Raw genomic sequence first — 144,179 nt, 5'->3', positions numbered from 1 at the left:
TATCGCCTCCAATGGCTAAGTGAGAACGGAGAGGTACGTGTCTTCAAACAGGTACGCGTTCCCTTTTCCATCGGAACTTACACTAATGAAGTTGTTTGTGACGTCGTATGTGACGCCCCGAAAAAAAAATGAGTTTGAGAACCCGGGAATTTTCTAAATTTCTAGGGTTTTTTTTATTTAATCGCCCGCCTTTTCTACATTTTCTTTATTAGAAAAATTCCCCAAATAAAGTTTATGAGCAAAGATAGTTTTTAAATGATTTTTCTAGTATCGGTTAGTTTTTGAGAAATTAAGAGCGTATATCGAACGTGGGACCTGCATGTGCGAAAAATTTGGAAAATTTCGGCCAGTTAGGTTAAGTTTTGGATACTGGGTTTAATTTATCGGGTGCTATGAGATATTTAGAGGTACCAAGTGGATAGGTGTGAGAAAGACAAAAAAAAGTTAGGCATGACATTAATGAGAGGGACAAGTGTCATGAAACCATTGGATGGGGACTTTGACTAACTTTTCTTAACTTTACTAAACATCCATTTTGACCAAATGTTTCTTCATTTTTCCCCTTGTTGGCTGAAATGTTGAGGAGAGAAAAGAGAGGAAATCCTTCATCTTGTACTTCAATCCCTTGCTCCAATCTTGATTTCCAACCATTAAAAGTGAACATTACTCCATCAAAGTTACTTATTATGGAGGATTAAAGCTTCTAGTGGAGGGATTTGTGAAAGAAAAACCCTAAGTTATCATCTTTCTTGAGGTGTCAAGGTACCTTGCTTACAAACTTCTTCTTTACTTCAATTAATTGCTTATTAGTAGTTTTTAGTTGTTTTAGATGTTGTTTTGTGGAAGATTGGCACATGAATGCATGAATTTCCAGATTAGGGTCCATTTTTTTTCCTTTCTGTCTGTTTCTGTTCGACCAGGTTAGAGGCCGAATTGGCCTTGTCTTAAAACATGAAAGTTGTAGAGAATGGTATTTTATAGGTGCATACAAAATTTCAGGTCAATCGGAGTAGTGTAGCTTGAGAAAAGTCGAAATTACCCTTGCTGTCCTGGTTTTACCCGAATTTGGGAATTGCTTCTGTAATTGGTTGTTTTGGTCAGGAATGCTTCCGAATTGGTTGTTGAGGTCTTCTGATGAAATGTAGCCCTATTTCTTAGCTTTCAGCTGGTTTTGGAATTTCTGGATTTGGACTTAGGTAGACTGATTTATGATGTTTCCGCTAGAATGCGTTCTGTGAATCGGTTTTTGTGATTCTGGTGTAGTATCTTGCATTTTTAACCTTGTTACACTCGAAACTGGGTTGAGTGTCCTTCTGTAATATTGTAGCCCTATCTCTTAGTTTCGAAACGGTGTATCTTGAACCTTCATCCGACAATCGTAGTGCCTTTGGTGCCATTATCGTAAAAGGATGTCAAAAGCTATTTTTCTGGTTTTGAGCTTAACTTTCATTTCTGAACTTTTCCCTAGCTTGACTTGTACTAGTACTACTTGGAGCTTGCTGAATGACTATTGGATGAACTTGTTGTTGTGTGTGTACCTTTGGGACTGGCTGAGGAAATAATGAAGCCATGATGGCTGGAAAAGTTAGCAAATTCAGGGGAAGTGCTGTCCGAACTTTGAAGGGACTTGTTTGCATTGAGTTTGTGATCTAAGACTTGGATTTGAGCAAGGCAATGTTATATGATGGATGATTTCTGAGCCATGGAGGTGAGTGACCCTAAACTATTTCCAAAGTACTTGTGAAATGCTTCTTGCATTATTTATTTGATTGCATATCATGCGTGCTTGCATGTGGATTCATGACATGATTTGGCTTCAATGAGTTCTGGGAAAGTCTAGTGCTGGACACCAACGTCTCCACCTTGTTTATGGTTCATGTTCATGTTTATCTGGAGCTCAAAAAGGGGCTCCCTCTCAATGTTAATGTTAAATGATCTATTTGAGCGTTGGGTGTTCAAGTGCAATGATTTCACCGGCTCATGAGAGCAATAAACGTACATTTGATCTCTGAATCATGACATCATCGAAACGATCGAAATGTATTATTGTGAAATATATTTTGATGCGAGACGCGGAAGCAACTTCGGATCTAGAGGAACACGATGAAGATTGGATGGAGTTGAACCTGAACTTGGACCACTCAAGAACAGATTTAACGGTAGAGGACGCCACAATCAAGTATGTGTGTTTGATTGATAAGTCAAGAACAGCCTAGGATCAACTCTAGGATGTTCAACTTAGCTTTCACAAGCTAAGGAAATTTGCCACAAGAAATGGACGAAATTCTGGAAATTTTATTCAATACTCTCAAAAACTGAATGTAACATGCGGCTTGAGGCTATTAATAGCCGTGACTAAGACCTAATAAACTGGAAAGATAACAAGGAAAGTTCGGCCAGGCCCTTGGGCCTCCACTTGACCGAAAGCTAGCCCAACTAACTATAGATCTTAAGCGTCGGGGGCGTTGCCCCCGAACCCCCACCGGGGGCTTCGCTGCGCCCCCGGGCCTCCAAGCCAGGGGCGCGTCGCCCCCTTGGACCCCCGACTCGCTGACCGGGCAGCGAGATCCCCGTACGGCTCAGCGAGGGTACTTAACTGCAGCTTAGCCCGCTATCTGGAGCTTGAACACTTGCATCTTCAATTGTAAGCAGCATTTTAGTAGTCGTGCAAGGATATTCCAACTCAATTCCTTCAATGGCCGGTTTCTCTTGGATTTGGATGGCACGTACCAAGGCTTGGAGGGACTCCTTGAATCTCTTAGCTCGTGCTCGTGTCACCGGGCCTAGGGGCACCTTCACAGGGTCTACTTGTACACTTTGGGTCTCGTGCTCAATCGCATCATATTTGATTTCTGATTTTACTGGTTACTCGCTGAGCTTCTAACTCACCTCAAAACTATTTTATTCCCCTCCACAGGGCTCGTGGCGAAGGAAAGACTTGTAGTACTTGTTCACGTGACTGGATGGCATATATCTTGTATAATTTGGATTTGGAATCATTTTATGTATAGTTGAGAATTATTTCCGCTTCGCTTATGACATGTAAATATTGGAGATTTATATTGTAATATTTGAGGTTTATTCTTTTAATTTTTTTGAGGACTGTAGTGAACGACTGAGTCACGGCGAGAGCTGGGCAGGCGACCCGCCGAACCCTCTGGTTCGCCTTAGGGGGAGGTGGGGCCGTCACATCGTACCTATGCATGCTACCCATGTCATCTTGGGGAGACCCTGGCAATTTGACAAACACGTCATTCGACGGAAGGGCAAACAAGTACACACTCTTGCATGATGGGAAACGCAAGGTCCTCACACCATTCACACCTACACAAGTGTATGAGGACCAACTTAAGTTGCAAAGAGAGTGTGAACAAGACCGTCAAGGAGGAAACAAAAGGCGGTCGACCTTGGCAAAGACTCCACTTCTACAAGTGAGCCATCAACTAGGGTCTAGTGAGCACACCTAGTATTACACATGACAAATCACCCACTACACCTACCACTAGGAAGCAAAACATGATCATTAAGGCTAAGGACGTTAGAAAAGTTGTCAATTCTGGTCAGCCTGTACTTCTCATGATTTGCAAGCATGTGCTTTTAGATGTTGCTGAACTCGATAAGGCATTGCCTTGGAGTATGGTTGCCCTTTTGCAGGAATTTGAGGATTTTTTCCCTGACGAGGTCCCTGATGGCTTGCCGCCCATTCGAGGGATTGAGCACCAAATCGACCTCATTTCTGGAGCACCACTTCCCAACAAACCTGCTTACTGTATGGGTCCTGAGGAGACAAAGGAACTTCAATGGCAAGTTGATGGCCTATTAGGTAAGGGTTGGGTAAAAGAGAGTCTCAGTTCTTGTGTTGTGCCTGTGGTACTTGTCCCCAAAAAGGATGGTACTTGGCGCATGTGCACTGACTGTAGGGCCGTCAATGCTATCACTATTAAATATCGTCATCCCATTCTTAGATTAGATGATATGCTTGATGAATTTGATGGTGCTGTAATATTCATCAAAATCGATTTAAGGAGTGGCTATCATCAAATTAGGATGAAAGAAGGCGATGAATGGAAAACGACCTTCAAAACCAAGCATGGTCTCTATGAATGGCTAGTCATGCCTTTTGGGTTGACTAACGTCCCTAGCACCTTCATGCGAGTGTGTGCTTAGTAACCCAAACATCACCATGAGCACTCGGCAACTTATACGGTTGAAGATGATCAATGGTTGGAAGATTTAATTTGTGAACCATGATAGCGCTTGCAAGTTTGACTTCACTATTCCTATAAAGGGCATGTTTTATCTTTGACACCACAACGAGTATAAAACCAACCATGCAACTGAGATTTGACGATATCCAATTGCTCATCTACATCACGTAATGCCACTTCTTTGACTCCCTTAGGATCAGGAAGAAGATGTTGTAAGCTAGCTTTTAAATGCCTCGTATTCGCCATGATGTATAAGGAAACCTGCAAAAAATTAGTGAAACAAAAGATATTTTTCCTCACCACACAAGCTCACATGTTTACACTCGCCACTCGTGTATCACTCAAGTGTTTAAAACACTCTAATTTTCTCAAGGTTCTGCTTGCTTCCCTTGAAGAAAGCAGAAAATTTTCCTGAAAAGTTCAACCAGCTTCGTACAAGAATCTACTCAAATGTGACTTGTTATAAGCTAGAAATTTGAGGAGGTGTAAGACTCAAAAGAACTGGAAAAAAATCTGCTGGAATTTGCTGGAAAAAATGCGTAGACGCATGACAAAGGGACTACTAGTTACGCAACACAAAAACTTGGCAAATGACTCTACACAAGACTTGGAAATTTGGACACTACTCTGGCTGGAAATTACTGGGAAAAAAAACTAAACAACTGATTCAAGAAAGCTATAAAGATAAACAACTGCCTAAAAGACTGCACCAACACTTGTTCTTGTTGCAGCGATTTAGGAAATAATGGATAGTGGAAATTCTTGGATTATTCTGGAACTAATCCTCTTTTCCTATCCCAATAAGGATTTAATAGGCTGTAAAAAAAATGAAATTGAAGTAAATCTGGACAGCCTTATTCAAGTTGGACTAAACTAGTCAAATCCAACTTGGAATTGGAGTAGGATTGGTGCTCCTTTTTTTGTTTGATGGTAAGCTTTTAGGAAGGCATTTATCACAATCAGTGGTCAAATTTGAAAGCTTTCAAGAGTCAAATTTCATGGCTGAATGTTCTTCTTATCAATGGTCAATTCTGGAGGCTTTCAAGAATCCCCAACTAAAGTTCCAAGAACTTCAAGATTTTGGTTTTAAACAATCAAGAGCTTCAAGAAACCCAAGTTTTGATCAAGACAGATTTCCAAGAATTTTGTAAGGTCAGCCAGCTATATTTTTTTTTGTATGTAAACGACAAGAACATAAGGTAAAAACTAGATAGGACTCTAAAACCCCTGTTACAAACTGATTTTTTCGGATGAACAGTAACCTAGGATGATCAAATAGAACAAAAGACTAGAATTAATTGGATATAATAGAATAGAAACAAGACACAAACACAAACAAAGAATCGAGAATAAGACACACAAAAAAAAGGCTGGACCAAACAAGGTTAACCACAGCAATTAACAACAACTTGACGCAAGTTTGTGACGCGATAAATCTGGAAAAATAACGCAAGAACACAATGTAACAAATCTGGAAATTGTGGGTCGCAAACTTAGAACACGAAAACAGAATTTTGGACAACTTGACTCGAAAAGGAAATAAATAAAGGGATATAACGTGATACCTCTTAACTAGTTCTGATTACCAACTGATACGAATGTCGCCAACCTTGTGATGAAACCCGTAAAAGGTTAGCTTTAGGATCGACAAGAGGACACCAAGTTTGGAGTGGATGACCTCAACCCGTTAATCATGTGGTTAACGAACCTTGGTATAATGGTAGAAGACGCCACAACCTAGTGCGATTCTAGATTGATAAGTCACGAACACCTAGAGAAATTCTAAGGTATTCAAGAAGCCTTGAAGAAACCAAGAAAACTCTCAAAATTTGATTTATTGATTGAATCCCTAAAACCATTGGAAGTGTGGGCTATTTATAGCCTTACATAGAGATGAACAACTAAATAATATGGAACTAGTCTAGAATTGTGGGCTTGACTAAGACTAAAAATTGTAGGCTTGACTATTTCCATAAGACTAAGAATTGTGGGCTTGACCGAACCTTATGAGGTCATCCCTTAGGTAAATAACCTTATGAGGTCATCGCTTAGGTAAATAAAGCAAGGCTATGGACCATAAAACCCTTATTACAAACGACTTAACTAAAACAACAAATGTGACTAGATGGGCAGATGACTTGAGCTTATAAAGCGTGTCCACGCCTTATAATGACTTTACTGCGGTGAATCAATTAAATGGCAGAAGACGTATCCTTATAAAGCGTGCCCGCGCCTTATAACGTCTTTGCTGCGATGAAACTGAATGAACTGCTCAAGCTTGTATAACCAGTCCTAGTGGGATTTGAACCTTATCCGATGGCATAGCTTGACTCGTATCACTCCCCTCCTCTTGAAAGCAATTTGCCCACAAATTGAAGCATGAACGATGATAAGAAGTGTTACATGCCGTCGATTCAATTTTGTTATGATTACCACAAGTTTCATCCAATGCATAAACCACTTGCTAAGCTGGAAAGTAAACCTTGTTGAACTTTGAATCTCACGAACCAGTTTCAGTGTATGCCCAACTTGATCGCTTGTGATCATGAGGTAAGGATCCTCAAAGTGATGCGATGTAGATCCTATGAAATCAGACTCCTCAAACTTGGATAAGCTTGCAAAGTATGGAAGCTGACATGGTGAAGTTGGAGCTTCAAGTGGACTGGGTGAAAGATGAGCATAGGTATTGTAGTGCCCATTGAAGACCTCGCCCCTTGTGTAAACTCGTGGAACATGGTCAATTCTAACGTCTTGAGGGTACACATAGTTTGATCCTCCAAAGACGTGAACAACTTTGAAATCATCCGATTCCATGAATGGGAACCAAATTGATCTAACTCCTAAAAGACAAACTCCATGGAAACTCGCAAATTGCACAAGTGATTTTGGGATGGAACATTGTAAGATCAAAGCGATTGCACTTTGCTTAACCTGCACAAAACAAGGAACACTAGACAGAGCAATGTTAAGGTTGTTAGAATGGCAATAAGTCCCCTCACTCTCATTTTTGTTGAAACTTAAAATCTCAGTCAATACTTTGGATTTTTCAATCTCTTTCTCATGCTCAATAGCTGTCTTTTTCCTCTCATTATTCTCAACCTCTTTCTCCTTTTCAAGAACCTCGGATTTTACCCCATCAGTCACAATTCCCTCATCTAGCTCTTTTTTCATACTATAATGCTCACGCTCACTTTTCATGTATACTAGATCAATACAAAGTTGGTCATAAATAAGTGGTACAAGTGCAGAACGACGACCATTAAATACGAAGGAATACTTATTAGTATGTCCATCATATTTAACTTCTCGCCTCAACATCCACGCCTTGCCCAGCAACACATGTGTCATTTGAATTGGGACTACATCACACAACACCTCATCCACATACTTGCCAATTTGAATAGATACAAGTGTGTGCTTAGTAACCCAAACATCACCATGAGCACTCGGCAACTTATACGGTTGAAGATGATCAATGGTTGGAAGATTTAATTTGTGAACCATGATAGCGCTTGCAAGTTTGACTCCACAACTCCTATCAATGGAATGTTTTATCTTTGACACCACGACGAGTATTAAACCAACCATGCAACTGAGATTTGACGATATCCAATTGCTCATCTACATCACGTAATGCCACTTCTTTGACTCCCTTAGGATCAGGAAGAAGATGTTGTAAGCTAGCTTTTAAATGCCTCGTATTCGCCATGATGTATAAGGAAACCTGCAAAAAATTAGTGAAACAAAAGATATTTTTCCTCACCACACAGGCTCACATGTTTACACTCGCCACTCGTGTATCACTCAAGTGTTTAAAACACTCTAATTTTCTCAAGGTTCTGCTTGCTTCCCATGAAGAAAGTAGAAAATTTTCCTGAAAAGTTCAATCAGCTTCGTACAAGAATCTACTCAAATGTGGCTTGTTATAAGCTGGAAATTTGAGGAGGTGTAAGACTCAAAAGAACTGAAAAAAAATCTGCTAGAATTTGCTGGAAAAAATGTGTGGACGCATGACAAAGGGACTACTAGTTACGCAACACAAAAACTTGGCAAATGACTCTACACAAGACTTGGAAATTTGGACACTACTCTGGCTGGAAATTACTGGAAATTACTCTGGCTGGAAATTACTGGAAATTACTATACTTAGCTGACAGATCGGACACAAGTACAAAAGAACTCACGAAAAGCTTTTCCCTTTCTAGGGCTTCGTCCAAATATTTATATCTTAATCAAGGTCGATCACGCTTAACCACACCCAAACAAACCACACGAAGTTCCATAAAATCGCCTTTCTAGTTTCACCAAATCCTTTCTAACCTAGGCCCTCACATCTTTCGTATCCGGGCGCAAGAATCCCATCTAAGATAATTCACAACTCGAGCCGGCCGGTCCCAAGAGTAAACCATCCTTATTAAAGATTCCTACCCGACATACATACCTAGCTTCCTCGAGTCCCATGATAATGATTCGTACACTTATCACATGCCCGGTTCATAACTTACGCTCAAACGAGCACTTAAACATATTCATGAAATTAGGACCACAACACCACTTGGCCCAGTCTCACTCCGTGCAGAGACCACGCGAAGTGGCTCTGATACCACTTGTGACAGCCCCACTTTCCCCTAAGGCGAACCAAAGGGGTTGGCGGACTGCCTGCCCAGCTCTCGCCAGGACTACGGATCAGATTAGCGCGATCTAATACTTTTCGGGTCATACAACCGCGTGAAAACCAGTCGAACCCACAAAATAAGAAAAAAACAAAGTCGGAGTCGGCCATGAAGAGGAACCGACACGTCAAAACCCAACCAAACGTCAAGCAAATATTTACATCTCACAAGTTAGCATATACTTCCCAAAAGGGGCATACCAAAGTGATTCAAAAGTGGATACATGTACGGTTTGCCAAATCCAAAAGAGAAACGGACCAAAAGTACATTTAGGGTTTTAATACATGAGCTATACAAAAGATATGTCCAACTAGCTCAAGTCGGCAACCGATTATCAAATCCAGTCCAAAAGTATTTATTTTCCTGTAAGGAAAACAAAAGGAACAGAACGGGGTGAGCTTGCGCTCAATGAGGTACCAAACAGATAGCAATAAAGTCATGGCATTTCACATTTAACAAATCAGATACACATGTCAGATGTAAAGCAAAGGAACTAATGATTCAAATCAGAAGGATACGGGTGGCTCTCAGGAGCCAAATTTCCAGCGCAGTACTTGATCCAAACCGGTTGACTCTCCGTCAACGTATATAGAACCAAAACGTCCGTAGACCCCTCTTTACACCGAATTCCGTCCACCAAACACCCCTTTACCGGGCCCGCTCACCGTAACCGAACAGAAATGGTAATACTCGAGTATACCGGAATCAAGGGTCTCAATACCCAAAAATCCCCGAACAGACTACCGTGGTTCGTTATCTAATCGTCCAGGCCCTTGCCGGCCCGACTCGAATAACTTAGCCACAGGATTGAGCTCATAGGTCATAGAAATCCGAACAGATGCAGACACAGATAACAGATTCAAATTTTGCATAGTAAATTGGCATATGAACAGACTAGAGAACGAGTGTGATAAAGTACACCCCCGTCTCGAACAAATAAACAGATTGCAGAGCAGAAATCAAGTTAAACAGCAATGGAGGGGAGTGGTACACTCACCGGCTCAACTTCAAAAGTTTTCACTTCAGATTGGCCTTAATCGCCAAGAAACCCTAAAATAATCAAAATAAACCAATTGAAGGTTTTACTTCCAGAATCGAGTAAACAGAATGCACATGTGAGGCTCGACTACTAGTCGTATGCCTCGCCAAATAATTACTAATGCAAGGGTGCAAAACATGATTTTCTTGGAAACGAAAAGGTAGCATGAAGACCTAGGCGCAAACAACCCAAAAGCCTTTCATTCTACCAAAAGGCAAATCCAACTTAAAGGAACCAAACGGCCTAGAAAATCGGGCAGCACTTCCCCTAAATTTCTTACTTTTCCCAGCCATTAAGGCTTCACTATATCCTCAAATCAGTCCCAACATTTCACACAAGAGTCACCTTATTTCCCAAAAGCCGTTCACTAGGCTCAAAGCAGTACAAGTACAAAAGTTAGCTAGGAAACAACCGAAATGAAAGCAAGCCCTAAAAGAGACTCGATAACGAGTCATATAGCAATGCTAAACACAACCCCAATAGGGTTTCATATGCATAAATGAGCATAATAGCAAACCAGAAATTAGAAAATGGCCTTAGTCTTGGCCCCAAATAGAAAACTGTTTTGCCCTTATTATGCGGTAATGGTGTAAAATTCTCTACGGTTATCGGATGGGGGTGCAAGATGCACCGTTTCGAAGCTATGAAACAGAGCTACAATAATGTAGAAGGCCACTCAATCCAGTTCCTAACACAACTAGGTCAAATATGCCAAATACTAACCCAGAATTCCCAAAACAGGTTTGCAAAACACAGAAAACTGTAATCGGTATATCTCAGTCCATACAAGTCCAAATGCCGAAATTCCAAAGGCATAAGTTAGCTAAGACATCCAGTTACATTTCATCAGAAGACACCAACTTCAAAATCCAAACCAATTCCAGTCAAAATAGACAATTACTATCGCAGTTCGCACATTCTGTTCACCCAGAACAGCAACAGTAAAAACGGCATAACTCACTCTACACTACTCCAAATGCCCTGAAATTTTTCAGGAACTTCAAACTCATCAATACCTACAACTTTCATGTTTTGAGAAAAGTCCAATTCGGCCTCTATCTATGACCTAAAATTTCGGACAGAATGTTCAACCAAGAACCCTAATTTTCCAGAAATTCTTCCAAATTCAAAATTGATTGCATTTTCCTATCATATGCACCTACTAGAGCCAAAGCCCCTTATTACCAACCATCAAAAACAACCACGCCATCAAGATCATATGAAACCAGAAAATTCCTCAAAAAATAAAAAAACTCAACCAAACCACTTCAAACCAAGAAATAATCCACAATTTCTAGCACAATAGCCACCATTAGGCATAAAATAAGCATCATTAGATATAAGGAAGTAGTAAAACATCACTTACCTAAGAACAAGAGATGTAGAGAGGTTGGCCACCTTAGAGGTTCAAACAAACTTCACTACAACACTTACTAGCACTAGAAGAAAGGTTTTTATGGAGTAGAATCTACTCTAGGCTTTTGTTTGTGGGAGATTGAAGCAAATGGAGCTTGAAAGTTGAAGAAATGCACTTCCTTCTTGAGCTAGGGAGATCCGGCCACCAAGAGAAGAAAATGGTGATTTTTTTGCATTTTTTTGATATTTAATCCTTTGGTCAAAAAAAGTCAAGAAAGTGAATAGTAATTCTTAAAGTCCAACCAATGAGAATGTGACACTTGTCACCTCATTAAATGCATTCCTATCCTTTCTTTCTTCTCTCACATCAATCATTTCACACACTCTACTTGTCTATTAACACCCGATAAATTTTACACAGTATCCGAAATTTAACCTAATTGGCCGAATTTTTCCGAACTTTTCGCACTAGTGGGTCCCACGTCCAATATATATTCTTAATTTTTTAAGAACTCACTAATGCTAGAAAAATCATCTAAAAACTATAATTGCTCATAAAATCCACCAAGAAAATATTTCTAAGCCAGAAAATGCAGAAAACATGCAATTAAGGAAACTAAAACCCTAGGAAAAGATTAGGGTTTCTACGGGTTCTCACACTCTCTCCCCCTTAAAAGAATTTCGTCCTCGAAATTCCTTATCATTGATTACTCCGGGATTAAATTGAGAACTATACTTAGCTGACAGATCGGTCACAAGTACAAAAGAACTCACGAAAAGCTTTTCCCTTTCTAGGGCTTCGTCCAAATATTTATATCTTAATCAAGGTCGATCACGCTTAACCACACCCAAACAAACCACACGAAGTTCCATAAAATCGCCTTTCTAGTTTGGAAGATTTAATTTGTGAACCATGATTGCGCTTGCAAGTTTGACTTCACAACTCCTATCAATGGCATGTTTTATCTTTGACACCACAACGAGTATAAAACCAACCATGCAACTGAGATTTGACGATATCCAATTGCTCATCTACATCACGTAATGCCACTTCTTTGACTCCCTTAGGATCAGGAAGAAGATGTTGTAAGCTAGCTTTTAAATGCCTCGTATTCGCCATGATGTATAAGGAAACCTGCAAAAAATTAGTGAAACAAAAGATATTTTTCCTCACCACACAAGCTCACATGTTTACACTCGCCACTCGTGTATCACTCAAGTGTTTAAAACACTCTAATTTTCTCAAGGTTCTGCTTGCTTCCCTTGAAGAAAGTAGAAAATTTTCCTGAAAAGTTCAACCAGCTTCGTACAAGAATCTACTCAAATGTGGCTTGTTATAAGCTGGAAATTTGAGGAGGTGTAAGACTCAAAAGAACTGGAAAAAAATCTGCTGGAATTTACTGGAAAAAATGCGTAGACGCATGACAAAGGGACTACTAGTTACGCAACACAAAAACTTGGCAAATGACTCTACACAAGACTTGGAAATTCGGACACTACTCTCAACCCGTTAATCATGTGGTTAACGAACCTTGGTATAATGGTAGAAGACGCCACAACCTAGTGCGATTCTAGATTGATAAGTCACGAACACCTAGAGAAATTCTAAGGTATTCAAGAAGCCTTGAAGAAACCAAGAAAACTCTCAAAATTTGATTTATTGATTGAATCCCTAAAACCATTGGAAGTGTGGGCTATTTATAGCCTTACATAGAGATGAACAACTAAATAATATGGAACTAGTCTAGAATTGTGGGCTTGACTAAGACTAAGAATTGTAGGCTTGACAATTTCCATAAGACTAAGAATTGTGGGCTTGACCGAACCTTATGAGGTCATCCCTTAGGTAAATAACCTTGTGAGGTCATCGCTTAGGTAAATAAAGCAAGGCTATGGACCATAAAGCCGTTATTACAAACGACTTAACTAAAACAACAAATGTGACTAGATGGGCAGATGACTTGAGCTTATAAAGCGTGCCCACGCCTTATAATGACTTTACTGCAGTGAATCAATTAAATGGCAGAAGACGTATCCTTATAAAGCGTGCCCGCGCCTTATAACGTCTTTGCTGCGATGAAATTGAATGAACTGCTCGAGCTTGTGTAACTAGTCCTAGTGGGATTTGAACCTTATCCGATGGCATAGCTTGACTCGCATATTCCCCTCCTCTTGAAAGCAATTTGCCCACAAATTGAAGCATGAACGATAATAAGAAGTGTTACATGCCGTCGATTCAATTTTGTTATGATTACCACAAGTTTCATCCAATGCATAAACCACTTGCTAAGCTGGAAAGTAAACCTTGTTGAACTTTGAATCTCACGAACCAGTTTCAGTGTATGCCCAACTTGATCGCTTGTGATCATGAGGTAAGGATCCTCAAAGTGATGCGATGTAGATCCTATGAAATCAGACTCCTCAAACTTGGATAAGCTTGCAAAGTATGGAAGCTGACATGGTGAAGTTGGAGCTTCAAGTGGACTGGGTGAAAGATGAGCATAGGTATTGTAGTGCCCATTGAAGACCTCGCCCCTTGTGTAAACTCGTGGAACATGGTCAATTCTAACGTCTTGAGGGTACACATAGTTTGATCCTCCAAAGACGTGAACATCGTTGAAATCATCCGATTCCATGAATGGGAACCAAATTGATCTAACTCCTAAAAGACAAACTCCATGGAAACTCGGAAATTGCACAAGTGACTTTGGGATGGAACATTGTATGATCAAAGCGATTGCACTTTGCTTAACCTGCACAAAACAAGGAACACTAGACAGAGCAATGTTAAGGTTGTTAGAATGGCAATAAGTCCCCTCACTCTCATTTTTGTTGAAACTTAAAATCTCAGTCAATACTTTGGATTTTTCAATCTCTTTCTCATGCTCAATAGCTGTCTTTTTCCTCTCATTATTCTCAACCTCTTTCTCCTTTTCAACTCCCTCGGATTTTACCCCATCAGTCACAATTCCCTCATCTAGCTCTTTTTTCATACTATAATGCTCATGCTCACTTTTCATGTATACTAGATCAATACAAAGTTGGTCATAAATATGTGGTACAAGTGCAGAACGACGACCATTAAATACGAAGGAATACTTATTAGTATGTCCATCATATTTAACTTCTCGCCTCAACATCCACGCCTTGCCCAGCAACACATGTGTCATTTGAATTGGGACTACATCACACAACACCTCATCCACATACTTGCCAATTTGAATAGATACAAGTGTGTGCTTAGTAACCCAAACATCACCATGAGCACTCGGCAACTTATACGGTTGAAGATGATCAATGGTTGGAAGATTTAATTTGTGAACCATGATTGCGCTTGCAAGTTTGACTTCACAACTCCTATCAATGGCATGTTTTATCTTTGACACCACAACGAGTATAAAACCAACCATGCAACTGAGATATGACGATATCCAATTGCTCATCTACATCACGTAATGCCACTTCTTTGACTCCCTTAGGATCAGGAAGAAGATGTTGTAAGCTAGCTTTTAAATGCCTCGTATTCGCCATGATGTATAAGGAAACCTGCAAAAAATTAGTGAAACAAAAGATATTTTTCCTCACCACACAAGCTCACATGTTTACACTCGCCACTCGTGTATCACTCAAGTGTTTAAAACACTCTAATTTTCTCAAGGTTCTGCTTGCTTCCCTTGAAGAAAGTAGAAAATTTTCCTGAAAAGTTCAACCAGCTTCGTACAAGAATCTACTCAAATGTGGCTTGTTATAAGCTGGAAATTTGAGGAGGTGTAAGACTCAAAAGAACTGGAAAAAAATCTGCTGGAATTTACTGGAAAAAATGCGTAGACGCATGACAAAGGGACTACTAGTTACGCAACACAAAAACTTGGCAAATGACTCTACACAAGACTTGGAAATTTGGACACTACTCTGGCTGGAAATTAATGGGAAAAAAAACTAAACAACTGATTCAAGAAAGCTATAAAGATAAACAACTGCCTAAAAGAGCGCACCAACACTGGTTCTTGTTGCAGCGATTTAGGAAATAATGGATAGTGGAAATTTTTGGATTATTCTGGAACTAATCCTCTTTTCCTATCCCAATAAGGATTTAATAGGCTGTAAAAAAAATGAAATTGAAGTAAATCTGGACAGCCTTATTCAAGTTGGACTAAACTAGTCAAATCCAACTTGGAATTGGAGTAGGATTGGTGCTCCTTTTTTTGTTTGATGGTAAGCTTTTTTAGGAAGGCATTTATCACAATCAGTGGTCAAATTTGAAAGCTTTCAAGAGTCAAATTTCATGGCTGAATGTTCTTCTTATCAATGGTCAATTCTGGAGGCTTTCAAGAATCCCCAACTAAAGTTCCAAGAACTTCAAGATTTTGGTTTTAAACAATCAAGAGCTTCAAGAAACCCAAGTTTTGATCAAGACAGATTTCCAAGAATTTTGTAGGGTCAGCCAGCTATATTTTTTTTTGTATGTAAACGACAAGAACATAAGGTAAAAACTAGATAGGACTCTAAAACCCCTGTTACAAACTGATTTTTCGGATGAACAGTAACCTAGGATGATCAAATAGAACAAAAGACTAGAATTAAATGGATATAATAGAATAGAAACAAGACGCAAACACAAACAAAGAATCAAGAATAAGACACACAAAAAAAAGGCTGGACCAAACAAGGCTAACCACAGCAATTAACAACAACTAGACGCAAGTTTATGACGCGATAAATCTGGAAAAATAACGCAAGAACACAATGTAACAAATCTGGAAATTGTGGGTAGCAAACTTAGAACACGAAAACAGAATTTTGGACAACTTGACTCGAAAAGGAAATAAATAAAGGGATATAACGTGATACCTCTTAACTAGCTCTGATTACCAACTGATACGAATGTCGCCAACCTTGTGATGAAACCCGTAAAAGGTTACCTTTAGGATCGACAAGAGGACACCAAGTTTGGAGTGGATGACCTCAACCCGTTAATCATGTGGTTAACGAACCTTGGTATAATGGTAGAAGACGCCACAACCTAGTGCGATTCTAGATTGATAAGTCACGAACACCTAGAGAAATTCTAAGGTATTCAAGAAGCCTTGAAGAAACCAAGAAAACTCTCAAAATTTGATTTATTGATTGAATCCCTAAAACCATTGGAAGTGTGGGCTATTTATAGCCTTACATAGAGATGAACAACTAAATAATATGGAACTAGTCTAGAATTGTGGGCTTGACTAAGACTAAGAATTGTAGGCTTGACAATTTCCATAAGACTAAGAATTGTGGGCTTGACCGAACCTTATGAGGTCATCCCTTAGGTAAATAACCTTGTGGGGTCATCGCTTAGGTAAATAAAGCAAGGCTATGGACCATAAAGCCCTTATTACAAACGACTTAACTAAAACAACAAATGTGACTAGATGGGCAGATGACTTGAGCTTATAAAGCGTGCCCACGCCTTATAATGACTTTACTGCAGTGAATCAATTAAATGGCAGAAGACGTATCCTTATAAAGCGTGCCCGCGCCTTATAACGTCTTTGCTGCGATGAAATTGAATGAACTGCTCGAGCTTGTGTAACTAGTCCTAGTGGGATTTGAACCTTATCCGATGGCATAGCTTGACTCGCATATTCCCCTCCTCTTGAAAGCAATTTGCCCACAAATTGAAGCATGAACGATAATAAGAAGTGTTACATGCCGTCGATTCAATTTTGTTATGATTACCACAAGTTTCATCCAATGCATAAACCACTTGCTAAGCTGGAAAGTAAACCTTGTTGAACTTTGAATCTCACGAACCAGTTTCAGTGTATGCCCAACTTGATCGCTTGTGATCATGAGGTAAGGATCCTCAAAGTGATGCGATGTAGATCCTATGAAATCAGACTCCTCAAACTTGGATAAGCTTGCAAAGTATGGAAGCTGACATGGTGAAGTTGGAGCTTCAAGTGGACTGGGTGAAAGATGAGCATAGGTATTGTAGTGCCCATTGAAGACCTCGCCCCTTGTGTAAACTCGTGGAACATGGTCAATTCTAACGTCTTGAGGGTACACATAGTTTGATCCTCCAAAGACGTGAACATCGTTGAAATCATCCGATTCCATGAATGGGAACCAAATTGATCTAACTCCTAAAAGACAAACTCCATGGAAACTCGGAAATTGCACAAGTGACTTTGGGATGGAACATTGTATGATCAAAGCGATTGCACTTTGCTTAACCTGCACAAAACAAGGAACACTAGACAGAGCAATGTTAAGGTTGTTAGAATGGCAATAAGTCCCCTCACTCTCATTTTTGTTGAAACTTAAAATCTCAGTCAATACTTTGGATTTTTCAATCTCTTTCTCATGCTCAATAGCTGTCTTTTTCCTCTCATTATTCTCAACCTCTTTCTCCTTTTCAACTCCCTCGGATTTTACCCCATCAGTCACAATTCCCTCATCTAGCTCTTTTTTCATACTATAATGCTCATGCTCACTTTTCATGTATACTAGATCAATACAAAGTTGGTCATAAATATGTGGTACAAGTGCAGAACGACGACCATTAAATACGAAGGAATACTTATTAGTATGTCCATCATATTTAACTTCTCGCCTCAACATCCACGCCTTGCCCAGCAACACATGTGTCATTTGAATTGGGACTACATCACACAACACCTCATCCACATACTTGCCAATTTGAATAGATACAAGTGTGTGCTTAGTAACCCAAACATCACCATGAGCACTCGGCAACTTATACGGTTGAAGATGATCAATGGTTGGAAGATTTAATTTGTGAACCATGATTGCGCTTGCAAGTTTGACTTCACAACTCCTATCAATGGCATGTTTTATCTTTGACACCACAACGAGTATAAAACCAACCATGCAACTGAGATATGACGATATCCAATTGCTCATCTACATCACGTAATGCCACTTCTTTGACTCCCTTAGGATCAGGAAGAAGATGTTGTAAGCTAGCTTTTAAATGCCTCGTATTCGCCATGATGTATAAGGAAACCTGCAAAAAATTAGTGAAACAAAAGATATTTTTCCTCACCACACAAGCTCACATGTTTACACTCGCCACTCGTGTATCACTCAAGTGTTTAAAACACTCTAATTTTCTCAAGGTTCTGCTTGCTTCCCTTGAAGAAAGTAGAAAATTTTCCTGAAAAGTTCAACCAGCTTCGTACAAGAATCTACTCAAATGTGGCTTGTTATAAGCTGGAAATTTGAGGAGGTGTAAGACTCAAAAGAACTGGAAAAAAATCTGCTGGAATTTACTGGAAAAAATGCGTAGACGCATGACAAAGGGACTACTAGTTACGCAACACAAAAACTTGGCAAATGACTCTACACAAGACTTGGAAATTTGGACACTACTCTGGCTGGAAATTAATGGGAAAAAAAACTAAACAACTGATTCAAGAAAGCTATAAAGATAAACAACTGCCTAAAAGAGCGCACCAACACTGGTTCTTGTTGCAGCGATTTAGGAAATAATGGATAGTGGAAATTTTTGGATTATTCTGGAACTAATCCTCTTTTCCTATCCCAATAAGGATTTAATAGGCTGTAAAAAAAATGAAATTGAAGTAAATCTGGACAGCCTTATTCAAGTTGGACTAAACTAGTCAAATCCAACTTGGAATTGGAGTAGGATTGGTGCTCCTTTTTTTGTTTGATGGTAAGCTTTTTTAGGAAGGCATTTATCACAATCAGTGGTCAAATTTGAAAGCTTTCAAGAGTCAAATTTCATGGCTGAATGTTCTTCTTATCAATGGTCAATTCTGGAGGCTTTCAAGAATCCCCAACTAAAGTTCCAAGAACTTCAAGATTTTGGTTTTAAACAATCAAGAGCTTCAAGAAACCCAAGTTTTGATCAAGACAGATTTCCAAGAATTTTGTAGGGTCAGCCAGCTATATTTTTTTTTGTATGTAAACGACAAGAACATAAGGTAAAAACTAGATAGGACTCTAAAACCCCTGTTACAAACTGATTTTTCGGATGAACAGTAACCTAGGATGATCAAATAGAACAAAAGACTAGAATTAAATGGATATAATAGAATAGAAACAAGACGCAAACACAAACAAAGAATCAAGAATAAGACACACAAAAAAAAGGCTGGACCAAACAAGGCTAACCACAGCAATTAACAACAACTAGACGCAAGTTTATGACGCGATAAATCTGGAAAAATAACGCAAGAACACAATGTAACAAATCTGGAAATTGTGGGTAGCAAACTTAGAACACGAAAACAGAATTTTGGACAACTTGACTCGAAAAGGAAATAAATAAAGGGATATAACGTGATACCTCTTAACTAGCTCTGATTACCAACTGATACGAATGTCGCCAACCTTGTGATGAAACCCGTAAAAGGTTACCTTTAGGATCGACAAGAGGACACCAAGTTTGGAGTGGATGACCTCAACCCGTTAATCATGTGGTTAACGAACCTTGGTATAATGGTAGAAGACGCCACAACCTAGTGCGATTCTAGATTGATAAGTCACGAACACCTAGAGAAATTCTAAGGTATTCAAGAAGCCTTGAAGAAACCAAGAAAACTCTCAAAATTTGATTTATTGATTGAATCCCTAAAACCATTGGAAGTGTGGGCTATTTATAGCCTTACATAGAGATGAACAACTAAATAATATGGAACTAGTCTAGAATTGTGGGCTTGACTAAGACTAAGAATTGTAGGCTTGACAATTTCCATAAGACTAAGAATTGTGGGCTTGACCGAACCTTATGAGGTCATCCCTTAGGTAAATAACCTTGTGGGGTCATCGCTTAGGTAAATAAAGCAAGGCTATGGACCATAAAGCCCTTATTACAAACGACTTAACTAAAACAACAAATGTGACTAGATGGGCAGATGACTTGAGCTTATAAAGCGTGCCCACGCCTTATAATGACTTTACTGCAGTGAATCAATTAAATGGCAGAAGACGTATCCTTATAAAGCGTGCCCGCGCCTTATAACGTCTTTGCTGCGATGAAATTGAATGAACTGCTCGAGCTTGTGTAACTAGTCCTAGTGGGATTTGAACCTTATCCGATGGCATAGCTTGACTCGCATATTCCCCTCCTCTTGAAAGCAATTTGCCCACAAATTGAAGCATGAACGATAATAAGAAGTGTTACATGCCGTCGATTCAATTTTGTTATGATTACCACAAGTTTCATCCAATGCATAAACCACTTGCTAAGCTGGAAAGTAAACCTTGTTGAACTTTGAATCTCACGAACCAGTTTCAGTGTATGCCCAACTTGATCGCTTGTGATCATGAGGTAAGGATCCTCAAAGTGATGCGATGTAGATCCTATGAAATCAGACTCCTCAAACTTGGATAAGCTTGCAAAGTATGGAAGCTGACATGGTGAAGTTGGAGCTTCAAGTGGACTGGGTGAAAGATGAGCATAGGTATTGTAGTGCCCATTGAAGACCTCGCCCCTTGTGTAAACTCGTGGAACATGGTCAATTCTAACGTCTTGAGGGTACACATAGTTTGATCCTCCAAAGACGTGAACATCGTTGAAATCATCCGATTCCATGAATGGGAACCAAATTGATCTAACTCCTAAAAGACAAACTCCATGGAAACTCGGAAATTGCACAAGTGACTTTGGGATGGAACATTGTATGATCAAAGCGATTGCACTTTGCTTAACCTGCACAAAACAAGGAACACTAGACAGAGCAATGTTAAGGTTGTTAGAATGGCAATAAGTCCCCTCACTCTCATTTTTGTTGAAACTTAAAATCTCAGTCAATACTTTGGATTTTTCAATCTCTTTCTCATGCTCAATAGCTGTCTTTTTCCTCTCATTATTCTCAACCTCTTTCTCCTTTTCAACTCCCTCGGATTTTACCCCATCAGTCACAATTCCCTCATCTAGCTCTTTTTTCATACTATAATGCTCATGCTCACTTTTCATGTATACTAGATCAATACAAAGTTGGTCATAAATATGTGGTACAAGTGCAGAACGACGACCATTAAATACGAAGGAATACTTATTAGTATGTCCATCATATTTAACTTCTCGCCTCAACATCCACGCCTTGCCCAGCAACACATGTGTCATTTGAATTGGGACTACATCACACAACACCTCATCCACATACTTGCCAATTTGAATAGATACAAGTGTGTGCTTAGTAACCCAAACATCACCATGAGCACTCGGCAACTTATACGGTTGAAGATGATCAATGGTTGGAAGATTTAATTTGTGAACCATGATTGCGCTTGCAAGTTTGACTTCACAACTCCTATCAATGGCATGTTTTATCTTTGACACCACAACGAGTATAAAACCAACCATGCAACTGAGATATGACGATATCCAATTGCTCATCTACATCACGTAATGCCACTTCTTTGACTCCCTTAGGATCAGGAAGAAGATGTTGTAAGCTAGCTTTTAAATGCCTCGTATTCGCCATGATGTATAAGGAAACCTGCAAAAAATTAGTGAAACAAAAGATATTTTTCCTCACCACACAAGCTCACATGTTTACACTCGCCACTCGTGTATCACTCAAGTGTTTAAAACACTCTAATTTTCTCAAGGTTCTGCTTGCTTCCCTTGAAGAAAGTAGAAAATTTTCCTGAAAAGTTCAACCAGCTTCGTACAAGAATCTACTCAAATGTGGCTTGTTATAAGCTGGAAATTTGAGGAGGTGTAAGACTCAAAAGAACTGGAAAAAAATCTGCTGGAATTTACTGGAAAAAATGCGTAGACGCATGACAAAGGGACTACTAGTTACGCAACACAAAAACTTGGCAAATGACTCTACACAAGACTTGGAAATTTGGACACTACTCTGGCTGGAAATTAATGGGAAAAAAAACTAAACAACTGATTCAAGAAAGCTATAAAGATAAACAACTGCCTAAAAGAGCGCACCAACACTGGTTCTTGTTGCAGCGATTTAGGAAATAATGGATAGTGGAAATTTTTGGATTATTCTGGAACTAATCCTCTTTTCCTATCCCAATAAGGATTTAATAGGCTGTAAAAAAAATGAAATTGAAGTAAATCTGGACAGCCTTATTCAAGTTGGACTAAACTAGTCAAATCCAACTTGGAATTGGAGTAGGATTGGTGCTCCTTTTTTTGTTTGATGGTAAGCTTTTTTAGGAAGGCATTTATCACAATCAGTGGTCAAATTTGAAAGCTTTCAAGAGTCAAATTTCATGGCTGAATGTTCTTCTTATCAATGGTCAATTCTGGAGGCTTTCAAGAATCCCCAACTAAAGTTCCAAGAACTTCAAGATTTTGGTTTTAAACAATCAAGAGCTTCAAGAAACCCAAGTTTTGATCAAGACAGATTTCCAAGAATTTTGTAGGGTCAGCCAGCTATATTTTTTTTTGTATGTAAACGACAAGAACATAAGGTAAAAACTAGATAGGACTCTAAAACCCCTGTTACAAACTGATTTTTCGGATGAACAGTAACCTAGGATGATCAAATAGAACAAAAGACTAGAATTAAATGGATATAATAGAATAGAAACAAGACGCAAACACAAACAAAGAATCAAGAATAAGACACACAAAAAAAAGGCTGGACCAAACAAGGCTAACCACAGCAATTAACAACAACTAGACGCAAGTTTATGACGCGATAAATCTGGAAAAATAACGCAAGAACACAATGTAACAAATCTGGAAATTGTGGGTAGCAAACTTAGAACACGAAAACAGAATTTTGGACAACTTGACTCGAAAAGGAAATAAATAAAGGGATATAACGTGATACCTCTTAACTAGCTCTGATTACCAACTGATACGAATGTCGCCAACCTTGTGATGAAACCCGTAAAAGGTTACCTTTAGGATCGACAAGAGGACACCAAGTTTGGAGTGGATGACCTCAACCCGTTAATCATGTGGTTAACGAACCTTGGTATAATGGTAGAAGACGCCACAACCTAGTGCGATTCTAGATTGATAAGTCACGAACACCTAGAGAAATTCTAAGGTATTCAAGAAGCCTTGAAGAAACCAAGAAAACTCTCAAAATTTGATTTATTGATTGAATCCCTAAAACCATTGGAAGTGTGGGCTATTTATAGCCTTACATAGAGATGAACAACTAAATAATATGGAACTAGTCTAGAATTGTGGGCTTGACTAAGACTAAGAATTGTAGGCTTGACAATTTCCATAAGACTAAGAATTGTGGGCTTGACCGAACCTTATGAGGTCATCCCTTAGGTAAATAACCTTGTGGGGTCATCGCTTAGGTAAATAAAGCAAGGCTATGGACCATAAAGCCCTTATTACAAACGACTTAACTAAAACAACAAATGTGACTAGATGGGCAGATGACTTGAGCTTATAAAGCGTGCCCACGCCTTATAATGACTTTACTGCAGTGAATCAATTAAATGGCAGAAGACGTATCCTTATAAAGCGTGCCCGCGCCTTATAACGTCTTTGCTGCGATGAAATTGAATGAACTGCTCGAGCTTGTGTAACTAGTCCTAGTGGGATTTGAACCTTATCCGATGGCATAGCTTGACTCGCATATTCCCCTCCTCTTGAAAGCAATTTGCCCACAAATTGAAGCATGAACGATAATAAGAAGTGTTACATGCCGTCGATTCAATTTTGTTATGATTACCACAAGTTTCATCCAATGCATAAACCACTTGCTAAGCTGGAAAGTAAACCTTGTTGAACTTTGAATCTCACGAACCAGTTTCAGTGTATGCCCAACTTGATCGCTTGTGATCATGAGGTAAGGATCCTCAAAGTGATGCGATGTAGATCCTATGAAATCAGACTCCTCAAACTTGGATAAGCTTGCAAAGTATGGAAGCTGACATGGTGAAGTTGGAGCTTCAAGTGGACTGGGTGAAAGATGAGCATAGGTATTGTAGTGCCCATTGAAGACCTCGCCCCTTGTGTAAACTCGTGGAACATGGTCAATTCTAACGTCTTGAGGGTACACATAGTTTGATCCTCCAAAGACGTGAACATCGTTGAAATCATCCGATTCCATGAATGGGAACCAAATTGATCTAACTCCTAAAAGACAAACTCCATGGAAACTCGGAAATTGCACAAGTGACTTTGGGATGGAACATTGTATGATCAAAGCGATTGCACTTTGCTTAACCTGCACAAAACAAGGAACACTAGACAGAGCAATGTTAAGGTTGTTAGAATGGCAATAAGTCCCCTCACTCTCATTTTTGTTGAAACTTAAAATCTCAGTCAATACTTTGGATTTTTCAATCTCTTTCTCATGCTCAATAGCTGTCTTTTTCCTCTCATTATTCTCAACCTCTTTCTCCTTTTCAACTCCCTCGGATTTTACCCCATCAGTCACAATTCCCTCATCTAGCTCTTTTTTCATACTATAATGCTCATGCTCACTTTTCATGTATACTAGATCAATACAAAGTTGGTCATAAATATGTGGTACAAGTGCAGAACGACGACCATTAAATACGAAGGAATACTTATTAGTATGTCCATCATATTTAACTTCTCGCCTCAACATCCACGCCTTGCCCAGCAACACATGTGTCATTTGAATTGGGACTACATCACACAACACCTCATCCACATACTTGCCAATTTGAATAGATACAAGTGTGTGCTTAGTAACCCAAACATCACCATGAGCACTCGGCAACTTATACGGTTGAAGATGATCAATGGTTGGAAGATTTAATTTGTGAACCATGATTGCGCTTGCAAGTTTGACTTCACAACTCCTATCAATGGCATGTTTTATCTTTGACACCACAACGAGTATAAAACCAACCATGCAACTGAGATATGACGATATCCAATTGCTCATCTACATCACGTAATGCCACTTCTTTGACTCCCTTAGGATCAGGAAGAAGATGTTGTAAGCTAGCTTTTAAATGCCTCGTATTCGCCATGATGTATAAGGAAACCTGCAAAAAATTAGTGAAACAAAAGATATTTTTCCTCACCACACAAGCTCACATGTTTACACTCGCCACTCGTGTATCACTCAAGTGTTTAAAACACTCTAATTTTCTCAAGGTTCTGCTTGCTTCCCTTGAAGAAAGTAGAAAATTTTCCTGAAAAGTTCAACCAGCTTCGTACAAGAATCTACTCAAATGTGGCTTGTTATAAGCTGGAAATTTGAGGAGGTGTAAGACTCAAAAGAACTGGAAAAAAATCTGCTGGAATTTACTGGAAAAAATGCGTAGACGCATGACAAAGGGACTACTAGTTACGCAACACAAAAACTTGGCAAATGACTCTACACAAGACTTGGAAATTTGGACACTACTCTGGCTGGAAATTAATGGGAAAAAAAACTAAACAACTGATTCAAGAAAGCTATAAAGATAAACAACTGCCTAAAAGAGCGCACCAACACTGGTTCTTGTTGCAGCGATTTAGGAAATAATGGATAGTGGAAATTTTTGGATTATTCTGGAACTAATCCTCTTTTCCTATCCCAATAAGGATTTAATAGGCTGTAAAAAAAATGAAATTGAAGTAAATCTGGACAGCCTTATTCAAGTTGGACTAAACTAGTCAAATCCAACTTGGAATTGGAGTAGGATTGGTGCTCCTTTTTTTGTTTGATGGTAAGCTTTTTTAGGAAGGCATTTATCACAATCAGTGGTCAAATTTGAAAGCTTTCAAGAGTCAAATTTCATGGCTGAATGTTCTTCTTATCAATGGTCAATTCTGGAGGCTTTCAAGAATCCCCAACTAAAGTTCCAAGAACTTCAAGATTTTGGTTTTAAACAATCAAGAGCTTCAAGAAACCCAAGTTTTGATCAAGACAGATTTCCAAGAATTTTGTAGGGTCAGCCAGCTATATTTTTTTTTGTATGTAAACGACAAGAACATAAGGTAAAAACTAGATAGGACTCTAAAACCCCTGTTACAAACTGATTTTTCGGATGAACAGTAACCTAGGATGATCAAATAGAACAAAAGACTAGAATTAAATGGATATAATAGAATAGAAACAAGACGCAAACACAAACAAAGAATCAAGAATAAGACACACAAAAAAAAGGCTGGACCAAACAAGGCTAACCACAGCAATTAACAACAACTAGACGCAAGTTTATGACGCGATAAATCTGGAAAAATAACGCAAGAACACAATGTAACAAATCTGGAAATTGTGGGTAGCAAACTTAGAACACGAAAACAGAATTTTGGACAACTTGACTCGAAAAGGAAATAAATAAAGGGATATAACGTGATACCTCTTAACTAGCTCTGATTACCAACTGATACGAATGTCGCCAACCTTGTGATGAAACCCGTAAAAGGTTACCTTTAGGATCGACAAGAGGACACCAAGTTTGGAGTGGATGACCTCAACCCGTTAATCATGTGGTTAACGAACCTTGGTATAATGGTAGAAGACGCCACAACCTAGTGCGATTCTAGATTGATAAGTCACGAACACCTAGAGAAATTCTAAGGTATTCAAGAAGCCTTGAAGAAACCAAGAAAACTCTCAAAATTTGATTTATTGATTGAATCCCTAAAACCATTGGAAGTGTGGGCTATTTATAGCCTTACATAGAGATGAACAACTAAATAATATGGAACTAGTCTAGAATTGTGGGCTTGACTAAGACTAAGAATTGTAGGCTTGACAATTTCCATAAGACTAAGAATTGTGGGCTTGACCGAACCTTATGAGGTCATCCCTTAGGTAAATAACCTTGTGGGGTCATCGCTTAGGTAAATAAAGCAAGGCTATGGACCATAAAGCCCTTATTACAAACGACTTAACTAAAACAACAAATGTGACTAGATGGGCAGATGACTTGAGCTTATAAAGCGTGCCCACGCCTTATAATGACTTTACTGCAGTGAATCAATTAAATGGCAGAAGACGTATCCTTATAAAGCGTGCCCGCGCCTTATAACGTCTTTGCTGCGATGAAATTGAATGAACTGCTCGAGCTTGTGTAACTAGTCCTAGTGGGATTTGAACCTTATCCGATGGCATAGCTTGACTCGCATATTCCCCTCCTCTTGAAAGCAATTTGCCCACAAATTGAAGCATGAACGATAATAAGAAGTGTTACATGCCGTCGATTCAATTTTGTTATGATTACCACAAGTTTCATCCAATGCATAAACCACTTGCTAAGCTGGAAAGTAAACCTTGTTGAACTTTGAATCTCACGAACCAGTTTCAGTGTATGCCCAACTTGATCGCTTGTGATCATGAGGTAAGGATCCTCAAAGTGATGCGATGTAGATCCTATGAAATCAGACTCCTCAAACTTGGATAAGCTTGCAAAGTATGGAAGCTGACATGGTGAAGTTGGAGCTTCAAGTGGACTGGGTGAAAGATGAGCATAGGTATTGTAGTGCCCATTGAAGACCTCGCCCCTTGTGTAAACTCGTGGAACATGGTCAATTCTAACGTCTTGAGGGTACACATAGTTTGATCCTCCAAAGACGTGAACATCGTTGAAATCATCCGATTCCATGAATGGGAACCAAATTGATCTAACTCCTAAAAGACAAACTCCATGGAAACTCGGAAATTGCACAAGTGACTTTGGGATGGAACATTGTATGATCAAAGCGATTGCACTTTGCTTAACCTGCACAAAACAAGGAACACTAGACAGAGCAATGTTAAGGTTGTTAGAATGGCAATAAGTCCCCTCACTCTCATTTTTGTTGAAACTTAAAATCTCAGTCAATACTTTGGATTTTTCAATCTCTTTCTCATGCTCAATAGCTGTCTTTTTCCTCTCATTATTCTCAACCTCTTTCTCCTTTTCAACTCCCTCGGATTTTACCCCATCAGTCACAATTCCCTCATCTAGCTCTTTTTTCATACTATAATGCTCATGCTCACTTTTCATGTATACTAGATCAATACAAAGTTGGTCATAAATATGTGGTACAAGTGCAGAACGACGACCATTAAATACGAAGGAATACTTATTAGTATGTCCATCATATTTAACTTCTCGCCTCAACATCCACGCCTTGCCCAGCAACACATGTGTCATTTGAATTGGGACTACATCACACAACACCTCATCCACATACTTGCCAATTTGAATAGATACAAGTGTGTGCTTAGTAACCCAAACATCACCATGAGCACTCGGCAACTTATACGGTTGAAGATGATCAATGGTTGGAAGATTTAATTTGTGAACCATGATTGCGCTTGCAAGTTTGACTTCACAACTCCTATCAATGGCATGTTTTATCTTTGACACCACAACGAGTATAAAACCAACCATGCAACTGAGATATGACGATATCCAATTGCTCATCTACATCACGTAATGCCACTTCTTTGACTCCCTTAGGATCAGGAAGAAGATGTTGTAAGCTAGCTTTTAAATGCCTCGTATTCGCCATGATGTATAAGGAAACCTGCAAAAAATTAGTGAAACAAAAGATATTTTTCCTCACCACACAAGCTCACATGTTTACACTCGCCACTCGTGTATCACTCAAGTGTTTAAAACACTCTAATTTTCTCAAGGTTCTGCTTGCTTCCCTTGAAGAAAGTAGAAAATTTTCCTGAAAAGTTCAACCAGCTTCGTACAAGAATCTACTCAAATGTGGCTTGTTATAAGCTGGAAATTTGAGGAGGTGTAAGACTCAAAAGAACTGGAAAAAAATCTGCTGGAATTTACTGGAAAAAATGCGTAGACGCATGACAAAGGGACTACTAGTTACGCAACACAAAAACTTGGCAAATGACTCTACACAAGACTTGGAAATTTGGACACTACTCTGGCTGGAAATTAATGGGAAAAAAAACTAAACAACTGATTCAAGAAAGCTATAAAGATAAACAACTGCCTAAAAGAGCGCACCAACACTGGTTCTTGTTGCAGCGATTTAGGAAATAATGGATAGTGGAAATTTTTGGATTATTCTGGAACTAATCCTCTTTTCCTATCCCAATAAGGATTTAATAGGCTGTAAAAAAAATGAAATTGAAGTAAATCTGGACAGCCTTATTCAAGTTGGACTAAACTAGTCAAATCCAACTTGGAATTGGAGTAGGATTGGTGCTCCTTTTTTTGTTTGATGGTAAGCTTTTTTAGGAAGGCATTTATCACAATCAGTGGTCAAATTTGAAAGCTTTCAAGAGTCAAATTTCATGGCTGAATGTTCTTCTTATCAATGGTCAATTCTGGAGGCTTTCAAGAATCCCCAACTAAAGTTCCAAGAACTTCAAGATTTTGGTTTTAAACAATCAAGAGCTTCAAGAAACCCAAGTTTTGATCAAGACAGATTTCCAAGAATTTTGTAGGGTCAGCCAGCTATATTTTTTTTTGTATGTAAACGACAAGAACATAAGGTAAAAACTAGATAGGACTCTAAAACCCCTGTTACAAACTGAGAAACAAGACGCAAACACAAACAAAGAATCAAGAATAAGACACACAAAAAAAAGGCTGGACCAAACAAGGCTAACCACAGCAATTAACAACAACTAGACGCAAGTTTATGACGCGATAAATCTGGAAAAATAACGCAAGAACACAATGTAACAAATCTGGAAATTGTGGGTAGCAAACTTAGAACACGAAAACAGAATTTTGGACAACTTGACTCGAAAAGGAAATAAATAAAGGGATATAACGTGATACCTCTTAACTAGCTCTGATTACCAACTGATACGAATGTCGCCAACCTTGTGATGAAACCCGTAAAAGGTTACCTTTAGGATCGACAAGAGGACACCAAGTTTGGAGTGGATGACCTCAACCCGTTAATCATGTGGTTAACGAACCTTGGTATAATGGTAGAAGACGCCACAACCTAGTGCGATTCTAGATTGATAAGTCACGAACACCTAGAGAAATTCTAAGGTATTCAAGAAGCCTTGAAGAAACCAAGAAAACTCTCAAAATTTGATTTATTGATTGAATCCCTAAAACCATTGGAAGTGTGGGCTATTTATAGCCTTACATAGAGATGAACAACTAAATAATATGGAACTAGTCTAGAATTGTGGGCTTGACTAAGACTAAGAATTGTAGGCTTGACAATTTCCATAAGACTAAGAATTGTGGGCTTGACCGAACCTTATGAGGTCATCCCTTAGGTAAATAACCTTGTGAGGTCATCGCTTAGGTAAATAAAGCAAGGCTATGGACCATAAAGCCCTTATTACAAACGACTTAACTAAAACAACAAATGTGACTAGATGGGCAGATGACTTGAGCTTATAAAGCGTGCCCACGCCTTATAATGACTTTACTGCAGTGAATCAATTAAATGGCAGAAGACGTATCCTTATAAAGCGTGCCCGCGCCTTATAACGTCTTTGCTGCGATGAAATTGAATGAACTGCTCGAGCTTGTGTAACTAGTCCTAGTGGGATTTGAACCTTATCCGATGGCATAGCTTGACTCGCATATTCCCCTCCTCTTGAAAGCAATTTGCCCACAAATTGAAGCATGAACGATAATAAGAAGTGTTACATGCCGTCGATTCAATTTTGTTATGATTACCACAAGTTTCATCCAATGCATAAACCACTTGCTAAGCTGGAAAGTAAACCTTGTTGAACTTTGAATCTCACGAACCAGTTTCAGTGTATGCCCAACTTGATCGCTTGTGATCATGAGGTAAGGATCCTCAAAGTGATGCGATGTAGATCCTATGAAATCAGACTCCTCAAACTTGGATAAGCTTGCAAAGTATGGAAGCTGACATGGTGAAGTTGGAGCTTCAAGTGGACTGGGTGAAAGATGAGCATAGGTATTGTAGTGCCCATTGAAGACCTCGCCCCTTGTGTAAACTCGTGGAACATGGTCAATTCTAACGTCTTGAGGGTACACATAGTTTGATCCTCCAAAGACGTGAACAGCGTTGAAATCATCCGATTCCATGAATGGGAACCAAATTGATCTAACTCCTAAAAGACAAACTCCATGGAAACTCGGAAATTGCACAAGTGACTTTGGGATGGAACATTGTATGATCAAAGCGATTGCACTTTGCTTAACCTGCACAAAACAAGGAACACTAGACAGAGCAATGTTAAGGTTGTTAGAATGGCAATAAGTCCCCTCACTCTCATTTTTGTTGAAACTTAAAATCTCAGTCAATACTTTGGATTTTTCAATCTCTTTCTCATGCTCAATAGCTGTCTTTTTCCTCTCATTATTCTCAACCTCTTTCTCCTTTTCAACTCCCTCGGATTTTACCCCATCAGTCACAATTCCCTCATCTAGCTCTTTTTTCATACTATAATGCTCATGCTCACTTTTCATGTATACTAGATCAATACAAAGTTGGTCATAAATATGTGGTACAAGTGCAGAACGACGACCATTAAATACGAAGGAATACTTATTAGTATGTCCATCATATTTAACTTCTCGCCTCAACATCCACGCCTTGCCCAGCAACACATGTGTCATTTGAATTGGGACTACATCACACAACACCTCATCCACATACTTGCCAATTTGAATAGATACAAGTGTGTGCTTAGTAACCCAAACATCACCATGAGCACTCGGCAACTTATACGGTTGAAGATGATCAATGGTTGGAAGATTTAATTTGTGAACCATGATTGCGCTTGCAAGTTTGACTTCACAACTCCTATCAATGGCATGTTTTATCTTTGACACCACAACGAGTATAAAACCAACCATGCAACTGAGATTTGACGATATCCAATTGCTCATCTACATCACGTAATGCCACTTCTTTGACTCCCTTAGGATCAGGAAGAAGATGTTGTAAGCTAGCTTTTAAATGCCTCGTATTCGCCATGATGTATAAGCAAACCTGCAAAAAATTAGTGAAACAAAAGATATTTTTCCTCACCACACAAGCTCACATGTTTACACTCGCCACTCGTGTATCACTCAAGTGTTTAAAACACTCTAATTTTCTCAAGGTTCTGCTTGCTTCCCTTGAAGAAAGTAGAAAATTTTCCTGAAAAGTTCAACCAGCTTCGTACAAGAATCTACTCAAATGTGGCTTGTTATAAGCTGGAAATTTGAGGAGGTGTAAGACTCAAAAGAACTGGAAAAAAATCTGCTGGAATTTACTGGAAAAAATGCGTAGACGCATGACAAAGGGACTACTAGTTACGCAACACAAAAACTTGGCAAATGACTCTACACAAGACTTGGAAATTTGGACACTACTCTGGCTGGAAATTACTGGGAAAAAAAACTAAACAACTGATTCAAGAAAGCTATAAAGATAAACAACTGCCTAAAAGAGCGCACCAACACTGGATTATTCTGGAACTAATCCTCTTTTCCTATCCCAATAAGGATTTAATAGGCTGTAAAAAAAATGAAATTGAAGTAAATCTGGACAGCCTTATTCAAGTTGGACTAAACTAGTCAAATCCAACTTGGAATTGGAGTAGGATTGGTGCTCCTTTTTTTGTTTGATGGTAAGCTTTTAGGAAGGCATTTATCACAATCAGTGGTCAAATTTGAAAGCTTTCAAGAGTCAAATTTCATGGCTGAATGTTCTTCTTATCAATGGTCAATTCTGGAGGCTTTCAAGAATCCCCAACTAAAGTTCCAAGAACTTCAAGATTTTGGTTTTAAACAATCAAGAGCTTCAAGAAACCCAAGTTTTGATCAAGACAGATTTCCAAGAATTTTGTAAGGTCAGCCAGCTATATTTTTTTTTGTATGTAAACGACAAGAACATAAGGTAAAAACTAGATAGGACTCTAAAACCCCTGTTACAAACTGATTTTTCGGATGAACAGTAACCTAGGATGATCAAATAGAACAAAAGACTAGAATTAAATGGATATAATAGAATAGAAACAAGACGCAAACACAAACAAAGAATCAAGAATAAGACACACAAAAAAAAGGCTGGACCAAACAAGGCTAACCACAGCAATTAACAACAACTAGACGCAAGTTTATGACGCGATAAATCTGGAAAAATAACGCAAGAACACAATGTAACAAATCTGGAAATTGTGGGTAGCAAACTTAGAACACGAAAACAGAATTTTGGACAACTTGACTCGAAAAGGAAATAAATAAAGGGATATAACGTGATACCTCTTAACTAGCTCTGATTACCAACTGATACGAATGTCGCCAACCTTGTGATGAAACCCGTAAAAGGTTACCTTTAGGATCGACAAGAGGACACCAAGTTTGGAGTGGATGACCTCAACCCGTTAATCATGTGGTTAACGAACCTTGGTATAATGGTAGAAGACGCCACAACCTAGTGCGATTCTAGATTGATAAGTCACGAACACCTAGAGAAATTCTAAGGTATTCAAGAAGCCTTGAAGAAACCAAGAAAACTCTCAAAATTTGATTTATTGATTGAATCCCTAAAACCATTGGAAGTGTGGGCTATTTATAGCCTTACATAGAGATGAACAACTAAATAATATGGAACTAGTCTAGAATTGTGGGCTTGACTAAGACTAAGAATTGTAGGCTTGACAATTTCCATAAGACTAAGAATTGTGGGCTTGACCGAACCTTATGAGGTCATCCCTTAGGTAAATAACCTTGTGAGGTCATCGCTTAGGTAAATAAAGCAAGGCTATGGACCATAAAGCCCTTATTACAAACGACTTAACTAAAACAACAAATGTGACTAGATGGGCAGATGACTTGAGCTTATAAAGCGTGCCCACGCCTTATAATGACTTTACTGCAGTGAATCAATTAAATGGCAGAAGACGTATCCTTATAAAGCGTGCCCGCGCCTTATAACGTCTTTGCTGCGATGAAATTGAATGAACTGCTCGAGCTTGTGTAACTAGTCCTAGTGGGATTTGAACCTTATCCGATGGCATAGCTTGACTCGCATATTCCCCTCCTCTTGAAAGCAATTTGCCCACAAATTGAAGCATGAACGATAATAAGAAGTGTTACATGCCGTCGATTCAATTTTGTTATGATTACCACAAGTTTCATCCAATGCATAAACCACTTGCTAAGCTGGAAAGTAAACCTTGTTGAACTTTGAATCTCACGAACCAGTTTCAGTGTATGCCCAACTTGATCGCTTGTGATCATGAGGTAAGGATCCTCAAAGTGATGCGATGTAGATCCTATGAAATCAGACTCCTCAAACTTGGATAAGCTTGCAAAGTATGGAAGCTGACATGGTGAAGTTGGAGCTTCAAGTGGACTGGGTGAAAGATGAGCATAGGTATTGTAGTGCCCATTGAAGACCTCGCCCCTTGTGTAAACTCGTGGAACATGGTCAATTCTAACGTCTTGAGGGTACACATAGTTTGATCCTCCAAAGACGTGAACAGCGTTGAAATCATCCGATTCCATGAATGGGAACCAAATTGATCTAACTCCTAAAAGACAAACTCCATGGAAACTCGGAAATTGCACAAGTGACTTTGGGATGGAACATTGTATGATCAAAGCGATTGCACTTTGCTTAACCTGCACAAAACAAGGAACACTAGACAGAGCAATGTTAAGGTTGTTAGAATGGCAATAAGTCCCCTCACTCTCATTTTTGTTGAAACTTAAAATCTCAGTCAATACTTTGGATTTTTCAATCTCTTTCTCATGCTCAATAGCTGTCTTTTTCCTCTCATTATTCTCAACCTCTTTCTCCTTTTCAACTCCCTCGGATTTTACCCCATCAGTCACAATTCCCTCATCTAGCTCTTTTTTCATACTATAATGCTCATGCTCACTTTTCATGTATACTAGATCAATACAAAGTTGGTCATAAATATGTGGTACAAGTGCAGAACGACGACCATTAAATACGAAGGAATACTTATTAGTATGTCCATCATATTTAACTTCTCGCCTCAACATCCACGCCTTGCCCAGCAACACATGTGTCATTTGAATTGGGACTACATCACACAACACCTCATCCACATACTTGCCAATTTGAATAGATACAAGTGTGTGCTTAGTAACCCAAACATCACCATGAGCACTCGGCAACTTATACGGTTGAAGATGATCAATGGTTGGAAGATTTAATTTGTGAACCATGATTGCGCTTGCAAGTTTGACTTCACAACTCCTATCAATGGCATGTTTTATCTTTGACACCACAACGAGTATAAAACCAACCATGCAACTGAGATTTGACGATATCCAATTGCTCATCTACATCACGTAATGCCACTTCTTTGACTCCCTTAGGATCAGGAAGAAGATGTTGTAAGCTAGCTTTTAAATGCCTCGTATTCGCCATGATGTATAAGCAAACCTGCAAAAAATTAGTGAAACAAAAGATATTTTTCCTCACCACACAAGCTCACATGTTTACACTCGCCACTCGTGTATCACTCAAGTGTTTAAAACACTCTAATTTTCTCAAGGTTCTGCTTGCTTCCCTTGAAGAAAGTAGAAAATTTTCCTGAAAAGTTCAACCAGCTTCGTACAAGAATCTACTCAAATGTGGCTTGTTATAAGCTGGAAATTTGAGGAGGTGTAAGACTCAAAAGAACTGGAAAAAAATCTGCTGGAATTTACTGGAAAAAATGCGTAGACGCATGACAAAGGGACTACTAGTTACGCAACACAAAAACTTGGCAAATGACTCTACACAAGACTTGGAAATTTGGACACTACTCTGGCTGGAAATTACTGGGAAAAAAAACTAAACAACTGATTCAAGAAAGCTATAAAGATAAACAACTGCCTAAAAGAGCGCACCAACACTGGATTATTCTGGAACTAATCCTCTTTTCCTATCCCAATAAGGATTTAATAGGCTGTAAAAAAAATGAAATTGAAGTAAATCTGGACAGCCTTATTCAAGTTGGACTAAACTAGTCAAATCCAACTTGGAATTGGAGTAGGATTGGTGCTCCTTTTTTTGTTTGATGGTAAGCTTTTAGGAAGGCATTTATCACAATCAGTGGTCAAATTTGAAAGCTTTCAAGAGTCAAATTTCATGGCTGAATGTTCTTCTTATCAATGGTCAATTCTGGAGGCTTTCAAGAATCCCCAACTAAAGTTCCAAGAACTTCAAGATTTTGGTTTTAAACAATCAAGAGCTTCAAGAAACCCAAGTTTTGATCAAGACAGATTTCCAAGAATTTTGTAGGGTCAGCCAGCTATATTTTTTTTTGTATGTAAACGACAAGAACATAAGGTAAAAACTAGATAGGACTCTAAAACCCCTGTTACAAACTGATTTTTCGGATGAACAGTAACCTAGGATGATCAAATAGAACAAAAGACTAGAATTAAATGGATATAATAGAATAGAAACAAGACGCAAACACAAACAAAGAATCAAGAATAAGACACACAAAAAAAAGGCTGGACCAAACAAGGCTAACCACAGCAATTAACAACAACTAGACGCAAGTTTATGACGCGATAAATCTGGAAAAATAACGCAAGAACACAATGTAACAAATCTGGAAATTGTGGGTAGCAAACTTAGAACACGAAAACAGAATTTTGGACAACTTGACTCGAAAAGGAAATAAATAAAGGGATATAACGTGATACCTCTTAACTAGCTCTGATTACCAACTGATACGAATGTCGCCAACCTTGTGATGAAACCCGTAAAAGGTTACCTTTAGGATCGACAAGAGGACACCAAGTTTGGAGTGGATGACCTCAACCCGTTAATCATGTGGTTAACGAACCTTGGTATAATGGTAGAAGACGCCACAACCTAGTGCGATTCTAGATTGATAAGTCACGAACACCTAGAGAAATTCTAAGGTATTCAAGAAGCCTTGAAGAAACCAAGAAAACTCTCAAAATTTGATTTATTGATTGAATCCCTAAAACCATTGGAAGTGTGGGCTATTTATAGCCTTACATAGAGATGAACAACTAAATAATATGGAACTAGTCTAGAATTGTGGGCTTGACTAAGACTAAGAATTGTAGGCTTGACAATTTCCATAAGACTAAGAATTGTGGGCTTGACCGAACCTTATGAGGTCATCCCTTAGGTAAATAACCTTGTGAGGTCATCGCTTAGGTAAATAAAGCAAGGCTATGGACCATAAAGCCCTTATTACAAACGACTTAACTAAAACAACAAATGTGACTAGATGGGCAGATGACTTGAGCTTATAAAGCGTGCCCACGCCTTATAATGACTTTACTGCAGTGAATCAATTAAATGGCAGAAGACGTATCCTTATAAAGCGTGCCCGCGCCTTATAACGTCTTTGCTGCGATGAAATTGAATGAACTGCTCGAGCTTGTGTAACTAGTCCTAGTGGGATTTGAACCTTATCCGATGGCATAGCTTGACTCGCATATTCCCCTCCTCTTGAAAGCAATTTGCCCACAAATTGAAGCATGAACGATAATAAGAAGTGTTACATGCCGTCGATTCAATTTTGTTATGATTACCACAAGTTTCATCCAATGCATAAACCACTTGCTAAGCTGGAAAGTAAACCTTGTTGAACTTTGAATCTCACGAACCAGTTTCAGTGTATGCCCAACTTGATCGCTTGTGATCATGAGGTAAGGATCCTCAAAGTGATGCGATGTAGATCCTATGAAATCAGACTCCTCAAACTTGGATAAGCTTGCAAAGTATGGAAGCTGACATGGTGAAGTTGGAGCTTCAAGTGGACTGGGTGAAAGATGAGCATAGGTATTGTAGTGCCCATTGAAGACCTCGCCCCTTGTGTAAACTCGTGGAACATGGTCAATTCTAACGTCTTGAGGGTACACATAGTTTGATCCTCCAAAGACGTGAACAGCGTTGAAATCATCCGATTCCATGAATGGGAACCAAATTGATCTAACTCCTAAAAGACAAACTCCATGGAAACTCGGAAATTGCACAAGTGACTTTGGGATGGAACATTGTATGATCAAAGCGATTGCACTTTGCTTAACCTGCACAAAACAAGGAACACTAGACAGAGCAATGTTAAGGTTGTTAGAATGGCAATAAGTCCCCTCACTCTCATTTTTGTTGAAACTTAAAATCTCAGTCAATACTTTGGATTTTTCAATCTCTTTCTCATGCTCAATAGCTGTCTTTTTCCTCTCATTATTCTCAACCTCTTTCTCCTTTTCAACTCCCTCGGATTTTACCCCATCAGTCACAATTCCCTCATCTAGCTCTTTTTTCATACTATAATGCTCATGCTCACTTTTCATGTATACTAGATCAATACAAAGTTGGTCATAAATATGTGGTACAAGTGCAGAACGACGACCATTAAATACGAAGGAATACTTATTAGTATGTCCATCATATTTAACTTCTCGCCTCAACATCCACGCCTTGCCCAGCAACACATGTGTCATTTGAATTGGGACTACATCACACAACACCTCATCCACATACTTGCCAATTTGAATAGATACAAGTGTGTGCTTAGTAACCCAAACATCACCATGAGCACTCGGCAACTTATACGGTTGAAGATGATCAATGGTTGGAAGATTTAATTTGTGAACCATGATTGCGCTTGCAAGTTTGACTTCACAACTCCTATCAATGGCATGTTTTATCTTTGACACCACAACGAGTATAAAACCAACCATGCAACTGAGATTTGACGATATCCAATTGCTCATCTACATCACGTAATGCCACTTCTTTGACTCCCTTAGGATCAGGAAGAAGATGTTGTAAGCTAGCTTTTAAATGCCTCGTATTCGCCATGATGTATAAGCAAACCTGCAAAAAATTAGTGAAACAAAAGATATTTTTCCTCACCACACAAGCTCACATGTTTACACTCGCCACTCGTGTATCACTCAAGTGTTTAAAACACTCTAATTTTCTCAAGGTTCTGCTTGCTTCCCTTGAAGAAAGTAGAAAATTTTCCTGAAAAGTTCAACCAGCTTCGTACAAGAATCTACTCAAATGTGGCTTGTTATAAGCTGGAAATTTGAGGAGGTGTAAGACTCAAAAGAACTGGAAAAAAATCTGCTGGAATTTACTGGAAAAAATGCGTAGACGCATGACAAAGGGACTACTAGTTACGCAACACAAAAACTTGGCAAATGACTCTACACAAGACTTGGAAATTTGGACACTACTCTGGCTGGAAATTACTGGGAAAAAAAACTAAACAACTGATTCAAGAAAGCTATAAAGATAAACAACTGCCTAAAAGAGCGCACCAACACTGGATTATTCTGGAACTAATCCTCTTTTCCTATCCCAATAAGGATTTAATAGGCTGTAAAAAAAATGAAATTGAAGTAAATCTGGACAGCCTTATTCAAGTTGGACTAAACTAGTCAAATCCAACTTGGAATTGGAGTAGGATTGGTGCTCCTTTTTTTGTTTGATGGTAAGCTTTTAGGAAGGCATTTATCACAATCAGTGGTCAAATTTGAAAGCTTTCAAGAGTCAAATTTCATGGCTGAATGTTCTTCTTATCAATGGTCAATTCTGGAGGCTTTCAAGAATCCCCAACTAAAGTTCCAAGAACTTCAAGATTTTGGTTTTAAACAATCAAGAGCTTCAAGAAACCCAAGTTTTGATCAAGACAGATTTCCAAGAATTTTGTAGGGTCAGCCAGCTATATTTTTTTTTTTTGTATGTAAACGACAAGAACATAAGGTAAAAACTAGATAGGACTCTAAAACCCCTGTTACAAACTGATTTTTCGGATGAACAGTAACCTAGGATGATCAAATAGAACAAAAGACTAGAATTAAATGGATATAATAGAATAGAAACAAGACGCAAACACAAACAAAGAATCAAGAATAAGACACACAAAAAAAAGGCTGGACCAAACAAGGCTAACCACAGCAATTAACAACAACTAGACGCAAGTTTATGACGCGATAAATCTGGAAAAATAACGCAAGAACACAATGTAACAAATCTGGAAATTGTGGGTAGCAAACTTAGAACACGAAAACAGAATTTTGGACAACTTGACTCGAAAAGGAAATAAATAAAGGGATATAACGTGATACCTCTTAACTAGCTCTGATTACCAACTGATACGAATGTCGCCAACCTTGTGATGAAACCCGTAAAGGGTTACCTTTAGGATCGACAAGAGGACACCAAGTTTGGAGTGGATGACCTCAACCCGTTAATCATGTGGTTAACGAACCTTGGTATAATGGTAGAAGACGCCACAACCTAGTGCGATTCTAGATTGATAAGTCACGAACACCTAGAGAAATTCTAAGGTATTCAAGAAGCCTTGAAGAAACCAAGAAAACTCTCAAAATTTGATTTATTGATTGAATCCCTAAAACCATTGGAAGTGTGGGCTATTTATAGCCTTACATAGAGATGAACAACTAAATAATATGGAACTAGTCTAGAATTGTGGGCTTGACTAAGACTAAGAATTGTAGGCTTGACAATTTCCATAAGACTAAGAATTGTGGGCTTGACCGAACCCTATGAGGTCATCCCTTAGGTAAATAACCTTGTGAGGTCATCGCTTAGGTAAATAAAGCAAGGCTATGGACCATAAAGCCCTTATTACAAACGACTTAACTAAAACAACAAATGTGACTAGATGGGCAGATGACTTGAGCTTATAAAGCGTGCCCACGCCTTATAATGACTTTACTGCAGTGAATCAATTAAATGGCAGAAGACGTATCCTTATAAAGCGTGCCCGCGCCTTATAACGTCTTTGCTGCGATGAAATTGAATGAACTGCTCGAGCTTGTGTAACTAGTCCTAGTGGGATTTGAACCTTATCCGATGGCATAGCTTGACTCGCATATTCCCCTCCTCTTGAAAGCAATTTGCCCACAAATTGAAGCATGAACGATAATAAGAAGTGTTACATGCCGTCGATTCAATTTTGTTATGATTACCACAAGTTTCATCCAATGCATAAACCACTTGCTAAGCTGGAAAGTAAACCTTGTTGAACTTTGAATCTCACGAACCAGTTTCAGTGTATGCCCAACTTGATCGCTTGTGATCATGAGGTAAGGATCCTCAAAGTGATGCGATGTAGATCCTATGAAATCAGACTCCTCAAACTTGGATAAGCTTGCAAAGTATGGAAGCTGACATGGTGAAGTTGGAGCTTCAAGTGGACTGGGTGAAAGATGAGCATAGGTATTGTAGTGCCCATTGAAGACCTCGCCCCTTGTGTAAACTCGTGGAACATGGTCAATTCTAACGTCTTGAGGGTACACATAGTTTGATCCTCCAAAGACGTGAACAGCGTTGAAATCATCCGATTCCATGAATGGGAACCAAATTGATCTAACTCCTAAAAGACAAACTCCATGGAAACTCGGAAATTGCACAAGTGACTTTGGGATGGAACATTGTATGATCAAAGCGATTGCACTTTGCTTAACCTGCACAAAACAAGGAACACTAGACAGAGCAATGTTAAGGTTGTTAGAATGGCAATAAGTCCCCTCACTCTCATTTTTGTTGAAACTTAAAATCTCAGTCAATACTTTGGATTTTTCAATCTCTTTCTCATGCTCAATAGCTGTCTTTTTCCTCTCATTATTCTCAACCTCTTTCTCCTTTTCAACTCCCTCGGATTTTACCCCATCAGTCACAATTCCCTCATCTAGCTCTTTTTTCATACTATAATGCTCATGCTCACTTTTCATGTATACTAGATCAATACAAAGTTGGTCATAAATATGTGGTACAAGTGCAGAACGACGACCATTAAATACGAAGGAATACTTATTAGTATGTCCATCATATTTAACTTCTCGCCTCAACATCCACGCCTTGCCCAGCAACACATGTGTCATTTGAATTGGGACTACATCACACAACACCTCATCCACATACTTGCCAATTTGAATAGATACAAGTGTGTGCTTAGTAACCCAAACATCACCATGAGCACTCGGCAACTTATACGGTTGAAGATGATCAATGGTTGGAAGATTTAATTTGTGAACCATGATTGCGCTTGCAAGTTTGACTTCACAACTCCTATCAATGGCATGTTTTATCTTTGACACCACAACGAGTATAAAACCAACCATGCAACTGAGATTTGACGATATCCAATTGCTCATCTACATCACGTAATGCCACTTCTTTGACTCCCTTAGGATCAGGAAGAAGATGTTGTAAGCTAGCTTTTAAATGCCTCGTATTCGCCATGATGTATAAGCAAACCTGCAAAAAATTAGTGAAACAAAAGATATTTTTCCTCACCACACAAGCTCACATGTTTACACTCGCCACTCGTGTATCACTCAAGTGTTTAAAACACTCTAATTTTCTCAAGGTTCTGCTTGCTTCCCTTGAAGAAAGTAGAAAATTTTCCTGAAAAGTTCAACCAGCTTCGTACAAGAATCTACTCAAATGTGGCTTGTTATAAGCTGGAAATTTGAGGAGGTGTAAGACTCAAAAGAACTGGAAAAAAATCTGCTGGAATTTACTGGAAAAAATGCGTAGACGCATGACAAAGGGACTACTAGTTACGCAACACAAAAACTTGGCAAATGACTCTACACAAGACTTGGAAATTTGGACACTACTCTGGCTGGAAATTACTGGGAAAAAAAACTAAACAACTGATTCAAGAAAGCTATAAAGATAAACAACTGCCTAAAAGAGCGCACCAACACTGGATTATTCTGGAACTAATCCTCTTTTCCTATCCCAATAAGGATTTAATAGGCTGTAAAAAAAATGAAATTGAAGTAAATCTGGACAGCCTTATTCAAGTTGGACTAAACTAGTCAAATCCAACTTGGAATTGGAGTAGGATTGGTGCTCCTTTTTTTGTTTGATGGTAAGCTTTTAGGAAGGCATTTATCACAATCAGTGGTCAAATTTGAAAGCTTTCAAGAGTCAAATTTCATGGCTGAATGTTCTTCTTATCAATGGTCAATTCTGGAGGCTTTCAAGAATCCCCAACTAAAGTTCCAAGAACTTCAAGATTTTGGTTTTAAACAATCAAGAGCTTCAAGAAACCCAAGTTTTGATCAAGACAGATTTCCAAGAATTTTGTAAGGTCAGCCAGCTATATTTTTTTTTGTATGTAAACGACAAGAACATAAGGTAAAAACTAGATAGGACTCTAAAACCCCTGTTACAAACTGATTTTTCGGATGAACAGTAACCTAGGATGATCAAATAGAACAAAAGACTAGAATTAAATGGATATAATAGAATAGAAACAAGACGCAAACACAAACAAAGAATCAAGAATAAGACACACAAAAAAAAGGCTGGACCAAACAAGGCTAACCACAGCAATTAACAACAACTAGACGCAAGTTTATGACGCGATAAATCTGGAAAAATAACGCAAGAACACAATGTAACAAATCTGGAAATTGTGGGTAGCAAACTTAGAACACGAAAACAGAATTTTGGACAACTTGACTCGAAAAGGAAATAAATAAAGGGATATAACGTGATACCTCTTAACTAGCTCTGATTACCAACTGATACGAATGTCGCCAACCTTGTGATGAAACCCGTAAAGGGTTACCTTTAGGATCGACAAGAGGACACCAAGTTTGGAGTGGATGACCTCAACCCGTTAATCATGTGGTTAACGAACCTTGGTATAATGGTAGAAGACGCCACAACCTAGTGCGATTCTAGATTGATAAGTCACGAACACCTAGAGAAATTCTAAGGTATTCAAGAAGCCTTGAAGAAACCAAGAAAACTCTCAAAATTTGATTTATTGATTGAATCCCTAAAACCATTGGAAGTGTGGGCTATTTATAGCCTTACATAGAGATGAACAACTAAATAATATGGAACTAGTCTAGAATTGTGGGCTTGACTAAGACTAAGAATTGTAGGCTTGACAATTTCCATAAGACTAAGAATTGTGGGCTTGACCGAACCTTATGAGGTCATCCCTTAGGTAAATAACCTTGTGAGGTCATCGCTTAGGTAAATAAAGCAAGGCTATGGACCATAAAGCCCTTATTACAAACGACTTAACTAAAACAACAAATGTGACTAGATGGGCAGATGACTTGAGCTTATAAAGCGTGCCCACGCCTTATAATGACTTTACTGCAGTGAATCAATTAAATGGCAGAAGACGTATCCTTATAAAGCGTGCCCGCGCCTTATAACGTCTTTGCTGCGATGAAATTGAATGAACTGCTCGAGCTTGTGTAACTAGTCCTAGTGGGATTTGAACCTTATCCGATGGCATAGCTTGACTCGCATATTCCCCTCCTCTTGAAAGCAATTTGCCCACAAATTGAAGCATGAACGATAATAAGAAGTGTTACATGCCGTCGATTCAATTTTGTTATGATTACCACAAGTTTCATCCAATGCATAAACCACTTGCTAAGCTGGAAAGTAAACCTTGTTGAACTTTGAATCTCACGAACCAGTTTCAGTGTATGCCCAACTTGATCGCTTGTGATCATGAGGTAAGGATCCTCAAAGTGATGCGATGTAGATCCTATGAAATCAGACTCCTCAAACTTGGATAAGCTTGCAAAGTATGGAAGCTGACATGGTGAAGTTGGAGCTTCAAGTGGACTGGGTGAAAGATGAGCATAGGTATTGTAGTGCCCATTGAAGACCTCGCCCCTTGTGTAAACTCGTGGAACATGGTCAATTCTAACGTCTTGAGGGTACACATAGTTTGATCCTCCAAAGACGTGAACAGCGTTGAAATCATCCGATTCCATGAATGGGAACCAAATTGATCTAACTCCTAAAAGACAAACTCCATGGAAACTCGGAAATTGCACAAGTGACTTTGGGATGGAACATTGTATGATCAAAGCGATTGCACTTTGCTTAACCTGCACAAAACAAGGAACACTAGACAGAGCAATGTTAAGGTTGTTAGAATGGCAATAAGTCCCCTCACTCTCATTTTTGTTGAAACTTAAAATCTCAGTCAATACTTTGGATTTTTCAATCTCTTTCTCATGCTCAATAGCTGTCTTTTTCCTCTCATTATTCTCAACCTCTTTCTCCTTTTCAACTCCCTCGGATTTTACCCCATCAGTCACAATTCCCTCATCTAGCTCTTTTTTCATACTATAATGCTCATGCTCACTTTTCATGTATACTAGATCAATACAAAGTTGGTCATAAATATGTGGTACAAGTGCAGAACGACGACCATTAAATACGAAGGAATACTTATTAGTATGTCCATCATATTTAACTTCTCGCCTCAACATCCACGCCTTGCCCAGCAACACATGTGTCATTTGAATTGGGACTACATCACACAACACCTCATCCACATACTTGCCAATTTGAATAGATACAAGTGTGTGCTTAGTAACCCAAACATCACCATGAGCACTCGGCAACTTATACGGTTGAAGATGATCAATGGTTGGAAGATTTAATTTGTGAACCATGATTGCGCTTGCAAGTTTGACTTCACAACTCCTATCAATGGCATGTTTTATCTTTGACACCACAACGAGTATAAAACCAACCATGCAACTGAGATTTGACGATATCCAATTGCTCATCTACATCACGTAATGCCACTTCTTTGACTCCCTTAGGATCAGGAAGAAGATGTTGTAAGCTAGCTTTTAAATGCCTCGTATTCGCCATGATGTATAAGCAAACCTGCAAAAAATTAGTGAAACAAAAGATATTTTTCCTCACCACACAAGCTCACATGTTTACACTCGCCACTCGTGTATCACTCAAGTGTTTAAAACACTCTAATTTTCTCAAGGTTCTGCTTGCTTCCCTTGAAGAAAGTAGAAAATTTTCCTGAAAAGTTCAACCAGCTTCGTACAAGAATCTACTCAAATGTGGCTTGTTATAAGCTGGAAATTTGAGGAGGTGTAAGACTCAAAAGAACTGGAAAAAAATCTGCTGGAATTTACTGGAAAAAATGCGTAGACGCATGACAAAGGGACTACTAGTTACGCAACACAAAAACTTGGCAAATGACTCTACACAAGACTTGGAAATTTGGACACTACTCTGGCTGGAAATTACTGGGAAAAAAAACTAAACAACTGATTCAAGAAAGCTATAAAGATAAACAACTGCCTAAAAGAGCGCACCAACACTGGATTATTCTGGAACTAATCCTCTTTTCCTATCCCAATAAGGATTTAATAGGCTGTAAAAAAAATGAAATTGAAGTAAATCTGGACAGCCTTATTCAAGTTGGACTAAACTAGTCAAATCCAACTTGGAATTGGAGTAGGATTGGTGCTCCTTTTTTTGTTTGATGGTAAGCTTTTAGGAAGGCATTTATCACAATCAGTGGTCAAATTTGAAAGCTTTCAAGAGTCAAATTTCATGGCTGAATGTTCTTCTTATCAATGGTCAATTCTGGAGGCTTTCAAGAATCCCCAACTAAAGTTCCAAGAACTTCAAGATTTTGGTTTTAAACAATCAAGAGCTTCAAGAAACCCAAGTTTTGATCAAGACAGATTTCCAAGAATTTTGTAAGGTCAGCCAGCTATATTTTTTTTTGTATGTAAACGACAAGAACATAAGGTAAAAACTAGATAGGACTCTAAAACCCCTGTTACAAACTGATTTTTCGGATGAACAGTAACCTAGGATGATCAAATAGAACAAAAGACTAGAATTAAATGGATATAATAGAATAGAAACAAGACGCAAACACAAACAAAGAATCAAGAATAAGACACACAAAAAAAAGGCTGGACCAAACAAGGCTAACCACAGCAATTAACAACAACTAGACGCAAGTTTATGACGCGATAAATCTGGAAAAATAACGCAAGAACACAATGTAACAAATCTGGAAATTGTGGGTAGCAAACTTAGAACACGAAAACAGAATTTTGGACAACTTGACTCGAAAAGGAAATAAATAAAGGGATATAACGTGATACCTCTTAACTAGCTCTGATTACCAACTGATACGAATGTCGCCAACCTTGTGATGAAACCCGTAAAAGGTTACCTTTAGGATCGACAAGAGGACACCAAGTTTGGAGTGGATGACCTCAACCCGTTAATCATGTGGTTAACGAACCTTGGTATAATGGTAGAAGACGCCACAACCTAGTGCGATTCTAGATTGATAAGTCACGAACACCTAGAGAAATTCTAAGGTATTCAAGAAGCCTTGAAGAAACCAAGAAAACTCTCAAAATTTGATTTATTGATTGAATCCCTAAAACCATTGGAAGTGTGGGCTATTTATAGCCTTACATAGAGATGAACAACTAAATAATATGGAACTAGTCTAGAATTGTGGGCTTGACTAAGACTAAGAATTGTAGGCTTGACAATTTCCATAAGACTAAGAATTGTGGGCTTGACCGAACCTTATGAGGTCATCCCTTAGGTAAATAACCTTGTGAGGTCATCGCTTAGGTAAATAAAGCAAGGCTATGGACCATAAAGCCCTTATTACAAACGACTTAACTAAAACAACAAATGTGACTAGATGGGCAGATGACTTGAGCTTATAAAGCGTGCCCACGCCTTATAATGACTTTACTGCAGTGAATCAATTAAATGGCAGAAGACGTATCCTTATAAAGCGTGCCCGCGCCTTATAACGTCTTTGCTGCGATGAAATTGAATGAACTGCTCGAGCTTGTGTAACTAGTCCTAGTGGGATTTGAACCTTATCCGATGGCATAGCTTGACTCGCATATTCCCCTCCTCTTGAAAGCAATTTGCCCACAAATTGAAGCATGAACGATAATAAGAAGTGTTACATGCCGTCGATTCAATTTTGTTATGATTACCACAAGTTTCATCCAATGCATAAACCACTTGCTAAGCTGGAAAGTAAACCTTGTTGAACTTTGAATCTCACGAACCAGTTTCAGTGTATGCCCAACTTGATCGCTTGTGATCATGAGGTAAGGATCCTCAAAGTGATGCGATGTAGATCCTATGAAATCAGACTCCTCAAACTTGGATAAGCTTGCAAAGTATGGAAGCTGACATGGTGAAGTTGGAGCTTCAAGTGGACTGGGTGAAAGATGAGCATAGGTATTGTAGTGCCCATTGAAGACCTCGCCCCTTGTGTAAACTCGTGGAACATGGTCAATTCTAACGTCTTGAGGGTACACATAGTTTGATCCTCCAAAGACGTGAACAGCGTTGAAATCATCCGATTCCATGAATGGGAACCAAATTGATCTAACTCCTAAAAGACAAACTCCATGGAAACTCGGAAATTGCACAAGTGACTTTGGGATGGAACATTGTATGATCAAAGCGATTGCACTTTGCTTAACCTGCACAAAACAAGGAACACTAGACAGAGCAATGTTAAGGTTGTTAGAATGGCAATAAGTCCCCTCACTCTCATTTTTGTTGAAACTTAAAATCTCAGTCAATACTTTGGATTTTTCAATCTCTTTCTCATGCTCAATAGCTGTCTTTTTCCTCTCATTATTCTCAACCTCTTTCTCCTTTTCAACTCCCTCGGATTTTACCCCATCAGTCACAATTCCCTCATCTAGCTCTTTTTTCATACTATAATGCTCATGCTCACTTTTCATGTATACTAGATCAATACAAAGTTGGTCATAAATATGTGGTACAAGTGCAGAACGACGACCATTAAATACGAAGGAATACTTATTAGTATGTCCATCATATTTAACTTCTCGCCTCAACATCCACGCCTTGCCCAGCAACACATGTGTCATTTGAATTGGGACTACATCACACAACACCTCATCCACATACTTGCCAATTTGAATAGATACAAGTGTGTGCTTAGTAACCCAAACATCACCATGAGCACTCGGCAACTTATACGGTTGAAGATGATCAATGGTTGGAAGATTTAATTTGTGAACCATGATTGCGCTTGCAAGTTTGACTTCACAACTCCTATCAATGGCATGTTTTATCTTTGACACCACAACGAGTATAAAACCAACCATGCAACTGAGATTTGACGATATCCAATTGCTCATCTACATCACGTAATGCCACTTCTTTGACTCCCTTAGGATCAGGAAGAAGATGTTGTAAGCTAGCTTTTAAATGCCTCGTATTCGCCATGATGTATAAGCAAACCTGCAAAAAATTAGTGAAACAAAAGATATTTTTCCTCACCACACAAGCTCACATGTTTACACTCGCCACTCGTGTATCACTCAAGTGTTTAAAACACTCTAATTTTCTCAAGGTTCTGCTTGCTTCCCTTGAAGAAAGTAGAAAATTTTCCTGAAAAGTTCAACCAGCTTCGTACAAGAATCTACTCAAATGTGGCTTGTTATAAGCTGGAAATTTGAGGAGGTGTAAGACTCAAAAGAACTGGAAAAAAATCTGCTGGAATTTACTGGAAAAAATGCGTAGACGCATGACAAAGGGACTACTAGTTACGCAACACAAAAACTTGGCAAATGACTCTACACAAGACTTGGAAATTTGGACACTACTCTGGCTGGAAATTACTGGGAAAAAAAACTAAACAACTGATTCAAGAAAGCTATAAAGATAAACAACTGCCTAAAAGAGCGCACCAACACTGGATTATTCTGGAACTAATCCTCTTTTCCTATCCCAATAAGGATTTAATAGGCTGTAAAAAAAATGAAATTGAAGTAAATCTGGACAGCCTTATTCAAGTTGGACTAAACTAGTCAAATCCAACTTGGAATTGGAGTAGGATTGGTGCTCCTTTTTTTGTTTGATGGTAAGCTTTTAGGAAGGCATTTATCACAATCAGTGGTCAAATTTGAAAGCTTTCAAGAGTCAAATTTCATGGCTGAATGTTCTTCTTATCAATGGTCAATTCTGGAGGCTTTCAAGAATCCCCAACTAAAGTTCCAAGAACTTCAAGATTTTGGTTTTAAACAATCAAGAGCTTCAAGAAACCCAAGTTTTGATCAAGACAGATTTCCAAGAATTTTGTAAGGTCAGCCAGCTATATTTTTTTTTGTATGTAAACGACAAGAACATAAGGTAAAAACTAGATAGGACTCTAAAACCCCTGTTACAAACTGATTTTTCGGATGAACAGTAACCTAGGATGATCAAATAGAACAAAAGACTAGAATTAAATGGATATAATAGAATAGAAACAAGACGCAAACACAAACAAAGAATCAAGAATAAGACACACAAAAAAAAGGCTGGACCAAACAAGGCTAACCACAGCAATTAACAACAACTAGACGCAAGTTTATGACGCGATAAATCTGGAAAAATAACGCAAGAACACAATGTAACAAATCTGGAAATTGTGGGTAGCAAACTTAGAACACGAAAACAGAATTTTGGACAACTTGACTCGAAAAGGAAATAAATAAAGGGATATAACGTGATACCTCTTAACTAGCTCTGATTACCAACTGATACGAATGTCGCCAACCTTGTGATGAAACCCGTAAAAGGTTACCTTTAGGATCGACAAGAGGACACCAAGTTTGGAGTGGATGACCTCAACCCGTTAATCATGTGGTTAACGAACCTTGGTATAATGGTAGAAGACGCCACAACCTAGTGCGATTCTAGATTGATAAGTCACGAACACCTAGAGAAATTCTAAGGTATTCAAGAAGCCTTGAAGAAACCAAGAAAACTCTCAAAATTTGATTTATTGATTGAATCCCTAAAACCATTGGAAGTGTGGGCTATTTATAGCCTTACATAGAGATGAACAACTAAATAATATGGAACTAGTCTAGAATTGTGGGCTTGACTAAGACTAAGAATTGTAGGCTTGACAATTTCCATAAGACTAAGAATTGTGGGCTTGACCGAACCTTATGAGGTCATCCCTTAGGTAAATAACCTTGTGAGGTCATCGCTTAGGTAAATAAAGCAAGGCTATGGACCATAAAGCCCTTATTACAAACGACTTAACTAAAACAACAAATGTGACTAGATGGGCAGATGACTTGAGCTTATAAAGCGTGCCCACGCCTTATAATGACTTTACTGCAGTGAATCAATTAAATGGCAGAAGACGTATCCTTATAAAGCGTGCCCGCGCCTTATAACGTCTTTGCTGCGATGAAATTGAATGAACTGCTCGAGCTTGTGTAACTAGTCCTAGTGGGATTTGAACCTTATCCGATGGCATAGCTTGACTCGCATATTCCCCTCCTCTTGAAAGCAATTTGCCCACAAATTGAAGCATGAACGATAATAAGAAGTGTTACATGCCGTCGATTCAATTTTGTTATGATTACCACAAGTTTCATCCAATGCATAAACCACTTGCTAAGCTGGAAAGTAAACCTTGTTGAACTTTGAATCTCACGAACCAGTTTCAGTGTATGCCCAACTTGATCGCTTGTGATCATGAGGTAAGGATCCTCAAAGTGATGCGATGTAGATCCTATGAAATCAGACTCCTCAAACTTGGATAAGCTTGCAAAGTATGGAAGCTGACATGGTGAAGTTGGAGCTTCAAGTGGACTGGGTGAAAGATGAGCATAGGTATTGTAGTGCCCATTGAAGACCTCGCCCCTTGTGTAAACTCGTGGAACATGGTCAATTCTAACGTCTTGAGGGTACACATAGTTTGATCCTCCAAAGACGTGAACAGCGTTGAAATCATCCGATTCCATGAATGGGAACCAAATTGATCTAACTCCTAAAAGACAAACTCCATGGAAACTCGGAAATTGCACAAGTGACTTTGGGATGGAACATTGTATGATCAAAGCGATTGCACTTTGCTTAACCTGCACAAAACAAGGAACACTAGACAGAGCAATGTTAAGGTTGTTAGAATGGCAATAAGTCCCCTCACTCTCATTTTTGTTGAAACTTAAAATCTCAGTCAATACTTTGGATTTTTCAATCTCTTTCTCATGCTCAATAGCTGTCTTTTTCCTCTCATTATTCTCAACCTCTTTCTCCTTTTCAACTCCCTCGGATTTTACCCCATCAGTCACAATTCCCTCATCTAGCTCTTTTTTCATACTATAATGCTCATGCTCACTTTTCATGTATACTAGATCAATACAAAGTTGGTCATAAATATGTGGTACAAGTGCAGAACGACGACCATTAAATACGAAGGAATACTTATTAGTATGTCCATCATATTTAACTTCTCGCCTCAACATCCACGCCTTGCCCAGCAACACATGTGTCATTTGAATTGGGACTACATCACACAACACCTCATCCACATACTTGCCAATTTGAATAGATACAAGTGTGTGCTTAGTAACCCAAACATCACCATGAGCACTCGGCAACTTATACGGTTGAAGATGATCAATGGTTGGAAGATTTAATTTGTGAACCATGATTGCGCTTGCAAGTTTGACTTCACAACTCCTATCAATGGCATGTTTTATCTTTGACACCACAACGAGTATAAAACCAACCATGCAACTGAGATTTGACGATATCCAATTGCTCATCTACATCACGTAATGCCACTTCTTTGACTCCCTTAGGATCAGGAAGAAGATGTTGTAAGCTAGCTTTTAAATGCCTCGTATTCGCCATGATGTATAAGCAAACCTGCAAAAAATTAGTGAAACAAAAGATATTTTTCCTCACCACACAAGCTCACATGTTTACACTCGCCACTCGTGTATCACTCAAGTGTTTAAAACACTCTAATTTTCTCAAGGTTCTGCTTGCTTCCCTTGAAGAAAGTAGAAAATTTTCCTGAAAAGTTCAACCAGCTTCGTACAAGAATCTACTCAAATGTGGCTTGTTATAAGCTGGAAATTTGAGGAGGTGTAAGACTCAAAAGAACTGGAAAAAAATCTGCTGGAATTTACTGGAAAAAATGCGTAGACGCATGACAAAGGGACTACTAGTTACGCAACACAAAAACTTGGCAAATGACTCTACACAAGACTTGGAAATTTGGACACTACTCTGGCTGGAAATTACTGGGAAAAAAAACTAAACAACTGATTCAAGAAAGCTATAAAGATAAACAACTGCCTAAAAGAGCGCACCAACACTGGATTATTCTGGAACTAATCCTCTTTTCCTATCCCAATAAGGATTTAATAGGCTGTAAAAAAAATGAAATTGAAGTAAATCTGGACAGCCTTATTCAAGTTGGACTAAACTAGTCAAATCCAACTTGGAATTGGAGTAGGATTGGTGCTCCTTTTTTTGTTTGATGGTAAGCTTTTAGGAAGGCATTTATCACAATCAGTGGTCAAATTTGAAAGCTTTCAAGAGTCAAATTTCATGGCTGAATGTTCTTCTTATCAATGGTCAATTCTGGAGGCTTTCAAGAATCCCCAACTAAAGTTCCAAGAACTTCAAGATTTTGGTTTTAAACAATCAAGAGCTTCAAGAAACCCAAGTTTTGATCAAGACAGATTTCCAAGAATTTTGTAAGGTCAGCCAGCTATATTTTTTTTTGTATGTAAACGACAAGAACATAAGGTAAAAACTAGATAGGACTCTAAAACCCCTGTTACAAACTGATTTTTCGGATGAACAGTAACCTAGGATGATCAAATAGAACAAAAGACTAGAATTAAATGGATATAATAGAATAGAAACAAGACGCAAACACAAACAAAGAATCAAGAATAAGACACACAAAAAAAAGGCTGGACCAAACAAGGCTAACCACAGCAATTAACAACAACTAGACGCAAGTTTATGACGCGATAAATCTGGAAAAATAACGCAAGAACACAATGTAACAAATCTGGAAATTGTGGGTAGCAAACTTAGAACACGAAAACAGAATTTTGGACAACTTGACTCGAAAAGGAAATAAATAAAGGGATATAACGTGATACCTCTTAACTAGCTCTGATTACCAACTGATACGAATGTCGCCAACCTTGTGATGAAACCCGTAAAGGGTTACCTTTAGGATCGACAAGAGGACACCAAGTTTGGAGTGGATGACCTCAACCCGTTAATCATGTGGTTAACGAACCTTGGTATAATGGTAGAAGACGCCACAACCTAGTGCGATTCTAGATTGATAAGTCACGAACACCTAGAGAAATTCTAAGGTATTCAAGAAGCCTTGAAGAAACCAAGAAAACTCTCAAAATTTGATTTATTGATTGAATCCCTAAAACCATTGGAAGTGTGGGCTATTTATAGCCTTACATAGAGATGAACAACTAAATAATATGGAACTAGTCTAGAATTGTGGGCTTGACTAAGACTAAGAATTGTAGGCTTGACAATTTCCATAAGACTAAGAATTGTGGGCTTGACCGAACCTTATGAGGTCATCCCTTAGGTAAATAACCTTGTGAGGTCATCGCTTAGGTAAATAAAGCAAGGCTATGGACCATAAAGCCCTTATTACAAACGACTTAACTAAAACAACAAATGTGACTAGATGGGCAGATGACTTGAGCTTATAAAGCGTGCCCACGCCTTATAATGACTTTACTGCAGTGAATCAATTAAATGGCAGAAGACGTATCCTTATAAAGCGTGCCCGCGCCTTATAACGTCTTTGCTGCGATGAAATTGAATGAACTGCTCGAGCTTGTGTAACTAGTCCTAGTGGGATTTGAACCTTATCCGATGGCATAGCTTGACTCGCATATTCCCCTCCTCTTGAAAGCAATTTGCCCACAAATTGAAGCATGAACGATAATAAGAAGTGTTACATGCCGTCGATTCAATTTTGTTATGATTACCACAAGTTTCATCCAATGCATAAACCACTTGCTAAGCTGGAAAGTAAACCTTGTTGAACTTTGAATCTCACGAACCAGTTTCAGTGTATGCCCAACTTGATCGCTTGTGATCATGAGGTAAGGATCCTCAAAGTGATGCGATGTAGATCCTATGAAATCAGACTCCTCAAACTTGGATAAGCTTGCAAAGTATGGAAGCTGACATGGTGAAGTTGGAGCTTCAAGTGGACTGGGTGAAAGATGAGCATAGGTATTGTAGTGCCCATTGAAGACCTCGCCCCTTGTGTAAACTCGTGGAACATGGTCAATTCTAACGTCTTGAGGGTACACATAGTTTGATCCTCCAAAGACGTGAACAGCGTTGAAATCATCCGATTCCATGAATGGGAACCAAATTGATCTAACTCCTAAAAGACAAACTCCATGGAAACTCGGAAATTGCACAAGTGACTTTGGGATGGAACATTGTATGATCAAAGCGATTGCACTTTGCTTAACCTGCACAAAACAAGGAACACTAGACAGAGCAATGTTAAGGTTGTTAGAATGGCAATAAGTCCCCTCACTCTCATTTTTGTTGAAACTTAAAATCTCAGTCAATACTTTGGATTTTTCAATCTCTTTCTCATGCTCAATAGCTGTCTTTTTCCTCTCATTATTCTCAACCTCTTTCTCCTTTTCAACTCCCTCGGATTTTACCCCATCAGTCACAATTCCCTCATCTAGCTCTTTTTTCATACTATAATGCTCATGCTCACTTTTCATGTATACTAGATCAATACAAAGTTGGTCATAAATATGTGGTACAAGTGCAGAACGACGACCATTAAATACGAAGGAATACTTATTAGTATGTCCATCATATTTAACTTCTCGCCTCAACATCCACGCCTTGCCCAGCAACACATGTGTCATTTGAATTGGGACTACATCACACAACACCTCATCCACATACTTGCCAATTTGAATAGATACAAGTGTGTGCTTAGTAACCCAAACATCACCATGAGCACTCGGCAACTTATACGGTTGAAGATGATCAATGGTTGGAAGATTTAATTTGTGAACCATGATTGCGCTTGCAAGTTTGACTTCACAACTCCTATCAATGGCATGTTTTATCTTTGACACCACAACGAGTATAAAACCAACCATGCAACTGAGATTTGACGATATCCAATTGCTCATCTACATCACGTAATGCCACTTCTTTGACTCCCTTAGGATCAGGAAGAAGATGTTGTAAGCTAGCTTTTAAATGCCTCGTATTCGCCATGATGTATAAGCAAACCTGCAAAAAATTAGTGAAACAAAAGATATTTTTCCTCACCACACAAGCTCACATGTTTACACTCGCCACTCGTGTATCACTCAAGTGTTTAAAACACTCTAATTTTCTCAAGGTTCTGCTTGCTTCCCTTGAAGAAAGTAGAAAATTTTCCTGAAAAGTTCAACCAGCTTCGTACAAGAATCTACTCAAATGTGGCTTGTTATAAGCTGGAAATTTGAGGAGGTGTAAGACTCAAAAGAACTGGAAAAAAATCTGCTGGAATTTACTGGAAAAAATGCGTAGACGCATGACAAAGGGACTACTAGTTACGCAACACAAAAACTTGGCAAATGACTCTACACAAGACTTGGAAATTTGGACACTACTCTGGCTGGAAATTACTGGGAAAAAAAACTAAACAACTGATTCAAGAAAGCTATAAAGATAAACAACTGCCTAAAAGAGCGCACCAACACTGGATTATTCTGGAACTAATCCTCTTTTCCTATCCCAATAAGGATTTAATAGGCTGTAAAAAAAATGAAATTGAAGTAAATCTGGACAGCCTTATTCAAGTTGGACTAAACTAGTCAAATCCAACTTGGAATTGGAGTAGGATTGGTGCTCCTTTTTTTGTTTGATGGTAAGCTTTTAGGAAGGCATTTATCACAATCAGTGGTCAAATTTGAAAGCTTTCAAGAGTCAAATTTCATGGCTGAATGTTCTTCTTATCAATGGTCAATTCTGGAGGCTTTCAAGAATCCCCAACTAAAGTTCCAAGAACTTCAAGATTTTGGTTTTAAACAATCAAGAGCTTCAAGAAACCCAAGTTTTGATCAAGACAGATTTCCAAGAATTTTGTAAGGTCAGCCAGCTATATTTTTTTTTGTATGTAAACGACAAGAACATAAGGTAAAAACTAGATAGGACTCTAAAACCCCTGTTACAAACTGATTTTTCGGATGAACAGTAACCTAGGATGATCAAATAGAACAAAAGACTAGAATTAAATGGATATAATAGAATAGAAACAAGACGCAAACACAAACAAAGAATCAAGAATAAGACACACAAAAAAAAGGCTGGACCAAACAAGGCTAACCACAGCAATTAACAACAACTAGACGCAAGTTTATGACGCGATAAATCTGGAAAAATAACGCAAGAACACAATGTAACAAATCTGGAAATTGTGGGTAGCAAACTTAGAACACGAAAACAGAATTTTGGACAACTTGACTCGAAAAGGAAATAAATAAAGGGATATAACGTGATACCTCTTAACTAGCTCTGATTACCAACTGATACGAATGTCGCCAACCTTGTGATGAAACCCGTAAAAGGTTACCTTTAGGATCGACAAGAGGACACCAAGTTTGGAGTGGATGACCTCAACCCGTTAATCATGTGGTTAACGAACCTTGGTATAATGGTAGAAGACGCCACAACCTAGTGCGATTCTAGATTGATAAGTCACGAACACCTAGAGAAATTCTAAGGTATTCAAGAAGCCTTGAAGAAACCAAGAAAACTCTCAAAATTTGATTTATTGATTGAATCCCTAAAACCATTGGAAGTGTGGGCTATTTATAGCCTTACATAGAGATGAACAACTAAATAATATGGAACTAGTCTAGAATTGTGGGCTTGACTAAGACTAAGAATTGTAGGCTTGACAATTTCCATAAGACTAAGAATTGTGGGCTTGACCGAACCTTATGAGGTCATCCCTTAGGTAAATAACCTTGTGAGGTCATCGCTTAGGTAAATAAAGCAAGGCTATGGACCATAAAGCCCTTATTACAAACGACTTAACTAAAACAACAAATGTGACTAGATGGGCAGATGACTTGAGCTTATAAAGCGTGCCCACGCCTTATAATGACTTTACTGCAGTGAATCAATTAAATGGCAGAAGACGTATCCTTATAAAGCGTGCCCGCGCCTTATAACGTCTTTGCTGCGATGAAATTGAATGAACTGCTCGAGCTTGTGTAACTAGTCCTAGTGGGATTTGAACCTTATCCGATGGCATAGCTTGACTCGCATATTCCCCTCCTCTTGAAAGCAATTTGCCCACAAATTGAAGCATGAACGATAATAAGAAGTGTTACATGCCGTCGATTCAATTTTGTTATGATTACCACAAGTTTCATCCAATGCATAAACCACTTGCTAAGCTGGAAAGTAAACCTTGTTGAACTTTGAATCTCACGAACCAGTTTCAGTGTATGCCCAACTTGATCGCTTGTGATCATGAGGTAAGGATCCTCAAAGTGATGCGATGTAGATCCTATGAAATCAGACTCCTCAAACTTGGATAAGCTTGCAAAGTATGGAAGCTGACATGGTGAAGTTGGAGCTTCAAGTGGACTGGGTGAAAGATGAGCATAGGTATTGTAGTGCCCATTGAAGACCTCGCCCCTTGTGTAAACTCGTGGAACATGGTCAATTCTAACGTCTTGAGGGTACACATAGTTTGATCCTCCAAAGACGTGAACAGCGTTGAAATCATCCGATTCCATGAATGGGAACCAAATTGATCTAACTCCTAAAAGACAAACTCCATGGAAACTCGGAAATTGCACAAGTGACTTTGGGATGGAACATTGTATGATCAAAGCGATTGCACTTTGCTTAACCTGCACAAAACAAGGAACACTAGACAGAGCAATGTTAAGGTTGTTAGAATGGCAATAAGTCCCCTCACTCTCATTTTTGTTGAAACTTAAAATCTCAGTCAATACTTTGGATTTTTCAATCTCTTTCTCATGCTCAATAGCTGTCTTTTTCCTCTCATTATTCTCAACCTCTTTCTCCTTTTCAACTCCCTCGGATTTTACCCCATCAGTCACAATTCCCTCATCTAGCTCTTTTTTCATACTATAATGCTCATGCTCACTTTTCATGTATACTAGATCAATACAAAGTTGGTCATAAATATGTGGTACAAGTGCAGAACGACGACCATTAAATACGAAGGAATACTTATTAGTATGTCCATCATATTTAACTTCTCGCCTCAACATCCACGCCTTGCCCAGCAACACATGTGTCATTTGAATTGGGACTACATCACACAACACCTCATCCACATACTTGCCAATTTGAATAGATACAAGTGTGTGCTTAGTAACCCAAACATCACCATGAGCACTCGGCAACTTATACGGTTGAAGATGATCAATGGTTGGAAGATTTAATTTGTGAACCATGATTGCGCTTGCAAGTTTGACTTCACAACTCCTATCAATGGCATGTTTTATCTTTGACACCACAACGAGTATAAAACCAACCATGCAACTGAGATTTGACGATATCCAATTGCTCATCTACATCACGTAATGCCACTTCTTTGACTCCCTTAGGATCAGGAAGAAGATGTTGTAAGCTAGCTTTTAAATGCCTCGTATTCGCCATGATGTATAAGCAAACCTGCAAAAAATTAGTGAAACAAAAGATATTTTTCCTCACCACACAAGCTCACATGTTTACACTCGCCACTCGTGTATCACTCAAGTGTTTAAAACACTCTAATTTTCTCAAGGTTCTGCTTGCTTCCCTTGAAGAAAGTAGAAAATTTTCCTGAAAAGTTCAACCAGCTTCGTACAAGAATCTACTCAAATGTGGCTTGTTATAAGCTGGAAATTTGAGGAGGTGTAAGACTCAAAAGAACTGGAAAAAAATCTGCTGGAATTTACTGGAAAAAATGCGTAGACGCATGACAAAGGGACTACTAGTTACGCAACACAAAAACTTGGCAAATGACTCTACACAAGACTTGGAAATTTGGACACTACTCTGGCTGGAAATTACTGGGAAAAAAAACTAAACAACTGATTCAAGAAAGCTATAAAGATAAACAACTGCCTAAAAGAGCGCACCAACACTGGTTCTTGTTGCAGCGATTTAGGAAATAATGGATAGTGGAAATTCTTGGATTATTCTGGAACTAATCCTCTTTTCCTATCCCAATAAGGATTTAATAGGCTGTAAAAAAAATGAAATTGAAGTAAATCTGGACAGCCTTATTCAAGTTGGACTAAACTAGTCAAATCCAACTTGGAATTGGAGTAGGATTGGTGCTCCTTTTTTTGTTTGATGGTAAGCTTTTAGGAAGGCATTTATCACAATCAGTGGTCAAATTTGAAAGCTTTCAAGAGTCAAATTTCATGGCTGAATGTTCTTCTTATCAATGGTCAATTCTGGAGGCTTTCAAGAATCCCCAACTAAAGTTCCAAGAACTTCAAGATTTTGGTTTTAAACAATCAAGAGCTTCAAGAAACCCAAGTTTTGATCAAGACAGATTTCCAAGAATTTTGTAGGGTCAGCCAGCTATATTTTTTTTTTTTGTATGTAAACGACAAGAACATAAGGTAAAAACTAGATAGGACTCTAAAACCCCTGTTACAAACTGATTTTTCGGATGAACAGTAACCTAGGATGATCAAATAGAACAAAAGACTAGAATTAAATGGATATAATAGAATAGAAACAAGACGCAAACACAAACAAAGAATCAAGAATAAGACACACAAAAAAAAGGCTGGACCAAACAAGGCTAACCACAGCAATTAACAACAACTAGACGCAAGTTTATGACGCGATAAATCTGGAAAAATAACGCAAGAACACAATGTAACAAATCTGGAAATTGTGGGTAGCAAACTTAGAACACGAAAACAGAATTTTGGACAACTTGACTCGAAAAGGAAATAAATAAAGGGATATAACGTGATACCTCTTAACTAGCTCTGATTACCAACTGATACGAATGTCGCCAACCTTGTGATGAAACCCGTAAAGGGTTACCTTTAGGATCGACAAGAGGACACCAAGTTTGGAGTGGATGACCTCAACCCGTTAATCATGTGGTTAACGAACCTTGGTATAATGGTAGAAGACGCCACAACCTAGTGCGATTCTAGATTGATAAGTCACGAACACCTAGAGAAATTCTAAGGTATTCAAGAAGCCTTGAAGAAACCAAGAAAACTCTCAAAATTTGATTTATTGATTGAATCCCTAAAACCATTGGAAGTGTGGGCTATTTATAGCCTTACATAGAGATGAACAACTAAATAATATGGAACTAGTCTAGAATTGTGGGCTTGACTAAGACTAAGAATTGTAGGCTTGACAATTTCCATAAGACTAAGAATTGTGGGCTTGACCGAACCCTATGAGGTCATCCCTTAGGTAAATAACCTTGTGAGGTCATCGCTTAGGTAAATAAAGCAAGGCTATGGACCATAAAGCCCTTATTACAAACGACTTAACTAAAACAACAAATGTGACTAGATGGGCAGATGACTTGAGCTTATAAAGCGTGCCCACGCCTTATAATGACTTTACTGCAGTGAATCAATTAAATGGCAGAAGACGTATCCTTATAAAGCGTGCCCGCGCCTTATAACGTCTTTGCTGCGATGAAATTGAATGAACTGCTCGAGCTTGTGTAACTAGTCCTAGTGGGATTTGAACCTTATCCGATGGCATAGCTTGACTCGCATATTCCCCTCCTCTTGAAAGCAATTTGCCCACAAATTGAAGCATGAACGATAATAAGAAGTGTTACATGCCGTCGATTCAATTTTGTTATGATTACCACAAGTTTCATCCAATGCATAAACCACTTGCTAAGCTGGAAAGTAAACCTTGTTGAACTTTGAATCTCACGAACCAGTTTCAGTGTATGCCCAACTTGATCGCTTGTGATCATGAGGTAAGGATCCTCAAAGTGATGCGATGTAGATCCTATGAAATCAGACTCCTCAAACTTGGATAAGCTTGCAAAGTATGGAAGCTGACATGGTGAAGTTGGAGCTTCAAGTGGACTGGGTGAAAGATGAGCATAGGTATTGTAGTGCCCATTGAAGACCTCGCCCCTTGTGTAAACTCGTGGAACATGGTCAATTCTAACGTCTTGAGGGTACACATAGTTTGATCCTCCAAAGACGTGAACAGCGTTGAAATCATCCGATTCCATGAATGGGAACCAAATTGATCTAACTCCTAAAAGACAAACTCCATGGAAACTCGGAAATTGCACAAGTGACTTTGGGATGGAACATTGTATGATCAAAGCGATTGCACTTTGCTTAACCTGCACAAAACAAGGAACACTAGACAGAGCAATGTTAAGGTTGTTAGAATGGCAATAAGTCCCCTCACTCTCATTTTTGTTGAAACTTAAAATCTCAGTCAATACTTTGGATTTTTCAATCTCTTTCTCATGCTCAATAGCTGTCTTTTTCCTCTCATTATTCTCAACCTCTTTCTCCTTTTCAACTCCCTCGGATTTTACCCCATCAGTCACAATTCCCTCATCTAGCTCTTTTTTCATACTATAATGCTCATGCTCACTTTTCATGTATACTAGATCAATACAAAGTTGGTCATAAATATGTGGTACAAGTGCAGAACGACGACCATTAAATACGAAGGAATACTTATTAGTATGTCCATCATATTTAACTTCTCGCCTCAACATCCACGCCTTGCCCAGCAACACATGTGTCATTTGAATTGGGACTACATCACACAACACCTCATCCACATACTTGCCAATTTGAATAGATACAAGTGTGTGCTTAGTAACCCAAACATCACCATGAGCACTCGGCAACTTATACGGTTGAAGATGATCAATGGTTGGAAGATTTAATTTGTGAACCATGATTGCGCTTGCAAGTTTGACTTCACAACTCCTATCAATGGCATGTTTTATCTTTGACACCACAACGAGTATAAAACCAACCATGCAACTGAGATTTGACGATATCCAATTGCTCATCTACATCACGTAATGCCACTTCTTTGACTCCCTTAGGATCAGGAAGAAGATGTTGTAAGCTAGCTTTTAAATGCCTCGTATTCGCCATGATGTATAAGGAAACCTGCAAAAAATTAGTGAAACAAAAGATATTTTTCCTCACCACACAAGCTCACATGTTTACACTCGCCACTCGTGTATCACTCAAGTGTTTAAAACACTCTAATTTTCTCAAGGTTCTGCTTGCTTCCCTTGAAGAAAGTAGAAAATTTTCCTGAAAAGTTCAACCAGCTTCGTACAAGAATCTACTCAAATGTGGCTTGTTATAAGCTGGAAATTTGAGGAGGTGTAAGACTCAAAAGAACTGGAAAAAAATCTGCTGGAATTTACTGGAAAAAATGCGTAGACGCATGACAAAGGGACTACTAGTTACGCAACACAAAAACTTGGCAAATGACTCTACACAAGACTTGGAAATTTGGACACTACTCTGGCTGGAAATTACTGGGAAAAAAAACTAAACAACTGATTCAAGAAAGCTATAAAGATAAACAACTGCCTAAAAGAGCGCACCAACACTGGTTCTTGTTGCAGCGATTTAGGAAATAATGGATAGTGGAAATTCTTGGATTATTCTGGAACTAATCCTCTTTTCCTATCCCAATAAGGATTTAATAGGCTGTAAAAAAAATGAAATTGAAGTAAATCTGGACAGCCTTATTCAAGTTGGACTAAACTAGTCAAATCCAACTTGGAATTGGAGTAGGATTGGTGCTCCTTTTTTTGTTTGATGGTAAGCTTTTAGGAAGGCATTTATCACAATCAGTGGTCAAATTTGAAAGCTTTCAAGAGTCAAATTTCATGGCTGAATGTTCTTCTTATCAATGGTCAATTCTGGAGGCTTTCAAGAATCCCCAACTAAAGTTCCAAGAACTTCAAGATTTTGGTTTTAAACAATCAAGAGCTTCAAGAAACCCAAGTTTTGATCAAGACAGATTTCCAAGAATTTTGTAGGGTCAGCCAGCTATATTTTTTTTTTTTGTATGTAAACGACAAGAACATAAGGTAAAAACTAGATAGGACTCTAAAACCCCTGTTACAAACTGATTTTTCGGATGAACAGTAACCTAGGATGATCAAATAGAACAAAAGACTAGAATTAAATGGATATAATAGAATAGAAACAAGACGCAAACACAAACAAAGAATCAAGAATAAGACACACAAAAAAAAGGCTGGACCAAACAAGGCTAACCACAGCAATTAACAACAACTAGACGCAAGTTTATGACGCGATAAATCTGGAAAAATAACGCAAGAACACAATGTAACAAATCTGGAAATTGTGGGTAGCAAACTTAGAACACGAAAACAGAATTTTGGACAACTTGACTCGAAAAGGAAATAAATAAAGGGATATAACGTGATACCTCTTAACTAGCTCTGATTACCAACTGATACGAATGTCGCCAACCTTGTGATGAAACCCGTAAAGGGTTACCTTTAGGATCGACAAGAGGACACCAAGTTTGGAGTGGATGACCTCAACCCGTTAATCATGTGGTTAACGAACCTTGGTATAATGGTAGAAGACGCCACAACCTAGTGCGATTCTAGATTGATAAGTCACGAACACCTAGAGAAATTCTAAGGTATTCAAGAAGCCTTGAAGAAACCAAGAAAACTCTCAAAATTTGATTTATTGATTGAATCCCTAAAACCATTGGAAGTGTGGGCTATTTATAGCCTTACATAGAGATGAACAACTAAATAATATGGAACTAGTCTAGAATTGTGGGCTTGACTAAGACTAAGAATTGTAGGCTTGACAATTTCCATAAGACTAAGAATTGTGGGCTTGACCGAACCCTATGAGGTCATCCCTTAGGTAAATAACCTTGTGAGGTCATCGCTTAGGTAAATAAAGCAAGGCTATGGACCATAAAGCCCTTATTACAAACGACTTAACTAAAACAACAAATGTGACTAGATGGGCAGATGACTTGAGCTTATAAAGCGTGCCCACGCCTTATAATGACTTTACTGCAGTGAATCAATTAAATGGCAGAAGACGTATCCTTATAAAGCGTGCCCGCGCCTTATAACGTCTTTGCTGCGATGAAATTGAATGAACTGCTCGAGCTTGTGTAACTAGTCCTAGTGGGATTTGAACCTTATCCGATGGCATAGCTTGACTCGCATATTCCCCTCCTCTTGAAAGCAATTTGCCCACAAATTGAAGCATGAACGATAATAAGAAGTGTTACATGCCGTCGATTCAATTTTGTTATGATTACCACAAGTTTCATCCAATGCATAAACCACTTGCTAAGCTGGAAAGTAAACCTTGTTGAACTTTGAATCTCACGAACCAGTTTCAGTGTATGCCCAACTTGATCGCTTGTGATCATGAGGTAAGGATCCTCAAAGTGATGCGATGTAGATCCTATGAAATCAGACTCCTCAAACTTGGATAAGCTTGCAAAGTATGGAAGCTGACATGGTGAAGTTGGAGCTTCAAGTGGACTGGGTGAAAGATGAGCATAGGTATTGTAGTGCCCATTGAAGACCTCGCCCCTTGTGTAAACTCGTGGAACATGGTCAATTCTAACGTCTTGAGGGTACACATAGTTTGATCCTCCAAAGACGTGAACAGCGTTGAAATCATCCGATTCCATGAATGGGAACCAAATTGATCTAACTCCTAAAAGACAAACTCCATGGAAACTCGGAAATTGCACAAGTGACTTTGGGATGGAACATTGTATGATCAAAGCGATTGCACTTTGCTTAACCTGCACAAAACAAGGAACACTAGACAGAGCAATGTTAAGGTTGTTAGAATGGCAATAAGTCCCCTCACTCTCATTTTTGTTGAAACTTAAAATCTCAGTCAATACTTTGGATTTTTCAATCTCTTTCTCATGCTCAATAGCTGTCTTTTTCCTCTCATTATTCTCAACCTCTTTCTCCTTTTCAACTCCCTCGGATTTTACCCCATCAGTCACAATTCCCTCATCTAGCTCTTTTTTCATACTATAATGCTCATGCTCACTTTTCATGTATACTAGATCAATACAAAGTTGGTCATAAATATGTGGTACAAGTGCAGAACGACGACCATTAAATACGAAGGAATACTTATTAGTATGTCCATCATATTTAACTTCTCGCCTCAACATCCACGCCTTGCCCAGCAACACATGTGTCATTTGAATTGGGACTACATCACACAACACCTCATCCACATACTTGCCAATTTGAATAGATACAAGTGTGTGCTTAGTAACCCAAACATCACCATGAGCACTCGGCAACTTATACGGTTGAAGATGATCAATGGTTGGAAGATTTAATTTGTGAACCATGATTGCGCTTGCAAGTTTGACTTCACAACTCCTATCAATGGCATGTTTTATCTTTGACACCACAACGAGTATAAAACCAACCATGCAACTGAGATTTGACGATATCCAATTGCTCATCTACATCACGTAATGCCACTTCTTTGACTCCCTTAGGATCAGGAAGAAGATGTTGTAAGCTAGCTTTTAAATGCCTCGTATTCGCCATGATGTATAAGGAAACCTGCAAAAAATTAGTGAAACAAAAGATATTTTTCCTCACCACACAAGCTCACATGTTTACACTCGCCACTCGTGTATCACTCAAGTGTTTAAAACACTCTAATTTTCTCAAGGTTCTGCTTGCTTCCCTTGAAGAAAGTAGAAAATTTTCCTGAAAAGTTCAACCAGCTTCGTACAAGAATCTACTCAAATGTGGCTTGTTATAAGCTGGAAATTTGAGGAGGTGTAAGACTCAAAAGAACTGGAAAAAAATCTGCTGGAATTTACTGGAAAAAATGCGTAGACGCATGACAAAGGGACTACTAGTTACGCAACACAAAAACTTGGCAAATGACTCTACACAAGACTTGGAAATTTGGACACTACTCTGGCTGGAAATTACTGGGAAAAAAAACTAAACAACTGATTCAAGAAAGCTATAAAGATAAACAACTGCCTAAAAGAGCGCACCAACACTGGTTCTTGTTGCAGCGATTTAGGAAATAATGGATAGTGGAAATTCTTGGATTATTCTGGAACTAATCCTCTTTTCCTATCCCAATAAGGATTTAATAGGCTGTAAAAAAAATGAAATTGAAGTAAATCTGGACAGCCTTATTCAAGTTGGACTAAACTAGTCAAATCCAACTTGGAATTGGAGTAGGATTGGTGCTCCTTTTTTTGTTTGATGGTAAGCTTTTAGGAAGGCATTTATCACAATCAGTGGTCAAATTTGAAAGCTTTCAAGAGTCAAATTTCATGGCTGAATGTTCTTCTTATCAATGGTCAATTCTGGAGGCTTTCAAGAATCCCCAACTAAAGTTCCAAGAACTTCAAGATTTTGGTTTTAAACAATCAAGAGCTTCAAGAAACCCAAGTTTTGATCAAGACAGATTTCCAAGAATTTTGTAGGGTCAGCCAGCTATATTTTTTTTTTTTGTATGTAAACGACAAGAACATAAGGTAAAAACTAGATAGGACTCTAAAACCCCTGTTACAAACTGATTTTTCGGATGAACAGTAACCTAGGATGATCAAATAGAACAAAAGACTAGAATTAAATGGATATAATAGAATAGAAACAAGACGCAAACACAAACAAAGAATCAAGAATAAGACACACAAAAAAAAGGCTGGACCAAACAAGGCTAACCACAGCAATTAACAACAACTAGACGCAAGTTTATGACGCGATAAATCTGGAAAAATAACGCAAGAACACAATGTAACAAATCTGGAAATTGTGGGTAGCAAACTTAGAACACGAAAACAGAATTTTGGACAACTTGACTCGAAAAGGAAATAAATAAAGGGATATAACGTGATACCTCTTAACTAGCTCTGATTACCAACTGATACGAATGTCGCCAACCTTGTGATGAAACCCGTAAAGGGTTACCTTTAGGATCGACAAGAGGACACCAAGTTTGGAGTGGATGACCTCAACCCGTTAATCATGTGGTTAACGAACCTTGGTATAATGGTAGAAGACGCCACAACCTAGTGCGATTCTAGATTGATAAGTCACGAACACCTAGAGAAATTCTAAGGTATTCAAGAAGCCTTGAAGAAACCAAGAAAACTCTCAAAATTTGATTTATTGATTGAATCCCTAAAACCATTGGAAGTGTGGGCTATTTATAGCCTTACATAGAGATGAACAACTAAATAATATGGAACTAGTCTAGAATTGTGGGCTTGACTAAGACTAAGAATTGTAGGCTTGACAATTTCCATAAGACTAAGAATTGTGGGCTTGACCGAACCCTATGAGGTCATCCCTTAGGTAAATAACCTTGTGAGGTCATCGCTTAGGTAAATAAAGCAAGGCTATGGACCATAAAGCCCTTATTACAAACGACTTAACTAAAACAACAAATGTGACTAGATGGGCAGATGACTTGAGCTTATAAAGCGTGCCCACGCCTTATAATGACTTTACTGCAGTGAATCAATTAAATGGCAGAAGACGTATCCTTATAAAGCGTGCCCGCGCCTTATAACGTCTTTGCTGCGATGAAATTGAATGAACTGCTCGAGCTTGTGTAACTAGTCCTAGTGGGATTTGAACCTTATCCGATGGCATAGCTTGACTCGCATATTCCCCTCCTCTTGAAAGCAATTTGCCCACAAATTGAAGCATGAACGATAATAAGAAGTGTTACATGCCGTCGATTCAATTTTGTTATGATTACCACAAGTTTCATCCAATGCATAAACCACTTGCTAAGCTGGAAAGTAAACCTTGTTGAACTTTGAATCTCACGAACCAGTTTCAGTGTATGCCCAACTTGATCGCTTGTGATCATGAGGTAAGGATCCTCAAAGTGATGCGATGTAGATCCTATGAAATCAGACTCCTCAAACTTGGATAAGCTTGCAAAGTATGGAAGCTGACATGGTGAAGTTGGAGCTTCAAGTGGACTGGGTGAAAGATGAGCATAGGTATTGTAGTGCCCATTGAAGACCTCGCCCCTTGTGTAAACTCGTGGAACATGGTCAATTCTAACGTCTTGAGGGTACACATAGTTTGATCCTCCAAAGACGTGAACAGCGTTGAAATCATCCGATTCCATGAATGGGAACCAAATTGATCTAACTCCTAAAAGACAAACTCCATGGAAACTCGGAAATTGCACAAGTGACTTTGGGATGGAACATTGTATGATCAAAGCGATTGCACTTTGCTTAACCTGCACAAAACAAGGAACACTAGACAGAGCAATGTTAAGGTTGTTAGAATGGCAATAAGTCCCCTCACTCTCATTTTTGTTGAAACTTAAAATCTCAGTCAATACTTTGGATTTTTCAATCTCTTTCTCATGCTCAATAGCTGTCTTTTTCCTCTCATTATTCTCAACCTCTTTCTCCTTTTCAACTCCCTCGGATTTTACCCCATCAGTCACAATTCCCTCATCTAGCTCTTTTTTCATACTATAATGCTCATGCTCACTTTTCATGTATACTAGATCAATACAAAGTTGGTCATAAATATGTGGTACAAGTGCAGAACGACGACCATTAAATACGAAGGAATACTTATTAGTATGTCCATCATATTTAACTTCTCGCCTCAACATCCACGCCTTGCCCAGCAACACATGTGTCATTTGAATTGGGACTACATCACACAACACCTCATCCACATACTTGCCAATTTGAATAGATACAAGTGTGTGCTTAGTAACCCAAACATCACCATGAGCACTCGGCAACTTATACGGTTGAAGATGATCAATGGTTGGAAGATTTAATTTGTGAACCATGATTGCGCTTGCAAGTTTGACTTCACAACTCCTATCAATGGCATGTTTTATCTTTGACACCACAACGAGTATAAAACCAACCATGCAACTGAGATTTGACGATATCCAATTGCTCATCTACATCACGTAATGCCACTTCTTTGACTCCCTTAGGATCAGGAAGAAGATGTTGTAAGCTAGCTTTTAAATGCCTCGTATTCGCCATGATGTATAAGGAAACCTGCAAAAAATTAGTGAAACAAAAGATATTTTTCCTCACCACACAAGCTCACATGTTTACACTCGCCACTCGTGTATCACTCAAGTGTTTAAAACACTCTAATTTTCTCAAGGTTCTGCTTGCTTCCCTTGAAGAAAGTAGAAAATTTTCCTGAAAAGTTCAACCAGCTTCGTACAAGAATCTACTCAAATGTGGCTTGTTATAAGCTGGAAATTTGAGGAGGTGTAAGACTCAAAAGAACTGGAAAAAAATCTGCTGGAATTTACTGGAAAAAATGCGTAGACGCATGACAAAGGGACTACTAGTTACGCAACACAAAAACTTGGCAAATGACTCTACACAAGACTTGGAAATTTGGACACTACTCTGGCTGGAAATTACTGGGAAAAAAAACTAAACAACTGATTCAAGAAAGCTATAAAGATAAACAACTGCCTAAAAGAGCGCACCAACACTGGTTCTTGTTGCAGCGATTTAGGAAATAATGGATAGTGGAAATTCTTGGATTATTCTGGAACTAATCCTCTTTTCCTATCCCAATAAGGATTTAATAGGCTGTAAAAAAAATGAAATTGAAGTAAATCTGGACAGCCTTATTCAAGTTGGACTAAACTAGTCAAATCCAACTTGGAATTGGAGTAGGATTGGTGCTCCTTTTTTTGTTTGATGGTAAGCTTTTAGGAAGGCATTTATCACAATCAGTGGTCAAATTTGAAAGCTTTCAAGAGTCAAATTTCATGGCTGAATGTTCTTCTTATCAATGGTCAATTCTGGAGGCTTTCAAGAATCCCCAACTAAAGTTCCAAGAACTTCAAGATTTTGGTTTTAAACAATCAAGAGCTTCAAGAAACCCAAGTTTTGATCAAGACAGATTTCCAAGAATTTTGTAGGGTCAGCCAGCTATATTTTTTTTTTTTGTATGTAAACGACAAGAACATAAGGTAAAAACTAGATAGGACTCTAAAACCCCTGTTACAAACTGATTTTTCGGATGAACAGTAACCTAGGATGATCAAATAGAACAAAAGACTAGAATTAAATGGATATAATAGAATAGAAACAAGACGCAAACACAAACAAAGAATCAAGAATAAGACACACAAAAAAAAGGCTGGACCAAACAAGGCTAACCACAGCAATTAACAACAACTAGACGCAAGTTTATGACGCGATAAATCTGGAAAAATAACGCAAGAACACAATGTAACAAATCTGGAAATTGTGGGTAGCAAACTTAGAACACGAAAACAGAATTTTGGACAACTTGACTCGAAAAGGAAATAAATAAAGGGATATAACGTGATACCTCTTAACTAGCTCTGATTACCAACTGATACGAATGTCGCCAACCTTGTGATGAAACCCGTAAAGGGTTACCTTTAGGATCGACAAGAGGACACCAAGTTTGGAGTGGATGACCTCAACCCGTTAATCATGTGGTTAACGAACCTTGGTATAATGGTAGAAGACGCCACAACCTAGTGCGATTCTAGATTGATAAGTCACGAACACCTAGAGAAATTCTAAGGTATTCAAGAAGCCTTGAAGAAACCAAGAAAACTCTCAAAATTTGATTTATTGATTGAATCCCTAAAACCATTGGAAGTGTGGGCTATTTATAGCCTTACATAGAGATGAACAACTAAATAATATGGAACTAGTCTAGAATTGTGGGCTTGACTAAGACTAAGAATTGTAGGCTTGACAATTTCCATAAGACTAAGAATTGTGGGCTTGACCGAACCCTATGAGGTCATCCCTTAGGTAAATAACCTTGTGAGGTCATCGCTTAGGTAAATAAAGCAAGGCTATGGACCATAAAGCCCTTATTACAAACGACTTAACTAAAACAACAAATGTGACTAGATGGGCAGATGACTTGAGCTTATAAAGCGTGCCCACGCCTTATAATGACTTTACTGCAGTGAATCAATTAAATGGCAGAAGACGTATCCTTATAAAGCGTGCCCGCGCCTTATAACGTCTTTGCTGCGATGAAATTGAATGAACTGCTCGAGCTTGTGTAACTAGTCCTAGTGGGATTTGAACCTTATCCGATGGCATAGCTTGACTCGCATATTCCCCTCCTCTTGAAAGCAATTTGCCCACAAATTGAAGCATGAACGATAATAAGAAGTGTTACATGCCGTCGATTCAATTTTGTTATGATTACCACAAGTTTCATCCAATGCATAAACCACTTGCTAAGCTGGAAAGTAAACCTTGTTGAACTTTGAATCTCACGAACCAGTTTCAGTGTATGCCCAACTTGATCGCTTGTGATCATGAGGTAAGGATCCTCAAAGTGATGCGATGTAGATCCTATGAAATCAGACTCCTCAAACTTGGATAAGCTTGCAAAGTATGGAAGCTGACATGGTGAAGTTGGAGCTTCAAGTGGACTGGGTGAAAGATGAGCATAGGTATTGTAGTGCCCATTGAAGACCTCGCCCCTTGTGTAAACTCGTGGAACATGGTCAATTCTAACGTCTTGAGGGTACACATAGTTTGATCCTCCAAAGACGTGAACAGCGTTGAAATCATCCGATTCCATGAATGGGAACCAAATTGATCTAACTCCTAAAAGACAAACTCCATGGAAACTCGGAAATTGCACAAGTGACTTTGGGATGGAACATTGTATGATCAAAGCGATTGCACTTTGCTTAACCTGCACAAAACAAGGAACACTAGACAGAGCAATGTTAAGGTTGTTAGAATGGCAATAAGTCCCCTCACTCTCATTTTTGTTGAAACTTAAAATCTCAGTCAATACTTTGGATTTTTCAATCTCTTTCTCATGCTCAATAGCTGTCTTTTTCCTCTCATTATTCTCAACCTCTTTCTCCTTTTCAACTCCCTCGGATTTTACCCCATCAGTCACAATTCCCTCATCTAGCTCTTTTTTCATACTATAATGCTCATGCTCACTTTTCATGTATACTAGATCAATACAAAGTTGGTCATAAATATGTGGTACAAGTGCAGAACGACGACCATTAAATACGAAGGAATACTTATTAGTATGTCCATCATATTTAACTTCTCGCCTCAACATCCACGCCTTGCCCAGCAACACATGTGTCATTTGAATTGGGACTACATCACACAACACCTCATCCACATACTTGCCAATTTGAATAGATACAAGTGTGTGCTTAGTAACCCAAACATCACCATGAGCACTCGGCAACTTATACGGTTGAAGATGATCAATGGTTGGAAGATTTAATTTGTGAACCATGATTGCGCTTGCAAGTTTGACTTCACAACTCCTATCAATGGCATGTTTTATCTTTGACACCACAACGAGTATAAAACCAACCATGCAACTGAGATTTGACGATATCCAATTGCTCATCTACATCACGTAATGCCACTTCTTTGACTCCCTTAGGATCAGGAAGAAGATGTTGTAAGCTAGCTTTTAAATGCCTCGTATTCGCCATGATGTATAAGGAAACCTGCAAAAAATTAGTGAAACAAAAGATATTTTTCCTCACCACACAAGCTCACATGTTTACACTCGCCACTCGTGTATCACTCAAGTGTTTAAAACACTCTAATTTTCTCAAGGTTCTGCTTGCTTCCCTTGAAGAAAGTAGAAAATTTTCCTGAAAAGTTCAACCAGCTTCGTACAAGAATCTACTCAAATGTGGCTTGTTATAAGCTGGAAATTTGAGGAGGTGTAAGACTCAAAAGAACTGGAAAAAAATCTGCTGGAATTTACTGGAAAAAATGCGTAGACGCATGACAAAGGGACTACTAGTTACGCAACACAAAAACTTGGCAAATGACTCTACACAAGACTTGGAAATTTGGACACTACTCTGGCTGGAAATTACTGGGAAAAAAAACTAAACAACTGATTCAAGAAAGCTATAAAGATAAACAACTGCCTAAAAGAGCGCACCAACACTGGTTCTTGTTGCAGCGATTTAGGAAATAATGGATAGTGGAAATTCTTGGATTATTCTGGAACTAATCCTCTTTTCCTATCCCAATAAGGATTTAATAGGCTGTAAAAAAAATGAAATTGAAGTAAATCTGGACAGCCTTATTCAAGTTGGACTAAACTAGTCAAATCCAACTTGGAATTGGAGTAGGATTGGTGCTCCTTTTTTTGTTTGATGGTAAGCTTTTAGGAAGGCATTTATCACAATCAGTGGTCAAATTTGAAAGCTTTCAAGAGTCAAATTTCATGGCTGAATGTTCTTCTTATCAATGGTCAATTCTGGAGGCTTTCAAGAATCCCCAACTAAAGTTCCAAGAACTTCAAGATTTTGGTTTTAAACAATCAAGAGCTTCAAGAAACCCAAGTTTTGATCAAGACAGATTTCCAAGAATTTTGTAGGGTCAGCCAGCTATATTTTTTTTTTTTGTATGTAAACGACAAGAACATAAGGTAAAAACTAGATAGGACTCTAAAACCCCTGTTACAAACTGATTTTTCGGATGAACAGTAACCTAGGATGATCAAATAGAACAAAAGACTAGAATTAAATGGATATAATAGAATAGAAACAAGACGCAAACACAAACAAAGAATCAAGAATAAGACACACAAAAAAAAGGCTGGACCAAACAAGGCTAACCACAGCAATTAACAACAACTAGACGCAAGTTTATGACGCGATAAATCTGGAAAAATAACGCAAGAACACAATGTAACAAATCTGGAAATTGTGGGTAGCAAACTTAGAACACGAAAACAGAATTTTGGACAACTTGACTCGAAAAGGAAATAAATAAAGGGATATAACGTGATACCTCTTAACTAGCTCTGATTACCAACTGATACGAATGTCGCCAACCTTGTGATGAAACCCGTAAAGGGTTACCTTTAGGATCGACAAGAGGACACCAAGTTTGGAGTGGATGACCTCAACCCGTTAATCATGTGGTTAACGAACCTTGGTATAATGGTAGAAGACGCCACAACCTAGTGCGATTCTAGATTGATAAGTCACGAACACCTAGAGAAATTCTAAGGTATTCAAGAAGCCTTGAAGAAACCAAGAAAACTCTCAAAATTTGATTTATTGATTGAATCCCTAAAACCATTGGAAGTGTGGGCTATTTATAGCCTTACATAGAGATGAACAACTAAATAATATGGAACTAGTCTAGAATTGTGGGCTTGACTAAGACTAAGAATTGTAGGCTTGACAATTTCCATAAGACTAAGAATTGTGGGCTTGACCGAACCCTATGAGGTCATCCCTTAGGTAAATAACCTTGTGAGGTCATCGCTTAGGTAAATAAAGCAAGGCTATGGACCATAAAGCCCTTATTACAAACGACTTAACTAAAACAACAAATGTGACTAGATGGGCAGATGACTTGAGCTTATAAAGCGTGCCCACGCCTTATAATGACTTTACTGCAGTGAATCAATTAAATGGCAGAAGACGTATCCTTATAAAGCGTGCCCGCGCCTTATAACGTCTTTGCTGCGATGAAATTGAATGAACTGCTCGAGCTTGTGTAACTAGTCCTAGTGGGATTTGAACCTTATCCGATGGCATAGCTTGACTCGCATATTCCCCTCCTCTTGAAAGCAATTTGCCCACAAATTGAAGCATGAACGATAATAAGAAGTGTTACATGCCGTCGATTCAATTTTGTTATGATTACCACAAGTTTCATCCAATGCATAAACCACTTGCTAAGCTGGAAAGTAAACCTTGTTGAACTTTGAATCTCACGAACCAGTTTCAGTGTATGCCCAACTTGATCGCTTGTGATCATGAGGTAAGGATCCTCAAAGTGATGCGATGTAGATCCTATGAAATCAGACTCCTCAAACTTGGATAAGCTTGCAAAGTATGGAAGCTGACATGGTGAAGTTGGAGCTTCAAGTGGACTGGGTGAAAGATGAGCATAGGTATTGTAGTGCCCATTGAAGACCTCGCCCCTTGTGTAAACTCGTGGAACATGGTCAATTCTAACGTCTTGAGGGTACACATAGTTTGATCCTCCAAAGACGTGAACAGCGTTGAAATCATCCGATTCCATGAATGGGAACCAAATTGATCTAACTCCTAAAAGACAAACTCCATGGAAACTCGGAAATTGCACAAGTGACTTTGGGATGGAACATTGTATGATCAAAGCGATTGCACTTTGCTTAACCTGCACAAAACAAGGAACACTAGACAGAGCAATGTTAAGGTTGTTAGAATGGCAATAAGTCCCCTCACTCTCATTTTTGTTGAAACTTAAAATCTCAGTCAATACTTTGGATTTTTCAATCTCTTTCTCATGCTCAATAGCTGTCTTTTTCCTCTCATTATTCTCAACCTCTTTCTCCTTTTCAACTCCCTCGGATTTTACCCCATCAGTCACAATTCCCTCATCTAGCTCTTTTTTCATACTATAATGCTCATGCTCACTTTTCATGTATACTAGATCAATACAAAGTTGGTCATAAATATGTGGTACAAGTGCAGAACGACGACCATTAAATACGAAGGAATACTTATTAGTATGTCCATCATATTTAACTTCTCGCCTCAACATCCACGCCTTGCCCAGCAACACATGTGTCATTTGAATTGGGACTACATCACACAACACCTCATCCACATACTTGCCAATTTGAATAGATACAAGTGTGTGCTTAGTAACCCAAACATCACCATGAGCACTCGGCAACTTATACGGTTGAAGATGATCAATGGTTGGAAGATTTAATTTGTGAACCATGATTGCGCTTGCAAGTTTGACTTCACAACTCCTATCAATGGCATGTTTTATCTTTGACACCACAACGAGTATAAAACCAACCATGCAACTGAGATTTGACGATATCCAATTGCTCATCTACATCACGTAATGCCACTTCTTTGACTCCCTTAGGATCAGGAAGAAGATGTTGTAAGCTAGCTTTTAAATGCCTCGTATTCGCCATGATGTATAAGGAAACCTGCAAAAAATTAGTGAAACAAAAGATATTTTTCCTCACCACACAAGCTCACATGTTTACACTCGCCACTCGTGTATCACTCAAGTGTTTAAAACACTCTAATTTTCTCAAGGTTCTGCTTGCTTCCCTTGAAGAAAGTAGAAAATTTTCCTGAAAAGTTCAACCAGCTTCGTACAAGAATCTACTCAAATGTGGCTTGTTATAAGCTGGAAATTTGAGGAGGTGTAAGACTCAAAAGAACTGGAAAAAAATCTGCTGGAATTTACTGGAAAAAATGCGTAGACGCATGACAAAGGGACTACTAGTTACGCAACACAAAAACTTGGCAAATGACTCTACACAAGACTTGGAAATTTGGACACTACTCTGGCTGGAAATTACTGGGAAAAAAAACTAAACAACTGATTCAAGAAAGCTATAAAGATAAACAACTGCCTAAAAGAGCGCACCAACACTGGTTCTTGTTGCAGCGATTTAGGAAATAATGGATAGTGGAAATTCTTGGATTATTCTGGAACTAATCCTCTTTTCCTATCCCAATAAGGATTTAATAGGCTGTAAAAAAAATGAAATTGAAGTAAATCTGGACAGCCTTATTCAAGTTGGACTAAACTAGTCAAATCCAACTTGGAATTGGAGTAGGATTGGTGCTCCTTTTTTTGTTTGATGGTAAGCTTTTAGGAAGGCATTTATCACAATCAGTGGTCAAATTTGAAAGCTTTCAAGAGTCAAATTTCATGGCTGAATGTTCTTCTTATCAATGGTCAATTCTGGAGGCTTTCAAGAATCCCCAACTAAAGTTCCAAGAACTTCAAGATTTTGGTTTTAAACAATCAAGAGCTTCAAGAAACCCAAGTTTTGATCAAGACAGATTTCCAAGAATTTTGTAGGGTCAGCCAGCTATATTTTTTTTTTTTGTATGTAAACGACAAGAACATAAGGTAAAAACTAGATAGGACTCTAAAACCCCTGTTACAAACTGATTTTTCGGATGAACAGTAACCTAGGATGATCAAATAGAACAAAAGACTAGAATTAAATGGATATAATAGAATAGAAACAAGACGCAAACACAAACAAAGAATCAAGAATAAGACACACAAAAAAAAGGCTGGACCAAACAAGGCTAACCACAGCAATTAACAACAACTAGACGCAAGTTTATGACGCGATAAATCTGGAAAAATAACGCAAGAACACAATGTAACAAATCTGGAAATTGTGGGTAGCAAACTTAGAACACGAAAACAGAATTTTGGACAACTTGACTCGAAAAGGAAATAAATAAAGGGATATAACGTGATACCTCTTAACTAGCTCTGATTACCAACTGATACGAATGTCGCCAACCTTGTGATGAAACCCGTAAAGGGTTACCTTTAGGATCGACAAGAGGACACCAAGTTTGGAGTGGATGACCTCAACCCGTTAATCATGTGGTTAACGAACCTTGGTATAATGGTAGAAGACGCCACAACCTAGTGCGATTCTAGATTGATAAGTCACGAACACCTAGAGAAATTCTAAGGTATTCAAGAAGCCTTGAAGAAACCAAGAAAACTCTCAAAATTTGATTTATTGATTGAATCCCTAAAACCATTGGAAGTGTGGGCTATTTATAGCCTTACATAGAGATGAACAACTAAATAATATGGAACTAGTCTAGAATTGTGGGCTTGACTAAGACTAAGAATTGTAGGCTTGACAATTTCCATAAGACTAAGAATTGTGGGCTTGACCGAACCCTATGAGGTCATCCCTTAGGTAAATAACCTTGTGAGGTCATCGCTTAGGTAAATAAAGCAAGGCTATGGACCATAAAGCCCTTATTACAAACGACTTAACTAAAACAACAAATGTGACTAGATGGGCAGATGACTTGAGCTTATAAAGCGTGCCCACGCCTTATAATGACTTTACTGCAGTGAATCAATTAAATGGCAGAAGACGTATCCTTATAAAGCGTGCCCGCGCCTTATAACGTCTTTGCTGCGATGAAATTGAATGAACTGCTCGAGCTTGTGTAACTAGTCCTAGTGGGATTTGAACCTTATCCGATGGCATAGCTTGACTCGCATATTCCCCTCCTCTTGAAAGCAATTTGCCCACAAATTGAAGCATGAACGATAATAAGAAGTGTTACATGCCGTCGATTCAATTTTGTTATGATTACCACAAGTTTCATCCAATGCATAAACCACTTGCTAAGCTGGAAAGTAAACCTTGTTGAACTTTGAATCTCACGAACCAGTTTCAGTGTATGCCCAACTTGATCGCTTGTGATCATGAGGTAAGGATCCTCAAAGTGATGCGATGTAGATCCTATGAAATCAGACTCCTCAAACTTGGATAAGCTTGCAAAGTATGGAAGCTGACATGGTGAAGTTGGAGCTTCAAGTGGACTGGGTGAAAGATGAGCATAGGTATTGTAGTGCCCATTGAAGACCTCGCCCCTTGTGTAAACTCGTGGAACATGGTCAATTCTAACGTCTTGAGGGTACACATAGTTTGATCCTCCAAAGACGTGAACAGCGTTGAAATCATCCGATTCCATGAATGGGAACCAAATTGATCTAACTCCTAAAAGACAAACTCCATGGAAACTCGGAAATTGCACAAGTGACTTTGGGATGGAACATTGTATGATCAAAGCGATTGCACTTTGCTTAACCTGCACAAAACAAGGAACACTAGACAGAGCAATGTTAAGGTTGTTAGAATGGCAATAAGTCCCCTCACTCTCATTTTTGTTGAAACTTAAAATCTCAGTCAATACTTTGGATTTTTCAATCTCTTTCTCATGCTCAATAGCTGTCTTTTTCCTCTCATTATTCTCAACCTCTTTCTCCTTTTCAACTCCCTCGGATTTTACCCCATCAGTCACAATTCCCTCATCTAGCTCTTTTTTCATACTATAATGCTCATGCTCACTTTTCATGTATACTAGATCAATACAAAGTTGGTCATAAATATGTGGTACAAGTGCAGAACGACGACCATTAAATACGAAGGAATACTTATTAGTATGTCCATCATATTTAACTTCTCGCCTCAACATCCACGCCTTGCCCAGCAACACATGTGTCATTTGAATTGGGACTACATCACACAACACCTCATCCACATACTTGCCAATTTGAATAGATACAAGTGTGTGCTTAGTAACCCAAACATCACCATGAGCACTCGGCAACTTATACGGTTGAAGATGATCAATGGTTGGAAGATTTAATTTGTGAACCATGATTGCGCTTGCAAGTTTGACTTCACAACTCCTATCAATGGCATGTTTTATCTTTGACACCACAACGAGTATAAAACCAACCATGCAACTGAGATTTGACGATATCCAATTGCTCATCTACATCACGTAATGCCACTTCTTTGACTCCCTTAGGATCAGGAAGAAGATGTTGTAAGCTAGCTTTTAAATGCCTCGTATTCGCCATGATGTATAAGGAAACCTGCAAAAAATTAGTGAAACAAAAGATATTTTTCCTCACCACACAAGCTCACATGTTTACACTCGCCACTCGTGTATCACTCAAGTGTTTAAAACACTCTAATTTTCTCAAGGTTCTGCTTGCTTCCCTTGAAGAAAGTAGAAAATTTTCCTGAAAAGTTCAACCAGCTTCGTACAAGAATCTACTCAAATGTGGCTTGTTATAAGCTGGAAATTTGAGGAGGTGTAAGACTCAAAAGAACTGGAAAAAAATCTGCTGGAATTTACTGGAAAAAATGCGTAGACGCATGACAAAGGGACTACTAGTTACGCAACACAAAAACTTGGCAAATGACTCTACACAAGACTTGGAAATTTGGACACTACTCTGGCTGGAAATTACTGGGAAAAAAAACTAAACAACTGATTCAAGAAAGCTATAAAGATAAACAACTGCCTAAAAGAGCGCACCAACACTGGTTCTTGTTGCAGCGATTTAGGAAATAATGGATAGTGGAAATTCTTGGATTATTCTGGAACTAATCCTCTTTTCCTATCCCAATAAGGATTTAATAGGCTGTAAAAAAAATGAAATTGAAGTAAATCTGGACAGCCTTATTCAAGTTGGACTAAACTAGTCAAATCCAACTTGGAATTGGAGTAGGATTGGTGCTCCTTTTTTTGTTTGATGGTAAGCTTTTAGGAAGGCATTTATCACAATCAGTGGTCAAATTTGAAAGCTTTCAAGAGTCAAATTTCATGGCTGAATGTTCTTCTTATCAATGGTCAATTCTGGAGGCTTTCAAGAATCCCCAACTAAAGTTCCAAGAACTTCAAGATTTTGGTTTTAAACAATCAAGAGCTTCAAGAAACCCAAGTTTTGATCAAGACAGATTTCCAAGAATTTTGTAGGGTCAGCCAGCTATATTTTTTTTTTTGTATGTAAACGACAAGAACATAAGGTAAAAACTAGATAGGACTCTAAAACCCCTGTTACAAACTGATTTTTCGGATGAACAGTAACCTAGGATGATCAAATAGAACAAAAGACTAGAATTAAATGGATATAATAGAATAGAAACAAGACGCAAACACAAACAAAGAATCAAGAATAAGACACACAAAAAAAAGGCTGGACCAAACAAGGCTAACCACAGCAATTAACAACAACTAGACGCAAGTTTATGACGCGATAAATCTGGAAAAATAACGCAAGAACACAATGTAACAAATCTGGAAATTGTGGGTAGCAAACTTAGAACACGAAAACAGAATTTTGGACAACTTGACTCGAAAAGGAAATAAATAAAGGGATATAACGTGATACCTCTTAACTAGCTCTGATTACCAACTGATACGAATGTCGCCAACCTTGTGATGAAACCCGTAAAGGGTTACCTTTAGGATCGACAAGAGGACACCAAGTTTGGAGTGGATGACCTCAACCCGTTAATCATGTGGTTAACGAACCTTGGTATAATGGTAGAAGACGCCACAACCTAGTGCGATTCTAGATTGATAAGTCACGAACACCTAGAGAAATTCTAAGGTATTCAAGAAGCCTTGAAGAAACCAAGAAAACTCTCAAAATTTGATTTATTGATTGAATCCCTAAAACCATTGGAAGTGTGGGCTATTTATAGCCTTACATAGAGATGAACAACTAAATAATATGGAACTAGTCTAGAATTGTGGGCTTGACTAAGACTAAGAATTGTAGGCTTGACAATTTCCATAAGACTAAGAATTGTGGGCTTGACCGAACCCTATGAGGTCATCCCTTAGGTAAATAACCTTGTGAGGTCATCGCTTAGGTAAATAAAGCAAGGCTATGGACCATAAAGCCCTTATTACAAACGACTTAACTAAAACAACAAATGTGACTAGATGGGCAGATGACTTGAGCTTATAAAGCGTGCCCACGCCTTATAATGACTTTACTGCAGTGAATCAATTAAATGGCAGAAGACGTATCCTTATAAAGCGTGCCCGCGCCTTATAACGTCTTTGCTGCGATGAAATTGAATGAACTGCTCGAGCTTGTGTAACTAGTCCTAGTGGGATTTGAACCTTATCCGATGGCATAGCTTGACTCGCATATTCCCCTCCTCTTGAAAGCAATTTGCCCACAAATTGAAGCATGAACGATAATAAGAAGTGTTACATGCCGTCGATTCAATTTTGTTATGATTACCACAAGTTTCATCCAATGCATAAACCACTTGCTAAGCTGGAAAGTAAACCTTGTTGAACTTTGAATCTCACGAACCAGTTTCAGTGTATGCCCAACTTGATCGCTTGTGATCATGAGGTAAGGATCCTCAAAGTGATGCGATGTAGATCCTATGAAATCAGACTCCTCAAACTTGGATAAGCTTGCAAAGTATGGAAGCTGACATGGTGAAGTTGGAGCTTCAAGTGGACTGGGTGAAAGATGAGCATAGGTATTGTAGTGCCCATTGAAGACCTCGCCCCTTGTGTAAACTCGTGGAACATGGTCAATTCTAACGTCTTGAGGGTACACATAGTTTGATCCTCCAAAGACGTGAACAGCGTTGAAATCATCCGATTCCATGAATGGGAACCAAATTGATCTAACTCCTAAAAGACAAACTCCATGGAAACTCGGAAATTGCACAAGTGACTTTGGGATGGAACATTGTATGATCAAAGCGATTGCACTTTGCTTAACCTGCACAAAACAAGGAACACTAGACAGAGCAATGTTAAGGTTGTTAGAATGGCAATAAGTCCCCTCACTCTCATTTTTGTTGAAACTTAAAATCTCAGTCAATACTTTGGATTTTTCAATCTCTTTCTCATGCTCAATAGCTGTCTTTTTCCTCTCATTATTCTCAACCTCTTTCTCCTTTTCAACTCCCTCGGATTTTACCCCATCAGTCACAATTCCCTCATCTAGCTCTTTTTTCATACTATAATGCTCATGCTCACTTTTCATGTATACTAGATCAATACAAAGTTGGTCATAAATATGTGGTACAAGTGCAGAACGACGACCATTAAATACGAAGGAATACTTATTAGTATGTCCATCATATTTAACTTCTCGCCTCAACATCCACGCCTTGCCCAGCAACACATGTGTCATTTGAATTGGGACTACATCACACAACACCTCATCCACATACTTGCCAATTTGAATAGATACAAGTGTGTGCTTAGTAACCCAAACATCACCATGAGCACTCGGCAACTTATACGGTTGAAGATGATCAATGGTTGGAAGATTTAATTTGTGAACCATGATTGCGCTTGCAAGTTTGACTTCACAACTCCTATCAATGGCATGTTTTATCTTTGACACCACAACGAGTATAAAACCAACCATGCAACTGAGATTTGACGATATCCAATTGCTCATCTACATCACGTAATGCCACTTCTTTGACTCCCTTAGGATCAGGAAGAAGATGTTGTAAGCTAGCTTTTAAATGCCTCGTATTCGCCATGATGTATAAGGAAACCTGCAAAAAATTAGTGAAACAAAAGATATTTTTCCTCACCACACAAGCTCACATGTTTACACTCGCCACTCGTGTATCACTCAAGTGTTTAAAACACTCTAATTTTCTCAAGGTTCTGCTTGCTTCCCTTGAAGAAAGTAGAAAATTTTCCTGAAAAGTTCAACCAGCTTCGTACAAGAATCTACTCAAATGTGGCTTGTTATAAGCTGGAAATTTGAGGAGGTGTAAGACTCAAAAGAACTGGAAAAAAATCTGCTGGAATTTACTGGAAAAAATGCGTAGACGCATGACAAAGGGACTACTAGTTACGCAACACAAAAACTTGGCAAATGACTCTACACAAGACTTGGAAATTTGGACACTACTCTGGCTGGAAATTACTGGGAAAAAAACTAAACAACTGATTCAAGAAAGCTATAAAGATAAACAACTGCCTAAAAGAGCGCACCAACACTGGATTATTCTGGAACTAATCCTCTTTTCCTATCCCAATAAGGATTTAATAGGCTGTAAAAAAAATGAAATTGAAGTAAATCTGGACAGCCTTATTCAAGTTGGACTAAACTAGTCAAATCCAACTTGGAATTGGAGTAGGATTGGTGCTCCTTTTTTTGTTTGATGGTAAGCTTTTAGGAAGGCATTTATCACAATCAGTGGTCAAATTTGAAAGCTTTCAAGAGTCAAATTTCATGGCTGAATGTTCTTCTTATCAATGGTCAATTCTGGAGGCTTTCAAGAATCCCCAACTAAAGTTCCAAGAACTTCAAGATTTTGGTTTTAAACAATCAAGAGCTTCAAGAAACCCAAGTTTTGATCAAGACAGATTTCCAAGAATTTTGTAGGGTCAGCCAGCTATATTTTTTTTTGTATGTAAACGACAAGAACATAAGGTAAAAACTAGATAGGACTCTAAAACCCCTGTTACAAACTGATTTTTCGGATGAACAGTAACCTAGGATGATCAAATAGAACAAAAGACTAGAATTAAATGGATATAATAGAATAGAAACAAGACGCAAACACAAACAAAGAATCAAGAATAAGACACACAAAAAAAAGGCTGGACCAAACAAGGCTAACCACAGCAATTAACAACAACTAGACGCAAGTTTATGACGCGATAAATCTGGAAAAATAACGCAAGAACACAATGTAACAAATCTGGAAATTGTGGGTAGCAAACTTAGAACACGAAAACAGAATTTTGGACAACTTGACTCGAAAAGGAAATAAATAAAGGGATATAACGTGATACCTCTTAACTAGCTCTGATTACCAACTGATACGAATGTCGCCAACCTTGTGATGAAACCCGTAAAAGGTTACCTTTAGGATCGACAAGAGGACACCAAGTTTGGAGTGGATGACCTCAACCCGTTAATCATGTGGTTAACGAACCTTGGTATAATGGTAGAAGACGCCACAACCTAGTGCGATTCTAGATTGATAAGTCACGAACACCTAGAGAAATTCTAAGGTATTCAAGAAGCCTTGAAGAAACCAAGAAAACTCTCAAAATTTGATTTATTGATTGAATCCCTAAAACCATTGGAAGTGTGGGCTATTTATAGCCTTACATAGAGATGAACAACTAAATAATATGGAACTAGTCTAGAATTGTGGGCTTGACTAAGACTAAGAATTGTAGGCTTGACAATTTCCATAAGACTAAGAATTGTGGGCTTGACCGAACCTTATGAGGTCATCCCTTAGGTAAATAACCTTGTGAGGTCATCGCTTAGGTAAATAAAGCAAGGCTATGGACCATAAAGCCCTTATTACAAACGACTTAACTAAAACAACAAATGTGACTAGATGGGCAGATGACTTGAGCTTATAAAGCGTGCCCACGCCTTATAATGACTTTACTGCAGTGAATCAATTAAATGGCAGAAGACGTATCCTTATAAAGCGTGCCCGCGCCTTATAACGTCTTTGCTGCGATGAAATTGAATGAACTGCTCGAGCTTGTGTAACTAGTCCTAGTGGGATTTGAACCTTATCCGATGGCATAGCTTGACTCGCATATTCCCCTCCTCTTGAAAGCAATTTGCCCACAAATTGAAGCATGAACGATAATAAGAAGTGTTACATGCCGTCGATTCAATTTTGTTATGATTACCACAAGTTTCATCCAATGCATAAACCACTTGCTAAGCTGGAAAGTAAACCTTGTTGAACTTTGAATCTCACGAACCAGTTTCAGTGTATGCCCAACTTGATCGCTTGTGATCATGAGGTAAGGATCCTCAAAGTGATGCGATGTAGATCCTATGAAATCAGACTCCTCAAACTTGGATAAGCTTGCAAAGTATGGAAGCTGACATGGTGAAGTTGGAGCTTCAAGTGGACTGGGTGAAAGATGAGCATAGGTATTGTAGTGCCCATTGAAGACCTCGCCCCTTGTGTAAACTCGTGGAACATGGTCAATTCTAACGTCTTGAGGGTACACATAGTTTGATCCTCCAAAGACGTGAACAGCGTTGAAATCATCCGATTCCATGAATGGGAACCAAATTGATCTAACTCCTAAAAGACAAACTCCATGGAAACTCGGAAATTGCACAAGTGACTTTGGGATGGAACATTGTATGATCAAAGCGATTGCACTTTGCTTAACCTGCACAAAACAAGGAACACTAGACAGAGCAATGTTAAGGTTGTTAGAATGGCAATAAGTCCCCTCACTCTCATTTTTGTTGAAACTTAAAATCTCAGTCAATACTTTGGATTTTTCAATCTCTTTCTCATGCTCAATAGCTGTCTTTTTCCTCTCATTATTCTCAACCTCTTTCTCCTTTTCAACTCCCTCGGATTTTACCCCATCAGTCACAATTCCCTCATCTAGCTCTTTTTTCATACTATAATGCTCATGCTCACTTTTCATGTATACTAGATCAATACAAAGTTGGTCATAAATATGTGGTACAAGTGCAGAACGACGACCATTAAATACGAAGGAATACTTATTAGTATGTCCATCATATTTAATTTCTCGCCTCAACATCCACGCCTTGCCCAGCAACACATGTGTCATTTGAATTGGGACTACATCACACAACACCTCATCCACATACTTGCCAATTTGAATAGATACAAGTGTGTGCTTAGTAACCCAAACATCACCATGAGCACTCGGCAACTTATACGGTTGAAGATGATCAATGGTTGGAAGATTTAATTTGCGAACCATGATTGCGCTTGCAAGTTTGACTTCACAACTCCTATCAATGGCATGTTTTATCTTTGACACCACAACGAGTATAAAACCAACCATGCAACTGAGATTTGACGATATCCAATTGCTCATCTACATCACGTAATGCCACTTCTTTGACTCCCTTAGGATCAGGAAGAAGATGTTGTAAGCTAGCTTTTAAATGCCTCGTATTCGCCATGATGTATAAGGAAACCTGCAAAAAATTAGTGAAACAAAAGATATTTTTCCTCACCACACAAGCTCACATGTTTACACTCGCCACTCGTGTATCACTCAAGTGTTTAAAACACTCTAATTTTCTCAAGGTTCTGCTTGCTTCCCTTGAAGAAAGTAGAAAATTTTCCTGAAAAGTTCAACCAGCTTCGTACAAGAATCTACTCAAATGTGGCTTGTTATAAGCTGGAAATTTGAGGAGGTGTAAGACTCAAAAGAACTGGAAAAAAATCTGCTGGAATTTACTGGAAAAAATGCGTAGACGCATGACAAAGGGACTACTAGTTACGCAACACAAAAACTTGGCAAATGACTCTACACAAGACTTGGAAATTTGGACACTACTCTGGCTGGAAATTACTGGGAAAAAAAACTAAACAACTGATTCAAGAAAGCTATAAAGATAAACAACTGCCTAAAAGAGCGCACCAACACTGGTTCTTGTTGCAGCGATTTAGGAAATAATGGATAGTGGAAATTCTTGGATTATTCTGGAACTAATCCTCTTTTCCTATCCCAATAAGGATTTAATAGGCTGTAAAAAAAATGAAATTGAAGTAAATCTGGACAGCCTTATTCAAGTTGGACTAAACTAGTCAAATCCAACTTGGAATTGGAGTAGGATTGGTGCTCCTTTTTTTGTTTGATGGTAAGCTTTTAGGAAGGCATTTATCACAATCAGTGGTCAAATTTGAAAGCTTTCAAGAGTCAAATTTCATGGCTGAATGTTCTTCTTATCAATGGTCAATTCTGGAGGCTTTCAAGAATCCCCAACTAAAGTTCCAAGAACTTCAAGATTTTGGTTTTAAACAATCAAGAGCTTCAAGAAACCCAAGTTTTGATCAAGACAGATTTCCAAGAATTTTGTAGGGTCAGCCAGCTATATTTTTTTTTGTATGTAAACGACAAGAACATAAGGTAAAAACTAGATAGGACTCTAAAACCCCTGTTACAAACTGATTTTTCGGATGAACAGTAACCTAGGATGATCAAATAGAACAAAAGACTAGAATTAAATGGATATAATAGAATAGAAACAAGACGCAAACACAAACAAAGAATCAAGAATAAGACACACAAAAAAAAGGCTGGACCAAACAAGGCTAACCACAGCAATTAACAACAACTAGACGCAAGTTTATGACGCGATAAATCTGGAAAAATAACGCAAGAACACAATGTAACAAATCTGGAAATTGTGGGTAGCAAACTTAGAACACGAAAACAGAATTTTGGACAACTTGACTCGAAAAGGAAATAAATAAAGGGATATAACGTGATACCTCTTAACTAGCTCTGATTACCAACTGATACGAATGTCGCCAACCTTGTGATGAAACCCGTAAAGGGTTACCTTTAGGATCGACAAGAGGACACCAAGTTTGGAGTGGATGACCTCAACCCGTTAATCATGTGGTTAACGAACCTTGGTATAATGGTAGAAGACGCCACAACCTAGTGCGATTCTAGATTGATAAGTCACGAACACCTAGAGAAATTCTAAGGTATTCAAGAAGCCTTGAAGAAACCAAGAAAACTCTCAAAATTTGATTTATTGATTGAATCCCTAAAACCATTGGAAGTGTGGGCTATTTATAGCCTTACATAGAGATGAACAACTAAATAATATGGAACTAGTCTAGAATTGTGGGCTTGACTAAGACTAAGAATTGTAGGCTTGACAATTTCCATAAGACTAAGAATTGTGGGCTTGACCGAACCCTATGAGGTCATCCCTTAGGTAAATAACCTTGTGAGGTCATCGCTTAGGTAAATAAAGCAAGGCTATGGACCATAAAGCCCTTATTACAAACGACTTAACTAAAACAACAAATGTGACTAGATGGGCAGATGACTTGAGCTTATAAAGCGTGCCCACGCCTTATAATGACTTTACTGCAGTGAATCAATTAAATGGCAGAAGACGTATCCTTATAAAGCGTGCCCGCGCCTTATAACGTCTTTGCTGCGATGAAATTGAATGAACTGCTCGAGCTTGTGTAACTAGTCCTAGTGGGATTTGAACCTTATCCGATGGCATAGCTTGACTCGCATATTCCCCTCCTCTTGAAAGCAATTTGCCCACAAATTGAAGCATGAACGATAATAAGAAGTGTTACATGCCGTCGATTCAATTTTGTTATGATTACCACAAGTTTCATCCAATGCATAAACCACTTGCTAAGCTGGAAAGTAAACCTTGTTGAACTTTGAATCTCACGAACCAGTTTCAGTGTATGCCCAACTTGATCGCTTGTGATCATGAGGTAAGGATCCTCAAAGTGATGCGATGTAGATCCTATGAAATCAGACTCCTCAAACTTGGATAAGCTTGCAAAGTATGGAAGCTGACATGGTGAAGTTGGAGCTTCAAGTGGACTGGGTGAAAGATGAGCATAGGTATTGTAGTGCCCATTGAAGACCTCGCCCCTTGTGTAAACTCGTGGAACATGGTCAATTCTAACGTCTTGAGGGTACACATAGTTTGATCCTCCAAAGACGTGAACAGCGTTGAAATCATCCGATTCCATGAATGGGAACCAAATTGATCTAACTCCTAAAAGACAAACTCCATGGAAACTCGGAAATTGCACAAGTGACTTTGGGATGGAACATTGTATGATCAAAGCGATTGCACTTTGCTTAACCTGCACAAAACAAGGAACACTAGACAGAGCAATGTTAAGGTTGTTAGAATGGCAATAAGTCCCCTCACTCTCATTTTTGTTGAAACTTAAAATCTCAGTCAATACTTTGGATTTTTCAATCTCTTTCTCATGCTCAATAGCTGTCTTTTTCCTCTCATTATTCTCAACCTCTTTCTCCTTTTCAACTCCCTCGGATTTTACCCCATCAGTCACAATTCCCTCATCTAGCTCTTTTTTCATACTATAATGCTCATGCTCACTTTTCATGTATACTAGATCAATACAAAGTTGGTCATAAATATGTGGTACAAGTGCAGAACGACGACCATTAAATACGAAGGAATACTTATTAGTATGTCCATCATATTTAACTTCTCGCCTCAACATCCACGCCTTGCCCAGCAACACATGTGTCATTTGAATTGGGACTACATCACACAACACCTCATCCACATACTTGCCAATTTGAATAGATACAAGTGTGTGCTTAGTAACCCAAACATCACCATGAGCACTCGGCAACTTATACGGTTGAAGATGATCAATGGTTGGAAGATTTAATTTGCGAACCATGATTGCGCTTGCAAGTTTGACTTCACAACTCCTATCAATGGCATGTTTTATCTTTGACACCACAACGAGTATAAAACCAACCATGCAACTGAGATTTGACGATATCCAATTGCTCATCTACATCACGTAATGCCACTTCTTTGACTCCCTTAGGATCAGGAAGAAGATGTTGTAAGCTAGCTTTTAAATGCCTCGTATTCGCCATGATGTATAAGGAAACCTGCAAAAAATTAGTGAAACAAAAGATATTTTTCCTCACCACACAAGCTCACATGTTTACACTCGCCACTCGTGTATCACTCAAGTGTTTAAAACACTCTAATTTTCTCAAGGTTCTGCTTGCTTCCCTTGAAGAAAGTAGAAAATTTTCCTGAAAAGTTCAACCAGCTTCGTACAAGAATCTACTCAAATGTGGCTTGTTATAAGCTGGAAATTTGAGGAGGTGTAAGACTCAAAAGAACTGGAAAAAAATCTGCTGGAATTTACTGGAAAAAATGCGTAGACGCATGACAAAGGGACTACTAGTTACGCAACACAAAAACTTGGCAAATGACTCTACACAAGACTTGGAAATTTGGACACTACTCTGGCTGGAAATTACTGGGAAAAAAAACTAAACAACTGATTCAAGAAAGCTATAAAGATAAACAACTGCCTAAAAGAGCGCACCAACACTGGTTCTTGTTGCAGCGATTTAGGAAATAATGGATAGTGGAAATTCTTGGATTATTCTGGAACTAATCCTCTTTTCCTATCCCAATAAGGATTTAATAGGCTGTAAAAAAAATGAAATTGAAGTAAATCTGGACAGCCTTATTCAAGTTGGACTAAACTAGTCAAATCCAACTTGGAATTGGAGTAGGATTGGTGCTCCTTTTTTTGTTTGATGGTAAGCTTTTAGGAAGGCATTTATCACAATCAGTGGTCAAATTTGAAAGCTTTCAAGAGTCAAATTTCATGGCTGAATGTTCTTCTTATCAATGGTCAATTCTGGAGGCTTTCAAGAATCCCCAACTAAAGTTCCAAGAACTTCAAGATTTTGGTTTTAAACAATCAAGAGCTTCAAGAAACCCAAGTTTTGATCAAGACAGATTTCCAAGAATTTTGTAGGGTCAGCCAGCTATATTTTTTTTTGTATGTAAACGACAAGAACATAAGGTAAAAACTAGATAGGACTCTAAAACCCCTGTTACAAACTGATTTTTCGGATGAACAGTAACCTAGGATGATCAAATAGAACAAAAGACTAGAATTAAATGGATATAATAGAATAGAAACAAGACGCAAACACAAACAAAGAATCAAGAATAAGACACACAAAAAAAAGGCTGGACCAAACAAGGCTAACCACAGCAATTAACAACAACTAGACGCAAGTTTATGACGCGATAAATCTGGAAAAATAACGCAAGAACACAATGTAACAAATCTGGAAATTGTGGGTAGCAAACTTAGAACACGAAAACAGAATTTTGGACAACTTGACTCGAAAAGGAAATAAATAAAGGGATATAACGTGATACCTCTTAACTAGCTCTGATTACCAACTGATACGAATGTCGCCAACCTTGTGATGAAACCCGTAAAGGGTTACCTTTAGGATCGACAAGAGGACACCAAGTTTGGAGTGGATGACCTCAACCCGTTAATCATGTGGTTAACGAACCTTGGTATAATGGTAGAAGACGCCACAACCTAGTGCGATTCTAGATTGATAAGTCACGAACACCTAGAGAAATTCTAAGGTATTCAAGAAGCCTTGAAGAAACCAAGAAAACTCTCAAAATTTGATTTATTGATTGAATCCCTAAAACCATTGGAAGTGTGGGCTATTTATAGCCTTACATAGAGATGAACAACTAAATAATATGGAACTAGTCTAGAATTGTGGGCTTGACTAAGACTAAGAATTGTAGGCTTGACAATTTCCATAAGACTAAGAATTGTGGGCTTGACCGAACCTTATGAGGTCATCCCTTAGGTAAATAACCTTGTGAGGTCATCGCTTAGGTAAATAAAGCAAGGCTATGGACCATAAAGCCCTTATTACAAACGACTTAACTAAAACAACAAATGTGACTAGATGGGGCAGATGACTTGAGCTTATAAAGCGTGCCCACGCCTTATAATGACTTTACTGCAGTGAATCAATTAAATGGCAGAAGACGTATCCTTATAAAGCGTGCCCGCGCCTTATAACGTCTTTGCTGCGATGAAATTGAATGAACTGCTCGAGCTTGTGTAACTAGTCCTAGTGGGATTTGAACCTTATCCGATGGCATAGCTTGACTCGCATATTCCCCTCCTCTTGAAAGCAATTTGCCCACAAATTGAAGCATGAACGATAATAAGAAGTGTTACATGCCGTCGATTCAATTTTGTTATGATTACCACAAGTTTCATCCAATGCATAAACCACTTGCTAAGCTGGAAAGTAAACCTTGTTGAACTTTGAATCTCACGAACCAGTTTCAGTGTATGCCCAACTTGATCGCTTGTGATCATGAGGTAAGGATCCTCAAAGTGATGCGATGTAGATCCTATGAAATCAGACTCCTCAAACTTGGATAAGCTTGCAAAGTATGGAAGCTGACATGGTGAAGTTGGAGCTTCAAGTGGACTGGGTGAAAGATGAGCATAGGTATTGTAGTGCCCATTGAAGACCTCGCCCCTTGTGTAAACTCGTGGAACATGGTCAATTCTAACGTCTTGAGGGTACACATAGTTTGATCCTCCAAAGACGTGAACAGCGTTGAAATCATCCGATTCCATGAATGGGAACCAAATTGATCTAACTCCTAAAAGACAAACTCCATGGAAACTCGGAAATTGCACAAGTGACTTTGGGATGGAACATTGTATGATCAAAGCGATTGCACTTTGCTTAACCTGCACAAAACAAGGAACACTAGACAGAGCAATGTTAAGGTTGTTAGAATGGCAATAAGTCCCCTCACTCTCATTTTTGTTGAAACTTAAAATCTCAGTCAATACTTTGGATTTTTCAATCTCTTTCTCATGCTCAATAGCTGTCTTTTTCCTCTCATTATTCTCAACCTCTTTCTCCTTTTCAACTCCCTCGGATTTTACCCCATCAGTCACAATTCCCTCATCTAGCTCTTTTTTCATACTATAATGCTCATGCTCACTTTTCATGTATACTAGATCAATACAAAGTTGGTCATAAATATGTGGTACAAGTGCAGAACGACGACCATTAAATACGAAGGAATACTTATTAGTATGTCCATCATATTTAACTTCTCGCCTCAACATCCACGCCTTGCCCAGCAACACATGTGTCATTTGAATTGGGACTACATCACACAACACCTCATCCACATACTTGCCAATTTGAATAGATACAAGTGTGTGCTTAGTAACCCAAACATCACCATGAGCACTCGGCAACTTATACGGTTGAAGATGATCAATGGTTGGAAGATTTAATTTGCGAACCATGATTGCGCTTGCAAGTTTGACTTCACAACTCCTATCAATGGCATGTTTTATCTTTGACACCACAACGAGTATAAAACCAACCATGCAACTGAGATTTGACGATATCCAATTGCTCATCTACATCACGTAATGCCACTTCTTTGACTCCCTTAGGATCAGGAAGAAGATGTTGTAAGCTAGCTTTTAAATGCCTCGTATTCGCCATGATGTATAAGGAAACCTGCAAAAAATTAGTGAAACAAAAGATATTTTTCCTCACCACACAAGCTCACATGTTTACACTCGCCACTCGTGTATCACTCAAGTGTTTAAAACACTCTAATTTTCTCAAGGTTCTGCTTGCTTCCCTTGAAGAAAGTAGAAAATTTTCCTGAAAAGTTCAACCAGCTTCGTACAAGAATCTACTCAAATGTGGCTTGTTATAAGCTGGAAATTTGAGGAGGTGTAAGACTCAAAAGAACTGGAAAAAAATCTGCTGGAATTTACTGGAAAAAATGCGTAGACGCATGACAAAGGGACTACTAGTTACGCAACACAAAAACTTGGCAAATGACTCTACACAAGACTTGGAAATTTGGACACTACTCTGGCTGGAAATTACTGGGAAAAAAAACTAAACAACTGATTCAAGAAAGCTATAAAGATAAACAACTGCCTAAAAGAGCGCACCAACACTGGTTCTTGTTGCAGCGATTTAGGAAATAATGGATAGTGGAAATTCTTGGATTATTCTGGAACTAATCCTCTTTTCCTATCCCAATAAGGATTTAATAGGCTGTAAAAAAAATGAAATTGAAGTAAATCTGGACAGCCTTATTCAAGTTGGACTAAACTAGTCAAATCCAACTTGGAATTGGAGTAGGATTGGTGCTCCTTTTTTTGTTTGATGGTAAGCTTTTAGGAAGGCATTTATCACAATCAGTGGTCAAATTTGAAAGCTTTCAAGAGTCAAATTTCATGGCTGAATGTTCTTCTTATCAATGGTCAATTCTGGAGGCTTTCAAGAATCCCCAACTAAAGTTCCAAGAACTTCAAGATTTTGGTTTTAAACAATCAAGAGCTTCAAGAAACCCAAGTTTTGATCAAGACAGATTTCCAAGAATTTTGTAGGGTCAGCCAGCTATATTTTTTTTTGTATGTAAACGACAAGAACATAAGGTAAAAACTAGATAGGACTCTAAAACCCCTGTTACAAACTGATTTTTCGGATGAACAGTAACCTAGGATGATCAAATAGAACAAAAGACTAGAATTAAATGGATATAATAGAATAGAAACAAGACGCAAACACAAACAAAGAATCAAGAATAAGACACACAAAAAAAAGGCTGGACCAAACAAGGCTAACCACAGCAATTAACAACAACTAGACGCAAGTTTATGACGCGATAAATCTGGAAAAATAACGCAAGAACACAATGTAACAAATCTGGAAATTGTGGGTAGCAAACTTAGAACACGAAAACAGAATTTTGGACAACTTGACTCGAAAAGGAAATAAATAAAGGGATATAACGTGATACCTCTTAACTAGCTCTGATTACCAACTGATACGAATGTCGCCAACCTTGTGATGAAACCCGTAAAGGGTTACCTTTAGGATCGACAAGAGGACACCAAGTTTGGAGTGGATGACCTCAACCCGTTAATCATGTGGTTAACGAACCTTGGTATAATGGTAGAAGACGCCACAACCTAGTGCGATTCTAGATTGATAAGTCACGAACACCTAGAGAAATTCTAAGGTATTCAAGAAGCCTTGAAGAAACCAAGAAAACTCTCAAAATTTGATTTATTGATTGAATCCCTAAAACCATTGGAAGTGTGGGCTATTTATAGCCTTACATAGAGATGAACAACTAAATAATATGGAACTAGTCTAGAATTGTGGGCTTGACTAAGACTAAGAATTGTAGGCTTGACAATTTCCATAAGACTAAGAATTGTGGGCTTGACCGAACCTTATGAGGTCATCCCTTAGGTAAATAACCTTGTGAGGTCATCGCTTAGGTAAATAAAGCAAGGCTATGGACCATAAAGCCCTTATTACAAACGACTTAACTAAAACAACAAATGTGACTAGATGGGGCAGATGACTTGAGCTTATAAAGCGTGCCCACGCCTTATAATGACTTTACTGCAGTGAATCAATTAAATGGCAGAAGACGTATCCTTATAAAGCGTGCCCGCGCCTTATAACGTCTTTGCTGCGATGAAATTGAATGAACTGCTCGAGCTTGTGTAACTAGTCCTAGTGGGATTTGAACCTTATCCGATGGCATAGCTTGACTCGCATATTCCCCTCCTCTTGAAAGCAATTTGCCCACAAATTGAAGCATGAACGATAATAAGAAGTGTTACATGCCGTCGATTCAATTTTGTTATGATTACCACAAGTTTCATCCAATGCATAAACCACTTGCTAAGCTGGAAAGTAAACCTTGTTGAACTTTGAATCTCACGAACCAGTTTCAGTGTATGCCCAACTTGATCGCTTGTGATCATGAGGTAAGGATCCTCAAAGTGATGCGATGTAGATCCTATGAAATCAGACTCCTCAAACTTGGATAAGCTTGCAAAGTATGGAAGCTGACATGGTGAAGTTGGAGCTTCAAGTGGACTGGGTGAAAGATGAGCATAGGTATTGTAGTGCCCATTGAAGACCTCGCCCCTTGTGTAAACTCGTGGAACATGGTCAATTCTAACGTCTTGAGGGTACACATAGTTTGATCCTCCAAAGACGTGAACAGCGTTGAAATCATCCGATTCCATGAATGGGAACCAAATTGATCTAACTCCTAAAAGACAAACTCCATGGAAACTCGGAAATTGCACAAGTGACTTTGGGATGGAACATTGTATGATCAAAGCGATTGCACTTTGCTTAACCTGCACAAAACAAGGAACACTAGACAGAGCAATGTTAAGGTTGTTAGAATGGCAATAAGTCCCCTCACTCTCATTTTTGTTGAAACTTAAAATCTCAGTCAATACTTTGGATTTTTCAATCTCTTTCTCATGCTCAATAGCTGTCTTTTTCCTCTCATTATTCTCAACCTCTTTCTCCTTTTCAACTCCCTCGGATTTTACCCCATCAGTCACAATTCCCTCATCTAGCTCTTTTTTCATACTATAATGCTCATGCTCACTTTTCATGTATACTAGATCAATACAAAGTTGGTCATAAATATGTGGTACAAGTGCAGAACGACGACCATTAAATACGAAGGAATACTTATTAGTATGTCCATCATATTTAACTTCTCGCCTCAACATCCACGCCTTGCCCAGCAACACATGTGTCATTTGAATTGGGACTACATCACACAACACCTCATCCACATACTTGCCAATTTGAATAGATACAAGTGTGTGCTTAGTAACCCAAACATCACCATGAGCACTCGGCAACTTATACGGTTGAAGATGATCAATGGTTGGAAGATTTAATTTGCGAACCATGATTGCGCTTGCAAGTTTGACTTCACAACTCCTATCAATGGCATGTTTTATCTTTGACACCACAACGAGTATAAAACCAACCATGCAACTGAGATTTGACGATATCCAATTGCTCATCTACATCACGTAATGCCACTTCTTTGACTCCCTTAGGATCAGGAAGAAGATGTTGTAAGCTAGCTTTTAAATGCCTCGTATTCGCCATGATGTATAAGGAAACCTGCAAAAAATTAGTGAAACAAAAGATATTTTTCCTCACCACACAAGCTCACATGTTTACACTCGCCACTCGTGTATCACTCAAGTGTTTAAAACACTCTAATTTTCTCAAGGTTCTGCTTGCTTCCCTTGAAGAAAGTAGAAAATTTTCCTGAAAAGTTCAACCAGCTTCGTACAAGAATCTACTCAAATGTGGCTTGTTATAAGCTGGAAATTTGAGGAGGTGTAAGACTCAAAAGAACTGGAAAAAAATCTGCTGGAATTTACTGGAAAAAATGCGTAGACGCATGACAAAGGGACTACTAGTTACGCAACACAAAAACTTGGCAAATGACTCTACACAAGACTTGGAAATTTGGACACTACTCTGGCTGGAAATTACTGGGAAAAAAAACTAAACAACTGATTCAAGAAAGCTATAAAGATAAACAACTGCCTAAAAGAGCGCACCAACACTGGTTCTTGTTGCAGCGATTTAGGAAATAATGGATAGTGGAAATTCTTGGATTATTCTGGAACTAATCCTCTTTTCCTATCCCAATAAGGATTTAATAGGCTGTAAAAAAAATGAAATTGAAGTAAATCTGGACAGCCTTATTCAAGTTGGACTAAACTAGTCAAATCCAACTTGGAATTGGAGTAGGATTGGTGCTCCTTTTTTTGTTTGATGGTAAGCTTTTAGGAAGGCATTTATCACAATCAGTGGTCAAATTTGAAAGCTTTCAAGAGTCAAATTTCATGGCTGAATGTTCTTCTTATCAATGGTCAATTCTGGAGGCTTTCAAGAATCCCCAACTAAAGTTCCAAGAACTTCAAGATTTTGGTTTTAAACAATCAAGAGCTTCAAGAAACCCAAGTTTTGATCAAGACAGATTTCCAAGAATTTTGTAGGGTCAGCCAGCTATATTTTTTTTTGTATGTAAACGACAAGAACATAAGGTAAAAACTAGATAGGACTCTAAAACCCCTGTTACAAACTGATTTTTCGGATGAACAGTAACCTAGGATGATCAAATAGAACAAAAGACTAGAATTAAATGGATATAATAGAATAGAAACAAGACGCAAACACAAACAAAGAATCAAGAATAAGACACACAAAAAAAAGGCTGGACCAAACAAGGCTAACCACAGCAATTAACAACAACTAGACGCAAGTTTATGACGCGATAAATCTGGAAAAATAACGCAAGAACACAATGTAACAAATCTGGAAATTGTGGGTAGCAAACTTAGAACACGAAAACAGAATTTTGGACAACTTGACTCGAAAAGGAAATAAATAAAGGGATATAACGTGATACCTCTTAACTAGCTCTGATTACCAACTGATACGAATGTCGCCAACCTTGTGATGAAACCCGTAAAGGGTTACCTTTAGGATCGACAAGAGGACACCAAGTTTGGAGTGGATGACCTCAACCCGTTAATCATGTGGTTAACGAACCTTGGTATAATGGTAGAAGACGCCACAACCTAGTGCGATTCTAGATTGATAAGTCACGAACACCTAGAGAAATTCTAAGGTATTCAAGAAGCCTTGAAGAAACCAAGAAAACTCTCAAAATTTGATTTATTGATTGAATCCCTAAAACCATTGGAAGTGTGGGCTATTTATAGCCTTACATAGAGATGAACAACTAAATAATATGGAACTAGTCTAGAATTGTGGGCTTGACTAAGACTAAGAATTGTAGGCTTGACAATTTCCATAAGACTAAGAATTGTGGGCTTGACCGAACCTTATGAGGTCATCCCTTAGGTAAATAACCTTGTGAGGTCATCGCTTAGGTAAATAAAGCAAGGCTATGGACCATAAAGCCCTTATTACAAACGACTTAACTAAAACAACAAATGTGACTAGATGGGGCAGATGACTTGAGCTTATAAAGCGTGCCCACGCCTTATAATGACTTTACTGCAGTGAATCAATTAAATGGCAGAAGACGTATCCTTATAAAGCGTGCCCGCGCCTTATAACGTCTTTGCTGCGATGAAATTGAATGAACTGCTCGAGCTTGTGTAACTAGTCCTAGTGGGATTTGAACCTTATCCGATGGCATAGCTTGACTCGCATATTCCCCTCCTCTTGAAAGCAATTTGCCCACAAATTGAAGCATGAACGATAATAAGAAGTGTTACATGCCGTCGATTCAATTTTGTTATGATTACCACAAGTTTCATCCAATGCATAAACCACTTGCTAAGCTGGAAAGTAAACCTTGTTGAACTTTGAATCTCACGAACCAGTTTCAGTGTATGCCCAACTTGATCGCTTGTGATCATGAGGTAAGGATCCTCAAAGTGATGCGATGTAGATCCTATGAAATCAGACTCCTCAAACTTGGATAAGCTTGCAAAGTATGGAAGCTGACATGGTGAAGTTGGAGCTTCAAGTGGACTGGGTGAAAGATGAGCATAGGTATTGTAGTGCCCATTGAAGACCTCGCCCCTTGTGTAAACTCGTGGAACATGGTCAATTCTAACGTCTTGAGGGTACACATAGTTTGATCCTCCAAAGACGTGAACAGCGTTGAAATCATCCGATTCCATGAATGGGAACCAAATTGATCTAACTCCTAAAAGACAAACTCCATGGAAACTCGGAAATTGCACAAGTGACTTTGGGATGGAACATTGTATGATCAAAGCGATTGCACTTTGCTTAACCTGCACAAAACAAGGAACACTAGACAGAGCAATGTTAAGGTTGTTAGAATGGCAATAAGTCCCCTCACTCTCATTTTTGTTGAAACTTAAAATCTCAGTCAATACTTTGGATTTTTCAATCTCTTTCTCATGCTCAATAGCTGTCTTTTTCCTCTCATTATTCTCAACCTCTTTCTCCTTTTCAACTCCCTCGGATTTTACCCCATCAGTCACAATTCCCTCATCTAGCTCTTTTTTCATACTATAATGCTCATGCTCACTTTTCATGTATACTAGATCAATACAAAGTTGGTCATAAATATGTGGTACAAGTGCAGAACGACGACCATTAAATACGAAGGAATACTTATTAGTATGTCCATCATATTTAACTTCTCGCCTCAACATCCACGCCTTGCCCAGCAACACATGTGTCATTTGAATTGGGACTACATCACACAACACCTCATCCACATACTTGCCAATTTGAATAGATACAAGTGTGTGCTTAGTAACCCAAACATCACCATGAGCACTCGGCAACTTATACGGTTGAAGATGATCAATGGTTGGAAGATTTAATTTGTGAACCATGATTGCGCTTGCAAGTTTGACTTCACAACTCCTATCAATGGCATGTTTTATCTTTGACACCACAACGAGTATAAAACCAACCATGCAACTGAGATTTGACGATATCCAATTGCTCATCTACATCACGTAATGCCACTTCTTTGACTCCCTTAGGATCAGGAAGAAGATGTTGTAAGCTAGCTTTTAAATGCCTCGTATTCGCCATGATGTATAAGGAAACCTGCAAAAAATTAGTGAAACAAAAGATATTTTTCCTCACCACACAAGCTCACATGTTTACACTCGCCACTCGTGTATCACTCAAGTGTTTAAAACACTCTAATTTTCTCAAGGTTCTGCTTGCTTCCCTTGAAGAAAGTAGAAAATTTTCCTGAAAAGTTCAACCAGCTTCGTACAAGAATCTACTCAAATGTGGCTTGTTATAAGCTGGAAATTTGAGGAGGTGTAAGACTCAAAAGAACTGGAAAAAAATCTGCTGGAATTTACTGGAAAAAATGCGTAGACGCATGACAAAGGGACTACTAGTTACGCAACACAAAAACTTGGCAAATGACTCTACACAAGACTTGGAAATTTGGACACTACTCTGGCTGGAAATTACTGGGAAAAAAAACTAAACAACTGATTCAAGAAAGCTATAAAGATAAACAACTGCCTAAAAGAGCGCACCAACACTGGTTCTTGTTGCAGCGATTTAGGAAATAATGGATAGTGGAAATTCTTGGATTATTCTGGAACTAATCCTCTTTTCCTATCCCAATAAGGATTTAATAGGCTGTAAAAAAAATGAAATTGAAGTAAATCTGGACAGCCTTATTCAAGTTGGACTAAACTAGTCAAATCCAACTTGGAATTGGAGTAGGATTGGTGCTCCTTTTTTTGTTTGATGGTAAGCTTTTAGGAAGGCATTTATCACAATCAGTGGTCAAATTTGAAAGCTTTCAAGAGTCAAATTTCATGGCTGAATGTTCTTCTTATCAATGGTCAATTCTGGAGGCTTTCAAGAATCCCCAACTAAAGTTCCAAGAACTTCAAGATTTTGGTTTTAAACAATCAAGAGCTTCAAGAAACCCAAGTTTTGATCAAGACAGATTTCCAAGAATTTTGTAGGGTCAGCCAGCTATATTTTTTTTTGTATGTAAACGACAAGAACATAAGGTAAAAACTAGATAGGACTCTAAAACCCCTGTTACAAACTGATTTTTCGGATGAACAGTAACCTAGGATGATCAAATAGAACAAAAGACTAGAATTAAATGGATATAATAGAATAGAAACAAGACGCAAACACAAACAAAGAATCAAGAATAAGACACACAAAAAAAAGGCTGGACCAAACAAGGCTAACCACAGCAATTAACAACAACTAGACGCAAGTTTATGACGCGATAAATCTGGAAAAATAACGCAAGAACACAATGTAACAAATCTGGAAATTGTGGGTAGCAAACTTAGAACACGAAAACAGAATTTTGGACAACTTGACTCGAAAAGGAAATAAATAAAGGGATATAACGTGATACCTCTTAACTAGCTCTGATTACCAACTGATACGAATGTCGCCAACCTTGTGATGAAACCCGTAAAGGGTTACCTTTAGGATCGACAAGAGGACACCAAGTTTGGAGTGGATGACCTCAACCCGTTAATCATGTGGTTAACGAACCTTGGTATAATGGTAGAAGACGCCACAACCTAGTGCGATTCTAGATTGATAAGTCACGAACACCTAGAGAAATTCTAAGGTATTCAAGAAGCCTTGAAGAAACCAAGAAAACTCTCAAAATTTGATTTATTGATTGAATCCCTAAAACCATTGGAAGTGTGGGCTATTTATAGCCTTACATAGAGATGAACAACTAAATAATATGGAACTAGTCTAGAATTGTGGGCTTGACTAAGACTAAGAATTGTAGGCTTGACAATTTCCATAAGACTAAGAATTGTGGGCTTGACCGAACCTTATGAGGTCATCCCTTAGGTAAATAACCTTGTGAGGTCATCGCTTAGGTAAATAAAGCAAGGCTATGGACCATAAAGCCCTTATTACAAACGACTTAACTAAAACAACAAATGTGACTAGATGGGGCAGATGACTTGAGCTTATAAAGCGTGCCCACGCCTTATAATGACTTTACTGCAGTGAATCAATTAAATGGCAGAAGACGTATCCTTATAAAGCGTGCCCGCGCCTTATAACGTCTTTGCTGCGATGAAATTGAATGAACTGCTCGAGCTTGTGTAACTAGTCCTAGTGGGATTTGAACCTTATCCGATGGCATAGCTTGACTCGCATATTCCCCTCCTCTTGAAAGCAATTTGCCCACAAATTGAAGCATGAACGATAATAAGAAGTGTTACATGCCGTCGATTCAATTTTGTTATGATTACCACAAGTTTCATCCAATGCATAAACCACTTGCTAAGCTGGAAAGTAAACCTTGTTGAACTTTGAATCTCACGAACCAGTTTCAGTGTATGCCCAACTTGATCGCTTGTGATCATGAGGTAAGGATCCTCAAAGTGATGCGATGTAGATCCTATGAAATCAGACTCCTCAAACTTGGATAAGCTTGCAAAGTATGGAAGCTGACATGGTGAAGTTGGAGCTTCAAGTGGACTGGGTGAAAGATGAGCATAGGTATTGTAGTGCCCATTGAAGACCTCGCCCCTTGTGTAAACTCGTGGAACATGGTCAATTCTAACGTCTTGAGGGTACACATAGTTTGATCCTCCAAAGACGTGAACAGCGTTGAAATCATCCGATTCCATGAATGGGAACCAAATTGATCTAACTCCTAAAAGACAAACTCCATGGAAACTCGGAAATTGCACAAGTGACTTTGGGATGGAACATTGTATGATCAAAGCGATTGCACTTTGCTTAACCTGCACAAAACAAGGAACACTAGACAGAGCAATGTTAAGGTTGTTAGAATGGCAATAAGTCCCCTCACTCTCATTTTTGTTGAAACTTAAAATCTCAGTCAATACTTTGGATTTTTCAATCTCTTTCTCATGCTCAATAGCTGTCTTTTTCCTCTCATTATTCTCAACCTCTTTCTCCTTTTCAACTCCCTCGGATTTTACCCCATCAGTCACAATTCCCTCATCTAGCTCTTTTTTCATACTATAATGCTCATGCTCACTTTTCATGTATACTAGATCAATACAAAGTTGGTCATAAATATGTGGTACAAGTGCAGAACGACGACCATTAAATACGAAGGAATACTTATTAGTATGTCCATCATATTTAACTTCTCGCCTCAACATCCACGCCTTGCCCAGCAACACATGTGTCATTTGAATTGGGACTACATCACACAACACCTCATCCACATACTTGCCAATTTGAATAGATACAAGTGTGTGCTTAGTAACCCAAACATCACCATGAGCACTCGGCAACTTATACGGTTGAAGATGATCAATGGTTGGAAGATTTAATTTGCGAACCATGATTGCGCTTGCAAGTTTGACTTCACAACTCCTATCAATGGCATGTTTTATCTTTGACACCACAACGAGTATAAAACCAACCATGCAACTGAGATTTGACGATATCCAATTGCTCATCTACATCACGTAATGCCACTTCTTTGACTCCCTTAGGATCAGGAAGAAGATGTTGTAAGCTAGCTTTTAAATGCCTCGTATTCGCCATGATGTATAAGGAAACCTGCAAAAAATTAGTGAAACAAAAGATATTTTTCCTCACCACACAAGCTCACATGTTTACACTCGCCACTCGTGTATCACTCAAGTGTTTAAAACACTCTAATTTTCTCAAGGTTCTGCTTGCTTCCCTTGAAGAAAGTAGAAAATTTTCCTGAAAAGTTCAACCAGCTTCGTACAAGAATCTACTCAAATGTGGCTTGTTATAAGCTGGAAATTTGAGGAGGTGTAAGACTCAAAAGAACTGGAAAAAAATCTGCTGGAATTTACTGGAAAAAATGCGTAGACGCATGACAAAGGGACTACTAGTTACGCAACACAAAAACTTGGCAAATGACTCTACACAAGACTTGGAAATTTGGACACTACTCTGGCTGGAAATTACTGGGAAAAAAAACTAAACAACTGATTCAAGAAAGCTATAAAGATAAACAACTGCCTAAAAGAGCGCACCAACACTGGTTCTTGTTGCAGCGATTTAGGAAATAATGGATAGTGGAAATTCTTGGATTATTCTGGAACTAATCCTCTTTTCCTATCCCAATAAGGATTTAATAGGCTGTAAAAAAAATGAAATTGAAGTAAATCTGGACAGCCTTATTCAAGTTGGACTAAACTAGTCAAATCCAACTTGGAATTGGAGTAGGATTGGTGCTCCTTTTTTTGTTTGATGGTAAGCTTTTAGGAAGGCATTTATCACAATCAGTGGTCAAATTTGAAAGCTTTCAAGAGTCAAATTTCATGGCTGAATGTTCTTCTTATCAATGGTCAATTCTGGAGGCTTTCAAGAATCCCCAACTAAAGTTCCAAGAACTTCAAGATTTTGGTTTTAAACAATCAAGAGCTTCAAGAAACCCAAGTTTTGATCAAGACAGATTTCCAAGAATTTTGTAGGGTCAGCCAGCTATATTTTTTTTTGTATGTAAACGACAAGAACATAAGGTAAAAACTAGATAGGACTCTAAAACCCCTGTTACAAACTGATTTTTCGGATGAACAGTAACCTAGGATGATCAAATAGAACAAAAGACTAGAATTAAATGGATATAATAGAATAGAAACAAGACGCAAACACAAACAAAGAATCAAGAATAAGACACACAAAAAAAAGGCTGGACCAAACAAGGCTAACCACAGCAATTAACAACAACTAGACGCAAGTTTATGACGCGATAAATCTGGAAAAATAACGCAAGAACACAATGTAACAAATCTGGAAATTGTGGGTAGCAAACTTAGAACACGAAAACAGAATTTTGGACAACTTGACTCGAAAAGGAAATAAATAAAGGGATATAACGTGATACCTCTTAACTAGCTCTGATTACCAACTGATACGAATGTCGCCAACCTTGTGATGAAACCCGTAAAGGGTTACCTTTAGGATCGACAAGAGGACACCAAGTTTGGAGTGGATGACCTCAACCCGTTAATCATGTGGTTAACGAACCTTGGTATAATGGTAGAAGACGCCACAACCTAGTGCGATTCTAGATTGATAAGTCACGAACACCTAGAGAAATTCTAAGGTATTCAAGAAGCCTTGAAGAAACCAAGAAAACTCTCAAAATTTGATTTATTGATTGAATCCCTAAAACCATTGGAAGTGTGGGCTATTTATAGCCTTACATAGAGATGAACAACTAAATAATATGGAACTAGTCTAGAATTGTGGGCTTGACTAAGACTAAGAATTGTAGGCTTGACAATTTCCATAAGACTAAGAATTGTGGGCTTGACCGAACCTTATGAGGTCATCCCTTAGGTAAATAACCTTGTGAGGTCATCGCTTAGGTAAATAAAGCAAGGCTATGGACCATAAAGCCCTTATTACAAACGACTTAACTAAAACAACAAATGTGACTAGATGGGGCAGATGACTTGAGCTTATAAAGCGTGCCCACGCCTTATAATGACTTTACTGCAGTGAATCAATTAAATGGCAGAAGACGTATCCTTATAAAGCGTGCCCGCGCCTTATAACGTCTTTGCTGCGATGAAATTGAATGAACTGCTCGAGCTTGTGTAACTAGTCCTAGTGGGATTTGAACCTTATCCGATGGCATAGCTTGACTCGCATATTCCCCTCCTCTTGAAAGCAATTTGCCCACAAATTGAAGCATGAACGATAATAAGAAGTGTTACATGCCGTCGATTCAATTTTGTTATGATTACCACAAGTTTCATCCAATGCATAAACCACTTGCTAAGCTGGAAAGTAAACCTTGTTGAACTTTGAATCTCACGAACCAGTTTCAGTGTATGCCCAACTTGATCGCTTGTGATCATGAGGTAAGGATCCTCAAAGTGATGCGATGTAGATCCTATGAAATCAGACTCCTCAAACTTGGATAAGCTTGCAAAGTATGGAAGCTGACATGGTGAAGTTGGAGCTTCAAGTGGACTGGGTGAAAGATGAGCATAGGTATTGTAGTGCCCATTGAAGACCTCGCCCCTTGTGTAAACTCGTGGAACATGGTCAATTCTAACGTCTTGAGGGTACACATAGTTTGATCCTCCAAAGACGTGAACAGCGTTGAAATCATCCGATTCCATGAATGGGAACCAAATTGATCTAACTCCTAAAAGACAAACTCCATGGAAACTCGGAAATTGCACAAGTGACTTTGGGATGGAACATTGTATGATCAAAGCGATTGCACTTTGCTTAACCTGCACAAAACAAGGAACACTAGACAGAGCAATGTTAAGGTTGTTAGAATGGCAATAAGTCCCCTCACTCTCATTTTTGTTGAAACTTAAAATCTCAGTCAATACTTTGGATTTTTCAATCTCTTTCTCATGCTCAATAGCTGTCTTTTTCCTCTCATTATTCTCAACCTCTTTCTCCTTTTCAACTCCCTCGGATTTTACCCCATCAGTCACAATTCCCTCATCTAGCTCTTTTTTCATACTATAATGCTCATGCTCACTTTTCATGTATACTAGATCAATACAAAGTTGGTCATAAATATGTGGTACAAGTGCAGAACGACGACCATTAAATACGAAGGAATACTTATTAGTATGTCCATCATATTTAACTTCTCGCCTCAACATCCACGCCTTGCCCAGCAACACATGTGTCATTTGAATTGGGACTACATCACACAACACCTCATCCACATACTTGCCAATTTGAATAGATACAAGTGTGTGCTTAGTAACCCAAACATCACCATGAGCACTCGGCAACTTATACGGTTGAAGATGATCAATGGTTGGAAGATTTAATTTGTGAACCATGATTGCGCTTGCAAGTTTGACTTCACAACTCCTATCAATGGCATGTTTTATCTTTGACACCACAACGAGTATAAAACCAACCATGCAACTGAGATTTGACGATATCCAATTGCTCATCTACATCACGTAATGCCACTTCTTTGACTCCCTTAGGATCAGGAAGAAGATGTTGTAAGCTAGCTTTTAAATGCCTCGTATTCGCCATGATGTATAAGGAAACCTGCAAAAAATTAGTGAAACAAAAGATATTTTTCCTCACCACACAAGCTCACATGTTTACACTCGCCACTCGTGTATCACTCAAGTGTTTAAAACACTCTAATTTTCTCAAGGTTCTGCTTGCTTCCCTTGAAGAAAGTAGAAAATTTTCCTGAAAAGTTCAACCAGCTTCGTACAAGAATCTACTCAAATGTGGCTTGTTATAAGCTGGAAATTTGAGGAGGTGTAAGACTCAAAAGAACTGGAAAAAAATCTGCTGGAATTTACTGGAAAAAATGCGTAGACGCATGACAAAGGGACTACTAGTTACGCAACACAAAAACTTGGCAAATGACTCTACACAAGACTTGGAAATTTGGACACTACTCTGGCTGGAAATTACTGGGAAAAAAAACTAAACAACTGATTCAAGAAAGCTATAAAGATAAACAACTGCCTAAAAGAGCGCACCAACACTGGTTCTTGTTGCAGCGATTTAGGAAATAATGGATAGTGGAAATTCTTGGATTATTCTGGAACTAATCCTCTTTTCCTATCCCAATAAGGATTTAATAGGCTGTAAAAAAAATGAAATTGAAGTAAATCTGGACAGCCTTATTCAAGTTGGACTAAACTAGTCAAATCCAACTTGGAATTGGAGTAGGATTGGTGCTCCTTTTTTTGTTTGATGGTAAGCTTTTAGGAAGGCATTTATCACAATCAGTGGTCAAATTTGAAAGCTTTCAAGAGTCAAATTTCATGGCTGAATGTTCTTCTTATCAATGGTCAATTCTGGAGGCTTTCAAGAATCCCCAACTAAAGTTCCAAGAACTTCAAGATTTTGGTTTTAAACAATCAAGAGCTTCAAGAAACCCAAGTTTTGATCAAGACAGATTTCCAAGAATTTTGTAGGGTCAGCCAGCTATATTTTTTTTTTGTATGTAAACGACAAGAACATAAGGTAAAAACTAGATAGGACTCTAAAACCCCTGTTACAAACTGATTTTTCGGATGAACAGTAACCTAGGATGATCAAATAGAACAAAAGACTAGAATTAAATGGATATAATAGAATAGAAACAAGACGCAAACACAAACAAAGAATCAAGAATAAGACACACAAAAAAAAGGCTGGACCAAACAAGGCTAACCACAGCAATTAACAACAACTAGACGCAAGTTTATGACGCGATAAATCTGGAAAAATAACGCAAGAACACAATGTAACAAATCTGGAAATTGTGGGTAGCAAACTTAGAACACGAAAACAGAATTTTGGACAACTTGACTCGAAAAGGAAATAAATAAAGGGATATAACGTGATACCTCTTAACTAGCTCTGATTACCAACTGATACGAATGTCGCCAACCTTGTGATGAAACCCGTAAAGGGTTACCTTTAGGATCGACAAGAGGACACCAAGTTTGGAGTGGATGACCTCAACCCGTTAATCATGTGGTTAACGAACCTTGGTATAATGGTAGAAGACGCCACAACCTAGTGCGATTCTAGATTGATAAGTCACGAACACCTAGAGAAATTCTAAGGTATTCAAGAAGCCTTGAAGAAACCAAGAAAACTCTCAAAATTTGATTTATTGATTGAATCCCTAAAACCATTGGAAGTGTGGGCTATTTATAGCCTTACATAGAGATGAACAACTAAATAATATGGAACTAGTCTAGAATTGTGGGCTTGACTAAGACTAAGAATTGTAGGCTTGACAATTTCCATAAGACTAAGAATTGTGGGCTTGACCGAACCTTATGAGGTCATCCCTTAGGTAAATAACCTTGTGAGGTCATCGCTTAGGTAAATAAAGCAAGGCTATGGACCATAAAGCCCTTATTACAAACGACTTAACTAAAACAACAAATGTGACTAGATGGGGCAGATGACTTGAGCTTATAAAGCGTGCCCACGCCTTATAATGACTTTACTGCAGTGAATCAATTAAATGGCAGAAGACGTATCCTTATAAAGCGTGCCCGCGCCTTATAACGTCTTTGCTGCGATGAAATTGAATGAACTGCTCGAGCTTGTGTAACTAGTCCTAGTGGGATTTGAACCTTATCCGATGGCATAGCTTGACTCGCATATTCCCCTCCTCTTGAAAGCAATTTGCCCACAAATTGAAGCATGAACGATAATAAGAAGTGTTACATGCCGTCGATTCAATTTTGTTATGATTACCACAAGTTTCATCCAATGCATAAACCACTTGCTAAGCTGGAAAGTAAACCTTGTTGAACTTTGAATCTCACGAACCAGTTTCAGTGTATGCCCAACTTGATCGCTTGTGATCATGAGGTAAGGATCCTCAAAGTGATGCGATGTAGATCCTATGAAATCAGACTCCTCAAACTTGGATAAGCTTGCAAAGTATGGAAGCTGACATGGTGAAGTTGGAGCTTCAAGTGGACTGGGTGAAAGATGAGCATAGGTATTGTAGTGCCCATTGAAGACCTCGCCCCTTGTGTAAACTCGTGGAACATGGTCAATTCTAACGTCTTGAGGGTACACATAGTTTGATCCTCCAAAGACGTGAACAGCGTTGAAATCATCCGATTCCATGAATGGGAACCAAATTGATCTAACTCCTAAAAGACAAACTCCATGGAAACTCGGAAATTGCACAAGTGACTTTGGGATGGAACATTGTATGATCAAAGCGATTGCACTTTGCTTAACCTGCACAAAACAAGGAACACTAGACAGAGCAATGTTAAGGTTGTTAGAATGGCAATAAGTCCCCTCACTCTCATTTTTGTTGAAACTTAAAATCTCAGTCAATACTTTGGATTTTTCAATCTCTTTCTCATGCTCAATAGCTGTCTTTTTCCTCTCATTATTCTCAACCTCTTTCTCCTTTTCAACTCCCTCGGATTTTACCCCATCAGTCACAATTCCCTCATCTAGCTCTTTTTTCATACTATAATGCTCATGCTCACTTTTCATGTATACTAGATCAATACAAAGTTGGTCATAAATATGTGGTACAAGTGCAGAACGACGACCATTAAATACGAAGGAATACTTATTAGTATGTCCATCATATTTAACTTCTCGCCTCAACATCCACGCCTTGCCCAGCAACACATGTGTCATTTGAATTGGGACTACATCACACAACACCTCATCCACATACTTGCCAATTTGAATAGATACAAGTGTGTGCTTAGTAACCCAAACATCACCATGAGCACTCGGCAACTTATACGGTTGAAGATGATCAATGGTTGGAAGATTTAATTTGTGAACCATGATTGCGCTTGCAAGTTTGACTTCACAACTCCTATCAATGGCATGTTTTATCTTTGACACCACAACGAGTATAAAACCAACCATGCAACTGAGATTTGACGATATCCAATTGCTCATCTACATCACGTAATGCCACTTCTTTGACTCCCTTAGGATCAGGAAGAAGATGTTGTAAGCTAGCTTTTAAATGCCTCGTATTCGCCATGATGTATAAGGAAACCTGCAAAAAATTAGTGAAACAAAAGATATTTTTCCTCACCACACAAGCTCACATGTTTACACTCGCCACTCGTGTATCACTCAAGTGTTTAAAACACTCTAATTTTCTCAAGGTTCTGCTTGCTTCCCTTGAAGAAAGTAGAAAATTTTCCTGAAAAGTTCAACCAGCTTCGTACAAGAATCTACTCAAATGTGGCTTGTTATAAGCTGGAAATTTGAGGAGGTGTAAGACTCAAAAGAACTGGAAAAAAATCTGCTGGAATTTACTGGAAAAAATGCGTAGACGCATGACAAAGGGACTACTAGTTACGCAACACAAAAACTTGGCAAATGACTCTACACAAGACTTGGAAATTTGGACACTACTCTGGCTGGAAATTACTGGGAAAAAAAACTAAACAACTGATTCAAGAAAGCTATAAAGATAAACAACTGCCTAAAAGAGCGCACCAACACTGGTTCTTGTTGCAGCGATTTAGGAAATAATGGATAGTGGAAATTCTTGGATTATTCTGGAACTAATCCTCTTTTCCTATCCCAATAAGGATTTAATAGGCTGTAAAAAAAATGAAATTGAAGTAAATCTGGACAGCCTTATTCAAGTTGGACTAAACTAGTCAAATCCAACTTGGAATTGGAGTAGGATTGGTGCTCCTTTTTTTGTTTGATGGTAAGCTTTTAGGAAGGCATTTATCACAATCAGTGGTCAAATTTGAAAGCTTTCAAGAGTCAAATTTCATGGCTGAATGTTCTTCTTATCAATGGTCAATTCTGGAGGCTTTCAAGAATCCCCAACTAAAGTTCCAAGAACTTCAAGATTTTGGTTTTAAACAATCAAGAGCTTCAAGAAACCCAAGTTTTGATCAAGACAGATTTCCAAGAATTTTGTAGGGTCAGCCAGCTATATTTTTTTTTTGTATGTAAACGACAAGAACATAAGGTAAAAACTAGATAGGACTCTAAAACCCCTGTTACAAACTGATTTTTCGGATGAACAGTAACCTAGGATGATCAAATAGAACAAAAGACTAGAATTAAATGGATATAATAGAATAGAAACAAGACGCAAACACAAACAAAGAATCAAGAATAAGACACACAAAAAAAAGGCTGGACCAAACAAGGCTAACCACAGCAATTAACAACAACTAGACGCAAGTTTATGACGCGATAAATCTGGAAAAATAACGCAAGAACACAATGTAACAAATCTGGAAATTGTGGGTAGCAAACTTAGAACACGAAAACAGAATTTTGGACAACTTGACTCGAAAAGGAAATAAATAAAGGGATATAACGTGATACCTCTTAACTAGCTCTGATTACCAACTGATACGAATGTCGCCAACCTTGTGATGAAACCCGTAAAAGGTTACCTTTAGGATCGACAAGAGGACACCAAGTTTGGAGTGGATGACCTCAACCCGTTAATCATGTGGTTAACGAACCTTGGTATAATGGTAGAAGACGCCACAACCTAGTGCGATTCTAGATTGATAAGTCACGAACACCTAGAGAAATTCTAAGGTATTCAAGAAGCCTTGAAGAAACCAAGAAAACTCTCAAAATTTGATTTATTGATTGAATCCCTAAAACCATTGGAAGTGTGGGCTATTTATAGCCTTACATAGAGATGAACAACTAAATAATATGGAACTAGTCTAGAATTGTGGGCTTGACTAAGACTAAGAATTGTAGGCTTGACAATTTCCATAAGACTAAGAATTGTGGGCTTGACCGAACCTTATGAGGTCATCCCTTAGGTAAATAACCTTGTGAGGTCATCGCTTAGGTAAATAAAGCAAGGCTATGGACCATAAAGCCCTTATTACAAACGACTTAACTAAAACAACAAATGTGACTAGATGGGGCAGATGACTTGAGCTTATAAAGCGTGCCCACGCCTTATAATGACTTTACTGCAGTGAATCAATTAAATGGCAGAAGACGTATCCTTATAAAGCGTGCCCGCGCCTTATAACGTCTTTGCTGCGATGAAATTGAATGAACTGCTCGAGCTTGTGTAACTAGTCCTAGTGGGATTTGAACCTTATCCGATGGCATAGCTTGACTCGCATATTCCCCTCCTCTTGAAAGCAATTTGCCCACAAATTGAAGCATGAACGATAATAAGAAGTGTTACATGCCGTCGATTCAATTTTGTTATGATTACCACAAGTTTCATCCAATGCATAAACCACTTGCTAAGCTGGAAAGTAAACCTTGTTGAACTTTGAATCTCACGAACCAGTTTCAGTGTATGCCCAACTTGATCGCTTGTGATCATGAGGTAAGGATCCTCAAAGTGATGCGATGTAGATCCTATGAAATCAGACTCCTCAAACTTGGATAAGCTTGCAAAGTATGGAAGCTGACATGGTGAAGTTGGAGCTTCAAGTGGACTGGGTGAAAGATGAGCATAGGTATTGTAGTGCCCATTGAAGACCTCGCCCCTTGTGTAAACTCGTGGAACATGGTCAATTCTAACGTCTTGAGGGTACACATAGTTTGATCCTCCAAAGACGTGAACAGCGTTGAAATCATCCGATTCCATGAATGGGAACCAAATTGATCTAACTCCTAAAAGACAAACTCCATGGAAACTCGGAAATTGCACAAGTGACTTTGGGATGGAACATTGTATGATCAAAGCGATTGCACTTTGCTTAACCTGCACAAAACAAGGAACACTAGACAGAGCAATGTTAAGGTTGTTAGAATGGCAATAAGTCCCCTCACTCTCATTTTTGTTGAAACTTAAAATCTCAGTCAATACTTTGGATTTTTCAATCTCTTTCTCATGCTCAATAGCTGTCTTTTTCCTCTCATTATTCTCAACCTCTTTCTCCTTTTCAACTCCCTCGGATTTTACCCCATCAGTCACAATTCCCTCATCTAGCTCTTTTTTCATACTATAATGCTCATGCTCACTTTTCATGTATACTAGATCAATACAAAGTTGGTCATAAATATGTGGTACAAGTGCAGAACGACGACCATTAAATACGAAGGAATACTTATTAGTATGTCCATCATATTTAACTTCTCGCCTCAACATCCACGCCTTGCCCAGCAACACATGTGTCATTTGAATTGGGACTACATCACACAACACCTCATCCACATACTTGCCAATTTGAATAGATACAAGTGTGTGCTTAGTAACCCAAACATCACCATGAGCACTCGGCAACTTATACGGTTGAAGATGATCAATGGTTGGAAGATTTAATTTGTGAACCATGATTGCGCTTGCAAGTTTGACTTCACAACTCCTATCAATGGCATGTTTTATCTTTGACACCACAACGAGTATAAAACCAACCATGCAACTGAGATTTGACGATATCCAATTGCTCATCTACATCACGTAATGCCACTTCTTTGACTCCCTTAGGATCAGGAAGAAGATGTTGTAAGCTAGCTTTTAAATGCCTCGTATTCGCCATGATGTATAAGGAAACCTGCAAAAAATTAGTGAAACAAAAGATATTTTTCCTCACCACACAAGCTCACATGTTTACACTCGCCACTCGTGTATCACTCAAGTGTTTAAAACACTCTAATTTTCTCAAGGTTCTGCTTGCTTCCCTTGAAGAAAGTAGAAAATTTTCCTGAAAAGTTCAACCAGCTTCGTACAAGAATCTACTCAAATGTGGCTTGTTATAAGCTGGAAATTTGAGGAGGTGTAAGACTCAAAAGAACTGGAAAAAAATCTGCTGGAATTTACTGGAAAAAATGCGTAGACGCATGACAAAGGGACTACTAGTTACGCAACACAAAAACTTGGCAAATGACTCTACACAAGACTTGGAAATTTGGACACTACTCTGGCTGGAAATTACTGGGAAAAAAAACTAAACAACTGATTCAAGAAAGCTATAAAGATAAACAACTGCCTAAAAGAGCGCACCAACACTGGTTCTTGTTGCAGCGATTTAGGAAATAATGGATAGTGGAAATTCTTGGATTATTCTGGAACTAATCCTCTTTTCCTATCCCAATAAGGATTTAATAGGCTGTAAAAAAAATGAAATTGAAGTAAATCTGGACAGCCTTATTCAAGTTGGACTAAACTAGTCAAATCCAACTTGGAATTGGAGTAGGATTGGTGCTCCTTTTTTTGTTTGATGGTAAGCTTTTAGGAAGGCATTTATCACAATCAGTGGTCAAATTTGAAAGCTTTCAAGAGTCAAATTTCATGGCTGAATGTTCTTCTTATCAATGGTCAATTCTGGAGGCTTTCAAGAATCCCCAACTAAAGTTCCAAGAACTTCAAGATTTTGGTTTTAAACAATCAAGAGCTTCAAGAAACCCAAGTTTTGATCAAGACAGATTTCCAAGAATTTTGTAGGGTCAGCCAGCTATATTTTTTTTTGTATGTAAACGACAAGAACATAAGGTAAAAACTAGATAGGACTCTAAAACCCCTGTTACAAACTGATTTTTCGGATGAACAGTAACCTAGGATGATCAAATAGAACAAAAGACTAGAATTAAATGGATATAATAGAATAGAAACAAGACGCAAACACAAACAAAGAATCAAGAATAAGACACACAAAAAAAAGGCTGGACCAAACAAGGCTAACCACAGCAATTAACAACAACTAGACGCAAGTTTATGACGCGATAAATCTGGAAAAATAACGCAAGAACACAATGTAACAAATCTGGAAATTGTGGGTAGCAAACTTAGAACACGAAAACAGAATTTTGGACAACTTGACTCGAAAAGGAAATAAATAAAGGGATATAACGTGATACCTCTTAACTAGCTCTGATTACCAACTGATACGAATGTCGCCAACCTTGTGATGAAACCCGTAAAAGGTTACCTTTAGGATCGACAAGAGGACACCAAGTTTGGAGTGGATGACCTCAACCCGTTAATCATGTGGTTAACGAACCTTGGTATAATGGTAGAAGACGCCACAACCTAGTGCGATTCTAGATTGATAAGTCACGAACACCTAGAGAAATTCTAAGGTATTCAAGAAGCCTTGAAGAAACCAAGAAAACTCTCAAAATTTGATTTATTGATTGAATCCCTAAAACCATTGGAAGTGTGGGCTATTTATAGCCTTACATAGAGATGAACAACTAAATAATATGGAACTAGTCTAGAATTGTGGGCTTGACTAAGACTAAGAATTGTAGGCTTGACAATTTCCATAAGACTAAGAATTGTGGGCTTGACCGAACCTTATGAGGTCATCCCTTAGGTAAATAACCTTGTGAGGTCATCGCTTAGGTAAATAAAGCAAGGCTATGGACCATAAAGCCCTTATTACAAACGACTTAACTAAAACAACAAATGTGACTAGATGGGCAGATGACTTGAGCTTATAAAGCGTGCCCACGCCTTATAATGACTTTACTGCAGTGAATCAATTAAATGGCAGAAGACGTATCCTTATAAAGCGTGCCCGCGCCTTATAACGTCTTTGCTGCGATGAAATTGAATGAACTGCTCGAGCTTGTGTAACTAGTCCTAGTGGGATTTGAACCTTATCCGATGGCATAGCTTGACTCGCATATTCCCCTCCTCTTGAAAGCAATTTGCCCACAAATTGAAGCATGAACGATAATAAGAAGTGTTACATGCCGTCGATTCAATTTTGTTATGATTACCACAAGTTTCATCCAATGCATAAACCACTTGCTAAGCTGGAAAGTAAACCTTGTTGAACTTTGAATCTCACGAACCAGTTTCAGTGTATGCCCAACTTGATCGCTTGTGATCATGAGGTAAGGATCCTCAAAGTGATGCGATGTAGATCCTATGAAATCAGACTCCTCAAACTTGGATAAGCTTGCAAAGTATGGAAGCTGACATGGTGAAGTTGGAGCTTCAAGTGGACTGGGTGAAAGATGAGCATAGGTATTGTAGTGCCCATTGAAGACCTCGCCCCTTGTGTAAACTCGTGGAACATGGTCAATTCTAACGTCTTGAGGGTACACATAGTTTGATCCTCCAAAGACGTGAACAGCGTTGAAATCATCCGATTCCATGAATGGGAACCAAATTGATCTAACTCCTAAAAGACAAACTCCATGGAAACTCGGAAATTGCACAAGTGACTTTGGGATGGAACATTGTATGATCAAAGCGATTGCACTTTGCTTAACCTGCACAAAACAAGGAACACTAGACAGAGCAATGTTAAGGTTGTTAGAATGGCAATAAGTCCCCTCACTCTCATTTTTGTTGAAACTTAAAATCTCAGTCAATACTTTGGATTTTTCAATCTCTTTCTCATGCTCAATAGCTGTCTTTTTCCTCTCATTATTCTCAACCTCTTTCTCCTTTTCAACTCCCTCGGATTTTACCCCATCAGTCACAATTCCCTCATCTAGCTCTTTTTTCATACTATAATGCTCATGCTCACTTTTCATGTATACTAGATCAATACAAAGTTGGTCATAAATATGTGGTACAAGTGCAGAACGACGACCATTAAATACGAAGGAATACTTATTAGTATGTCCATCATATTTAACTTCTCGCCTCAACATCCACGCCTTGCCCAGCAACACATGTGTCATTTGAATTGGGACTACATCACACAACACCTCATCCACATACTTGCCAATTTGAATAGATACAAGTGTGTGCTTAGTAACCCAAACATCACCATGAGCACTCGGCAACTTATACGGTTGAAGATGATCAATGGTTGGAAGATTTAATTTGCGAACCATGATTGCGCTTGCAAGTTTGACTTCACAACTCCTATCAATGGCATGTTTTATCTTTGACACCACAACGAGTATAAAACCAACCATGCAACTGAGATTTGACGATATCCAATTGCTCATCTACATCACGTAATGCCACTTCTTTGACTCCCTTAGGATCAGGAAGAAGATGTTGTAAGCTAGCTTTTAAATGCCTCGTATTCGCCATGATGTATAAGGAAACCTGCAAAAAATTAGTGAAACAAAAGATATTTTTCCTCACCACACAAGCTCACATGTTTACACTCGCCACTCGTGTATCACTCAAGTGTTTAAAACACTCTAATTTTCTCAAGGTTCTGCTTGCTTCCCTTGAAGAAAGTAGAAAATTTTCCTGAAAAGTTCAACCAGCTTCGTACAAGAATCTACTCAAATGTGGCTTGTTATAAGCTGGAAATTTGAGGAGGTGTAAGACTCAAAAGAACTGGAAAAAAATCTGCTGGAATTTACTGGAAAAAATGCGTAGACGCATGACAAAGGGACTACTAGTTACGCAACACAAAAACTTGGCAAATGACTCTACACAAGACTTGGAAATTTGGACACTACTCTGGCTGGAAATTACTGGGAAAAAAAACTAAACAACTGATTCAAGAAAGCTATAAAGATAAACAACTGCCTAAAAGAGCGCACCAACACTGGTTCTTGTTGCAGCGATTTAGGAAATAATGGATAGTGGAAATTCTTGGATTATTCTGGAACTAATCCTCTTTTCCTATCCCAATAAGGATTTAATAGGCTGTAAAAAAAATGAAATTGAAGTAAATCTGGACAGCCTTATTCAAGTTGGACTAAACTAGTCAAATCCAACTTGGAATTGGAGTAGGATTGGTGCTCCTTTTTTTGTTTGATGGTAAGCTTTTAGGAAGGCATTTATCACAATCAGTGGTCAAATTTGAAAGCTTTCAAGAGTCAAATTTCATGGCTGAATGTTCTTCTTATCAATGGTCAATTCTGGAGGCTTTCAAGAATCCCCAACTAAAGTTCCAAGAACTTCAAGATTTTGGTTTTAAACAATCAAGAGCTTCAAGAAACCCAAGTTTTGATCAAGACAGATTTCCAAGAATTTTGTAGGGTCAGCCAGCTATATTTTTTTTTGTATGTAAACGACAAGAACATAAGGTAAAAACTAGATAGGACTCTAAAACCCCTGTTACAAACTGATTTTTCGGATGAACAGTAACCTAGGATGATCAAATAGAACAAAAGACTAGAATTAAATGGATATAATAGAATAGAAACAAGACGCAAACACAAACAAAGAATCAAGAATAAGACACACAAAAAAAAGGCTGGACCAAACAAGGCTAACCACAGCAATTAACAACAACTAGACGCAAGTTTATGACGCGATAAATCTGGAAAAATAACGCAAGAACACAATGTAACAAATCTGGAAATTGTGGGTAGCAAACTTAGAACACGAAAACAGAATTTTGGACAACTTGACTCGAAAAGGAAATAAATAAAGGGATATAACGTGATACCTCTTAACTAGCTCTGATTACCAACTGATACGAATGTCGCCAACCTTGTGATGAAACCCGTAAAGGGTTACCTTTAGGATCGACAAGAGGACACCAAGTTTGGAGTGGATGACCTCAACCCGTTAATCATGTGGTTAACGAACCTTGGTATAATGGTAGAAGACGCCACAACCTAGTGCGATTCTAGATTGATAAGTCACGAACACCTAGAGAAATTCTAAGGTATTCAAGAAGCCTTGAAGAAACCAAGAAAACTCTCAAAATTTGATTTATTGATTGAATCCCTAAAACCATTGGAAGTGTGGGCTATTTATAGCCTTACATAGAGATGAACAACTAAATAATATGGAACTAGTCTAGAATTGTGGGCTTGACTAAGACTAAGAATTGTAGGCTTGACAATTTCCATAAGACTAAGAATTGTGGGCTTGACCGAACCTTATGAGGTCATCCCTTAGGTAAATAACCTTGTGAGGTCATCGCTTAGGTAAATAAAGCAAGGCTATGGACCATAAAGCCCTTATTACAAACGACTTAACTAAAACAACAAATGTGACTAGATGGGGCAGATGACTTGAGCTTATAAAGCGTGCCCACGCCTTATAATGACTTTACTGCAGTGAATCAATTAAATGGCAGAAGACGTATCCTTATAAAGCGTGCCCGCGCCTTATAACGTCTTTGCTGCGATGAAATTGAATGAACTGCTCGAGCTTGTGTAACTAGTCCTAGTGGGATTTGAACCTTATCCGATGGCATAGCTTGACTCGCATATTCCCCTCCTCTTGAAAGCAATTTGCCCACAAATTGAAGCATGAACGATAATAAGAAGTGTTACATGCCGTCGATTCAATTTTGTTATGATTACCACAAGTTTCATCCAATGCATAAACCACTTGCTAAGCTGGAAAGTAAACCTTGTTGAACTTTGAATCTCACGAACCAGTTTCAGTGTATGCCCAACTTGATCGCTTGTGATCATGAGGTAAGGATCCTCAAAGTGATGCGATGTAGATCCTATGAAATCAGACTCCTCAAACTTGGATAAGCTTGCAAAGTATGGAAGCTGACATGGTGAAGTTGGAGCTTCAAGTGGACTGGGTGAAAGATGAGCATAGGTATTGTAGTGCCCATTGAAGACCTCGCCCCTTGTGTAAACTCGTGGAACATGGTCAATTCTAACGTCTTGAGGGTACACATAGTTTGATCCTCCAAAGACGTGAACAGCGTTGAAATCATCCGATTCCATGAATGGGAACCAAATTGATCTAACTCCTAAAAGACAAACTCCATGGAAACTCGGAAATTGCACAAGTGACTTTGGGATGGAACATTGTATGATCAAAGCGATTGCACTTTGCTTAACCTGCACAAAACAAGGAACACTAGACAGAGCAATGTTAAGGTTGTTAGAATGGCAATAAGTCCCCTCACTCTCATTTTTGTTGAAACTTAAAATCTCAGTCAATACTTTGGATTTTTCAATCTCTTTCTCATGCTCAATAGCTGTCTTTTTCCTCTCATTATTCTCAACCTCTTTCTCCTTTTCAACTCCCTCGGATTTTACCCCATCAGTCACAATTCCCTCATCTAGCTCTTTTTTCATACTATAATGCTCATGCTCACTTTTCATGTATACTAGATCAATACAAAGTTGGTCATAAATATGTGGTACAAGTGCAGAACGACGACCATTAAATACGAAGGAATACTTATTAGTATGTCCATCATATTTAACTTCTCGCCTCAACATCCACGCCTTGCCCAGCAACACATGTGTCATTTGAATTGGGACTACATCACACAACACCTCATCCACATACTTGCCAATTTGAATAGATACAAGTGTGTGCTTAGTAACCCAAACATCACCATGAGCACTCGGCAACTTATACGGTTGAAGATGATCAATGGTTGGAAGATTTAATTTGCGAACCATGATTGCGCTTGCAAGTTTGACTTCACAACTCCTATCAATGGCATGTTTTATCTTTGACACCACAACGAGTATAAAACCAACCATGCAACTGAGATTTGACGATATCCAATTGCTCATCTACATCACGTAATGCCACTTCTTTGACTCCCTTAGGATCAGGAAGAAGATGTTGTAAGCTAGCTTTTAAATGCCTCGTATTCGCCATGATGTATAAGGAAACCTGCAAAAAATTAGTGAAACAAAAGATATTTTTCCTCACCACACAAGCTCACATGTTTACACTCGCCACTCGTGTATCACTCAAGTGTTTAAAACACTCTAATTTTCTCAAGGTTCTGCTTGCTTCCCTTGAAGAAAGTAGAAAATTTTCCTGAAAAGTTCAACCAGCTTCGTACAAGAATCTACTCAAATGTGGCTTGTTATAAGCTGGAAATTTGAGGAGGTGTAAGACTCAAAAGAACTGGAAAAAAATCTGCTGGAATTTACTGGAAAAAATGCGTAGACGCATGACAAAGGGACTACTAGTTACGCAACACAAAAACTTGGCAAATGACTCTACACAAGACTTGGAAATTTGGACACTACTCTGGCTGGAAATTACTGGGAAAAAAAACTAAACAACTGATTCAAGAAAGCTATAAAGATAAACAACTGCCTAAAAGAGCGCACCAACACTGGTTCTTGTTGCAGCGATTTAGGAAATAATGGATAGTGGAAATTCTTGGATTATTCTGGAACTAATCCTCTTTTCCTATCCCAATAAGGATTTAATAGGCTGTAAAAAAAATGAAATTGAAGTAAATCTGGACAGCCTTATTCAAGTTGGACTAAACTAGTCAAATCCAACTTGGAATTGGAGTAGGATTGGTGCTCCTTTTTTTGTTTGATGGTAAGCTTTTAGGAAGGCATTTATCACAATCAGTGGTCAAATTTGAAAGCTTTCAAGAGTCAAATTTCATGGCTGAATGTTCTTCTTATCAATGGTCAATTCTGGAGGCTTTCAAGAATCCCCAACTAAAGTTCCAAGAACTTCAAGATTTTGGTTTTAAACAATCAAGAGCTTCAAGAAACCCAAGTTTTGATCAAGACAGATTTCCAAGAATTTTGTAGGGTCAGCCAGCTATATTTTTTTTTGTATGTAAACGACAAGAACATAAGGTAAAAACTAGATAGGACTCTAAAACCCCTGTTACAAACTGATTTTTCGGATGAACAGTAACCTAGGATGATCAAATAGAACAAAAGACTAGAATTAAATGGATATAATAGAATAGAAACAAGACGCAAACACAAACAAAGAATCAAGAATAAGACACACAAAAAAAAGGCTGGACCAAACAAGGCTAACCACAGCAATTAACAACAACTAGACGCAAGTTTATGACGCGATAAATCTGGAAAAATAACGCAAGAACACAATGTAACAAATCTGGAAATTGTGGGTAGCAAACTTAGAACACGAAAACAGAATTTTGGACAACTTGACTCGAAAAGGAAATAAATAAAGGGATATAACGTGATACCTCTTAACTAGCTCTGATTACCAACTGATACGAATGTCGCCAACCTTGTGATGAAACCCGTAAAGGGTTACCTTTAGGATCGACAAGAGGACACCAAGTTTGGAGTGGATGACCTCAACCCGTTAATCATGTGGTTAACGAACCTTGGTATAATGGTAGAAGACGCCACAACCTAGTGCGATTCTAGATTGATAAGTCACGAACACCTAGAGAAATTCTAAGGTATTCAAGAAGCCTTGAAGAAACCAAGAAAACTCTCAAAATTTGATTTATTGATTGAATCCCTAAAACCATTGGAAGTGTGGGCTATTTATAGCCTTACATAGAGATGAACAACTAAATAATATGGAACTAGTCTAGAATTGTGGGCTTGACTAAGACTAAGAATTGTAGGCTTGACAATTTCCATAAGACTAAGAATTGTGGGCTTGACCGAACCTTATGAGGTCATCCCTTAGGTAAATAACCTTGTGAGGTCATCGCTTAGGTAAATAAAGCAAGGCTATGGACCATAAAGCCCTTATTACAAACGACTTAACTAAAACAACAAATGTGACTAGATGGGGCAGATGACTTGAGCTTATAAAGCGTGCCCACGCCTTATAATGACTTTACTGCAGTGAATCAATTAAATGGCAGAAGACGTATCCTTATAAAGCGTGCCCGCGCCTTATAACGTCTTTGCTGCGATGAAATTGAATGAACTGCTCGAGCTTGTGTAACTAGTCCTAGTGGGATTTGAACCTTATCCGATGGCATAGCTTGACTCGCATATTCCCCTCCTCTTGAAAGCAATTTGCCCACAAATTGAAGCATGAACGATAATAAGAAGTGTTACATGCCGTCGATTCAATTTTGTTATGATTACCACAAGTTTCATCCAATGCATAAACCACTTGCTAAGCTGGAAAGTAAACCTTGTTGAACTTTGAATCTCACGAACCAGTTTCAGTGTATGCCCAACTTGATCGCTTGTGATCATGAGGTAAGGATCCTCAAAGTGATGCGATGTAGATCCTATGAAATCAGACTCCTCAAACTTGGATAAGCTTGCAAAGTATGGAAGCTGACATGGTGAAGTTGGAGCTTCAAGTGGACTGGGTGAAAGATGAGCATAGGTATTGTAGTGCCCATTGAAGACCTCGCCCCTTGTGTAAACTCGTGGAACATGGTCAATTCTAACGTCTTGAGGGTACACATAGTTTGATCCTCCAAAGACGTGAACAGCGTTGAAATCATCCGATTCCATGAATGGGAACCAAATTGATCTAACTCCTAAAAGACAAACTCCATGGAAACTCGGAAATTGCACAAGTGACTTTGGGATGGAACATTGTATGATCAAAGCGATTGCACTTTGCTTAACCTGCACAAAACAAGGAACACTAGACAGAGCAATGTTAAGGTTGTTAGAATGGCAATAAGTCCCCTCACTCTCATTTTTGTTGAAACTTAAAATCTCAGTCAATACTTTGGATTTTTCAATCTCTTTCTCATGCTCAATAGCTGTCTTTTTCCTCTCATTATTCTCAACCTCTTTCTCCTTTTCAACTCCCTCGGATTTTACCCCATCAGTCACAATTCCCTCATCTAGCTCTTTTTTCATACTATAATGCTCATGCTCACTTTTCATGTATACTAGATCAATACAAAGTTGGTCATAAATATGTGGTACAAGTGCAGAACGACGACCATTAAATACGAAGGAATACTTATTAGTATGTCCATCATATTTAACTTCTCGCCTCAACATCCACGCCTTGCCCAGCAACACATGTGTCATTTGAATTGGGACTACATCACACAACACCTCATCCACATACTTGCCAATTTGAATAGATACAAGTGTGTGCTTAGTAACCCAAACATCACCATGAGCACTCGGCAACTTATACGGTTGAAGATGATCAATGGTTGGAAGATTTAATTTGTGAACCATGATTGCGCTTGCAAGTTTGACTTCACAACTCCTATCAATGGCATGTTTTATCTTTGACACCACAACGAGTATAAAACCAACCATGCAACTGAGATTTGACGATATCCAATTGCTCATCTACATCACGTAATGCCACTTCTTTGACTCCCTTAGGATCAGGAAGAAGATGTTGTAAGCTAGCTTTTAAATGCCTCGTATTCGCCATGATGTATAAGGAAACCTGCAAAAAATTAGTGAAACAAAAGATATTTTTCCTCACCACACAAGCTCACATGTTTACACTCGCCACTCGTGTATCACTCAAGTGTTTAAAACACTCTAATTTTCTCAAGGTTCTGCTTGCTTCCCTTGAAGAAAGTAGAAAATTTTCCTGAAAAGTTCAACCAGCTTCGTACAAGAATCTACTCAAATGTGGCTTGTTATAAGCTGGAAATTTGAGGAGGTGTAAGACTCAAAAGAACTGGAAAAAAATCTGCTGGAATTTACTGGAAAAAATGCGTAGACGCATGACAAAGGGACTACTAGTTACGCAACACAAAAACTTGGCAAATGACTCTACACAAGACTTGGAAATTTGGACACTACTCTGGCTGGAAATTACTGGGAAAAAAAACTAAACAACTGATTCAAGAAAGCTATAAAGATAAACAACTGCCTAAAAGAGCGCACCAACACTGGTTCTTGTTGCAGCGATTTAGGAAATAATGGATAGTGGAAATTCTTGGATTATTCTGGAACTAATCCTCTTTTCCTATCCCAATAAGGATTTAATAGGCTGTAAAAAAAATGAAATTGAAGTAAATCTGGACAGCCTTATTCAAGTTGGACTAAACTAGTCAAATCCAACTTGGAATTGGAGTAGGATTGGTGCTCCTTTTTTTGTTTGATGGTAAGCTTTTAGGAAGGCATTTATCACAATCAGTGGTCAAATTTGAAAGCTTTCAAGAGTCAAATTTCATGGCTGAATGTTCTTCTTATCAATGGTCAATTCTGGAGGCTTTCAAGAATCCCCAACTAAAGTTCCAAGAACTTCAAGATTTTGGTTTTAAACAATCAAGAGCTTCAAGAAACCCAAGTTTTGATCAAGACAGATTTCCAAGAATTTTGTAGGGTCAGCCAGCTATATTTTTTTTTGTATGTAAACGACAAGAACATAAGGTAAAAACTAGATAGGACTCTAAAACCCCTGTTACAAACTGATTTTTCGGATGAACAGTAACCTAGGATGATCAAATAGAACAAAAGACTAGAATTAAATGGATATAATAGAATAGAAACAAGACGCAAACACAAACAAAGAATCAAGAATAAGACACACAAAAAAAAGGCTGGACCAAACAAGGCTAACCACAGCAATTAACAACAACTAGACGCAAGTTTATGACGCGATAAATCTGGAAAAATAACGCAAGAACACAATGTAACAAATCTGGAAATTGTGGGTAGCAAACTTAGAACACGAAAACAGAATTTTGGACAACTTGACTCGAAAAGGAAATAAATAAAGGGATATAACGTGATACCTCTTAACTAGCTCTGATTACCAACTGATACGAATGTCGCCAACCTTGTGATGAAACCCGTAAAGGGTTACCTTTAGGATCGACAAGAGGACACCAAGTTTGGAGTGGATGACCTCAACCCGTTAATCATGTGGTTAACGAACCTTGGTATAATGGTAGAAGACGCCACAACCTAGTGCGATTCTAGATTGATAAGTCACGAACACCTAGAGAAATTCTAAGGTATTCAAGAAGCCTTGAAGAAACCAAGAAAACTCTCAAAATTTGATTTATTGATTGAATCCCTAAAACCATTGGAAGTGTGGGCTATTTATAGCCTTACATAGAGATGAACAACTAAATAATATGGAACTAGTCTAGAATTGTGGGCTTGACTAAGACTAAGAATTGTAGGCTTGACAATTTCCATAAGACTAAGAATTGTGGGCTTGACCGAACCTTATGAGGTCATCCCTTAGGTAAATAACCTTGTGAGGTCATCGCTTAGGTAAATAAAGCAAGGCTATGGACCATAAAGCCCTTATTACAAACGACTTAACTAAAACAACAAATGTGACTAGATGGGGCAGATGACTTGAGCTTATAAAGCGTGCCCACGCCTTATAATGACTTTACTGCAGTGAATCAATTAAATGGCAGAAGACGTATCCTTATAAAGCGTGCCCGCGCCTTATAACGTCTTTGCTGCGATGAAATTGAATGAACTGCTCGAGCTTGTGTAACTAGTCCTAGTGGGATTTGAACCTTATCCGATGGCATAGCTTGACTCGCATATTCCCCTCCTCTTGAAAGCAATTTGCCCACAAATTGAAGCATGAACGATAATAAGAAGTGTTACATGCCGTCGATTCAATTTTGTTATGATTACCACAAGTTTCATCCAATGCATAAACCACTTGCTAAGCTGGAAAGTAAACCTTGTTGAACTTTGAATCTCACGAACCAGTTTCAGTGTATGCCCAACTTGATCGCTTGTGATCATGAGGTAAGGATCCTCAAAGTGATGCGATGTAGATCCTATGAAATCAGACTCCTCAAACTTGGATAAGCTTGCAAAGTATGGAAGCTGACATGGTGAAGTTGGAGCTTCAAGTGGACTGGGTGAAAGATGAGCATAGGTATTGTAGTGCCCATTGAAGACCTCGCCCCTTGTGTAAACTCGTGGAACATGGTCAATTCTAACGTCTTGAGGGTACACATAGTTTGATCCTCCAAAGACGTGAACAGCGTTGAAATCATCCGATTCCATGAATGGGAACCAAATTGATCTAACTCCTAAAAGACAAACTCCATGGAAACTCGGAAATTGCACAAGTGACTTTGGGATGGAACATTGTATGATCAAAGCGATTGCACTTTGCTTAACCTGCACAAAACAAGGAACACTAGACAGAGCAATGTTAAGGTTGTTAGAATGGCAATAAGTCCCCTCACTCTCATTTTTGTTGAAACTTAAAATCTCAGTCAATACTTTGGATTTTTCAATCTCTTTCTCATGCTCAATAGCTGTCTTTTTCCTCTCATTATTCTCAACCTCTTTCTCCTTTTCAACTCCCTCGGATTTTACCCCATCAGTCACAATTCCCTCATCTAGCTCTTTTTTCATACTATAATGCTCATGCTCACTTTTCATGTATACTAGATCAATACAAAGTTGGTCATAAATATGTGGTACAAGTGCAGAACGACGACCATTAAATACGAAGGAATACTTATTAGTATGTCCATCATATTTAACTTCTCGCCTCAACATCCACGCCTTGCCCAGCAACACATGTGTCATTTGAATTGGGACTACATCACACAACACCTCATCCACATACTTGCCAATTTGAATAGATACAAGTGTGTGCTTAGTAACCCAAACATCACCATGAGCACTCGGCAACTTATACGGTTGAAGATGATCAATGGTTGGAAGATTTAATTTGTGAACCATGATTGCGCTTGCAAGTTTGACTTCACAACTCCTATCAATGGCATGTTTTATCTTTGACACCACAACGAGTATAAAACCAACCATGCAACTGAGATTTGACGATATCCAATTGCTCATCTACATCACGTAATGCCACTTCTTTGACTCCCTTAGGATCAGGAAGAAGATGTTGTAAGCTAGCTTTTAAATGCCTCGTATTCGCCATGATGTATAAGGAAACCTGCAAAAAATTAGTGAAACAAAAGATATTTTTCCTCACCACACAAGCTCACATGTTTACACTCGCCACTCGTGTATCACTCAAGTGTTTAAAACACTCTAATTTTCTCAAGGTTCTGCTTGCTTCCCTTGAAGAAAGTAGAAAATTTTCCTGAAAAGTTCAACCAGCTTCGTACAAGAATCTACTCAAATGTGGCTTGTTATAAGCTGGAAATTTGAGGAGGTGTAAGACTCAAAAGAACTGGAAAAAAATCTGCTGGAATTTACTGGAAAAAATGCGTAGACGCATGACAAAGGGTGTGACAGCCCCACCTTCCCCTAAGGCGAACCAGAGGGGTTAGCGGACTGCCTGCCCAGCTCTCGCCAGGACTAACGGTACAGTTTACGTCAATCTATAACGTTCCGAACATTGCAATGCCCGCAAATAAGCCAAAATCACAAAATAAAAAAAACGAAAGTCGTGGCACTCCGAAATCCAACCAAACATCATCCAAACATATATATACATTGGAAATCAGCATTTACAAGCCAAATGGCGTACAAGTTATCTCATAAGATCATACAAGTGCATTTAGGCCAATACAAGCCATCCATTAAGGGAAACCATACACTTAGGGTTAACACCCTCAAGGAGCTAATCAAAATACATGTACAAGAGCTCAACTTGCATTCAACTATCATGACCTTTCCAAAAGTGCTCATTTGCCTGTAAGGAAAACAAATAACACGGAATGAGCTAAAGCCCAGTGGTATACCACCCAATAAGCGATCAAAGTCACATAAGCATGAACTTTCATTTGAAGTACGCAAATAAGCGATAAAGCAAAACGGTAAAAGGATACGGTTGGCTCTCAAGAGCCCAATTCCACGCTTGAAATCTTGATCCAACCCCATTGACCCTCCGTCAATGTTAAAAGTACCAAACCGTAGACCACACTTTACTTCCATTCCTTCCACCTATCATACCCCAACCGGGCCCGCACTCCATTCAGTAATATTTTGGTAATACTCGAGTTTACCGGAACCAAGGGTCTCATTACCACAAGGTTCCCCAGTACAGTCCCCGTGGCAATTCAATCTTAACGACCAAGCCCTTGCCGGCTCGATCCAATTGACTACCAAACGGGGTTGAGCTCCGTAATGCAATAAGGCCGTTGGACATCATCCAAACGACATCAATTCAGTTTCCATGAAATGGAATTCATCAACCAATATATCAAGTTCAGTAATGCAATAAAACGGTAGCCATTCAGTGACAATATCAAAAGAGGTGAGGGCGGTCAAGTACACCCTCACCTTAATCAATTCCAATATGCAAGTAAGCCTTCAAGGCATCACATAAACATTTAACAAAGCCACATAGTAACAATTTAGTGAGTGGTATACTCACCAAGCAAGTAAGTGGTATTTCATGTACCACGATCACCAAGCCGTCGTGCACTACCTTCAAGCCCTAGAACATATAACACATACAATGAGACTCGATAACGAGTCATATAGCAACGCTAAACACAACCCCAGTAGGGTTTCATATACATAAAGGAGCATAATAGCAAACCAGAATTTAGAAAATGGCCTTAGTCTTGGCCCCAAATAGAAAACTGTTTTACACTCATTATGCGGTAATGGTACAACTCTCACTACAAATATCGGTTGGGGGTGTAAGACCCACCGTTTCGAAGCTATGGAACAGGGCTACAATAATGTAGAAGACCACTCAATCCAGTTCCTAGCTTAACTAGGTCGAAAATGCCAAATACTATACCAGAATTACCAAAACAGGTTTGCAAAACACAGAAAACTGTAATCGGTATATCTCAGTCCATACAAGTCAAAATTCCGAAATTCCAAAGGCATATGTTAGCTAAGACCCTCAGCTACAATTCATCAGAAGACACCAAATCCAAAACCCATACCAATTCCAGTCAAAATGGCCAATTACTATCGCAGTTTTCGCATTCTGTCCAAATCAGAACAGCTACAGTAATTTCGTCATATCTCATTCCACATTAATCCAAATGACCTGAAATTTTACAGGCATCTACATCACATCAATACCAACAACTTTCATGTTATGAGCAAAGTCTAATTCGGCCTCTAACCCAGTGATCTAAAACCGGACAGATTTGGGGTTCAAGAACCCTAACTTTTCCAATTTCACACCAAATCCAAAATTGATTGCATTTAACCACATTTCACATCCACTAGAGCCATTTCCAACCATTACAATTCATCATACAAGCCCCCAACATCAAGATCATATTAAACCAGAAAAATTCCCAATAAAATAAAAACTTCACCAAAACAAACCAAATCAAGAAACAAATCATATATTTCAACTCTCATGCCTCCATTAAGCACTAATTAAGCATCATTAGAGGTAGTAGGGTGTTTCAAGCTTCACTTACCAAGAAACAAGAGAGAGAGGGATATTGGACACCTTTGATTTTCAAACAAACCTCACCAATACACTTATTAACACTAGAAGCAAAGTTCCTATGGAGTGAAATGGATGGAAACAATTGATTTTGGTTGATTTGCACCAAGTGGAAGCTTAAAATTTGAAGAGCTTTCTTCCTTGTGGAGCTTGGGATGGCCGGCCAAGAGGGAAGAGAGAAGAGTGAGTTTTTTGTAATTTTTTGAGATATTTAACCTTTGGTCAAGAAAGTCAAATTTGTGAATAGTATTTCTTAAAAGGTAACCAATAAGAAAGTGACATGTGTCACCTCCATAAATGCATTCCTATCTTTCTTTTCTCTCTCACATCAATCACATCACACACACCACTTATCTCTTAACACCCGATAAATTTTTAACAGTATCCGAAACTTAACCTTATTGGCCGAATTTTTCCGAACTTATCGCACTAGTGGGTCCCACGTCCACCATTTACTCTTAATTTTCTAAAATTTCTCCAATGCTAGAAAAATCATCTTAAAACTATAACTGCTCATAAAATCCTCTCAGAAAATATTTCTAAGCCAGAAAATGCAAAAACAAGCAATTAAGGAGGAATAAACCCTAGGAAAAATATTAGGGTTTTACGGGCTCTCACAAAGGGACTACTAGTTACGCAACACAAAAACTTGGCAAATGACTCTACACAAGACTTGGAAATTTGGACACTACTCTGGCTGGAAATTACTGGGAAAAAAAACTAAACAACTGATTCAAGAAAGCTATAAAGATAAACAACTGCCTAAAAGAGCGCACCAACACTGGTTCTTGTTGCAGCGATTTAGGAAATAATGGATAGTGGAAATTCTTGGATTATTCTGGAACTAATCCTCTTTTCCTATCCCAATAAGGATTTAATAGGCTGTAAAAAAAATGAAATTGAAGTAAATCTGGACAGCCTTATTCAAGTTGGACTAAACTAGTCAAATCCAACTTGGAATTGGAGTAGGATTGGTGCTCCTTTTTTTGTTTGATGGTAAGCTTTTAGGAAGGCATTTATCACAATCAGTGGTCAAATTTGAAAGCTTTCAAGAGTCAAATTTCATGGCTGAATGTTCTTCTTATCAATGGTCAATTCTGGAGGCTTTCAAGAATCCCCAACTAAAGTTCCAAGAACTTCAAGATTTTGGTTTTAAACAATCAAGAGCTTCAAGAAACCCAAGTTTTGATCAAGACAGATTTCCAAGAATTTTGTAAGGTCAGCCAGCTATATTTTTTTTTGTATGTAAACGACAAGAACATAAGGTAAAAACTAGATAGGACTCTAAAACCCCTGTTACAAACTGATTTTTCGGATGAACAGTAACCTAGGATGATCAAATAGAACAAAAGACTAGAATTAAATGGATATAATAGAATAGAAACAAGACGCAAACACAAACAAAGAATCAAGAATAAGACACACAAAAAAAAGGCTGGACCAAACAAGGCTAACCACAGCAATTAACAACAACTAGACGCAAGTTTATGACGCGATAAATCTGGAAAAATAACGCAAGAACACAATGTAACAAATCTGGAAATTGTGGGTAGCAAACTTAGAACACGAAAACAGAATTTTGGACAACTTGACTCGAAAAGGAAATAAATAAAGGGATATAACGTGATACCTCTTAACTAGCTCTGATTACCAACTGATACGAATGTCGCCAACCTTGTGATGAAACCCGTAAAAGGTTACCTTTAGGATCGACAAGAGGACACCAAGTTTGGAGTGGATGACCTCAACCCGTTAATCATGTGGTTAACGAACCTTGGTATAATGGTAGAAGACGCCACAACCTAGTGCGATTCTAGATTGATAAGTCACGAACACCTAGAGAAATTCTAAGGTATTCAAGAAGCCTTGAAGAAACCAAGAAAACTCTCAAAATTTGATTTATTGATTGAATCCCTAAAACCATTGGAAGTGTGGGCTATTTATAGCCTTACATAGAGATGAACAACTAAATAATATGGAACTAGTCTAGAATTGTGGGCTTGACTAAGACTAAGAATTGTAGGCTTGACAATTTCCATAAGACTAAGAATTGTGGGCTTGACCGAACCTTATGAGGTCATCCCTTAGGTAAATAACCTTGTGAGGTCATCGCTTAGGTAAATAAAGCAAGGCTATGGACCATAAAGCCCTTATTACAAACGACTTAACTAAAACAACAAATGTGACTAGATGGGCAGATGACTTGAGCTTATAAAGCGTGCCCACGCCTTATAATGACTTTACTGCAGTGAATCAATTAAATGGCAGAAGACGTATCCTTATAAAGCGTGCCCGCGCCTTATAACGTCTTTGCTGCGATGAAATTGAATGAACTGCTCGAGCTTGTGTAACTAGTCCTAGTGGGATTTGAACCTTATCCGATGGCATAGCTTGACTCGCATATTCCCCTCCTCTTGAAAGCAATTTGCCCACAAATTGAAGCATGAACGATAATAAGAAGTGTTACATGCCGTCGATTCAATTTTGTTATGATTACCACAAGTTTCATCCAATGCATAAACCACTTGCTAAGCTGGAAAGTAAACCTTGTTGAACTTTGAATCTCACGAACCAGTTTCAGTGTATGCCCAACTTGATCGCTTGTGATCATGAGGTAAGGATCCTCAAAGTGATGCGATGTAGATCCTATGAAATCAGACTCCTCAAACTTGGATAAGCTTGCAAAGTATGGAAGCTGACATGGTGAAGTTGGAGCTTCAAGTGGACTGGGTGAAAGATGAGCATAGGTATTGTAGTGCCCATTGAAGACCTCGCCCCTTGTGTAAACTCGTGGAACATGGTCAATTCTAACGTCTTGAGGGTACACATAGTTTGATCCTCCAAAGACGTGAACAGCGTTGAAATCATCCGATTCCATGAATGGGAACCAAATTGATCTAACTCCTAAAAGACAAACTCCATGGAAACTCGGAAATTGCACAAGTGACTTTGGGATGGAACATTGTATGATCAAAGCGATTGCACTTTGCTTAACCTGCACAAAACAAGGAACACTAGACAGAGCAATGTTAAGGTTGTTAGAATGGCAATAAGTCCCCTCACTCTCATTTTTGTTGAAACTTAAAATCTCAGTCAATACTTTGGATTTTTCAATCTCTTTCTCATGCTCAATAGCTGTCTTTTTCCTCTCATTATTCTCAACCTCTTTCTCCTTTTCAACTCCCTCGGATTTTACCCCATCAGTCACAATTCCCTCATCTAGCTCTTTTTTCATACTATAATGCTCATGCTCACTTTTCATGTATACTAGATCAATACAAAGTTGGTCATAAATATGTGGTACAAGTGCAGAACGACGACCATTAAATACGAAGGAATACTTATTAGTATGTCCATCATATTTAACTTCTCGCCTCAACATCCACGCCTTGCCCAGCAACACATGTGTCATTTGAATTGGGACTACATCACACAACACCTCATCCACATACTTGCCAATTTGAATAGATACAAGTGTGTGCTTAGTAACCCAAACATCACCATGAGCACTCGGCAACTTATACGGTTGAAGATGATCAATGGTTGGAAGATTTAATTTGTGAACCATGATTGCGCTTGCAAGTTTGACTTCACAACTCCTATCAATGGCATGTTTTATCTTTGACACCACAACGAGTATAAAACCAACCATGCAACTGAGATTTGACGATATCCAATTGCTCATCTACATCACGTAATGCCACTTCTTTGACTCCCTTAGGATCAGGAAGAAGATGTTGTAAGCTAGCTTTTAAATGCCTCGTATTCGCCATGATGTATAAGGAAACCTGCAAAAAATTAGTGAAACAAAAGATATTTTTCCTCACCACACAAGCTCACATGTTTACACTCGCCACTCGTGTATCACTCAAGTGTTTAAAACACTCTAATTTTCTCAAGGTTCTGCTTGCTTCCCTTGAAGAAAGTAGAAAATTTTCCTGAAAAGTTCAACCAGCTTCGTACAAGAATCTACTCAAATGTGGCTTGTTATAAGCTGGAAATTTGAGGAGGTGTAAGACTCAAAAGAACTGGAAAAAAATCTGCTGGAATTTACTGGAAAAAATGCGTAGACGCATGACAAAGGGTGTGACAGCCCCACCTTCCCCTAAGGCGAACCAGAGGGGTTAGCGGACTGCCTGCCCAGCTCTCGCCAGGACTAACGGTACAGTTTACGTCAATCTATAACGTTCCGAACATTGCAATGCCCGCAAATAAGCCAAAATCACAAAATAAAAAAAACGAAAGTCGTGGCACTCCGAAATCCAACCAAACATCATCCAAACATATATATACATTGGAAATCAGCATTTACAAGCCAAATGGCGTACAAGTTATCTCATAAGATCATACAAGTGCATTTAGGCCAATACAAGCCATCCATTAAGGGAAACCATACACTTAGGGTTAACACCCTCAAGGAGCTAATCAAAATACATGTACAAGAGCTCAACTTGCATTCAACTATCATGACCTTTCCAAAAGTGCTCATTTGCCTGTAAGGAAAACAAATAACACGGAATGAGCTAAAGCCCAGTGGTATACCACCCAATAAGCGATCAAAGTCACATAAGCATGAACTTTCATTTGAAGTACGCAAATAAGCGATAAAGCAAAACGGTAAAAGGATACGGTTGGCTCTCAAGAGCCCAATTCCACGCTTGAAATCTTGATCCAACCCCATTGACCCTCCGTCAATGTTAAAAGTACCAAACCGTAGACCACACTTTACTTCCATTCCTTCCACCTATCATACCCCAACCGGGCCCGCACTCCATTCAGTAATATTTTGGTAATACTCGAGTTTACCGGAACCAAGGGTCTCATTACCACAAGGTTCCCCAGTACAGTCCCCGTGGCAATTCAATCTTAACGACCAAGCCCTTGCCGGCTCGATCCAATTGACTACCAAACGGGGTTGAGCTCCGTAATGCAATAAGGCCGTTGGACATCATCCAAACGACATCAATTCAGTTTCCATGAAATGGAATTCATCAACCAATATATCAAGTTCAGTAATGCAATAAAACGGTAGCCATTCAGTGACAATATCAAAAGAGGTGAGGGCGGTCAAGTACACCCTCACCTTAATCAATTCCAATATGCAAGTAAGCCTTCAAGGCATCACATAAACATTTAACAAAGCCACATAGTAACAATTTAGTGAGTGGTATACTCACCAAGCAAGTAAGTGGTATTTCATGTACCACGATCACCAAGCCGTCGTGCACTACCTTCAAGCCCTAGAACATATAACACATACAATGAGACTCGATAACGAGTCATATAGCAACGCTAAACACAACCCCAGTAGGGTTTCATATACATAAAGGAGCATAATAGCAAACCAGAATTTAGAAAATGGCCTTAGTCTTGGCCCCAAATAGAAAACTGTTTTACACTCATTATGCGGTAATGGTACAACTCTCACTACAAATATCGGTTGGGGGTGTAAGACCCACCGTTTCGAAGCTATGGAACAGGGCTACAATAATGTAGAAGACCACTCAATCCAGTTCCTAGCTTAACTAGGTCGAAAATGCCAAATACTATACCAGAATTACCAAAACAGGTTTGCAAAACACAGAAAACTGTAATCGGTATATCTCAGTCCATACAAGTCAAAATTCCGAAATTCCAAAGGCATATGTTAGCTAAGACCCTCAGCTACAATTCATCAGAAGACACCAAATCCAAAACCCATACCAATTCCAGTCAAAATGGCCAATTACTATCGCAGTTTTCGCATTCTGTCCAAATCAGAACAGCTACAGTAATTTCGTCATATCTCATTCCACATTAATCCAAATGACCTGAAATTTTACAGGCATCTACATCACATCAATACCAACAACTTTCATGTTATGAGCAAAGTCTAATTCGGCCTCTAACCCAGTGATCTAAAACCGGACAGATTTGGGGTTCAAGAACCCTAACTTTTCCAATTTCACACCAAATCCAAAATTGATTGCATTTAACCACATTTCACATCCACTAGAGCCATTTCCAACCATTACAATTCATCATACAAGCCCCCAACATCAAGATCATATTAAACCAGAAAAATTCCCAATAAAATAAAAACTTCACCAAAACAAACCAAATCAAGAAACAAATCATATATTTCAACTCTCATGCCTCCATTAAGCACTAATTAAGCATCATTAGAGGTAGTAGGGTGTTTCAAGCTTCACTTACCAAGAAACAAGAGAGAGAGGGATATTGGACACCTTTGATTTTCAAACAAACCTCACCAATACACTTATTAACACTAGAAGCAAAGTTCCTATGGAGTGAAATGGATGGAAACAATTGATTTTGGTTGATTTGCACCAAGTGGAAGCTTAAAATTTGAAGAGCTTTCTTCCTTGTGGAGCTTGGGATGGCCGGCCAAGAGGGAAGAGAGAAGAGTGAGTTTTTTGTAATTTTTTGAGATATTTAACCTTTGGTCAAGAAAGTCAAATTTGTGAATAGTATTTCTTAAAAGGTAACCAATAAGAAAGTGACATGTGTCACCTCCATAAATGCATTCCTATCTTTCTTTTCTCTCTCACATCAATCACATCACACACACCACTTATCTCTTAACACCCGATAAATTTTTAACAGTATCCGAAACTTAACCTTATTGGCCGAATTTTTCCGAACTTATCGCACTAGTGGGTCCCACGTCCACCATTTACTCTTAATTTTCTAAAATTTCTCCAATGCTAGAAAAATCATCTTAAAACTATAACTGCTCATAAAATCCTCTCAGAAAATATTTCTAAGCCAGAAAATGCAAAAACAAGCAATTAAGGAGGAATAAACCCTAGGAAAAATATTAGGGTTTTACGGGCTCTCACAAAGGGACTACTAGTTACGCAACACAAAAACTTGGCAAATGACTCTACACAAGACTTGGAAATTTGGACACTACTCTGGCTGGAAATTACTGGGAAAAAAAACTAAACAACTGATTCAAGAAAGCTATAAAGATAAACAACTGCCTAAAAGAGCGCACCAACACTGGTTCTTGTTGCAGCGATTTAGGAAATAATGGATAGTGGAAATTCTTGGATTATTCTGGAACTAATCCTCTTTTCCTATCCCAATAAGGATTTAATAGGCTGTAAAAAAAATGAAATTGAAGTAAATCTGGACAGCCTTATTCAAGTTGGACTAAACTAGTCAAATCCAACTTGGAATTGGAGTAGGATTGGTGCTCCTTTTTTTGTTTGATGGTAAGCTTTTAGGAAGGCATTTATCACAATCAGTGGTCAAATTTGAAAGCTTTCAAGAGTCAAATTTCATGGCTGAATGTTCTTCTTATCAATGGTCAATTCTGGAGGCTTTCAAGAATCCCCAACTAAAGTTCCAAGAACTTCAAGATTTTGGTTTTAAACAATCAAGAGCTTCAAGAAACCCAAGTTTTGATCAAGACAGATTTCCAAGAATTTTGTAAGGTCAGCCAGCTATATTTTTTTTTGTATGTAAACGACAAGAACATAAGGTAAAAACTAGATAGGACTCTAAAACCCCTGTTACAAACTGATTTTTCGGATGAACAGTAACCTAGGATGATCAAATAGAACAAAAGACTAGAATTAAATGGATATAATAGAATAGAAACAAGACGCAAACACAAACAAAGAATCAAGAATAAGACACACAAAAAAAAGGCTGGACCAAACAAGGCTAACCACAGCAATTAACAACAACTAGACGCAAGTTTATGACGCGATAAATCTGGAAAAATAACGCAAGAACACAATGTAACAAATCTGGAAATTGTGGGTAGCAAACTTAGAACACGAAAACAGAATTTTGGACAACTTGACTCGAAAAGGAAATAAATAAAGGGATATAACGTGATACCTCTTAACTAGCTCTGATTACCAACTGATACGAATGTCGCCAACCTTGTGATGAAACCCGTAAAAGGTTACCTTTAGGATCGACAAGAGGACACCAAGTTTGGAGTGGATGACCTCAACCCGTTAATCATGTGGTTAACGAACCTTGGTATAATGGTAGAAGACGCCACAACCTAGTGCGATTCTAGATTGATAAGTCACGAACACCTAGAGAAATTCTAAGGTATTCAAGAAGCCTTGAAGAAACCAAGAAAACTCTCAAAATTTGATTTATTGATTGAATCCCTAAAACCATTGGAAGTGTGGGCTATTTATAGCCTTACATAGAGATGAACAACTAAATAATATGGAACTAGTCTAGAATTGTGGGCTTGACTAAGACTAAGAATTGTAGGCTTGACAATTTCCATAAGACTAAGAATTGTGGGCTTGACCGAACCTTATGAGGTCATCCCTTAGGTAAATAACCTTGTGAGGTCATCGCTTAGGTAAATAAAGCAAGGCTATGGACCATAAAGCCCTTATTACAAACGACTTAACTAAAACAACAAATGTGACTAGATGGGCAGATGACTTGAGCTTATAAAGCGTGCCCACGCCTTATAATGACTTTACTGCAGTGAATCAATTAAATGGCAGAAGACGTATCCTTATAAAGCGTGCCCGCGCCTTATAACGTCTTTGCTGCGATGAAATTGAATGAACTGCTCGAGCTTGTGTAACTAGTCCTAGTGGGATTTGAACCTTATCCGATGGCATAGCTTGACTCGCATATTCCCCTCCTCTTGAAAGCAATTTGCCCACAAATTGAAGCATGAACGATAATAAGAAGTGTTACATGCCGTCGATTCAATTTTGTTATGATTACCACAAGTTTCATCCAATGCATAAACCACTTGCTAAGCTGGAAAGTAAACCTTGTTGAACTTTGAATCTCACGAACCAGTTTCAGTGTATGCCCAACTTGATCGCTTGTGATCATGAGGTAAGGATCCTCAAAGTGATGCGATGTAGATCCTATGAAATCAGACTCCTCAAACTTGGATAAGCTTGCAAAGTATGGAAGCTGACATGGTGAAGTTGGAGCTTCAAGTGGACTGGGTGAAAGATGAGCATAGGTATTGTAGTGCCCATTGAAGACCTCGCCCCTTGTGTAAACTCGTGGAACATGGTCAATTCTAACGTCTTGAGGGTACACATAGTTTGATCCTCCAAAGACGTGAACAGCGTTGAAATCATCCGATTCCATGAATGGGAACCAAATTGATCTAACTCCTAAAAGACAAACTCCATGGAAACTCGGAAATTGCACAAGTGACTTTGGGATGGAACATTGTATGATCAAAGCGATTGCACTTTGCTTAACCTGCACAAAACAAGGAACACTAGACAGAGCAATGTTAAGGTTGTTAGAATGGCAATAAGTCCCCTCACTCTCATTTTTGTTGAAACTTAAAATCTCAGTCAATACTTTGGATTTTTCAATCTCTTTCTCATGCTCAATAGCTGTCTTTTTCCTCTCATTATTCTCAACCTCTTTCTCCTTTTCAACTCCCTCGGATTTTACCCCATCAGTCACAATTCCCTCATCTAGCTCTTTTTTCATACTATAATGCTCATGCTCACTTTTCATGTATACTAGATCAATACAAAGTTGGTCATAAATATGTGGTACAAGTGCAGAACGACGACCATTAAATACGAAGGAATACTTATTAGTATGTCCATCATATTTAACTTCTCGCCTCAACATCCACGCCTTGCCCAGCAACACATGTGTCATTTGAATTGGGACTACATCACACAACACCTCATCCACATACTTGCCAATTTGAATAGATACAAGTGTGTGCTTAGTAACCCAAACATCACCATGAGCACTCGGCAACTTATACGGTTGAAGATGATCAATGGTTGGAAGATTTAATTTGTGAACCATGATTGCGCTTGCAAGTTTGACTTCACAACTCCTATCAATGGCATGTTTTATCTTTGACACCACAACGAGTATAAAACCAACCATGCAACTGAGATTTGACGATATCCAATTGCTCATCTACATCACGTAATGCCACTTCTTTGACTCCCTTAGGATCAGGAAGAAGATGTTGTAAGCTAGCTTTTAAATGCCTCGTATTCGCCATGATGTATAAGGAAACCTGCAAAAAATTAGTGAAACAAAAGATATTTTTCCTCACCACACAAGCTCACATGTTTACACTCGCCACTCGTGTATCACTCAAGTGTTTAAAACACTCTAATTTTCTCAAGGTTCTGCTTGCTTCCCTTGAAGAAAGTAGAAAATTTTCCTGAAAAGTTCAACCAGCTTCGTACAAGAATCTACTCAAATGTGGCTTGTTATAAGCTGGAAATTTGAGGAGGTGTAAGACTCAAAAGAACTGGAAAAAAATCTGCTGGAATTTACTGGAAAAAATGCGTAGACGCATGACAAAGGGTGTGACAGCCCCACCTTCCCCTAAGGCGAACCAGAGGGGTTAGCGGACTGCCTGCCCAGCTCTCGCCAGGACTAACGGTACAGTTTACGTCAATCTATAACGTTCCGAACATTGCAATGCCCGCAAATAAGCCAAAATCACAAAATAAAAAAAACGAAAGTCGTGGCACTCCGAAATCCAACCAAACATCATCCAAACATATATATACATTGGAAATCAGCATTTACAAGCCAAATGGCGTACAAGTTATCTCATAAGATCATACAAGTGCATTTAGGCCAATACAAGCCATCCATTAAGGGAAACCATACACTTAGGGTTAACACCCTCAAGGAGCTAATCAAAATACATGTACAAGAGCTCAACTTGCATTCAACTATCATGACCTTTCCAAAAGTGCTCATTTGCCTGTAAGGAAAACAAATAACACGGAATGAGCTAAAGCCCAGTGGTATACCACCCAATAAGCGATCAAAGTCACATAAGCATGAACTTTCATTTGAAGTACGCAAATAAGCGATAAAGCAAAACGGTAAAAGGATACGGTTGGCTCTCAAGAGCCCAATTCCACGCTTGAAATCTTGATCCAACCCCATTGACCCTCCGTCAATGTTAAAAGTACCAAACCGTAGACCACACTTTACTTCCATTCCTTCCACCTATCATACCCCAACCGGGCCCGCACTCCATTCAGTAATATTTTGGTAATACTCGAGTTTACCGGAACCAAGGGTCTCATTACCACAAGGTTCCCCAGTACAGTCCCCGTGGCAATTCAATCTTAACGACCAAGCCCTTGCCGGCTCGATCCAATTGACTACCAAACGGGGTTGAGCTCCGTAATGCAATAAGGCCGTTGGACATCATCCAAACGACATCAATTCAGTTTCCATGAAATGGAATTCATCAACCAATATATCAAGTTCAGTAATGCAATAAAACGGTAGCCATTCAGTGACAATATCAAAAGAGGTGAGGGCGGTCAAGTACACCCTCACCTTAATCAATTCCAATATGCAAGTAAGCCTTCAAGGCATCACATAAACATTTAACAAAGCCACATAGTAACAATTTAGTGAGTGGTATACTCACCAAGCAAGTAAGTGGTATTTCATGTACCACGATCACCAAGCCGTCGTGCACTACCTTCAAGCCCTAGAACATATAACACATACAATGAGACTCGATAACGAGTCATATAGCAACGCTAAACACAACCCCAGTAGGGTTTCATATACATAAAGGAGCATAATAGCAAACCAGAATTTAGAAAATGGCCTTAGTCTTGGCCCCAAATAGAAAACTGTTTTACACTCATTATGCGGTAATGGTACAACTCTCACTACAAATATCGGTTGGGGGTGTAAGACCCACCGTTTCGAAGCTATGGAACAGGGCTACAATAATGTAGAAGACCACTCAATCCAGTTCCTAGCTTAACTAGGTCGAAAATGCCAAATACTATACCAGAATTACCAAAACAGGTTTGCAAAACACAGAAAACTGTAATCGGTATATCTCAGTCCATACAAGTCAAAATTCCGAAATTCCAAAGGCATATGTTAGCTAAGACCCTCAGCTACAATTCATCAGAAGACACCAAATCCAAAACCCATACCAATTCCAGTCAAAATGGCCAATTACTATCGCAGTTTTCGCATTCTGTCCAAATCAGAACAGCTACAGTAATTTCGTCATATCTCATTCCACATTAATCCAAATGACCTGAAATTTTACAGGCATCTACATCACATCAATACCAACAACTTTCATGTTATGAGCAAAGTCTAATTCGGCCTCTAACCCAGTGATCTAAAACCGGACAGATTTGGGGTTCAAGAACCCTAACTTTTCCAATTTCACACCAAATCCAAAATTGATTGCATTTAACCACATTTCACATCCACTAGAGCCATTTCCAACCATTACAATTCATCATACAAGCCCCCAACATCAAGATCATATTAAACCAGAAAAATTCCCAATAAAATAAAAACTTCACCAAAACAAACCAAATCAAGAAACAAATCATATATTTCAACTCTCATGCCTCCATTAAGCACTAATTAAGCATCATTAGAGGTAGTAGGGTGTTTCAAGCTTCACTTACCAAGAAACAAGAGAGAGAGGGATATTGGACACCTTTGATTTTCAAACAAACCTCACCAATACACTTATTAACACTAGAAGCAAAGTTCCTATGGAGTGAAATGGATGGAAACAATTGATTTTGGTTGATTTGCACCAAGTGGAAGCTTAAAATTTGAAGAGCTTTCTTCCTTGTGGAGCTTGGGATGGCCGGCCAAGAGGGAAGAGAGAAGAGTGAGTTTTTTGTAATTTTTTGAGATATTTAACCTTTGGTCAAGAAAGTCAAATTTGTGAATAGTATTTCTTAAAAGGTAACCAATAAGAAAGTGACATGTGTCACCTCCATAAATGCATTCCTATCTTTCTTTTCTCTCTCACATCAATCACATCACACACACCACTTATCTCTTAACACCCGATAAATTTTTAACAGTATCCGAAACTTAACCTTATTGGCCGAATTTTTCCGAACTTATCGCACTAGTGGGTCCCACGTCCACCATTTACTCTTAATTTTCTAAAATTTCTCCAATGCTAGAAAAATCATCTTAAAACTATAACTGCTCATAAAATCCTCTCAGAAAATATTTCTAAGCCAGAAAATGCAAAAACAAGCAATTAAGGAGGAATAAACCCTAGGAAAAATATTAGGGTTTTACGGGCTCTCACAAAGGGACTACTAGTTACGCAACACAAAAACTTGGCAAATGACTCTACACAAGACTTGGAAATTTGGACACTACTCTGGCTGGAAATTACTGGG

Source organism: Coffea arabica, chromosome 10c (genome assembly GCF_036785885.1).
Source record: "Coffea arabica cultivar ET-39 chromosome 10c, Coffea Arabica ET-39 HiFi, whole genome shotgun sequence".
In the NCBI taxonomy this organism is placed as follows: domain Eukaryota; kingdom Viridiplantae; phylum Streptophyta; class Magnoliopsida; order Gentianales; family Rubiaceae; genus Coffea; species Coffea arabica.
The sequence above is the reverse complement of the archived record's forward strand: the minus strand, read 5'-3'. Positions refer to the sequence as shown.